Source organism: Hoplias malabaricus, chromosome 1 (assembly GCF_029633855.1).
Source record: "Hoplias malabaricus isolate fHopMal1 chromosome 1, fHopMal1.hap1, whole genome shotgun sequence".
In the NCBI taxonomy this organism is placed as follows: domain Eukaryota; kingdom Metazoa; phylum Chordata; class Actinopteri; order Characiformes; family Erythrinidae; genus Hoplias; species Hoplias malabaricus.
The window spans coordinates 61663255-61807433 of NC_089800.1; the positions used below are offsets into that span (position 1 = coordinate 61663255).

A 144179-nucleotide genomic window follows, 5' to 3' on the forward strand; every position below is an offset into this window, starting at 1 on the left:
TCAGGGAAAGCTCCCTCCTTCCAACGCATCTGGCCTTAAAAGGGAAGAGTACTGGGTTAGAAACAAGACTATATCAGAATAAATCTAGGGGAGTCAGAACATTTTTCCTCTTTGGTGAGGGTAAAAAGCCATTTGGAGAGGTGCATGAGATTAGTTTGTCAAGGAAGAGAAAATGCTTTTATTAAGCCTAGATAATCATTTTTTGTCTGCAATAAAATGAATAATTTTTCTTATGGAGAGGTTGGGGTCCTTGAAGATTCCTAAAGAAGATTTCAAAGATAATTCCAAATTAAATTTTAAAAAGTGCCTAAAATGTGTTATTTGTTTGATCATATTTTGACTACTAAAAATTCATTTCAATATCTTTAAAAATTCTGAAGGCTTTTCAGTAAAATTACTTCATAAAACTGCCTTTAGTTTATTCACTGCATCAAGATTCGAGTATGTAATTTCAGGCAGAAAATGGAAAAAAATACCTGGAGTGTTAAGAGGATAACCCTTTCCATCCTCTCTACCTCCGTGATCAAAACGTCATAAATTTTCACCACAATTTCAACTTCCCTGCCAGATATGATATATCAATGCTATTAATGGCCTTCGCCTATTCAGCCTTTATTCCCCACAACTTGGTTTGTATCATTTAGCGCTGCACTATATGGAGGACCAAACCTGCCAAATCTAAAAATGTACTAATTAATTACTCAATAAAATTTATTTCCTCCACAATTCATTTATTTATTAATTAATTTTTTGCATTCATTTATTTCCCAATTTATTTTTACCTTGCTCTTATATTTTTTATTGCTCTTATATGGTAATAAGGGGGCTGTCTAGCAATGATGTCACAGAGCCTGAACTTTCTTATTGGATGATCGATGTCCAATGCCGTAGATCGATTCTACATGTCTTGCTCCATCAGCCATCTTCTAAAGTATAGTAATGGCGACCTACAGGTCATTAAAAAATCCATCCAAATATTTTCCTCTACGGCTTTTCCTTTGACAATCTACAGACATCTAGACTTGCTTGGTTTAACATTCAGCCTAGCCAACCTTAGATTATAATTTAACTTCCCCAGCAACCGCCATGTGCAAGGCACAGTAGTCGTCAGGTTGTCATGTCGTCCATATAAGGCCTGATTGGGGGGAAAAGGCAGTGTCACTTTACGTTCACATGACACTGGCACATGCCAGTAGACAATACTGGTTAGGGCGAGTACAGTAACCCCCTTCTCACTCAAGCGAACCAATCAGAGTAGAGGAGGGCGGGACCAGTTTGTGAACAAAACGCTTCTCCAAATTCTATGTAAGCTTCAGAAAAATTCCGCCTGGACATTTTTTTAAGTCTAAAAAAGAGGATATGTCCAGGTAAAAGAGGACGTCTGGTCACCCTAATACTGGTAACTGTCTGGAAACCTATGTAAAAATGTTAAATAAACAGAATCATTATTTTAACTTGTTGAATGCCATACAGTTAAGCTTTGTCAATATTGTAATATTTTAGAAAATTGATGTAATGACTGAGACACGAACGACAGAAATGATTATGATAAACAGGGTTAATATGGAGACAGTGTCGTGTTGAAGGGAGGAGATTGTTATTTAAGTTTTTGAAGATGACTGGACTAAAACGACAGCTTTAAAACGAATGAACTCTGAATGAGAAACCGGAGGGTGGCAGAAGCGAACCGCTGTAAAAACACAGAAGAAGATTCGCGCTCTTTTCTGTCACCGCGGAGCGCGAGCAGCTCTCACCGGCTTCATCTAGTAAGTATTTCAATTTAACCTTATATTATTGGATACATAATTATTTTTGTAGTTAACATCGTTAACGTTATATACGTTATTCTGTCAATTGCTGTATGTTACGTACGTAATACTGAATCGTTTTTTCAAATGACACACTTTAGCTTAGCTAAGCTAGCTCCTTTTTTCCTTTGACATAGAAAACTTTTAAATGATATGACAATAGCTCTTACATGAGTATTTTAATTTTAGTAATTATGTCTTTCGAAGGCATATTTTACAAGACAATGTTAGCATTTTTGTGGGTCTTTACATCACATTGAACCGCTTCCCTCAGGATAAGGAATAAAATAAGAAATAAAACTGCCTAAACACAAGAAGACATAAAGTGTGGTCAGTGCTGGTTTTTCGTGTAATGTAATGTTTTAAATATAATTCCACTTAAAATAATTCTTTGTTAGGACGTAGCACTGATTTTGGGATGGTGACTAATGGGTTGAAGGAGGTTGTCTTGAAAAAGATAGAAGCCTATTTATTGAGAGAGAAAAAAAAGAAACAAAAGCGTGTGAAGTAGATTATTTTTTGAGCTGTGAAGTTAGTTAAAATTTTCAAAATTAACTATGAACATTAACTAATTCGTTTTCCTTATGTAAATATGTAAAGACGGACTGCAGCAAGAAAACTAGTGGGGCAGTGACAAATGCAGGTGGGCAGGGACAAATGCAGGTGGGCAGAGAGAAAAGCAGATAGGAGGTTAATTGATGAAATCTTTAGCATCAGTTGTAGCATAATCGTTTGTAAAATAGTTTGTACTAAAATCTGATAATCTTGCAACATTTGAAGTTTGCAGTTTACGGTTTTTCATTAAAGATTTTTAAAGAAAATATATTGAAGTGAACAGAACGTGTACATAATCTCTAGGTGTTTAATTATAGAGCTGGAATTCAACAAGGAGTACAACTGAGGTGACTACACTTGAGCGCTCTTTCACTACACTGCACATCCTGAAGATCCTTGTTGTCCAGGCTGCCAGAGACGAGGATACGGCTGATATTTCCATCATTGTTGAGGGCAGTGAGGTACTGACAAAATGTGACAACACAGCAGAAGCTTGCAAACTGTTGATGGAAAAGATGTATGCCATGAATCTGAGCCCAAGTGTCAAATGTGTATTTCCACACGTTTGAGGAAACTCAAACTGTTGTAAAGTACCCTTCTGCCATGTAGAACTATTCTCTATTTATTTATTTATTTATTTATTTATTAACTTTTCCAAACCTAGTGTTAAAATATTATTTTTTTTCATTTTAAGAGTTTTCTTATTTGGACTGATGGCCTTAGTGTAGTACATAAATGACATATATTTAAAGAAAAGTCTGAATGTAGAAGGTAGTTCTTAGGGTGTAAAACCAATTATGGAAAACAGCATTTGAATGTTAATTGGATTTAGGAAATCATGACACTGCCAATTTCAAATGCATTTTCTATGTATTGATTTTATGTACTGTTTGTACACATTGCAATTGCTGTATGTTTACATTGTTTCAAGGTTGTGTGAAAAGCAGTTACTGATCTCATTGCACTGAATGTATGTACACTGTCAGAGATTAAAGTCGTGTTCATTTCATACACCCTGTTTCACCTCCAGGACTTTTTTTGTTTTTATGTTTTTTGTTATATGACACATTTCTATAATGAGAAATTACAAACATGTATCTCTCTTTCTGGAGAAGAGAATGCAGTGTACCTTTTAAGGAACAAAACTGGACTTTTAAACACTGTTGTACTTGTACCTTTTATTTTCTGAGTGTAATTTGTTATTTAATAAAGCAGTAATTTCTCCATGAACCTGATTCTATCCTTTTCTGAGGTGTGGGTGTGTGTGTGTGGGCGGTTTGTATAGAAATAAAGTATTACAACCGGTAATGAGCCAGATCTGAGCAGAGTCTGGCACTTACGGCGTGCTTCTGGCTCAAACTCAGTCGTGGTCCGGTTATCGCGATTTAATTCTGGCTTGCCGGACTAGGGCCGAGTCATTTGAGCCGTGCCTCAGCCACAACACTCGCCCAGAACTATCGACCCGCGCTACGGCCATACAGCACGGCCGGGACAACGTGGGCCGATTCAGTTTTGCTAGCTGGGAATAAACAAGCACTATTGTCTAGTTTCTAATAATCAGAGACAATTCATTTAGATTTATAGGGTTTTATTTCATTTTGCATTTTCATTTTCTCTGGGTCCTTTTGTGCTCGGTCCTTAGAGCCTCTGGAGATGATTCATTAAAGCATTTAAACATCACTTTGTCCCTTTGTTCATGCCTCTCTTTAGACTAAGTTGGTCTGCTAGCTCTGACAGGCTTCATGAATGGCCAGAAATGTAACGGAGTTTCTTCTGTGGAAAGATTTTACAGAATACTTGTCAGTGCAGATCAGTAAATGTAATGCTGTGAGAAGAGGAAAATGAGAAGAGGGAAGTCTCAACTCACCTGAATCCAAATCTTGCTTGCTTATGGCAGGTTGTTTGCTTTTAAGATCCTCCACTGTTGCTGTTTAGCAGGTTGAAGGCCCCCAACACGTGAGGAAGCTCCTTGGAGAACAGGTCTGAAGGAAAGATTGCTTCTGTCAGTACGCTTAACACTTCACACATGATGAGCAGCACAAGACAATGTTATTGGGCATTGTGTGAGAAATGTTTACTATTCTTATCACAAAATTAATTTTTATTTGTGTTTCATTCCTCTTATAACTCTAGCCTGAATAATCTCCTAAAACACAACCATCCTCTGTTAGCATCTTACATTTGTCTTTCTGCTTAGTGCAAATGTAGTGTGTTTGGTCAAGCTGTTTAAAAATTGTACCACTCCTCAACCTGGAGGATTTCTACAGGTTAAATGGCTGCCTGAATACCACATCAAGGAAGAGGTGGCTTTCAGACAGGCAGAAGAGTCACTTGTCTGCTTGTCCTGCCTTCACTTACTGCCTCCTTCGCCAAGTATCTACAGCCTTTCTTTTGGTTGCAGGCTTCACCTGGCCTCCCTCAGGCTTCCTCTGCCTAGCATGGCCCGTATATTTGGGTATCTTGCTCCCTATCATTGTTTGAAAAACATTGAACATTGAGATCAACATTCTTTCAGCATTAATCTTCATTAAAGTCATGAATATACAATTTTGCCATGATTAATCCTGGAACTTACCTGGTGCCTCGTAAGCCAAACGGTGTCGACTCATCTCGGCAGCAGCAGGGAAAGGAACATGCCTGAGGGCAGAGGGCTCTGCCAGAAACCTCGAGTCCAGGTTCTCCTTCTGAGATGAACACAAATGAAGTACAGTGAGTCTCTATCCTTAGCTGGTCACTTAAATTTGTCTTTGATCATAAGCACACTTGTCATTATAAAAGCTGTTTAACAGAGTGTCTGAGGTGTCTCACCTTCCTGACATTCTGGCAGATGCACTCCAGCTCAGGCAGCAGGAATTTAGCATGGCACTCTGCAGCCTTGCACACCAATGCCATCCCTGTTAGTTTTTTAATCCTGTTTCAAAAGCCAGACATTAAAATTGATTAACAAGGCTAGAAATCGATGTACGTATTACTGTATCACTTCAATGCACACTTCCTTCTATCTGCTTCAATTGGCTCGTAAATACCTTTGCACGTCCTGCTTTCTGATGAACTCAGTCACAGTCCTCTTCTGAGCATCAAAGCCTGTCCATCTGGGAATCTTGCTCCCTATATTCACAAAATATTTCTTTTAATGTTTAAAGCATCAAAAGCCTTGTCAGATATACATTACATTTAAGATTAGCTCTAAGTGGTTTACTGGATTGCTGTGGTGTTCACCAAGTTCTCTAAAACTATTGCAGTACCGAAGTGGCCTGGTTCCGTGTGGGTTTACTCACCTAGCTGGGTCAGCTGGAACTGCCTTGGTGGTGTGTGCAGCTCACGCAGTTCAGCATCAGGTGATGGTGTGATGCTGTATGGAGTTGCACTACACTCTTCAGGTGTGGACACATCCTCAATTGAGTCCCATTCACTCGAAGACCCAAAGACTGCGCAGGGAAAGCCGCTTCCTTGCTCGGTTGGTCTTTCCACTGCTTTCTCATGGCGGGTCAAGGACCTGACATTCTCGCGCAGGTGGTCCTGCAGCTCAGTGGAAATGTACCCCTGCAGAGCCGCATCCACATTGCAGATGGAGAAGTTCTCTGGGTCGAACCTTGGGGATGGCTTCTCCAGATCAACATTCACATGTTTGGTTTTAAACATGCACCGACTGCTCACGCTTTTTCGTGGTGCTTCCAGTGGTGGAGAAGGCACCAAATAGGGTCTCTGCTGAAGGGGGCTCAAGGTACTCATCTGAACCCTCTCATTTGCCCTGCTCAGAAGCCTCCTGCTGGACTCCACATCCAAGGCTATCCTGATGGAGTTCTGAATCCTTCTGTGGATGACCTCTCGAATCTCCAGATCCACCTGCTTCTTTTGCCACAATTGTGTGAGGTAGTACCTATTAGAGCCTACATCCTGAAAATGAGAAAGACAGAACATTGACCTTACCTGTCCTACTAAACACAACGATCCACACAGGCTTTTTTATTCTTAGATACAAACCAGGATGATATAGGGATTTAATAATCAGTTCTTGGTGTAGCTTTTTAATCACTCTTAATTATTTTAGGAGACATTTTAAACCATATCACCCACATTTGGCACAGCCCTGTATTCCTTAGATCTAATCAGAGTCTGAGCATGCTTTAGTCATAAGATTAATGCATTTAAGGATGTTGAGCTATAACTTATAAATCTAAAAGGAATAGTATAAATCTGGAGTTTCAGCACAATCAGGCTTTTGCTGCAATATTAATGACAAGCATTGCAAATATATGTAAGAGATAATCTTTTTATTTTGAAAAAATAAATAAATAAATAAAATTTAATAAATTAATTGAAAGTTAAGGCAATGGCAAGTCATTTAAAAAATGTAAAATCTATTCCATTTTGTTAATTATCAAATAAAAAAAAGTTTAAAAATACCATATGATTTACAGGTGACTTCCTGCTGTTCTCTGTTGTAGAAAGTTTTGACATTTCTCCAGTGAGTTATTGTGTTGTGTCTTCAGAAAGATGGTCGCTCCAGAATATCAGCACAATATAAGAAGAAAGTACCGTGTGACAGGCCTTTATGTACACGCAGGCACTGGGCGAATCCTCATTATGACATCACCACACTAGGCGTGGCTAGTTGTCATAACTTCGACCAGAATCTTTCGAAACATAACAGAAACTCCCAGATGAAATGTTAAAGAACTTTCATTTGGTCAAACTGGGCTAACAGTTGTGAAAATAATAACAAAAGCTTCTTTCAGTCTTTTGACTTTTGCTTTCTTTTTTTTTCTTTTACACAGATTTCTTTGTATTTGAACTCTTTTTTCATTCATGTTTCTTTTTCCCCCTTTATGCAACTATTTTTCTTTGTGCTTCATTTTTTATTGTTTTTTTTTTTATAGTCTGTGCATGCTCTTGAATACTTTACCCCTCATGCACAAACCTAATCACTTTATTACTACTACCACTCATCAATGCATTTACCTCTAAGCGTTTGCTATCATACAAACATGCTAAAACCCTTAGCACCTGATTGTCTCCATGTATACCTCCCCTGCGACAAACTAACTTTACAAGCTGATAGAATATGCTTCAGCGTGCCAAGCCCTGTTCATAATCTACATCTAGGGTCTCCACCTACCCGCTGTTCAAGATTTTGTGGAGTTGGAAGGACATCATAAATTGTTCTACGTAAAAACTTAATACGACTTGCCTCCATCGCCCACCATCCCTGTCAAGTTATCTTCCACTTCTCTAGATTCTCCCAGTGAAGCCACTGGCCTTGTTTTACTTTACTAAATGCGTTCCATGAATCACCTGACCCAAGGCATGGTCTTTGACATTGCACTTGGCCAATCACATCCCTTAGCTCTAATGAGCTCCTGGCTACCTGCACTGCCACTCGTGGGTTCCACTTCCTTCCTGCTTTTGTTATTGGTGCTGCTGATGTAACCACTGCAACCCTTCGATCTTGACAAAATCATCTCGCGACTCACATTTGCATATTTAAATTCTTCAACTAAACTTGAGTGGTAGCTTGAGTTAGGGGTGTGCGATATGATGATGCAAGATCGTGAACGATAAGAACTTGTCCATGATACACCATCACAGGAAGATTGTTGGATCGTGCTCATGCACCACATACAGTCCGCTGCAGTTTTTATTAGTTGTTTACAAACTGTGTACATATTGCACATCAGTCAAATGGGCAGACTCTCGAGACAGAGATAATGTAAGTCACTACTCTAAAATGTAGGACTACTGAATTAAAACCAAAAGAATTTGTTATTCCATACATGAGACCTCTTCCTCGCAAAAACACAAACAAAACAAAGAAAAAAAAAAAGCTGTGGCGCCATGAAGCCTGAAGAGCCCACAAGCACACACAAACGATACCAGTGCTTACGTAGGTTGTCCCCTTCAAAACAAGACAGAATTTGAGTCAATCCACTTGTTAGTTTGTGTAAAGGTGACTTGCAAAAAGAAAGAAAATAAAAATCAGTCCAAAATAAAATACAACAAATAATAAAAAAGAATTCTTAAATATGTTCCCCGCGGATCTCTGTTATAACCGTGTAGCTTGGGCTCTCAGCTTTAACGACACATCCATCAAGTCTGTAAACCAATCAGGGACGATGCTCAACCAAGGAAGCATGGAAGCAACCAAACTTCCTAACGTACGCGCACAGCGAGAGACCACACAGACAGTATAAACAACAATCAAAACAATAAATAAGTTTTCAAAGCTTAGATTCCTTTCATTGCCTGTCCTTTCCCTACAGAGACCATTTAAACACAGGAGTGGGGTGAGGGAAGCAGCCTCACTCTAGAGCTAATCAGGGAAAGCTCCCTCCTTCCAACGCATCTGGCCTTAAAAGGGAAGAGTACTGGGTTAGAAACAAGAACTATATCAGAATAAATCTAGGGGAGTCAGAACATTTTTCCTCTTTGGTGAGGGTAAAAAGCCATTTGGAGAGGTGCATGAGATTAGTTTGTCAAGGAAGAGAAAATGCTTTTATTAAGCCTAGATAATCATTTTTTGTCTGCAATAAAATGAATAATTTTTCTTATGGAGAGGTTGGGGTATTTGAAGATTCCTAAAGAAGATTTCAAAGATAATTCCAAATTAAATTTTAAAAAGTGCCTAAAATGTGTTATTTGTTTGATCATATTTTGACTACTAAAAGTTCATTTCAATATCTTTAAAAATTCTGAAGGCTTTTCAGTAAAATTACTTCATAAAACTGCCTTTAGTTTATTCACTGCATCAAGATTCGAGTATGTAATTTCAGGCAGAAAATGGAAAAAATACCTGGAGTGTTAAGAGGATAACCCTTTCCATCCTCTCTACCTCCGTGATCAAAACGTCATAAATTTTCACCACAATTTCAACTTCCCTGGCAGATATGATATATCAATGCTATTAATGGCCTTCGCCTATTCAGCCTTTATTCCCCACAACTTGGTTTGTATCATTTAGCGCTGCACTATATGGAGGACCAAACCTGCCAAATCTAAAAATGTACTAATTAATTACTCAATAAAAGTTATTTCCTCCACAATTTATTTATTTATTAATTAATTTTTTGCATTAATTAATTTCCCAATTTATTTTTTCCTTGCTCTTATATTTTTTATTGCTCTTATATGGTAATAAGGGGGCTGTCTAGCAATGATGTCACAGAGCCTGAACTTTCTTATTGGATGATCGATGTCCAATGCCGTAGATCGATTCTACATGTCTTGCTCCATCAGTCATTTTCTAAAGTATAGTAATGGCGACCTACAGGTCATTAAAAAATCCATCCAAAAATTTTCCTCTACAGCTTTTCCTTTGACAATCTACAGACATCTAGACTTGCTTGGTTTAACATTCAGCCTAGCCAACCTTAGATTATAATTTAACTTCCCCAGCAACCGCCGTGTGCAAGGCACAGTAGTCGTCAGGTTGTCATGTCGTCCATATAAGGCCTGATTGGAGGGAAAAGGCAGTGTCACTTTACGTTCACATGACACTGGCACATGCCAGTAGACAATACTGGTTAGGGTGAGTACAGTAACCCCCTTCTCACTCAAGCGAACCAATCAGAGTAGAGGAGGGCGGGACCAGTTTGTGAACAAAACGCTTCTCCAAATTCTATGTAAGCTTCAGAAAAATTCCGCCTGGACATTTTTTTAAGTCTAAAAAAAGAGGACATGTCCAGGTAAAAGAGGACGTCTGGTCACCCTAATACTGGTAACTGTCTGGAAACCTATGTAAAAATGTTAAATAAACAGAATCATTATTTTAACTTGTTGAATGCCATACAGTTAAGTTTTGTCAATATTGTAATATTTTAGAAAATTGATGTAATGACTGAGACACGAATGACAGAAATGATTATGATAAACAGGGTTAATATGGAGACAGTGTCGTGTTGAAGGGAGGAGATTGTTATTTAAGTTTTTGAAGATGACTGGACTAAAAAGACAGCTTTAAAACGAATGAACTCTGAATGAGAAACCGGAGGGTGGCAGAAGCGAACCGCTGTAAAAACACAGAAGAAGATTCGCGCTCTTTTCTGTCACCGCGGAGCGCGAGCAGCTCTCACCGGCTTCATCTAGTAAGTATTTCAATGTAACCTTATATTATTGGATACATAATTATTTTTGTAGTTAACATCGTTAACGTTATATACGTTATTCTGTCAATTGCTGTATGTTACGTACGTAATACTGAATCGTTTTTTCAAATGACACACTTTAGCTTAGCTAAGCTAGCTCCTTTTTTCCTTTGACATAGAAAACTTTTAAATGATATGACAATAGCTCTTACATGAGTATTTTAATTTTAGTAATTATGTCTTTCGAAGGCATATATTACAAGACAATGTTAGCATTTTTGTGGGTCTTTACATCACATTGAACCGCTTCCCTCAGGATAAGGAATAAAATAAGAAATAAAACTGCCTAAACACAAGAAGACATAAAGTGTGGTCAGTGCTGGTTTTTCGTGTAATGTAATGTTTTAAATGTAATTCCACTTAAAATAATTCTTTGTTAGGACGTAGCACTGATTTTGGGATGGTGACTAATGGGTTGAAGGAGGTTGTCTTGAAAAAGATAGAAGCCTATTTATTGAGAGAGAAAAAAAAGAAACAAAAGCGTGTGAAGTAGATTATTTTTGGAGCTGTGAAGTTAGTTAAAATTTTCAAAATTAACTATGAACATTAACTAATTCGTTTTCCTTATGTAAATATGTAAAGACGGACTGCAGCAAGAAAACTAGTGGGGCAGTGACAAATGCAGGTGGGCAGGGACAAATGCAGGTGGGCAGAGAAAAAAGCAGATAGGAGGTTAATTGATGAAATCTTTAGCATCAGTTGTAGCATAATCGTTTGTAAAATAGTTTGTACTAAAATCTGATAATCTTGCAACATTTGAAGTTTGCAGTTTACGGTTTTTCATTAAAGATTTTTAAAGAAAATATATTGAAGTGAACAGAACGTGTACATAATCTCTAGGTGTTTAATTATAGAGCTGGAATTCAACAAGGAGTACAACTGAGGTGACTACACTTGAGCGCTCTTTCACTACACTGCACATCCTGAAGATCCTTGTTGTCCAGGCTGCCAGAGGCGAGGATACGGCTGATATTTCCATCATTGTTGAGGGCAGTGAGGTACTGACAAAATGTGACAACACAGCAGAAGCTTGCAAACTGTTGATGGAAAAGATGTATGCCATGAATCTGAGCCCAAGTGTCAAATGTGTATTTCCACACGTTTGAGGAAACTCAAACTGTTGTAAAGTACCCTTCTGCCATGTAGAACTATTCTCTATTTATTTATTTATTTATTTATTAACTTTTCCAAACCTAGTGTTAAAATATTATTTTTTTTTTATTTTAAGAGTTTTCTTATTTGGACTGATGGCCTTAGTGTAGTACATAAATGACACATATTTAAAGAAAAGTCTGAATGTAGAAGGTAGTTCTTAGGGTGTAAAACCAATTATGGAAAACAGCATTTGAATGTTAATTGGATTTAGGAAATCATGACACTGCCAATTTCAAATGCATTTTCTATGTATTGATTTTATGTACTGTTTGTACACATTGCAATTGCTGTATGTTTACATTGTTTCAAGGTTGTGTGAAAAGCAGTTATTGATCTCATTGCACTGAATGTATGTACACTGTCAGAGATTAAAGTCGTGTTCATTTCATACACCCTGTTTCACCTCCAGGACTTTTTTTGTTTTTATGTTTTTTGTTATATGTTATACACATTTCTATAATGAGAAATTACAAACATGTATCTCTCTTTCTGGAGAAGAGAATGCAGTGTACCTTTTAAGGAACAAAACTGGACTTTTAAACACTGTTGTACTTGTACCTTTTATTTTCTGAGTGTAATTTGTTATTTAATAAAGCAGTAATTTCTCCATGAACCTGATTCTATCCTTTTCTGAGGTGTGTGGGTGTGTGTGTGTGTGGGCGGTTTGTATAGAAATAAAGTATTACAACCGGTAATGAGCCAGATCTGAGCAGAGTCTGGCACTTACGGCGTGCTTCTGGCTCAAACTCAGTCGTGGTCCGGTTATCGCGATTTAATTCTGGCTTGCCGGACTAGGGCCGAGTCATTTGAGCTGCGCCTCAGCCAAAACACTCGCCCAGAACTATTGACCCGCGCTACGGCCATACAGCACGGCCGGGACAACGTGGGCCGATTCAGTTTTGCTAGCTGGGAATAAACAAGCACTATTGTCTAGTTTCTAATAATCAGAGACAATTCATTTAGATTTATAGGGTTTTATTTCATTTTGCATTTTTACATTTTCTCTGGGTGCTTTTGTGCTCGGTCCTTGGAGCCTCTGGAGATGATTCATTAAAGCATTTAAACATCACTTTGTCCCTTTGTTCATGCCTCTCTTTAGACTAAGTTGGTCTGCTAGCTCTGACAGGCTTTATGAGTGGCCAGAAATGTAACGGAGTTTCTTCTGTGGAAAGATTTTACAGAATACTTGTCAGTGCAGATCAGTAAATGTAATGCTGTGAGAAGAGGAAAATGAGAAGAGGGAAGTCTCAACTCACCTGAATCCAAATCTTGCTTGCTTATGGCAGGTTGTTTGCTTTTAAGATCCTCCACTGTTGCTGTTTAGCAGGTTGAAGGCCCCCAACACGTGAGGAAGCTCCTTGGCGAACAGGTCTGAAGGAAAGATTGCTTCTGTCAGTACGCTTAACACTTCACACATGATGAGCAGCACAAGACAATGTTATTGGGCATTGTGTGAGAAATGTTTACTATTCTTATCACAAAATTAATTTTTATTTGTGTTTCATTCCTCTTATAACTCTAGCCTGAATAATCTCCTAAAACACAACCATCCTCTGTTAGCATCTTACATTTGTCTTTCTGCTTAGTGCAAATGTAGTGTGTTTGGTCCAGCTGTTTAAAAATTGTACCACTCCTCAACCTGGAGGATTTCTACAGGTTAAATGGCTGCCTGAATACCACATCAAGGAAGAGGTGGCTTTCAGACAGGCAGAGGAGTCACTTGTCTGCTTGTCCTGCCTTCACTTACTGCCTCCTTCGCCAAGTCTCTACAGCCTTTCTTTTGGTTGCTGGCTTCACCTGGCCTCCCTCAGGCTTCCTCTGCCTAGCATGGCCCGTATATTTGGGTATCTTGCTCCCTATCATTGTTTGAAAAACATTGAACATTGAGATCAACATTCTTTCAGCATTAATCTTCATTAAAGTCATGAATATACAATTTTGCCATGATTAATACTGGAACTTACCTGGTGCCTCGTAAGCCAAACGGTGTCGACTCATCTCGGCAGCAGCAGGGAAAGGAACATGCCTGAGGGCAGAGGGCTCTGCCAGAAACCTCGAGTCCAGGTTCTCCTTCTGAGATGAACACAAATGAAGTACAGTGAGTCTCTATCCTTAGCTGGTCACTTAAATATGCCTTAGATCATAAGCACACTTGTCATTATAAAAGCTGTTTAACAGAGTGTCTGAGGTGTCTCACCTTCCTGACATTCTGGCAGATGCACTCCAGCTCAGGCAGCAGGAATTTAGCATGGCGCTCTGCAGCCTTGCACACCAATGCCATCCCTGTTAGTTTTTTAATCCTGTTTCAAAAGCCAGACATTAAAATTGATTAACAAGGCTAGAAATCGATGTACGTATTACTGTATCACTTCAATGCACACTTCCTTCTATCTGCTTCAATTGGCTCGGAAATACCTTTGCACGTCCTGCTTTCTGATGAACTCAGTCACAGTCCTCTTCTGAGCATCAAAGCCTGTCCATCTGGGAATCTTGCTCCCTATATTCACAAAATATTTCTTTTAATGTTTAAAGCATCAAAAGCCTTGTCAGATATACATTACATTTAAGATTAGCTCTAAGTGGTTTACTGGATTGCTGTGGTGTTCACCAAGTTCTCTAAAACATTTGCAGTACCGAAGTGGCCTGGTTCCATGTAGGTTTACTCACCTAGCTGGGTCAGCTGGAACTGCCTTGGTGATGTGAGCAGCTCACGCAGTTCAGCATCAGGTGATGGTGTGATGCTGTATGGAGGTGCACTACACTCTTCAGGTGTGGACACATCCTCAATCGAGTCCCATTCACTCGAAGACCCAAAGACTGCGCAGGGAAAGCCGCTTCCTTGCTCGGTTGGTCTTTCCACTGCTTTCTCATGGCGGGTCAAAGACCTGACATTCTCGCGCAGGTGGTCCTGCAGCTCAGTGGAAAGGTACCCCTGCAGAGCCGCATCCACATTGCAGATGGAGAAGTTCTCTGGGTCGAACCTTGTGGATGGCTTCTCCAGATCAACATTCACATGTTTGGTTTTAAACATGCACCGACTGCTTACGCTTTTTCGTGGTGCTTCCAATGGTGGAGAAGGCACCAAATAGGGTCTCTGCTGAAGGGGGCTCAAGGTACTCATCTGAACCCTCTCATTTGCCCTGCTCAGAAGCCTCCTGCTGGACTCCACGTCCAAGGCTACCCTGATGGAGTTCTGAATCCTTCTGTGGATGACCTCTCGAATCTCCAGATCCACCTGCTTCTTTTGCCACAATTGTGTGAGGTAGTACCTATTAGAGCCTACATCCTGAAAATGAGAAAGACAGAACATTGACCTTACCTGTCCTACTAAACACAACAATCCACACAGGCTTTTTTATTCTTAGATACAAACCAGGATGATATAGGGATTTAATAATCAGTTCTTGGTGTAGCTTTTTAATCACTCTTAATTATTTTAGGAGACATTTTAAACCATATCACCCACATTTGGCACAGCCCTGTATTCCTTAGATCTAATCAGAGTCTGAGCATGCTGTAGTCATAAGATTAATGCATTTAAGGATGTTGAGCTATAACTTATAAATCTGAAAGGAATAGTATAAATCTGGAGTTTCAGCACATTGGGCGTTTGCTGCAATATTAATGTCAAGCATTGCAAATATATGTATGAGAATCTTTTTTATTTTGAAAAGATAAATAAAATTTAAACATTTAAAAAATGTAAAATCTATTCCATTTTGTTAATTATCAAATAAAAAAAAGTTTAAAAATACCATATGATTTACAGGTGACTTCCTGCTGTTCTCTGTTGTAGAAAGTTTTGACATTTCTCCAGTGAGTTATTGTGTTGTGTCTTCAGAAAGATGGTTGCTCCAGAATATCAGCACAATATAAGAAGAAAGTACCGTGTGACAGGCCTTTATGTACACGCAGGCACTGGGCGAATCCTCATTATGACATCACCACACTAGGCGTGGCTAGTTGTCATAACTTCGACCAGAATCTTTCGAAACATAACAGAAACTCCCAGATGAAATGTTAAAGAACTTTCATTTGGTCAAACTGGGCTAACAGTTGTGAAAATAATAACAAAAGCTTCTTTCAGTCTTTTGATTTTTGCTTTCTTTTTTTTTTCTCTTACACAGATTTCTTTGTATTTGAACTCTTTTTTCATTCATGTTTCTTTTTCCCCCTTTATGCAACTATTTTTCTTTGTGCTTCATTCTTCATTGTTATTTTTTTTATAGTCTGTGCATGCTCTTGAATACTTTACCCCTCATGCACAAACCTAATCACTTTATTACTACTACCACTCGTCAATGCATTTACCTCTAAGCGTTTGCTATCATACAAACATGCTAAAACCCTTAGCACCTGATTGTCTCCATGTATACCTCCCCTGCGACAAACTAACTTTACAAGCTGATAGAATATGCTTCAGCGTGCCAAGCCCTGTTCATAATCTACATCTAGGGTCTCCACCTACCCGCTGTTCAAGATTTTGTGGAGTTGGAAGGACATCATAAATTGTTCTAAGTAAAAACTTAATACGACTTGCCTCCATCGCCCACCATTCCTGTCAAGTTATCTTCCGCTTCTCTAGATTCTCCCAGTGAAGCCACTGGCCTTGTTTTACTTTACTAAATGCGTTCCATGAATCACCTGACCCAAGGCATGGTCTTTGACATTGCACTTGGCCAATCACATCCCTTAGCTCTAATGAGCTCCTGGCTACCTGCACTGCCACTCGTGGGTTCCACTTCCTTCCTGCTTTTGTTATTGGTGCTGCTGATGTAACCACTGCAACCCTTCGATCTTGACAAAATCATCTCGCGACTCACATTTGCATATTTAAATTCTTCAACTAAACTTGAGTGGTAGCTTGAGTTAGGGGTGTGCGATATGATGATGCAAGATCGTGAACGATAAGAACTTGTCCATGATACACCATCACAGGAAGATTGTTGGATCGTGCTCATGCACCACATACAGTCCGCTGCAGTTTTTATTAGTTGTTTACAAACTGTGTACATATTGCACATCAGTCAAATGGGCAGACTCTCGAGACAGAGATAATGTAAGTCACTACTCTAAAATGTAGGACTACTGAATTTAAACCAAAAGAATTTGTTATTCCATACATGAGACCTCTTCCTCGCAAAAACACAAACAAAACAAAGAAAAAAAAAAACTGTGGCGGCATGAAACCTGAAGAGCCCACAAGCACACACAAACGATACCAGTGCTTACGTAGGTTGTCCCCTTCAAAACAAGACAGAATTTGAGTCAATCCACTTGTTAGTTTGTGTAAAGGTGACTTGCAAAAAGAAAGAAAATAAAAAACAGTCCAAAATATAATACAAAAAAAAAAAGTTTAAATATGTTCCCCACGGATCTCTGCTATAACTGTGTAGCTTGGGCTCTCAGCTTTAACGACACATCCATCAAGTCTGTAAACCAATCAGGGGCGATGCTCAACCAAGGAAGCATGGAAGCAACCAATGCTATTAATGGCCTTCGCCTATTCAGCCTTTATTCCCCACAACTTGGTTAGTTTCATTTAGCGCTGCACTATATGGAGGAACAAACCTGCCAAATCTAAAAATGTACTAATTAATTACTCAATAAAAGTTATTTCCTCCACAATTCATTTATTTATTAATTAAGTTTTTGCATTCTTTTTTTCCCAATTTATTTTTTCCTTGCTCTTATATTTTTTATTGCTCTTATATGGTAATAAGGGGGCTGTCTAGCAATGATGTCACAGAGCCTGAACTTTCTTATTGGCTGATCAATGTCCAATGCCGTAGATTGATTCTACATGTCTTGCTACATCAGCCATTTTCTGCAGTATAGTAATGGCGACCTACAGGTCATTAAAAAATCCATCCAAAAATTTTCGTCTACAGCTTTTCCTTTGACAATCTACAGACATCTAGACTTGCTTGGTTTAACTTTCAGCCTAGCCAACCTTAGATTATAATTTATAGTTTATAGTTTTTTACACCGAAGTTGGAAATGTGTAAGAAAATCATACAGCCAAGTTTAATGTTTACAGTACAACACTGTCTTGATGGACATGATGATGATGATGATGATGATGATAATAATAATAAACATTAAAGTAAAAAATTTTCTTAATTTGTCATGTACATACGAATATTTGTAATAATTGTATATCGAGTATTCCTTGTTCAGTTCCGACATTAGTTTTCTGAAAATCTTTTTCCATGTCCAAACAAAACCTGTTACTCTTACAGAAGTATCTCTGAATGAATTGATATCTAATCAAATCTAATTTAATCGAAATTGGATCAAAATGGGACATTTTGAATCAGAATAGAATAATTCAGGAAAACAGTGGTGATGCCTGGCTCTATCACCAACATGTTTAACTGTCCTATATAAATGTGAAATGGGATAAAAATGGGATACATTCTGGCACTTACTGGTAAGCAAACAAATGTGCATACAAGTATAAAAATGGACAAGAGTGAAATCTGGAACAGGCCACATTTCTCCTCATTTAGCAGTCAAATAGTATATGCTAAGTGGTGGTCCTGGCCAATGGAAAACATGGCAAAACTGGGCAGAAAGTATGTAGAGTAACAGATGTACTACTTTCTGTAACTGTAGATCTATAAAGTGAAAATCTATAGCCAGTGATGCAGAGAGAACTGACAGTGAGTGTGAAAAAAGGAGGTGGTCATTATATGGCTGATCAGTATATATAAAGAGCATGCCTTGTTACAATGTTCCACTAGGGGAGGCTGTTGAGAAGAAACCAGAAATCCCTCTGAAATTAAATTTTTATTCATTATATGAATTATGAACAATACTGTAAGTTTTTTGTTCCCACAGACCAGTCATGTTGTAACAGCAATGAAGTGACATAACCATTTATTATGTTTGAGCAAGAATGGTTTAAACTCAGAAGGGATGTAATTTAAAATGTTAGGGTAAGAACATGACAGGCCTGATTAGATAAGAGGAAAAATAAATGTTTAATTCATAGCATAATTCATAATCCATATAATCCATGCATGATGATAACAGTTCAAAGCCAATTCTGCTGTCTTCTCAGCTAGACAGGCCATTCTTGTTCTCACAAAAACAAAGGAATGCAGCCATTTATTTTGTTTGATGAAAAATGTTTTAAAGAGGATAATCTGTAAGGTATGTGCTGAATGTTTGAAATTCAACACTAAGAGTCTGTGTCTGCCAGCTGGATTTGGTACACCCCTAAAACATGTCTTGGGTGGGGAATTAAATTGCATGATATTGTAAATACACCAAGTTTTCTGTTACCTCATTGTTTATACAGATCTTGCACGTTGTCTATGGGAATGTCTGGAGCAGAGTGTTGATTATTTGCATAGTCTCAGCTAAAGTGGCATAAAGAAACACATGATGCCCAAGTAAAATATGAACTCTGTATCAACGTTAGGACGTTCATGCGAAAAGAAAACACTAGAATGCCCAGCTATTATAAAGACAGGACTCCAGCAGAATTGTGAAGGATTTGCAGGAAATAATGCTGAGCATTTAATGTGATCGGGGAAATGTGTTACCCCACTCCTTAAAAACACTGGGAGTGTGTGTCGATGGATTTTTTTTTTTTATGGGTGCGGTGATGAAACACAGGAAAGCAACAGGGAGTGGATACACTTTTCAGCTTTTGGCTGGAGCTGAGTAGCTGTTATTTTTTCCAGCATAGCAGATATGGACACAGAGAGCCACTATGCAGGACCAAACTTGACCATAAAGCCTCCAATGACTATGGTGAGTGGTTTTCAGAGTTCATGTTGTTTTTGGTTGCCATGTATTTTAAATCATACTGAATTCTGAATTATTTGAAAACCACTGGCTGCTATGTGATCATCCATCATTCCTTATGTCTTTGTGCCTCAGGTCTGCTGGAGAGCAGGCCCACATGCTCGGGCTCGGAGCAGTTCCTGGACTGCGTGAGAGATGGTAGTGGTAAAACTGGACATGTGAAGAATGGGAAAGCTCAGCTGTCAGATCTGAGAGCCTGCCCCCATACTCACTCACATGCTGAGATCTATAAGCGAGGGAATAGTGGTTAAATATAGCTTAGAGGAGCAGCACAGCCTTCTAGTTCTCACTGTGAGAGAACAATCACAGTGTGGGCGACCCAAGTGCTCAGAGGACTCCTAGCAAGTCTGCCTCTTTTATTAAGCTGAAGAACCTCCATTGTTGGAACAGAGTAATAGGTTTTCTCCAAGGACACACTTGTGCATTTTGTCCATTCTCGGCAGTTAGTGTGACTCCCTCTGGCTCTTGCTCTCTTCACAGTCTGTCTCTCAGGCATAGATAAGAGCTCTCTGCTACCCTCCCAGCTGCTGCTTCTTTGCTGAGCTCATGGCCTGAAAGGGCAGAGAGAGAGAAAGAGACAGAGAGAGAGAGAGCAACAGAGAGTGAATGCGTTTAGACACCTGCTTCTCTGTGTAACATTGCACTACCTTGGCGACTTCTCTTAATGCACTGAAGAGTGTGGTGAGGAACCACTGTGCATCGTTTTTTTTTTTTTTGATGATGCTAGTCCTTCTGGTGGAATGCTAATGAAAAATTACAAGAAACCTGTATAGCAAGGACATTTCTTCTGTCATAATTCTAATTCCAGAAGACTCTGGGACCACTGTGGGTAAGTGTGTCACATCATTATACTTATTAATTGAAACATGCCCTCTGATAGGAAGCATAATGTTAGCTTTTATATTGTCTTAGCATTTCATGTTGTTTATTTGTACTCTATCAAAAAGTTTTACATAACTTTCAATGGGAGTTTTAGAGATTAATGTTGTGTAATGCTGTCATCTCACAAAATCCTGACAATTTAAGTAAAAGTGAATTGCGGTACTGTCACCATCTGAAAATCAAAATATGTTTTTTTGGTTTTTTTTTTTGAATAGAGCAGGTATCCTTTATATTGTTTAAAATGTCATAATGAATGAACAAGTAGAAATTTTCCAGAATGAATAAAATCCAGTTACATTAACACACATTAAGAAATTTCCATTACCCCAATATGAGGTTAACTTGGGAACGAAAGGAAATCTGCCAGTTTGATTTTGTATCCACTTTTCGACAACTTGGATTTCTACATTACCACTCACTGAACAAAGAGCTGAAATAGTTGACTAGTGAGATCATTACTAGGTTTGACTGGTGAGTATGACAAAATGAGAGATAGCATTCAGAAATTCTCAACAGCTTTTTTGTCCCACTGAGAATACAATACACTCATGAATGTATGAACTGGACCTTGGAGGGTCCAGTTTCGCTATTGTGTCGATATTTGAATCTTTACAAAACCCAGCCCAAAGAGTCTGTTGTATGAATAGAGGCATGTTACTGATAATTCTCTCCCACTGTTGAGGATTAAATTACTTAAAGCCCGGTCATTTGCCCTTGCTTTTAGTGCTTACATCAGTTGCTGTATCCCTCCCTCACTGTCTTTACTATCTAGAGGCTTGACTGTAAAACTGTTAGACTTTTGACACTGTATCCAGGGTAAGAGGGGGAGTAGAAGGGCATGGGGGTGGGGTCTCTGGGAAGTAGGGCTTCAGCAGCAGGGCTGATACACAAGTTCCAGGGTGGTGCCAGACATCGTACAATACCATCTTACCCAGCAACATTTGTCATTGACACATATGGTTCATACTTACAGTTTCATCTGAACTGCTGATATACTATTTTTCAAAAGACAGTGCTAATATACTTACTTTCAAAAGATAGTTTATAAAAAGCAATATAAATATAGCAAAAAAAAAAAATTTCCAACACAAGCTTGCATATAATCTCACCTGTTTTCATGCACGTGACTTAAAAAGGTTGCATTGTCTTTTAAATAGACATGCCTAAATATTACATTTTAGCATGTAAGTCACAGGAAAACACTCTTCCCCGAAGCTGACAGATAGCAGGAATTTAGCAATAATTCTTTTCTGGTGTATCACCCCAATTAATCAGTGAGTTACTGCAAATTTTTCTGGCACTTCCAGGTGACCTTTGTTTCTCACTGCCTGACACAAAACAGCAGACCTTACCTTTCTGCCAAGAAAATGACACAAGGGAAGGTGTTATAAGGTCTGATAACCCCCTAAAGGGGATACTGAGACACTGGCAATTTGTCTATTTTTCTGTCTCTTCCTGTTTTCTTGTACCATATGGAGTCTGGACTGTTGGATTTTGGTCAGGTTTGACACTATTTGAATGGGTTTTATTTATTGCTTAATGAAAGACTTTTGAAAAGAAAGCTGAGTTAGTTTAATGATAATAGTTTTAAAGTTTTTTACTGACTGTTTTCAGTGTTCTCCCTGTGTCCGTGTGAGTTTCCTCCGGGTGCTCCGTTTTCCTCCCACGATCCAAAAACACGTTAGTAGGTGGATTGGCTCCTCAAAAAGTGTCCGTAGGTGTGAGTGTTTTAGTAAATGTGTGTGTACTAGCTCCTGCTCCAGGGTGTATTCCTGCCTTGCGCCCAATTATTCCAGGTAGGCTCCGGACCCACCGCAACCCTAAACTGGATAAGCGGTTACAGATACCATTTACTATTGGTAAATTTACCATTTTCAACTTTTAACAACAAAGGAAAAGAAAAAAGTATCATAATAAATTTAAAGAGAATAAGCAGACAGTCCAGACAGAGAGAATCATCAGCTGTATGAGATGAGTTAGGGAATATCTTGCTTAAACAGACATGTACATGAATTTATAATTTATTAAATTATTTTATTACAGGACAATGAAGTAAAAACCTTTCAACACACGCTATCCCATTGTTCATCAATAAAAGCACATTTCAAAATCTTTTTTTTTTGCCACACATTAGTTAGCAGGTTTAAGGAGGAGTTATGACTATCTAACAAAGTACTGTAAATCAAAGAAATATTCCCCTTCAGTGATATGGAGTTTAACAAAATCTCCTCCAAACTAGTCAACCCCAGACACAATTGGCCTGATATTTCCTAAGATGATATTAAGTATTTGTATGTGTTTATAGAAATCCTGTTTTGGAATTTCAAATTCAGATCTCAAATCTGAGAAAGATTTAACCAAACTGTCCTTGAAGAGTTTCTGAATGTTATGGATACCATGTTCTTTCCACAAGAACAGGGACTTGTCTATTGAAGGTCGCAGGTCTGGATTAGATAGAGAAGCTAAGATATATATTTTAGCAGAGCAACAAAATTTAAGTTCACAACATTTTACATCTTGCCAAGCCCAGAGTATGTTATATATCACATAGGTTTATGGTACTGAATGTAGTACTTTAATATTTTTTTAATAAATGGGAGCAAACTCAAAGGGATAGGGGAGCTAAGTTCCTTTTCGATATTTGACCATCAAGCAGTTTTTTGATTTTGTACTCATTTGTTCAAACCCTAAGTTATTAGTTTAAAATGGGTATACACTAGTTGCACAGTGTAGCTGAAGATCAGCCTAACATGATCTATTTAATTTTATTTGGTGTTGAACACTGGTTTATTGTACATCACTCTCCATCACTTATGTACACACATTCTTTAGAGATACTGTAACAAGCATTGTCGGGCAAATAGAAACCAGATATGGGGATGACTGTAATTCATGAAAGGGGATTTCCACCACCTTTTCAATACTTTGTATAATTAAAAGTAAACAAAGTCATGCAGCATGGTATGATATCCATCCATCCATCCATTATCTGTAACCGCTTATCCAATTTAGGGTCGCGGGGGGTCCAGAGCCTACCTGGAATCATCGGGCGCAAGGCGGGAATACACCCTGGAGGGGACGCCAGTCCTTCACAGGGCAACACAGACACACACACATTCACTCACACACTCACACCTACGTACACTTTCAAGTCGCCAATCCACCTGCAACGTGTGTTTTTGGACTGTGGGAGGAAACTGGAGCACCCGGAGGAAACCCACGCGGACACGGGGAGAACACACCAACTCCTCACAGATGGTATGATATGCAATGCTTAATTCTAGAGAAACATGCAAAGTCAGAATTGCAAGCTTCTAAAGTTCTAATGTCTTAAAAACTTTAATTGTTTTTTGCATTGTTTTACAGAACAGTTTTAAGAGAAGTTTTTGGCATAAAATCAATTTTTTTAATTAATTTATGGCAGAGAGGTACACAGTCTTACATTGCCAGACTTTGTAGGGAGAAACTGGTACCTTTTGCAACTTAATATGGTCAATAATCACCTACTAGTGCAGGAAAAGAAAATTGACTGGCATGCAAAAGGACCAATCACACGTCTGCTATTTGGCATGATGTGTAGAAGGAGGCAGATAGCCAGTCAGAATGCAGCTGGCAGAATCCTTACAGTAAGGCCAACTTAGCCCACTGAAAGTATCAAATTCTTCGTCAAATAGTGGCCAAAGCATCTGTGGCTCAGACTGGTACATGCTCCACATGCTAAAGCTAAAAACGTAACAACCAAGATTAATATTTTATCATATCAACATTACATGCAAAAATCAAACCCTGGTTCTAGTCATCTATTTTATGAAGAGATGTTTACCCAAATACCATTTCACATCAAACAACTTTTAATTACGTTGTTTGCAAATCTGATATGAACTGAATTCTGCAGAAAATTTCAAAGATCTGTGAATTTTCCTTTTCAGTTCATACAATTTTGCAAAATTGTTTCATAGCACCAAAGAAAGTTCACATATCACCAAGATCAGATTGCATTTTTTTATATCATGGATATGCATTTTTGCTGCTGGTGCCCTGGCAGGTTACTGAAACTCTGGAAGACATTCAAAAGGACATGTCTGGAGATTGCTAACTGTTCACTTCACTTTGGCCTGGTGTCACTTGCAGTTGCTATTAATATTACAGTGTGAACTTGACTTCTTTTTTGAACTTCACCCACTCCAAACATCCTTTTAAAGCACCATGTGATGATGTCACGTAACCAGAGTAGCTTAAATGGTTTGGTTTAGGCTTACCAGTGACATACCCTACTCTGCTTTCTCAGGAGTTCAAGGAAGTTGGGTTGCAATGCAGTGCAGAAATCTGGCAGAGTGTCAGTGAATATCAATTTAATATTTGGCTCTCACCATTAGGTAATGTTTTTGCAAATTATATTAGAATGTAGTTGATTGAATAGTATGTCAACACATAGGTCACAGAATAGATGTTTAATAAAGATGCAAGCTAACATGTTCCTCTTGGCTTTGGCATGTCATTATGTACAAATGATGTCAAAGGATTCTGACACTTTTAAATGGGCATGACTGGATTCTTATGTTTGCAGACATTCTCATTTGTCATAGGTTACTGGTGCAATATCTCACAGACTTGAGCAAGAAACAGTGTCCAAGAGGGAAACTGTTGTATTTTTCTGCCTCCCTGCCTAAATGAGAGAGCTATATTTATGAGCCTGGAGGAGGATACTACAGGTTGAAACACGGTATGAAAACTGTCATACTGTCTTGGGTGAGTATGTCAGCGTAAGAGTTATAGACATCTGATATAAATAGAAGCAGGTTGTTATATACAGTAATTTTAGCTGTACATTCTCCACACATTTATTGGCAAAATCTTAAATTTAAGGACTATATTTAAAAAGTTCTGCAGAAGAAAAATAGAAAGTCACAAAAATGACACAGCATTGAACAAATGGTGTTTTTTGGACAAAGTGTACAAATTTTTACTTCCTATGATCAAATACTCAGATGCTGAGGTCTGGGTTTTTTATTTTATCAGTTTTTGTGGGATGATAAGCAGCTATTTTTTGATGTTTGATTTTTGATTTATGATCTATCGCAGTCTTTTTTCTCAGCACAGGTTTGCCTGATACACTTCTTTTCAGGCCCACTGCATAGAGTTGTCTTCTCAAGTGTCTATATATCAACAGTTGCCCCCCTCAAGTACTGAAGTTTAGCCCTCCTTAATAAATATCACCATTGCAATTTGGCAGAACTATGTTATTGCCAATTCTCCCAGGACTTATTTAAACATGTTGAGGTCACCATGTGACAAGTCCACTGAAATCTTTCATTTCTTTAGTGGCAGCATGGGAATGTGCTGGACAGCTGCTGGCACCAGCCGGGGTCTTTTTAGTTATCTTCAAGAGCTGAATGCACATGCCAAATTAACTACAGCATTGCCAGCTGCAAGCTCAGAAACCCCCCGAAGAGCATAAACACCATCTGTAACACTGCTCTTCTAAAGATCAATATTGCTTTAAAACTATGTTTCAATATTTAAAAAGTGACAAAAGCATGGTCTGAAATTAATACTAACAGTTGATGTTGTTATCCTTTTTACACTGGGGTGCATTTTTCATACATTAAAACATTATGTGGACTATACAACAAATGTGTATATCTTTTGTGTACATCTTTTACTTTGCAGAGGGAAGACCTAAGTAAAGCAAGCTGTCATTGGTTTATGGGCTCATCTAAAGCCAGTAATCATGTAGGCTGTAAAAACATGTTCCTGTAAAAACATTCTGCATGTAAGGAGCCATCACAACAACCAAGACACACCTTTTAACAGTTACTCTAGATTACTCTACTGTCAAATATATTATAAATACTCTTAGGAATAGTATTGGACCCTTTGGATAAGTATGTTTACATGCTGCTCTGTGATATAGTGATACCTCTCCTTCAGCAATGTGTAAACGTGCAGGGAATGAACTATAAATATCTAACAACTGGAGACTATATGGAGCCATGTATGACTTAGCCTTAATTTTAGATCTTAAAATTTTTAATATCTGAGCCAAAACCAAAGGCAAAGTCATTCCTTCTTAACACATATTGAGGGAGGATTGAAACAGAGGTGTATGGTGCCTGTGTCCTTCTAAAACCCAGAGTCATCTTTATTTCACTGATATTCAGAAAGACATTGTTGTCTTCCTGCAACAGCATATGATATCCCAAAAGTTTAAATTAGTTCAGAATATGAATAAATCCTAGAACATTTATGATTGTTTTTTAATCCACAGTTATATTCTTAAATTAATCAGCATAACACTGTTATATAATGTTTTTAATGATTATATTCATGCTGTGCCTGACAACCTGCATATTACTGCAGTGACTTGACAGATATTCTTGTTGTTCTTGTCATTGACTGTTAAATGATTCATTATAAATGAATATAATTTTATTTTTATGTTGTTAGTTACAGAATTTAAAATGTAATTGAAAGCCCAGGAAGGTCTTTTTAAAATTCTATTTTACAGTACAGATGTCTTAGGTGTTCAAGATTTGTAAAAGATTTGAAAAGTTATTTTTATCATCCCAGCTTAAAAATTATACTTTTCGAACCACATCATATTATAACCAGTACAGAGTTGTGTATGTTCATTGTCCTTCTAATATATTGCATAAAACAATACAATGAACCAATATATATGGCAGTGAACTTTAAAAAAAACATTGCATGTTCGCTGGTTTGCATTACAAATAGTATCAGTGTAGTGTCTCAGTGTCATTAAATAATTTGATCATTTTTATTTTTTTTATATGCAGATGCATTTTCAACTCAAATGGCCATTTTCATTCAGGTTTTAGTTATTAGGTATGTGGTGTAATATGTTAGTGGTGCAGCAACCTATTCAGAATAACAAACTTCTCTGTACACTTCAATTGCAAATAAACATTTGTTTGCCATTGTAGTGGTAGAAACCCCATTAGATCTTTCGTAACATGTTAAAGATACATAATAAGGATGTAATAAAATTAAGAAATACAGTGTCTGGTTTTCTTGAAACCAGAGTCTAGTAATTTTGAAACAAGTCAGCTGCACACAAATCCATTTTCTCGACAGGAAACTCGAGATGATGGATTGCATCTCTCCTATTTTCTGCTATAGTTTAGCTCAGGGTTGATGCATTCAGACTGTGTGAATGAACGCTGCAAGAGAGAGAGAGAGAGAGAGAGAAAAAAATAAATAAATAAAAGTGTCACAGTATCAGACCATGAGAAATTGGGCCTCTACAGTGACGGTCAAGAGAAGTAGATCTCCACCAGAGCATTTCGGCGCCCTTAAACATAGGCTTGCTTGTCCACTCGTTGTCTTAACCTTGGTGGTTGGTTCAGATATTTAATACACCCTCTTTGTATAAACACTAGTGGTATTTTCAGCCTTGTCTGGCCAGTTTCCTCTGGACAATAGACAGAAACAGATACCTCAGTGTACAAATTAGAGTGACAGAAGAAAATTACAACAGCATTCCAGCAGACTACTATGGGTTACTTAGCACCTCCTCTGAAGTGATATTTTTATGTGCATGGCTTATTGGACTGTCTGCCTTTGGTAACCAGAGCTCTATGAAGTGAGAGATGTTTGATCCTTGGAACAGGGAGTAAGTACACTTGTGTTTTTTGTGAGTTTGTGTCAGATATTTGTGGTGGATGTACCAGCTTGTTGCTGTTGTTTTTAAAATTGAGACTGCCCAGTCCAAGTTAAGTATGAGCTATAGATGCCAGGCTGCTTCACATAACAAATCGTAAAATTAGAGGTGCCAATTAGGGTTGTTGTTTGGAGTTCTGCCATTGTGGGTCCGCATTTGTTTTCCTAGCCTTAAAATGCATGCTGCTTTAAAGAACTTTCAGTAAATTAGATGTACAATTTTTAAAGTTTATAGAACCTCCACAGGATGTTTTATACCACTTAACCTTTATTACTAGAGCAAAATGCTGAATGTAATTACATCCAAGGTAAGAATCATTTAAGACTTTGAGGGCTCAGATTCAGCATCTACAGCAAGAGACATTTTTGAACCTTCACAACACAGTTAACATCCACAACAAGAGCCAATTAAGAATGGCACATAAAGCTTTTGCAGTTGGGGCAGTACACATACAATAGAAATCAATATAATGCATTTTTTCTCAGTGTACTTCTGGTATGAAGGCATCATAAAGCATTAGAGTAGTGGTTTATATTTCTTAATCTCATAAATCATAACTCTGATTAATAAGTTAATTTTGTCAGTCTCGCTTGGCCATATAAATATTGTTTTTGTTTATATGTAGATGCTCATAAACTTTATTAGAATGCAGTATGTTCCAAACATTCAAAATGGGAGGGAATTCCACATCCACTTAAATAGTTGTAATGTTACAGAATAGGAGTAATGTTACAGAACAGCATTATGTCTTATAAGTCCAATACCTTCATGGAGAGCAAGCTAATATATTTAGGTATAGGTTCTCCCAAAAAACATGGTCCTCATTTGTTAAGCGAGTAATGACCAATGGGTGGGGGGCAAGAGGGCACAGTGGCACTTACTATCCACAAAGCATGAGCTATCATGGGCATCTCTTCTAGCACTTCAAAGAGCTGTAACTTGTCACTTTCAGCAGCCTTCACTTAAATGGCCTTCATTCCTTCCAGGCAACACCTGGAACATTTTTCTTAAAGATTAGAGAAGATGGATTAAATGCCATTCAAGTTCTCTTTTATCAGCACATTCAAAGAAAGAGCAAGAGATAAATGTTTGTTCCTTAGATATGTGTTTAATCTCCTAGGGCTATAGCTGAAGCGTGTGTTTTGTTACCTGTCTGCCAGTGGTCTGGGTTTTTTTTTTTCTTCTTCTTCTTCTTTCTTCCCACACTTTTAACAGTTCATTTAGAAAAACCTAGTTTCACTTAGTGCTACTGATGGGTTGGGTAGCTCAATGTATGCCAGAGCTGGCCACAGTTCCTCTCTCAGCCTCTTGCTAAGAATGATACTGTTCTCTGAATAAAGAGAGTGACCCACTTCCAGCTGACACACTCTGTAAACCTCTGAAAACAACATGGAAGTGATTTGTTTGATATGTCTGTATTAGTAAGCTCAGAAAGGAGGTGACTCAGGGGTGACAGGACTCATGACTTCAGAACCTATTTTACTCTAAGATACATTTGAAGTGAATTAGTCAATAGCATGATGCAATTACTTAGTATTTTGTAAAAGACACTCTTTCTGCGTCAAATTACTTTATTGGTTTAATCCATCAAAAGTGCAGAGAGACTTGTAACCAAAGACGTTCTGAGATTTGAAAGCCCAAAGGAGACCAACATTAAAGCCTTGCTAGAAAAGGACTATGACTCAGAGGTGTTTTGTTAAAGGAAATTTCAGGATAATAGAATTTCGTCCCTCTTATATTTACTGTAAATTGATGGAATAAATGGCACAGGCCATATGCTGCCCCGACTCCACCTACTTGCATTGTATGAGGAGTATATGAGGTGTCATGGAACTGTCTTCTAACTCACTCACTCACTCACTACTAAATCCTTAATTCAGTCACTCCCTCCCTTCATCGCCTAAAACACAGAAGGGGTGCAATTCAGTGCTTTTTAACAATTATACTGCCCTTGTTGTGTTTTTATCAATTGTGGACCATTTCTTCATTTTATGATCTAATGAGCCATAAGCCTTTTGTGACCTGGACAAAATAAAACATTTATTTCTCAATTGTAGAGGGAGTATGAGGTCCAAAAGCAATGGCGTGGACAGTCCAGCCAATGGGGTCCTGGTTGTTCCTCATGCAATACACGAGATTAGTGAAGAAGAGGGGAGTGAGGAGAAACTGCTGACTTCTGAGAAGAATATTAAAACCAAAGTCCAGCAGAAGAATGATGAAGAGAAGCTTCAGTCTGAAACTGATGATAACTCCACAAAGAAAGATGACAAAAGTCTAGGCCTGAAGGATCCATCCAAGGATGACCTTTTGAATCTGTTGGGAATCATGGAAGGAGAGATTCAGGTAAGTCTACGTTAAATAGCAATGGAAATCCATCCTTTACAAATTAACTCAGTTTCATTTTATGGTTATGGTTCTATCAATAATTTTTTTTGAATATGTGATAAATATAAACCGTATGTTTGTATATGTTGACATGTGGCAGAAATTCATGTCTCACTTTATGCATGAATTCGTAGTGGAGTCAGAATTCACCTCCTGTCTTTTCCTAGTTCTCAGAACACTGAGATTTATTAATTCAAGCCCACATTAAGACATCCTACATGACATTATTGTGTTAAGAGGAGTTCTGGACATGAATTTACCACACACAATGTAAATAAGTAAATAATGTCCAGTGTGTTGTGTAGTGCTTGCCTTATAGGTCCTAAATGACAGTAAAGAAGTAACATTAATTCGGAACAGAAAAGCATACAGATTTTTGACTACATTTGGAAGCACCCCCCCACACACTATTATTTTAAGTAAAATAAAAATAATGTGTTAAATATACATAACACATGGTAAGACTGATCATTTATTTGGTCTGAAATATTGGATCTTATGAAGACTGATAAGCTGAAATGTAAAAGTTTCATGTTGATTCTAATGGTCCACATTTTCATGTTCTTGACAACTGATTTGCTGGCATGGTCCCCTCATATCACATTCAAGGCTCCCTATAGAAGGATTTATGGTGTGTTTAGGATAGATAGAGTACAATTAGCCTACAAAGCATGGATCGTCTCTCCGTTTCTCCTTCTCTGGGTCAGTCAGGATCCAGGCTGAGTCAGTGTTTGGCTCTGTGGCAGCTTGCTTACCCTCAGGTCCTGACAGAGAGCCATTAACACCTCATCACACTATAGCTTCCCTGTGGAACTAAGCTTTATTATGCTACACAGGGAATGGGAACAGAGTGTGAACACAGCAAGTCAAGCCATGCAAGTCACTACTCAGACATGAACATGTAAAGCAGAGTAAAACAGGGACTGATGACAGTGGGCTGATGACAGTGGGCTGGAGCATACTTTACTGGTATGCTCATTCTGACAGCTATTGCTCATACTTTATTCAATAATTGAGCAAGGGTGCTGTAGGAAATATATTAAGATTTATAATAGTGTTTATTAATATAAAATTTAATATAGCATTTATGATGCTACATGGCACCTAAATAAGCTTTCAGTAAATAAATAATCATAACCAAATATACAATTTAGTAATGACATATTCTAACACCAGGAACATCTATTTTGATGTGATTTTACTTCAGAAATTATGACAACTGACAGTCTAAGTTGTCATGAAAATCTTGTCTAGGTGATGTGAAGCAGTACGATGGCTGTCACCAATTGAAAAACACTAGGATTATTACATATATCCCATTGCTTCTTTTAACAAGATATTTTACTGAACAAGATATTTTTTAGCTCCATCTAGTGTCATTTCATACATATATTTTTTTCTACATTTCGGTGAAGGATGCTGTATTAAAAGTTATCATATTTGGCTTATTTACAAATGTGTGTTTATGTCATAAAAATAAACATAACATGAGGTGTTTGTGAATTTAGCTGATTAGCTGGATCAGGTGTGCTAAAGCAGGAATTCACTAAAGTGTGCACGGTAGAGTTTGTGTAATACAACAGCTGGCCTAAAAACACTAAGGTAAGCAGAAAGCAGCACGATTCTCATGATTCTTGCTCATTCCTCAGGCTCGAGAGGATGTAATATGCCTGCTGAAATCTGCACTTGGTCGCCCAGAGGTGCTGGAATCTCGTTATGGTTCAGCAGGGCCCACCAGACCCCTTCAGGCCCTTCAAAGAGATGGCCTTCTCATTAACAACCATACACACCATGACAACGTGTATGAAAAACCGATGGCAGAGGTAAAAGTGGGGGTTTACTGGGCGTTCTTGAGTTTTACATAGTCCATGAATCAAATGTTTGGAATCACTTGTCTTCATAATAATAATTGCCAATTTATTTAAGCCACAAGCTAATATTTATGCCCCAAGCACTTAAAAGCTTGAGATGAATGTACTTTTCCTCTCTGGTCTCACTGAACAAAGATGAAGTAAAGATGAAGTGATAATTATAATTTTATTTTCTATTGTGAGTCTATTATGTATGCAGCCTAAGCATTATTATACTGAGTACATTATTTGTTCCAGTCTGATGAATGTATTGTTTGATACCTTCTGCTTATTGATTGAGAGGTTTGTATTGAATGATGCAACATGGCTTATTGTTTCACTCTTATTTATTGTTTTAATGTTTGCTTTATTATTGTTTGTAAGCCATAAATACATACATTATTCTGATGTCAATTATTCCACTCATTCTTATCCTCATATGTTGAAGGCTGGTGTTCTTTGTGTCACTTAGTTAGACAGACTTCAGGATAAACACAGGGAGACGTACCGTCGTATGCTGGAGCAACTGCTGTTGGCTGAGAAATGCCATCGACGCACTGTTCATGAGCTGGACACAGAGAAACGCAAACACATAGACTACATGAACAAGAGCGATGACTTTACAAACCTTCTGGAACAGGAAAGAGAAAGGTAAGTGCACTCAGCTAGGGCTGGAAACTTTGAGCCATGTGACTTTGGGCTACATGTAATACCAAGTATTGCAGTGAAAGAGTCAGAGAAATTGTACTGTGTCACTCAAAGTATATTTCACTGTTTAATTTCCCAATGCTTAATCTTCTGTTTATTCAATTATTTATTTTAATCAAATTTCTTATGCAATAAGTCCAAGCTTGCAGGGTGAAGGCTGGCAAATGCTTCTTTGGAGTCTCATGAAACCAGGCATGGCATGTTATTTTCAATCTGCCGCTAACAAAGCATCTTTGTGTGTGATGTCTTACACTGAGGTCCTGTGTATTTGGACTAACACAGTTGAATACGACAATGAAGAGTAATTTACTGAAGAATGCACCTTAGTACATGAAGCCATCTTATGGCACCAAATCCAGTGGTCAAAGGCGTTTGGGCCATTGCCATGGACACACTGAATACCAAGAGGCCAGCAAAGTGTGGAGTCAAGGGTGAACAGTGTGTGTTGCATGCAAGAAGCAGGGTAGAGAGTGTACTTCAAAGCAGTTCAGAAGGTCAAACAGAGGCCCTGTCAGGCTCTGTGTGATCACACAGAAGTCATGAAACCAGCGTATAAGTGCTGACGGTAATCAAATGAATAGTCAACTTAAAAGCCAAAGCACTGGCCTTGGCTGGCCCTATTAATTTCACCACAGAACAATCAATTATATATTCATGGCAGAAAACGTCACACACATATAGTATGATAAAGGTGAAAGTGAATATTGGCGCTTCCACATATACCACTAATACATATTCAGCAATTGTAAATTCTTCCATTTTCTGGTTAGCCCCATTTATTTGCCCATGTTTCCATTGGCCATGTCCTATTGAATTTATATCCAGTGCAGCCTTAATGTTAAATATTTCTGGACCCAGGAAGATTTAACTAGTTGACATATACTGTGAGACAAGGGGTAATTTGGAGGAACCTCTACTCTATTAGTCAGCATCAAACAGAGTCAGAACCCCAGCTTTGTCCCACAAGCCATAAAACAGCAAAGACCTTCAAACAGCTTAAGTGTCTGTGCCTCTTCTGACTTTGAACTTTTCTTGAAAAGTTGTAGAAGGCACACTCTTTATTGTGTGAATTGTGTCCTCTAAAATGAGGGAGTACCATTCAATATATAGGGATGAGTACCTAGTTTTTCAGTTTTTCACACAAATGTTCCAACATCTAGTCTAAAGCCTTTCCAGAAGATTCTGGGCTCTTGCTGCAGAAAATCTGCAATTAGTAATTAAATGAAACAGAAATAAATACACTGCACTGATATTATGGGTTTAATGTTGTTAACAATGTCTGATAACCCCTTGAATCTCCTCTTAAACTTCACCACAACTGCATTTACTGAATAAACCAGTTCTTTATGTAAGTGTATAGAATTCACATTTGAGAAGTGTGACCTTTGAAAGTAGATGGGGACAGCATTTTCAGGCATCATGTTAGCCCACTGTGCCAGGTGATAGATAGCCCGTGCCCTCACTGAACCATGATTATGAATCTACTCCAGATACTTTTCAGTTTAGTTCCTGCACCCTTCAACAGGCACATGTAGTATCACACAAACATGCATATGCAAACACACACACACACACACACATACACATAATGTCTATGTCAGTCAGCATGTGGGGATGGAAAATATTTCTTCATCTCCTACATTCACACCTGCTTTTCATGCCACGTGAGAGCAATAGAGGTGATGAAGAGAGACCTGAAATTTCCCTGAATGGTGTATAAAAGACAGCCTATATCCTGTTTCTTTATAATCCTATATGCTAATCACCCATGAATTACCCAAAAAACACTGGTTTCTGGTCTAAGCAAGAAGTAAAAATGATTTAAAATTCATTAGCTTTCTAAAACATAAATTCTCTTAAAACTTTCCTTGTTATAATACATATGTAAAATGTATAGGTCAGTATTAATAAAGCTGTATGATAATAAATAAATAAAGCTTTTATGACAAATAAAAATCTATGAACTTTTTTCAGACATCGTCACATTCCACTTTGCCACTTTCCAATGTGAAATGGACTAAAACAGCGTTCATGTCATCTGATCAAGCATCTTTAAAAAATCTTAAGTTGGCTTATGTCAGTTGTCATTTAAGGCTTATGTAGGTATTATGATAGGTGGCTTACAGTAGTTACCATATTTTATAGACATCATTTGTTAGTAATTGGAGATGTAAATAATTACTACATTAAAATAAAAATAAGTTGTGTTATTTTCACTGAGACATGTCATCCCTATATATAGCCAGTCTGACCTCATAGGATTTTTATTCATCTTTATATGTAGAGTTGCTATATGAGTAGTAAGTCACTATGTATCGTAATAACAGTACATGAGCTCTCAGATCACAGTGCCATTCATAGTAACCAGTGTTGTCCAGGAGGGTGAGCAGGAAAGGGGGCCATGGGATGATACACATTACACTGACCCGCTTCAGTCTGAATAGAGTTCACACTACATGCTATTAACTAACGCAGCAGTTTTCAGCAATGACATGAAGTGTTTAAAAAAAATTATCCACCAGTAATAAGTAGCAAATAGTCAGGCATATATAACTGGGACCAGAAACCATTAAATGGGAATGAAAAACCTAATGTCCCACCCCATCAACGTTCAATGCAGAGCTTCACAAATCTGTGCCATATATGGGCAGCATGACATCATCAGCCAGTCTGGACTGGGAGAGCTTTGCACAAATTTCACCTATCATTGTCGTGATAGCATGCATGGAATGTGATGGGCAGTTCCCCACAGAGTAATAAGCCTGGCCAACAGCTGCAAACCTAGATGTATGACAGTTTAAAAAAATAAGAAGCATGGGTGCTCCATGGGGACATCAGTACTATAGGGTAAGTTTTTTTTTTCTACAGTTGCCTAGTATCAGAGATTTTTTCTTTGCACTGTACTTTATTTATTTATTTATTTATACATATTTGTAAACTTTTATGTAAAATAGAAACTGCAAATAAGAGATCTTGTGTAAGATAACCCTATGCCAATTTAGAAGAGTCTTATGGAAAGACAGTATGAGAAGCAGAGAATGTGGGACACAGCCAGGGTGCTTAGTTAAACATTCACTTGCATTTTGGATTTTTGGTCACGGTTCCTGCTGCAAGGGTGGAAGCAGTGGAAGTGCTTTTGTTTAGCAAAGCTGCCTATTTTGTGCTCATGGGGGTCTCCAGCTCATTCAAGTGTGAGAAGCATGTTAAGAAACACTTAAGAATTCATTAAAGGGCCCATATACTTTTTTTTTCTTTGTCTCTTTTTCTGTTTAGCACCAGTGTTATGGTTTATGTGGGGTTATCTACCAGTGTCTTACTTCATTTTTACATGACCATTTTCCAACCTTTCTTTATTGCTAAGAATTAATTTGGCTGTTTTTATTGTTGTAAATTAAAACCAATATATGCAAATGATCTCTGTTCTGGTCAATTGCTGTGTATTTAGTGTCATTCAAAAAGCAGTCATTTTTCTGTGACTGAGTGCAACATGTTGGATACATGAATTCTTTTTTCCTCTTGACATCACTCTATATATTGACTTTATGGACTGAGAAATAAATGGAAATTAAATGAAAATCCTTCTTTTATTAATGATATATATATAGAATCACCAGTGCCAGAACAATCTCTGGTCAGGAATAGATAGTTGTATGGGTAGAATTAAACAAATATTTAACAATGATTTGCACAGATTGGATGTACTGCCAACTGTGTGCTATTTGTAGACCATGCATTGACTTGTTAAATTACTAAATATTTGACTTGTTCTACTTCATCAGATTAAAGCTCTTGCTGAAGCAAGAAAAAGCATACCAGGTACGAAAAGAAAAGGAACACTCTAGACGACTGCAGAAGGTTCGTGGAGAGTTGATCAAGTTGAAGTCTTTTGCTCTAATGCTGGTCGATGAACAGCAACTCCACCTGAAGCAGATTGACCAACAGAGACAAGAGATAAAAGATCTTCTCCAAAAAATCCAAGAGAAAGAGACGAAACTAAGTGAAGTTGAGTCCAAAGCTAAGGAAGATGGCCAAAAGCTCCTGAACCTTGAGGTTGAGCTAGAGGTAAGGACGTCCAAGTTTGCACGGCAGCATGACGAGATGACTGCTAAATTAGCCAATCATGAAACTCTGCATCGGCAGCTCTGCCAGAAACAGGCAACTTTGTCCCAGAAAATTGAGGAGCTGGAGGAGACGAATGCTATTCTGCAGAAATCAGCAACAGAGCTACAGGAGCTTCGGGACAAAATTAGTAATGGAGAATGTGGCAACTCGAACTTGATGGCAGAGCTGGAGAACTTACGTAAGAGAGTTTTGGAGATGGAGGGCAAGGATGAAGAGATAACCAAAGCTGAGACTCTGTGCTGTGAGCTGAGGAAGAAAATCCAGACAGAGGAGAGTCACAACAAGGAAATTAAGTTGGAGGTAGAAAAGCTACAAAATAAGATGACAGAGCTAGAGAAGCTGGAAGCTGACTTCAGTATGGGTAGGACTGAATGTGCACAGCTGCAGAACGCTCTGGAGAAAGAAAAAGCCCTGACAAAGGAACTGGAAGAGGAGCTAGTGACAGTTAAAATTCGTATGAAAGAGCTAGAAACATCTGAGTTGAAACTGGAGAAGGTAGAGTTGGTTCTAAAAGAAGAGTTGATGAAGCTCAAGTCAGTCACTATAATAATGGTTAATGAGCGCAAGAACATGGCAGAGAGAATACGGTCAGAAGAAAAGAAGAGAGAAGATCTAAACAAACTCTTTAAGGCAGAGCAAGAGAAGGTTATGGAGGTCACTGAGAGGCTGATAGAGGAGAGTAAAAGAACCCTAAAACTGAAATCTGAGATGGAGGCAAAAATATCCTCCTTGGTCAAAGAGAATGATGAGCTGAAGGTCAGGCTTACAAGTGAAGAAGACAAGTGTAAAGATTTGAGTTCCAAGGTTTGTAGGATGAAACACATTAATGATGAGGTTAAGGAAGGAGAAAAGGACATTAGAAACAAGACATTAAATAAAGGAGTGTTTAGCATTTCTGATTTGAGTAGAAAAGATGAAAATAAGGTGATAGAACTAACCTTGGAGATTGAACGGTTGAGAAATCGGCTCAAACAGCTTGAGGTTGTTGAGGGAGATCTTATTAAGACAGAAGATGAGTATGATATGTTGGAGAAGAGGTTTAAGAGTGAACAGGAAAAAGCAAATTCCCTTTCACAGCAGGTAGAGGAAATGAGAACCCAGATTGCATTGAACAAGGTATTAGAGAGAGGAGAGGCAGTTATTCAAGAGACTGAGCTTCGGCGGAGGTGCAAGTTAGAAGAGGACAAAAACAAAGACCTCCAGGCAGATGTTCAAGCTCTAAAGGAAAAAATCCATGAGCTCATGAACAAAGAGGACCAGCTTTCACAGCTTCAGGTGGATTACTCTGTCCTACAGCAGAGATTTCTTGAAGAGGAGGAAAAGAAGAAGAGCATGAGCAGTGAGGTTCTCAATCTTTCCAAAGAACTTGAGATCACTAAACGCTATAGTAGAGCCCTAAGGCCGAGCAACAATGGAAGGAGGATGATGGATATTCAAATGACATCCACGGGAGTGCAGACTGATGCGGCTGAAAATGAAACGTGTGAGGATGAAGACACACCTGCTTTGTTCATCAAGAAGTCTGTCCAAGAAGAAAACCACATTATGAGCAGCCTTCGACAGAGAAGCCTTAAGAAGCCTGCTGAAAGACCAGCAGTCCGCGATCTCTACTCTACAACATCTAGTGACCTTACTCTAAAGAAATCCTGGATTCCATGGATGAGGAAAAAAGAGAGTCATGCCCAGAGTGCTCCAGAGAAGTCTGCACATATAAATGGAGAAACGGCACATTCTGAGATAAAAATGACCCAAAAGCAAGGTCAGCCATTACACATTCGGGTGACTCCTGACCATCAGAATAGCAAGACAACTCTACAGATTAGCAGCTCTCCCACAGAGAACATCTTCAGCAGTGCCATAGTCACACCCTCGCAGGGTGTTCAAAAGCCTCGGATAACAATCATTCCTTCTACGGCTGTTTCGCCAAATGAGAGAGCAAGAGAGCCAAGATTTCCAGAGAGAGCTAAATCTCCACTGACCATCACAACCATCTCAAGAGCCAAGTCTCCAGAATGCATGAAAATCCCCTTACTTGACAGGGCTACATCACCAACATCCCTCATATCAGAGAGCACCTCCACATCATCAGATATATCCAGCTCCCCAGAACCTCAGGAACTAATCACAGGCAGGGCTGTGTTTAAAGTGACTCCAGAGAAAAGAATGGTGCCCACACCCATTAAAAAGTGCAGTACAAATGCAAATATCATTACCACGGATGACAATAAGATTCAAATTCACTTAGGTTCACAGTTCAGAAAGCCCTCCGAAAACAATAGCTCTGTGGTCATGGTTAGACCTGTGGCAACTGAGAGCAAGGAACTTTCTATAGGCACTGTGCTACGCTCACCACGCCATGGCACCATCAGTAAAACAACAGGAAACAAAGTAACAAGCAGCCTCACTATCACTCAGGTCACCACAGCACCAGCCCGACCAACACTTTCTGTGGTAAGTACAGTCAAGTACATTAAATGTTTGCCAGAAGGACATTAACAATACTATAGCAGATAAATGGGCTTTCAGTCTTGCCTTCAGGTTCATTTCATTCAATTTTTTTGGTTACTTAAGGTGTTTTAAAGCATTTGAAGCCTATGTGATATTAGAACCCCTGAGAACAAGACTTTGTTCATTTAAGTCCATCAGTATGTATATCATCAATACAGACAATTAAGGCAGTTTCACTGACAGTCTATGCAACCATGTTTCACTTATAAAGTAACATGTTTGCATCATGAGTGGTTCCTTTTGTTATTTCTTCACACTTCCCTCATGTCATAATTCTGGAAATGTTGACACTTTGTCTCTGTATCTCTAAGACTTTGGCCCAACACTGAAGGTTTATTTTGTGCAAACTTGGCCTTTTTGGTGTTGGTGCTAAGAGCTCTTTTAAAGTTTAGAGTTTTAGAACTATACCTGCAAGCCCAGAATGTTCAGTTTGTTTTAATGATGTAAATCCTGCAGAGCGTTCTTAATCTGAATAGGAGTTATACAATTCTGTACTCTGATGAATTTGTTCAGATGTTTTTTTTTATGTTATGCTATACCTGCACTTATACTAATATACTACTTATCACTTTGCACTCTATTTACAAAGGACAGTCAATATTTTAGATCTTTTATTTGATTTCTTTTGTGTGGTGCATTTTTCAGTAATTAAGGAACAACTGAGTAACTAATTGTCCAATAACAAATGATACATTGATATGCAAATGAACGCTTTCTATATACAGTATATAAAAAATGTGATTACATTCTTGCTCTTTAAATATTGCAACATTCAGTCAAACCTACTTTCTGCACATTAAACTTGTTGTTATGGCTTCATTTGGAATCCAGCTCAATACAGTACAAAGCCAAAATCCAACAATAATAAAAAAATATATATTCAAGCCTTATTTCTAAAGCACATTTCAAGGACCACAGAAGCCTGCCCAACATAATAATAATAATAAAAAAAAACGATAAAAGGAACTGAGATATAGATAAAAAGGTAACAATTTAAATTACAGCTGGCTAATTACTGGTTAAATGCAGAGAAAGTACCTGTTATATAAACCGTAAGATACAATTAGTACTAAGTAAAGGGTATGATACTAGAAATATGTGGTATTTACTGGTAATATTTTACAAATAAGACATGCTGTAAGTACCTATTAAGTAAGGTGTAAGATAAGAAGTACTGAGTAAGAAAAGGGTATAATACTAGAAATATGTGGTTATTACTGGGTATCTTACAAATACTTTACAAATTCACGCAACTATGTTCCGAATCTGTTTATACTTCTCAGCATAATTATAGATTACAAAACTGAATTAAAAGTATGACCTTTTATGCAAATGACTATTACTGTCATTTTTTATAAATAAGGAATGCAGCTTCTCTTTTGATTTGACGGTGTTTCTGAATGTAATTATAGATTGTTTAAAATTATTTACAGTGCACATGCAGAGAAGGACATGGTCGGCTTTGTACTCATTTGGTTCAGGACATGTCATTTACTACAATAATCATCATCACATACTTCAGAGATATTTTACACTACATATTCTACATTGCCTATATGTACTAAGGCATTATATGTACACAGCTGACTAATGATGAAATGGGTGTTACTATTCTGCTGTTCTTCCTTATTTGTAAAATGTTTGTAAGATACTCAGTAATAACCACATATTTCCAGCATCATACCCTTTACATAGTCAGTACTTATTTTATCTTACAGCTTACTTAACAGTTACTTACTCTGTACTTACCCAGTAATTAGCTGGCTGTAATTTAAAGTGTTATCAAAAAAAAAAAAAAAAAGAACAACAAACTGCTGGTTATAAGATAAAACAAAAAGGTTTCTACTGTGCAATCACTTATGGATTGAGGTTTGATATCACAATCATGACACGAAATATCATCACCACATCACCATGTAACCAGCTGTACCTTGAAATGTAGTTCTGCCTTTTGAATTTAAACAAAGCTATGTTTTTTCAGCCATCTTTGTGTAACATGTGAAAAAGTTATATATTTTTATCAAAATAGCTTTTTGTACTACTGTTCTGTCAAAGTATTACTTCACTTTGAATTACAATCTATCTTGTAATTAGGTGTATTCTCTAAAAGTGTGGTCCTGCATGCACATTTATGCAAAACCTTTCTCTTGTTTTTATGTTCTCTGTCTACAGCAGCCAGTAATGGATCCCCAATCACCTCGATCTGGGCTCACTCGCATTCCTATGACTCGGGGCATGAAAACTGGAAAGGCTGTACTTGGGGCATTGGGTATCACCACCACAGTGAAGATGGAATCAAAAACAGAGGGCCAGGCTATGAGGATTGAGGTGAAGAAATCATCTGCTGGCAGTGCCACCCTTCAGTCTGGTGGAAAAGGTTGAAAGAGCTTATGAAGGCAGAGTTCAAATATTAAAAGTTAGGGTTTGCAGAGTCTGAGCCAAAAAGATTAAAATATCCCCTTGGGCAGAAGTCTTTCTCTCACTTTGGATGGCTGAAGGAAATTAAATGCACCATTCTGTTCTCAAAATCAAAACAGAACATTTATTTATCATGGATGAATGGACAGCATATACAACTGTAAATAATTACAATTATTTTGTTATAAGTGTTTCCATTTTTTTAACAACTTATTAATCATATTATAGAAAAGGACAGGAGTTTAACTGCTGTCACTATTACCAGTAACAAGCCACTTGACTTTCCTCTAGAAATACTCAGTCTGTAATAGAGGTAAACCTGTAGACTTCATGTGTAGTAAGTCATTTTTAGATATTCTCTGGAAAAGCATCAGAGAAAGTGAATCAGAGGTGGCAGTTTTGCTTGCAGTGTCAATACTATCAATCATTTATAAGAATTATAGCACCACACAGTGAGCTTCATACATTCAGTGTTGTATTGGTGCTGGTTAATGTTATGTTGTATTGGTGCTGGTTAATATTATTTCTGAGGCCAAGCTTCTTAATGTGTAACAAATATTGTTACTATTGTTTATAAGAAAAAAGATTGTTTATAATGAAATAAAATGTTTTAAGTATTTCATCAATATGTTTATTTGTTCATTCAAATGTTTACTGATATGCTTCATGCATTTAAATATCTCCAAATATCACATTATATCCAGATATACAGGTGCATCTCAATAAATTAGAATATCATCAAAAAGTTAATTTAAACTTTTATTTATAACAATGCCTGTATAGCCAGACCATACATTTGGAGGGCTGAACATGCATTGCTTCCTCCAAACTCATACTTGGATATTACCAACTATTTTGTGTAGGTAGTGTGATTACTTGCCAAAAGTTGTGAGCAGGATTTGGATTAGGACATATATTTTACTGTTTTAATGAAACGACCCAACGATTGGCAGAGTAAACCAGAAAATATTCCAGATTTATATGGGATCATTTCGTATATTAGCCCTTTACCACCCTTTTGAAGCATTTAAAATCTCTTAATAGTTCCAGTACAGCTACTGTTTACTGCCAAAATGGCGACGGCAACAAAATTCTCGTCCGTGATACGTCACCTGTCAATGTCTTGCGCGTGTCCGCCCAAGTACTCCGTCACTTCCTTGTTTACTCTCGTGTCAGTCTCAGCCCGGTGGAGATAAAGTTAGCTTAATGAGCTTTGTTCGTATTACAGAAATCTAAAACTAACGGAACTGCGCAGATAAACATCAGAGTGTCTGAGCGGCTTCTTTCCGCTCTCTGTCGTTATCTGCCCGTTATCTGAGCTGAGCTCCGGAGAGCGGCCATGATGTCGTCGAGCTACAGCGCCAAGGAGGAGGACGGGCCGCACTCCGGGTCCGCCACCTCCGGAGCCGCCGCCGCGGGGAAGAGCAAGAAACCAGACAACACCGCTTTCAAACAGCAGCGCTTGCCCGCTTGGCAGCCCATCCTCACCGCCGGCACCGTGCTGCCTGCCTTCTTCATCATTGGCCTCATATTCATCCCCATAGGCATCGGCCTCTTCGTCACCTCCAACAACATCAAAGAGTTCGAAGTAAGATACTATTTATGAAACGGACTCATTTATTAGCAAAACTTGTTTATATAATTCAAAATTAATTTTGAATTAAAAACAAATATTTCAGTTGAAGTTAAATATACCCTGAATTTCACGGATAACGTTTGTGCAGTTTTATGTACAAAAACGATTAAAAATGATAATTTCTCACTCCAGTCATATACTGAACAAAAACTATACATCAAATCAAGTCATATCGAATCATATTTATTTATAAAGCGCCTTTTACAACTAACGTTGTCACAAATCAGCTTCACATAGTTAGTGTCAGAACAGAACATTTAAATCAAAGTCCAATGCGAACAAGCCAAAGGCGACAGCTGGTCAGGTTTGGTTTAGGCCACAGGAGAATCCAGCAAACAATCTTCCATCAGTTGTCCACCATATTCACAGTTAGTTTGGTTAAGTGCAGTAGAAAAGTAGATGTGAATATTTTCAATAATGTAGTGACAGATCTGACTGGGAAACCAGAAGGAACACAGACATACACACAACGTTATTGTTTTTGCTCCCATTTTTCATGAGCTGACCTAAAAGATCTAAGAATTTTACTGTGTACACAACAGGCCTTCTCTCAAATATTGTTCATAAATTTGTCTAAATCTGTGTTAGTGAGCACTTCTTCTTTGCCGAGATTATCCATCCACCTCACAAGTGTGGCTTATCAAGATGCAGAGTGGTCAGAAAACCAGTCAATATCTGGAGTGACCACCATTTGCCTCACGCAGTTCATAGAGTTCCCATCTCCTTCGCATAGAGTTGATCTGGTTGTTGATTGTCTGTGGAATTTTGGTCCACTTCTCTGCAATGTCTGTGCGAAGTTGCTTGTTATTGTCAGTAACTGGAACATGTTGTCATATACACTGATCCAGAGCATCCCAAACATGCTCAATGAGTGACAGGTCTGGTGAGTACGCTGACCATGCAAGAACTGGGATGTTTTCAGCTTCCAGGAATTGTGCACAGATCCTTGCAACATGGGTCCGGGCATTATCATGCTGCGGTTTCACATGGTCTGCGGTTGTGAGGACGGTTAGATGTACTGCCAAATTCTGTAAAACGCTTTTTGAGATGGCTTATGGTAGAGAAATGAACATTCAATTCAGGGGCAACAGCTCTGGTGGATCCTGTAGTCCGCATGCCAATTGCACACTCCCTCAAAACTTTAAACATCTGTGGGATTGTACTGTGTGATAAAACTGCAGATTTTAGAGTGGCCAGCCTAAGGCGCACGTATGCAATAATCATGCCGTCTAATCAGCATCTTGATATCCACACCTGTGAGGTGGATGGATTATCTCGGCAAAGGTGAAGTGCTCACTATCTAACACAGATTTAGACCAATTTGTGCACAATATTTGAGAGGCCTTTTGTGTACATAGGAAAAGTCTTTGAGGTCAGCTCATGAAAAATAAAAGTGTTGCGTTTATATTTTTGTTCATTATAGATGTATAACTACACCTTCACCCTCATTCAGTAAACACTGATCTAAAAAAAAGTAATATAATAAATAATAAACAAGAAAATTGTACATTGCAATTGTCACTCTGACCAGGATGATGCACTTAGAGAATATGAAATAATTACCGTTATCTAGTTCCTTTCAATTAATCAGACTGCCATTGTTAATATGATTTTATGATGTATGAAAATAATCTCTTTGTATCTGATTAAAATGAATAAAGTCCAGTCTGTAACAGTCCTCATAATTTTCACATGAATTGGCAGAAATAAATTCTATGGGCTGAATAGAAGTTTATATGTAAATGTGTTAGATTTTGTAACATAATACAAATAATTAATCAGAAATTGGCCTGTTTTTGCAAATTTCCATATGAATGCAAACACTACATTTTAGAATTTAACAAAGTGAATTTTTTTTTTTTAGTAACTCTAGGCACTTCTGGTATAGAGGATAACAAGACTGACAACCAAACCATTGTTTGCCTTCTTGCCCAGTACAAATAACATCATGTCATCTCGTTATAATTTTACCTCTGTTTTGTTGTAGATTGATTACACTGCTCTTGATAGTAGCAGCCCATGCTACAAATGCTTATCGCCCTTCAGCTCGACCAATTCCTGCAGTTGCTCTGTGCCTTTCTCCCTTGAACACCCATTTGAGGTACTGTGGAAGCATTTTGCAGTCATGGAAGTGATAATTAAATTGACAGCCAAGCAGTTTATTTATGGCTGGGTGTATTTAGTCACTATTCCATTCCTCTTAATCAATAAATACAGCCATTAAAGCCTTGGCCTTAGCTTTCATTTATTTATCAATTGCATTTAAAGGAATGCTATGTGATAACTGGCTTTTTTGTCTCCTGGGCTCTTGTTGCTGAGTGTTATTCATGTTTACAGTCTTTAAATCAAGTGTATGAAGTGATTTTAGTGTAAACAGAATTTGAAATTTGCTATCTCTCTCTCACACACACACACACACACACACATTCACACAAACACCTGAGTTGAGGGAAATTCTATTGCAAAGTGTATTCTAATGTTTTAAAGAAGTAACCCCATAGAGCAGTAAGAGAGGGGCTATAATTCCTATTACAGATTGGAGGAGCATCACAATCATTTTAAAGCTGCCATTGTAAGGTACTAATATTACAAAGTGTTCCATTTAAGTTACTGGAACTCATCACCCTCAGGTTTCGAAGTTTAACCTATGAACCTTATTTGCATGAACATATCGGATTAAACTAGATCCATCAGTAGAGATGGATTGTTGTAGAGATGGGGACCAGAACATTTTGGCAGGCCTGAGCACTGTGAGTTGTATGTTTATTTATCATATGCTCTTTTGTCCTAGGGGAATGTTTTTATGTACTATGGCCTGTCTAACTTCTATCAGAACCACAGACGTTATGTCAAGTCAAGGGATGACAGTCAGTTGAATGGAGATAAAAGCTCTTTGACTGTGAGTAGATGCATTTGTTGTGTTTTACTATGCAACTAATATCCACATACTGAATTTGTATGCATTTATATATATATATTTCTGTTTGTTTTTGAACTGGAACAGAATCCTAGCAAAGAATGTGAGCCATACCGCATGAGTGACAAGAAGGCTATAGCACCATGTGGCGCTATTGCCAACAGTCTCTTTAATGGTAATATAAAAAAAACCACCTTGATATATAGATATATATTTGCAACACTGTATCCTACTATTGAAAATCTAAGATTGTTTCTAAGATCTTATAACACCTGCTGCATTTTCAGACACTTTGGAACTGTACTACATTTACCCGAATGGTACCAGAACTCTTATTCCCCTTGTGAAGAAGGGAATTGCTTGGTGGACTGACAAGCATGTCAAGTTCAGGAATCCTGCAGGAAGTGACAACCTCACAGCGGTATTCAAAGGTATTCTGAACAGCCTTCAAATATATATATATATATATATATATATATATATTGATGGTTCCTGCATGGATTCTGAATCTGAAAATGGAATTGGGACATTGTGAGGTCCCACTGCACGGAAACACTCACATTTCTTAGCCTTTTTAACCAAATTAAACTAAATGGCTAATGAAATGCAATTAGTTGAGGTTTGTATTTATTTTTTATTATTAATCACAGTTGTCTATGAATGAATGTCTATTTATGAGATAGATTAAAACTTTTTTTTTATATATATTTGAAAGCCTTTTTTTTCTTCAAATTTCTGATGAGTTAGAGGATGGAACATGTCTTTTCAGATAATTCTAAACCTATCAACTGGCACAAGCCTGTCTATGAGCTAGATCCCACTGATCCTGACAACAATGGTTTCATCAATGAGGACTTCATTGTGTGGATGAGGACAGCTGCACTGCCCACCTTCAGAAAACTGTACCGAATCATCCAGAAGAACAAGGACAGTCTGACTCCAACACTGCCCCGTGGGAACTATACTCTTGAAATTGCTTACAGTATCCTTCCAGACAATGCTACAACCATGGAAACTGTATTTAGGTGTTAAGGGAATATGCTGCACATTAGTTAATGTTTATGATGTTATATTTATATAAAGGACTACTTCAGATGGTCATTTACACTTTACAAATATTATTATTATTTGGTAAATCAATAAATGCTAAATTAAGTCCTGTATATGTGGTTCATCGGATAGTAAAGAAATAAAAGACTAATCTAGATTTATAAATAGTACAATCTGTAAAGTATAAAAAAAAACAATATAATAACATGGAAAATGTAACAGTATTGGTCCTTAATCATATAAATCCAGACTATCCAGTTCAGAGCTTTGATGGACGCAAACGCATGATCCTCAGCACAATCTCTTGGATGGGTGGGAAGAACCCATTCCTGGGCATTGCCTACATCACAGTGGGTTCTGTCTGCTTTTTCCTGGGTGTAGTCCTACTGGTAATACACCACAAATATGGTAACCGCAGCAACAATGCTGACATCCCCAACTAGAGCCTCAAGACTGCTGCTGTTTCTGTGTTGGACCTGCTTACTTGCATCACATGCTAGATGATCCTGTGCTCATAGACCATAGTGCTAAAGGAAAATATTTCTATTTTATGTATAAGCACTGGTATTTAAGTGACTGAATTGTTGATTAAGTATTATTGTTCTGCTCTAAGGCTGTATTGCAGAACTGTGAAGCTCCTCTTTAATATTCTCTTCAGATTTTTATTGAAATAATATATATTGATGGAACGTTTAGAAGTGCAGAAGGAGCTTTGAATTCCGCAATTCTGCAAATTGGTGCTGAGACATTTGAAGTTAAGGGTTTTATCATTTAGTCATAATGGATTCGTGACACTGTGTTCAAGGGATATGAATGTCATTTCATCTTTTTATTTACAAAAATGTGTATTCTGAACCTGTTGATGTGTTTCCAGTTCATTTTGCTGGCTGTAATTATACTGAGGAATTTGAGAGGGTGTTGCAGAAAATATTCACCTATCCGCAGCAGTGTGCATGTAAATTGTTTAAACAAAAGCTTTTGTACATCAAATCAATATACCTTTGAGATTACTGCATTATGCTTACAATTTGTGGATCTGTGGGTGGAATCCATTTGAAATGCCAACTTGGGAATGAAGAATGTTTATGAACACAATGAGCTGCTTGGTTATGCATGTAGAATATCTCTTACTTAAAGAAATGCAGTGATTCTTAAACCTGTCCCTGTCCTGTCCTTGACCAAAGGTATGCCATTGTCACATCAGTTTATAAACTATTTAACAGTGTTAGCATTCATGGCTGTATGTTTGGCTTTTGCTAGCTTTACTGGCATTGTAATTGTCTGATGGAGAAGTGCTTGCATGGACATGTTATTAGGCTTTGTGTTCCTTGGAAGTTCACTTCTTTAAAGTCTTTAGGTGTGCTCTAGTAGCATTTGAATGTTGGAAACTATCACTTTTACAAATAATTATCCATTTTCCGAGCTATTATTATACAATTCTAGTTATTTACAAATCTATTAAATTATTTGGAAGATATGTGTTTATTTCAGCTTTTATTTTGCTTGTCTTCTACAGGCAAATCTGTGCTTCCATTTACAAAATTCCACTCAATGCATTATGGAGGCATTGTCACTTAGTTATTTTTCTCTGTTCAAGTGAGAATAGACACATGATGAATTTTATTTTTCAACCTAAGGGCAGTGTCTGAAAAATATTCAAGCATCATGCAGTATTCTAAAAATTTGGCAGTTCACATAAAACATATGTTGTGCAAAGTTTTGTGCACAGGTTCAATTAATGCAGTCAAATGGTCCTACATTCCTGGAGTGACCCATGTTAATGCACTGGACCAAAGTAATTATATTTAACTATATATATAATGTTTTTTTTCTGTCTAGTGTAAGGGCTAAGCATGTGTATACATATTTCTTTTGTTGCAGTTATTTCTCACATGCTACTGTGATCTCTAGGCCCCAAAACATGGCCTGGCTTGCATAAGGCCTTAGCATACTTCTTGCGGAGTTCAATTTCAGAGAAAATGAACAACTGCACATGTCAAGCAGAAGCTCCGCTTGCTGGGTTGTGTGGTAGCTGGACAAACTCCATGGACGAATGCAACATATGACAATACCTGTGAATGTCCAACAGGCAAAACAAAATGGAAGAAAATGTGCAAGGTTTAAACTCACAAAAGTGCTTTCAGCTTCAAACAACACTTGCTAACGTGTCCGCAAGAAATATGCTGAGGCTTGTAGGTAACAGTTGTAGATATTTTGTGATTTTGTAGGCTTTTCTGGGAAATGCCACCTAAAACTGTATATCACTGTCCTTTTTCCTCTGTATACATACTCTTAAAATAAAGCAACCAGGGCTTAAGTTTTTGCTTCCATCTCCCATAAATAAAACCAGCCTCGGTCAAAGTCGCAAATATATGTTGAATTTATCCAAATGTCTGACTTGTGCAACATTCATTCATTCATTCATTATCATGGTCGGTTTTATTTAAATTGTCACATCCAGTTTAAATGAATCAGGTGCACAAATATGGCATAATTTAATGTGGACCGGGTAAATGCAAACAAGAATTTGGAAAATAACTACTTAAATGGTAAGGACTCCATTAAGGTTAGTAAATAAAGAAAGTCCAAAATAGGCCTTGTCAACTTTTTTTTTTTTTTTTTTTTTACTTTTTGTTCCCCCGTAATGGGTGCAGCAGTTAAGTGCTGGTGCCTTCAGTATTTAAGGTGTGAAAGAAAAATCAAACAAAAAGCAATGAAAAGGAATAAGAGCTGCTACCCACTGATATTAGTAGAGTGCTGTAATAGTGTATTACACGAGCCCCATGAGCCAAAATCACAAATCTTACCCATAAAAAAATAAATAAACCCCCCTAGGCTAAACTAATAAGTATACATATCAAATGGCCTCAATAAAAGTCACAAGTTATATGTTGAATTATTCCAAATAACTGACCTGAGCAACATACATTCATTCATTGTCTGCAACCACCCATCGAGTTCAGGGTTGCAGTGGGCCCGGAGCCCACCCGGAATAATCGGGTGCAAGGTGAGAACACACCCCAAGGGGTGCCAGTCTTTCACAGGGTGACACACACTTTTGAGTCGCCAGTCCACCTTCCAACGTGTATTTTTAGACCATTTGAGGAAAGCCACGTAGACATGGAGAGAACACATCAAACTCCTCATTGACAGTCACCCAGAGTGGGACTTGGACACACTACCTGCTGCACCACTGTGCCACCTCCTAAGTAACATAACTTAATTATTAAATTAGTAAAAAAACATATGGCATAGATGTTATATAAAGTCGCCTTTCAAACGATTTTGCATTATTTTTGTCATTCAGTATTGAGCATACAATACGTAACACCAATATATATATATATAATTTTTATTTTTATTTTTTTTTTTTAACTGGTCCCAGGAATTGAACTGGCGACCCTCTGCCATCAAACGTGCTTACACTCAAGTAAAAAAAATAATAAAAGCCACACACTCTCTCTATCTCAAGGCCATGGCTGCCCTCAAAAGCTCCTGAGAAAGAGTATTGGTAAGTAAAACCACTTCTGCCTGTGCTCGTCTTTATGGGCACTTAATTCAGACTACAAAACACAAGTGTGGATTTTGGAAGTCTTTTTCTTGACCTGTGATGGATGTGTTAGTAACAATCCCGCTGATCGCCTGTAGGTGGAGACACCTGCACAAGCACAGAAACAGCGGAAGTGCTCTCCGCCGGATTAAGAATTCGAGGAAGTTATTCTGAAGTGTCCTTGTGCTGCTGCTGTGTGACTCTGTTTGAGCTCTTCATCATGTTCAGACACATCGCGGTGAGTGCTGTATATTTTTTTCTCAGTATGTAATGTATTAAGTGTGTCAGTTTGGTTATATCTACACTTTGTTTCAGTGCTAAGGCAAAACCAGCGCGACCTCCACTGCTCAACCTCAGCTAACGGCTAAAGCTATTAGTGCTAACTCAAACATTCAGATAGGTTTTCTTGGATTATAACTACAAACTCTTTTTTTAAACGTGCTGCACTATATATTTATGCTAAAGCGTGACAAACTTCCACGTGAACTATGGCTTTTTTTCTTCTTAACTTGCTTGCCTTGGTACTTTCACTTCCAGGCAGGCTGTCTGCTGACTTTGAAAAGGTAATAGCTTTGGAAAACGATTCAGTAAGACGTTTATTTCTCACTAAGGAGTGCCCGTGACACATCATTGTATCCCTATGTCTCATTACTAATGTGTGAACGTCAACTATTGTATGTACTGTTTAGTTTTAATACATCGATACTCTTACTACAATACCCACCATGCAACGCGAGAATACGTCACACTGTTGGTCGATCTTAAATGTCTCCGTGCTCCCTATGTGCGCTATGCAGAGAAAAGCGTTATAAAGCACGGTTTCATTAATCGCACTGACAGATTGCTCTCAGAGTAATGTAGATTAAATCTTCCTAAAACACTTTTAGATTGCTTTTGTAATGTTTAGCTGTAGAGTTATAAAAGTGAGTATGGGTTCAGTTGGTCCAAGTTTTTCCAAGCTCTCGACGCCTTGAAAATGTACATTTCGAAACGGGTGTTAGGGCTGACAGAGTGAATTGGAATATGACCTTAGTCTATTTTTTATGATCTTAATATAAGTCTATTTCTGTTCACACTTTATTTAACCAACTCATTGTTTTACCTATGTCCCAGCCCACTCTGCTTACCAGCAGCCACAACATTTGTTAGCATATATAATTGAACATTTAACCATTAAGATTGCTGTGGCCATTTATGATCTGATCAACGACCAACTACCCTTTAACAGCTAAGGTTATTAATTGGGCCCAGCACATTTCCTGCATCTGTACTCAAAACACCAACTACATTGCTTGCTCTTCACGGGATTCATCAGGTGGGCACACAATCTCATCTGTATTTAGGTAAATTAAACCCATGACCCCTCTGGAAGACTCAGCAGTCAGGTCTGGTATTCTATATCACTAGATCAACCCCCATCCAAGCTAGTTTTAAAGCTCTATCATACTCATACAGTACCAGTCAAAAGTTTGCACACATCTTCTTATTAGTCATTGGTGCAATAGGGCACAACCCAAGTTATGGTCTCAAACACATTAAGAAGGTGAGCATTTCAACAAATTAATTCTTGACAAGGCCACAGCTGTTCACTGGAAACCATTCCAGGTGACAACCTCATGAAGCTGATAGTGAGAACACCAAAAGTGTGCAAAGCCGTCATGAAAGCAAAAGGAAGCTGCTTTGAAGAATCTAAAGTATATTTGTTAACTAAATAATTGCATGTGTGTTCCTTTAAATTTTCAGTATTTATTTACAATGTAGAAAATAATAAAAAAGTAAAACTGTTGAATGAGATTTTTTGTAAAATTTTGACCGAGTGTACATTCACAATATTTGGAAAATGGACCAAAACAAAGGACTAGCCCCTTCAGCTACTTCAGATCACTCCTTCACATCTACCGTAGCTACATGCATCCTCAGATAGAACTGTTAACTCAATAAAATAAACTCTTTACTTTCTAGATACTTGTATCATATAAGGGATATTATTCAATGCATTGTAATGCCTTAAATTTCATAAATAAACAGACTGGATAATCAGTTTCCTGGTATTAACCCTATATAGCAGTTGATTCGAATATATCTAACCTGTTATCTCCCCTTGTGATTATCAGGCTGTGAGGCAGGTGTGCAGTCGAACCTTCTCCAGCAGTGTTCACAGGCAGGTTGAAAACAAAGTCCCAGCCAAGCAGAAGTTGTTTCAGGTAAGCGAAGTGACTGTGATTACTCATCCTTTAATATTGCACTTAATCAATATACTAGATGCTCATTGATTCATTGCAGTGGTGCGCCTAGAGAGGAACATATGACCATTTCTTTATTAGTGTATTATTATCATGTATGATGCCTCAGTTAGCCAAGGCGTGATCTATAATTGGGGAGCCTAGTTAGACTTCTTAGACATGCATTATATGATTTACCATATTTGAGAGTGCCACAGAGAATAAATAGGTGGTAAATAAAAAATATGTATTAAATTATAGGAAACTATTATAAAATATTCTGGTTCTGAAATATGTTTTCAGTGTAGAATTATTACATATGGTCTCGTGTTTTTATTACAAACTGTTATTAAAGTTGATGTATCGGGGAAAAAAGAATATCCTTGCTTTTATGATATGTAGTTTTTTTAATGGAGCATAATATACATTAACCAACCATATTAGTTATATTTTACATATCTCAGTCTTAAATGTCCAGTAACAAATCAACCTGTTCTAAGATATAAGGTCAAAAAGAACTATGCAGATGTCCCAAGTTGACCTCATTTCATGTTTTGTATTTGAAATTGCTCTTTGAAAGAGTGCATAATAATCTACCTTATGAAGAACAATGTCTTAACAGGCTTTTAATAGAGATGTATAATGTGGGCCTCTAGATGATAAATGTTATAGTTAAAGTTCAGGTTCCACTTTGTTTCCAGTGCCTTTTAATGATTTGTTTTTTGTGTGTGTTTTTCCTTTTTTATAGGAACTCAGATAAGTAAATAGTGCTGGAATTTGCTTGTAGGGGTTTCACTTGTAGAGTGGGCTGAATTTACTAATTTTGCATGTGTTGTGGTTCTCAAAAAGCAAAACAAATAATTTATTCAGCCAGAAGCTTCACTCACTGGCCTATAACTACAGTAAAATGTTGTGCTGACACATGCTGCTTCTTTAGCTAATTTGTGTATTTGCTTTGCGGTAGCAAAAGGAATCATTATAAATGAATTAAAATCAGTAAGTAACAGGGCTCAGTGAATCAGAAGTTGTGATTGTGGAATCTCTGTCAACAGTAGAAAACATTGATTGCAAAATTAAAAACCCCAGGCATGCTGTCTTAAGCATTTTGTGAGAAAAGCGTCTGGATATAAGATAAAGATCCATGCCGTGTTTTTTTATTTATTTATTTATTTTTTTGGTACTATTTCTGGCAAGTAATATGGAATCACCCACTTGGTTTTTCACCCAAATTTTTGACTTCATAACAAATAAACAAATCACAGACATATAAAGCAAAGCAATTTTGTTCATTATCTGTGTATTTATTATTTTTATATTTCTGTAACTTGTTACATTAGATTTTAGCAAGTATTGTATGTATGTTTGTATGGTTACATAATTTTGATGTGGAAGTATCACAAATCAATATTTGTGTGATACTTCCACAAGTATCACACAAGGGGGCAGTGTTTGGCGGGGGGGGGGAGACACACCCCTGTGAACATACAATAAATGCTCTTTGGTTTTCCAGGAGGACAATGGTATTCCTGTTCACTTGAAAGGAGGTGCCAAAGATGCTCTGTTGTACCGGGCAACAATGGCCCTTACAGTCTTTGGTGAGTTGTAGAATATCGTTTAATGTTGTATGTAGTCTATAATAGTTTGTGTTCAGTTCATCATGAAAGGAGATGGTCATCATAAATAAAATGTAGCATTAAATAGATATTGGATTCTCAAAGTCCCCATTAATTCGATTCCATATTACATTTTGATTCAGGGTGCTATATTGCAATTATCTCTGTATTTGTATTTAATCTGCTTGTGCTGAACTAGTAATGTTTTCAAAAGAGTCAATATTAAGTGATAAATGTACATAGTAAGTTTTCATATTGCTTCTCTTTATTTTAAATAATATTATTGTAATTATTTCTCGCTTTACAGGAAGTGGATTCGTTCTATACAAGTTGTTTGAAGCAGCGATGCCCAAGAAGAAGGAATAAAGATGCCCTATTTTTGCATATATCAAGCAGCCCTTATCCAGTTGTGAAGATTTGTCTTTTTTGAGTACATGGGATCAATATTTATTGATTGTTCTGTGGATAAATCATATGTAATAAAATGTCCACTTTACCTGTATTGCGTGGGATGTTTAATTTTTATTGTTATTATTATTATTAGTGTTATGGCTTAGGATGGATGACCTGCACTTTGACCTTTTTATTTTGTGTGTGACCTGCTGTTGGGGCTGTACAGGTGCTGATCATAAAATTAGAATATCATGAAAAAGTTGATTTACTTCAGTAATTCCATTCAAAAAGTGAAACTTCTATATTATACTCATTCATCACACACAGACTGATATATTTCAAGTGTTTATTTCTTTTAATTTGATGGTAATAACTGACAACTAATAAAAACCCCAAATTCAGAATCTCAGAAAATTAGAATATTGTGAAAAGGTTCAGTATTGAAGACACCTGGTGCCACACTCTAATCAGCGAATTAACTCAGAACACTTGCAAAGGCCTTTAAATGGTCTCTCAGTCTAGTTCTGTAGGCTACACAATCATGGAGAAGACTGCTGACTTCACAGTTGTCCAAAATATGACCATTGACACCTTACACAAGCAGGGCAAGAAACAAAAGGTCATTGCTAAAAGGCTGGCTGTTCACAGAGCTCTGTGTCCGAGCACATTAATAGAGACGCAAAGGGAAGAAAAAGATGTGGTAGAAAAAAGTGTGGTGATAACATCACCCTGGAGAGGATTGTGAAACAAAACCCATTGAAATATGTGGGGGAGATTCACAAAGACTGGACTGCAGCTGGAGTCAGTGCTTCAAGAACCACCAACACACAGACGTATGTAAGAGATGGGTTTCAGCTGTCGCATTCCTTGTGTCAGGTTACTCTTGAACAAGAGACAGCGTCAGAAGTGTCTTGCCTGGGCTAAGGACAAAAAGGACTGGGCGTCTGCTGATAGGTCCAAAGTTATGTTCTCTGATGAAAGTATATTTTTCATTTCCTTTGGAAATCAAGGTCCCAGGTCTGGAGGAGGAGAGGAGAGGAACAGAATCCACTTTGCTTGAGGTCCAGTGTAAAGTTTCTACAGTCAGTGATGGTTTGGGGTGCCATGTCATCTGCTGGTGTCCAAGGTCATCACAGCTGTCTACCAGGAAGTTTTAGAGCACTCCATGCTTCCTGCTGCTGACCAACTTTATGGAGACATGGATTTCATTTTCCAACAAGACTTGCACCTGCACACTGTGCCAAAGCTACCAGTATCTGGTTTTAATTGGCCAGCAAACTCCCCTGACCTTAACCCCATAGAAAGTCAATGGGTTATTGTGAAGAGGAAGATGCAATACACCAGACCCAACAATGCAGAAGAGCTGAAGGCCACTATCAGAGCAACTATCAGGGCTCTCATATAACACCTGAGCAGTGCCACAGACTGATCGACTCCACACCGCATTGCTGCAGTAATTCAGGCAAAAGGAGCCCCAACTAAGTATTGAGTGCTGTACATGTTCATACTTTTCAGTTGGCCAGCGTTTCTAAAAATCCTTTTTTTGATCTTAATATTCTAAAAAAAAATATTATTTTGGTCTTAAGTAATATTCAAATACTGAATTTGGGCTTTTCATTAGTTGTCAGTTATAATCATCAAATTAAAAGAAATAAACACTTGAGATATATCAGTCTCTGTGTAATTAATGAGTATAATATTAATTTTTCACTTTTTGAATGAAATTACTGAAATAAATCAACTTTTTCATGATATTTTAATTTTATGACCAGCACCTGTATATTAAATCACCTCTAACGGCCATTTTATTTGAAAGAAGGTTTGTGCACGTATACAATATGACCGTTAGGGGGCCTCAGTTGACTGCGAATGTAATTAATAATTTGCAAAGTTGCCGTATCGGCACCGTATTTGACACTTAATTTAGACTAAACCCGCTTCCATGTAGGCACATAAAACCTTGAGGATTTTCTATGGGTCTCCGGTAAAAAAGTATGTGGGGAACAGCCCCCTATTAAGTGGTAAGTTATGCTCAGATACCTCCCCCTTTCCTAAGAGATTTTCCCTTAAAGTCATGGGCAGCGGAGGCGCTTTCACTCCGAATCTCCGCCTGCTCTGAGAGGAGCTCCTCATGTTCACTTCTCTCCACCGCTCACCTACAGGTTAGGACCAGCTCTCTTCCTTTTGGTTTACGTTTTGTTTTTGGATCTCACTGTTAAATATTTTTGAAAGGCATTCCTCAAGAATAAATAAACATAAAAATATTTATGTTTATAACAAAATTTTGATCGTTTAAAATAAATGGTACAAATATGCCGACTTGTCTGCAATTCGGTTCAGTTTGGGTTTATTTTTTTATTTTAAGGGGGGAATTCAAGTGTAAACTTTAATGTATGTATCTGAAGATGAATTTAAATACAGCTCGAAGATTCCTTATGTTATTACCAATCATAATGTCAGGTAAAATGATGTATCGTTGTGTATAAGGGATTTATTTATTAATAAAATTCCTTGCTCCTGAAATTTAGGAATTGTGTTCTGAACATATTTTAAATGGTTGAATGTTCTGTTAATTCCTACTGCCCCACTAGGAGGCACTCTAGTACCTTTATACAAGAGAAGGCTGTGAGTTAGTAAAGCTGTTTCATTCATAAAAGTCATAAGGGTTAATAAGGCTTCATTTATTGAAGTATGTTTGTAACATTCTTATTTCCCAGGATCTAGATTGTGTAGCCTTTAAGAAAAAAAAGCTGTAAAAAATATCAAATATACCTCAATTTCATACCAACACTATTTTTTTTTATTTATTTGTTTTAACATTTGCAAACAAAGATTAAAAACCATGATTTCATGAATTAGGCACTGCAGTGCTGACACTATATATTTATTTATTTATTTTTAAATCACACATTTTCATCTACCCAGATCTTTAAACCTCAAAGTAATATAGTATTTTATTATTTAGTCTTTAAAATCATGCTCTTACCAAAGGACCCTAACTGGTATAGTGTGGTGTATTCTACATGGAAGACAATGACAATGCCCTTCATATATCTTTGCTTGTACACAAATTCTCACAGATTATAATTTTGTTATCAGATTTGTGGGTATAATATGAGCCTCCTTAAGAGCTGTCCTAATATATTTTATCACATTTCTGAGTTTAATAAGGGTGCTTCTTTTGTAGATTAATTCATGTGCTGCTGACTTTGGGTGTGAAAATGAAGATGAGGCTATTAGTGGCCGGTATGGCCGTCCTCACCCTTTTACTGAACACAGTAAAGGCTCAAGGTATGACCACCACAGCATCTCTCTCACTTTATCTGTACGTTATTCTTGTCTTTCTTTCTCGCTCTGCCTTTTAATTGCCTTTGAAGAAAATGTTGTTTTATTCTCATTTGTTTTTTCTCTAAAAGAAAAAATGACTTGATTTCAAGTGTAGTAGTTTAACTTTCATTAAACTCAGATCTTTATAAACCCCAAAGACATGTGGGGGCACAGTTATGTAACCAGCTGTGTAAAGCTTTCCTTTTTTTATTCCTCCCTATTTTTGTATTTGTTCCATACTGTTGAAATTTAAAAAGAAGAAAAAAAGTGATAAAGAATTTGTTTGTAAATGAGCAATGGCATAAATTAGATGAATAAAATAAGATTTTCAAGACTGGATAATGGAATTTATTTAATTTTTTTTAGAGCAGGTCACCAGTGATTTCAAATAAAAATGCTTCAGCATTGAGGCAATTTTGTTTTACTGGTAATTGTCTCCTCTTACAAGTCAGTTCTTGTTTAATGAGTTAGTGGAACAATCTGGGCTGGCTGCCACTGGCTGCCCAAAAGGACCTTTCACTAAAGACTGGTAAGGTTGAAAACTAATGCTCAACATAAATCCCTTTTTTTGTGTAACCTACTACTTAGGCTTACCATATAAGTGTAATTATTTTATTTTAAGAATAAAGTCTCATGTAAATCTGATTGCCATTTTTGTTAGAGTTAGTTTCATGTTTAATTAATATTTGTTTGTTTTTAGTTTGTTTGTTTGGTTAGTATTGGGGCACTGTTAAAAAATGAAGAACAGATATTTCATAACATTCTCCTTGACAAATCTAAACTAATACTTCCATGTGAATATACATTCACTTTTAGCAACAACTGTTCTAGTAAAAAAACAAATGACTCTCCTCCACCATATGACAGTGAGATGTTTTATCTAAAGATGAATGGGCAATTTAGGTTACCACATAGCAGCATTTAAGAGTAATGACAACTGTTTGAGTAGAAAATTATATGATGGAAAAAAATGTAAAATGGAGTTTGATTCATATCAAACGTCTGGATGGAAACCTTTTTTTTTTTTTTTTTTTTTTTTTTGGTGGGTATCCAATGTCTTCTCCCATGTATCTTTGCAAACAGAATGGAAAGATGTAATGGGAGAGGACTAAATTAGTCTTCAGACAGCACCAAGACAAAGAGCCTTTTAGGTTTCATTGCAGCCATTTTCAAATATGCTGAGTTGCAGGCCTTTTGGAAAGTTAATGTGCGGTAATGTTTAATGTCAGCACATGTCATGGAGTTACTTTGGCATCTGCTTGGCTGCTCCGGGAGCCTTTAGCCTCTTTTAGGAGCCGCCTGGCAACGATGCAAGCCAGAAAGAATGCCTGGCAGGGTGGAGACAAGTTATTGACACTGGCCAGACTCTCCCAGAAGAATGGAAGAGGTGTGCTCCTCATGGGATGTGCCTTGTCCTAACTACTCACCTCGTAGATCCCTCATCTGGATTCACCACTGTACTGTCATCAGTTAAAATTGGGCTAACAAGTCCCTTTATCCCAAAATCATTTGTTTCTTCAATAGCCATATTAGTTAAGTAGCCCTTAAACTTTTTGAAAGACGGCGTTTCTGTGCCATGACCCCCTCAATCAAGAATACTGAGCTTGATTTCTGAGTGAGTGAAGACTCATGTTTTGGAGATGGGGCCTGTTTGGACACGAAGGGAATCTGCTCAGGCCTCTTGAGGTTGATGCACCAGGTTGGTGAGCCACTTTTCAAGCCTCCATGATCCCAAGCTTGTTTTTAAGGTCGTGTTTTTTTCGTCACCTTCCTGTGCACTTGATGTTCTGTGAATTGTGGCTTTCCACACCATGTATTTTAAAATGATATTCTGAGATTTTACCAACTGCACAACTTTCAGTGACCTGCATGCTCCTGTCCTGTTACCCTACCCCATCCCTCTACATCCTTTTGCATGGAGCCTAGAGTATCACCTATATGGTCAAGTACTGTATACCTGTTACGTAATGTGATGCGTGGGATTGTTGATACATACTTACATGCAATAGAACCAGACAGTGAGTGTGTTATTTTAAATAAAAGCATAGGTGTGTTTTGGGTGCAGGTACCAACTGCAGGTGAGTAATTATGCTGCTGGTGATAGCACGCAACCTGATATGGTCTATTGCTATTATACAACAGTTTTACACAAGAGATTTGGAAAGAAATAAGTAACACATTTTGGCAGTTTAAAGTATAGTAAAGTTACCACTACATAGTTACTGCTATATTTAAACTTTATCTTATTTATTTATTTATTACTTCATTTAACATAATGTGCTATTCTCACATAAAAACAACAACATATTAATACTAATTTCTTTTTCTATATAATCAGCTGGTTTTCAGAAATAATTAATAACTGTTGTATAATTATATATATATATATATACACACAAGTGTGTGTGTGTGTGTATGTTTAAAAATAATATTACAAATTCTATCAAATATTAACCCTTGCAACTTCACCTTTAGCATTATATCATACCTTTTTTCTCCATCTTGCCTTCACTGACCTCGGATGCGATTCTGTTAAAACATATATTTGTATTTGCATGTCCATCTTCCATTCAGATGTCACCATGAATGTTAGACCTCAATTATACATCTGGTAGAACACTTTCCATTTGAAAGTGCTAGTCTGGACTGCATGCACTGCTACTCTGTGGAAGAATATCATTGTGAAATACATAATGGTCTCTGTATGTGTTGGTCCCTCATGTACATGGAAACGTTTGTCCAATTTATGAAGTTGTTCCTCAGCAACTTTTTTTCATGTACATATGCATGATGCTGTGGGATCCAGTCGTGGAAACAATATTTTTCAATTCACTTACTGTGGTTGGTCAGTTGTTGCTCATATTTTAATTTATTTATTTTCTGTTATGTTGTGCACTCTTCTTTATATTCATGTGTGCACTCACATGTTGTCTTGTCACTTCGCACTATGTTCTGTGTAACTGAAAAGAATGTACACATATGTCTCCCATGACAAATTGTGTATTCTTTTTATGAGGTTTGCAATGGATGGATTGTTAAACTGTATGAAAAAATTATTTTGAGATATGTCAATATATACAAATACTGTATATATGACATATGATTTTGATTCCTGATAGGGCCACCTTGATGTGATTAGGCATGATAATTTGTATTCCATTGTATAATCAGTACCTTGTGAATGAAAATTGTCTTGAATTTATGATTAATTAAGTAATTTGATTGGAATTTATCGGTGGATGAATGGGCATGCCTTGGACTGATTGCATAGAGCATGTATTGGATGGTCCACTCAATGTCTGCACTTGGGTTTTGTGGATGACACTTCACAGTGGTTCTGAATGAAGTATTTTCAGTCTTATGCTTGAGCTGCTGGCCGAGGATCTCTGGGTTGGGCAACTCAAGCAAAGGCCATTTTGCCCAAAAATGGCTTCCCGCACCTTTTCTTCTGTTGTCATGTTGTTGTTATACACACTGCTGTCTCAGTTTACTCGTCCTGCCCAACAATGAACGATACAGCTTCAGCCTTGAAGTGTTTGCTGTTGGGATTGTTCTACTTGTTTTTTTTTTACTCAAAATATACATATATTTAATTTCTTACAGTGTTGGTTGTCTTCAATACTAACATATGGCTGTTCTGTTTGCAGTGGAACCTCCTTCAGATTTGAAATTTAACATCCTAAATGAACACACAGTGCAAATGTCATGGAAGAGGCCACTATCTGTGATACAAGGATACAGAATACAAGTAGTATCGGATACAGGTAAATACATAACTTCTTCTTCCAGTAGGAGACTGTGGCTTATGAGACACTGAGATGTCATTTGCAAATGACTTATCAAATGACACAGTCTTGTATTGGATTTCTCTTCCAGATGATTCAAAAGATATTACTCTTCCTGCCTCGGCCACAAGCACAGACATTACAAACCTCACTCCAGACATAGATTACAGTGTGTCTATAAGCTCCTTTTATGATGCAGATGAAAGCATTCCCATATTTGGTCAAATTACAAGTAAGTATAAGACCCTGAAATTTTCTGACATCATGATGTTGCTTGAAGTATTGAAGACAAACAGTTGCAACAAACATCGTATACACTGTGAAATTAACAGCTATTATTTATTGGAAATATGATTCCATGTTTTTAAATACTTGTAAATACCCTTTCCCCATACTATGTATTTACTTGCTTTTAAAATGGCACTGTGTACTGCTAGGAGACTTTGACTGAGAGTTTAGTGTAAAGTAACACGTCACTGTGGTTTCTGTCCTCAAATGTTTTTATTATTATTATTTTTTTTACATTTCAGTTCAGTCCAGTAATACAAGTGGAGTAAGGCCACCACAGGTTACAGATGCTGTCAGTAAGTATGCTCAGACCCTTAATCATAAACAACTCCTCAAACATTTTCCTATCCCACTGAAAGGGTTCTTGTGGAGTTTTTCCCTACTGGAAAAAGTATAATTTTCTGTATCACATATTTCCTTTGGAACTTCTGCCTCAGTTGTCATTAGTTGCATATAGTTGTTATTGTCTGACAAGGAATTTAGTCTCGTGTGGTTGGAAATGTACATATTGAATTTTTAGAATCAGAATACAACCACAGCTTGCTGTTTCCAACAAAGGCCTTGTTGTTTTTCATTCTTTATACTCAAGCGTAACTTAGCACAGCTGTAGTATTGAGAAATTTCCACCTCCTTTGCAGCTCCCTCTAGACTCCATTGGGGCTACTGTTTAAGACTTGAAAAACTCTGATATGCCTCCATTTTGTAAACAGGGAACTCACAATTTTATCTCACAACTTTGTGTAATCTTTGTTAATTCAAAACAACAATACTGTTTTGATTAGCAATATCATGTTAGATTTTTGGAAGAAGGAGCATAGAAGTATAGTTTCCAACTGCTAGTTTGGATGTAGCCAGGAGATTTCTACTAGCTTTAGGACTCTTCCACAACGCCTTGTTCTACTTAAACTGTTGCCACCCATTAGACTGTGTTTAAGTATTTAAGCTTTTCACAAATCTACTTTTAGGCTTTCCAACTAGAAATTGGGACATGTGAATTCTTGTCTTCAAAATTGAAATATCTTCAGTGACATTTCTCATTGCCATGGACAGCTGTGGATTGTGGGTTGAAGAAATCCCAAAGGACTGACCTCAGTATATTTAATAATGACTCATGCCATTTACCTCAATAGAGCCATTCATAAAGAGCAAAGGATGCTTAGATACATATCCATTCTTTTTTGAACGTGCAACGTTTTTGTCCCTGGGGGGATGAATTGTTGCCAAAGCAACAGGTTCATTATGAGAAACAGGGATTTCCAGCTTTTGTTGCCTTTTTAGGAAGACTGCAATGTACACATATTTGTTTGTCTAACTGAAACCTAACTCCACCAGAAACCTCTTATTCACAGTTTTGTCAGGTTGATTCTCTTGTTGACTAGGGTTTTGGATGAAGCTAGCCTGAGATGTTTTTTATTATTATTAAGTGGTGTACAATCACTCTCTGCTTTTCTCTTCTTGCTGCCCCCTCCTGTGTGCAGAGTGCTCAGTGAGTACTGTTGCAGATCTGGTTTTCTTGGTGGATGGCTCCTGGAGTGTGGGAAGGGAAAATTTCAAATTCATCCGGAGTTTCATTGGGGCCATGGCAGGAGCATTTGACATTGGAGAGGACAAGACGAGGGTGGCTGTTGTGCAGTACAGCACAGATACAAGGACAGAGTTTGACCTCAACCAGCATTTCAGACGAGCAAATCTCCTACGGGCCATCAAAAACCTACCCTATAAAGGGGGCAACACCATGACAGGTGTGGGGCTGTGTACATCTTTATGACTCACATTTTAGAATGTGAAGTAGTTCAGATTACTGACCCCATCAGGATCCAGCATGAAATGTAATATATTGTCACTGTCCAAATATATGATGTAGAGCTGTGTCTATTTCTTTAGGTTTAAAATTTTCTGCATAGTTTGTACGCATTAGATGCTTTTCACATTCTGTGAACATTTCACAATAGGTGATGATATAAATATAAATATTTTGATTTATGACACTGTCTTTTGTTCTACTGATACCTTCCTTATACTTAGATCCAAGGAAAAATAGCTTAAATCCCTCACCATTTATTTTCACTTTAATTTTCATACCAGGTGAAGCCATAGACTATCTAGTGAAAAACACTTTCACAGAAGAAGCAGGAGCCAGGAAAAGTTTCCCCAAAGTGGCCATGATCATCACAGATGGAAAATCTCAGGATCCTGTGGCTGAATATGCCAGAAGACTGAGGAACATAGGAGCTGAAATTTTTGTCCTGGGTATGTCTCAGTCTGTTTTATTTTATTTATCTATTGCTTTATTTCTTTATTTATTAATGAAAGACCTCAATACAAACCACTGCTAGGACACTGTTAATTGCATTATACTTAATGCAGCTCTTTTCTCACTTCTCAGGTATCAAAGGTGCTGATGAGGATGAGCTAAGGGAAATAGCCTCAACTCCTCACAGCAAGCATGTATACACTGTGATGGATTTTGATTTAATTCAGGAGGTGCAGAAGAAGCTCATTACTGAGGTGTGCTCTGGTGTTGAGGAGCAGCTCAGCTCCCTCACGAGTGGAGAAGAAGGTATGATCTAAGACATATAACAAAACATCTCAATGTTTATTCTTTTCTTGACACTCTTTTATTAATCACCAGTCAGGTAGTGATAAGATCTTAAAGATGTTAATGATATTCAATTTAACAAAATGCTGTGCAAATATGGCAAAAGAATTATGGTAATTTACTCAGGATTCTTTCTTACTGTCATATAATTTTGTAGTTGTTGAGCCTGCCTCAAACCTCCAAGTGACTGAGATCTCCTCCAAATCCATGAGAGTGACCTGGGATGCATCTCCAGGTGATATCACGGGGTACAAGCTGCAGCTTATGCCCATGCTTGCTGGCAGCAAAAGACAGGAACTGTACACAGGGCCCACTCACACATCTGTAAATGTCAGAGACTTGTCCCCTGAGACAGAATACGAGATCAGTTTGTTTGCCCTTAAAGGGCTTATCCCGAGTGAGCCAGTCATGGCCATGGAGAAGACCCAGCCTATTAAAGTGTCAACAGGTAAAGATATAAGACAAATACTAACCCTTTAAAATAATTAAAAAATGTTAAAAATGCTTTTTTAATATTTGTTTTTTTACATTATAATTGCTACATTAATTACTACGTACAACTGTAATAAAAAAAACTCATAAGTCATAAGGATGAGGAATTAAATCTAAAGCAGCCCACACTTCCCACACAATTATTACTGCTGTAATAATATTTTATCTACAAGAAAATAATGATTATATTCTAAAATGTATTCTCCTACCACAGAGTGTTCTTTGGGAGTGGATGTTCAAGCTGATGTTGTGCTACTGGTTGATGGTTCATACAGCATAGGGCTGGCCAATTTTGCCAAAGTGAGGTCTTTCCTAGAAGTACTGGTTAATTCCTTTGACATTGCACCAAACAAGATTCAGATCAGCTTGGTGCAGTACAGCAGGGACCCACACACTGAGTTTTCCCTCAGCAAGCACCATGACAGTGCTGCAGTGGTGAAGGCCGTTCGCACATTCCCTTATCGAGGAGGCTCCACCAACACTGGCAAGGCCATGACCTATGTGAGGGAGAAGATCTTTGTGGCCAGAGGTGGTGCCCGTGAAAATGTGCCTCGAGTCATGGTACTCATTACGGATGGAAAGTCCTCTGACTCTTTCAAAGACCCTGCGACCAAACTGAGGAATGCAGATGTGGAGATCTTTGCTGTGGGGGTTAAAGATGCTGTGCGATCTGAGCTGGAGGCTATTGCCAACCCCCCAGCTGAGAATCATGTGTTTGAGGTGGAAGACTTTGATGCTTTCGAAAGGATCTCAAAGGAGCTAACCCAGTCCATCTGTCTGAGGATCGAGCAGGAGCTCCTCAACATCAAGAAGAGAAGTATGATACCTCTCAATTGTACAATACAATATTGTTTTTGAATCTGAGTGCTTAAGTGGGAATATTCAGCATATTATTGTCATCATAAAACTTTCAAAACATTAGCTTTTTAGGAGAAAAATTAAACTTTAATAATAATTAAACTTGGGGTATTCTGTCAGTTATTACAAAATATTTTAATCCCAATTACTTGCATAGCATTCACAATGGAATATTTATGACAAGGTTTAATCTGTAAATAAAGTGTGTTCATTGTGATACATTATGAGGCATTACGAAAGAAAAAAAAACAGTTCCAACAACCCAACAGTTCCAAATTGGTGCTATGACACCTTTAGAGGGAAGTAGTGAACAATGTCTGTTTATTTAAGCTCATGCTGTGTTTCCAGCATTTCTGGAGTAAAAAAAATGTATCAACATCTATGAAATCAATTGGTAGTCAGCTAGTGTTGCCACTTTAAGTTTGTATATTTATAGCTGCATGCAATGAAAACAGAAGAAAGCAATTAGGTTTTTATTCACAATTGTTTGTATAACTATTAATCACAGACTAAAAAATTATGATTTTGACAGGCCTAGTATTGTGAAATCTAGAGATTTCATGATGTTCACATATGAAAATCAAGATTAGCAGTTCACTGTGTTGATGGTGCTCTTTTTGAAATATGTGGAATTTATGATGGGAGTTTCATTGTAGACCGTTTCAAGGTTTGGAAATTTTTCATTTTGTCCAGCTGGTCATTTGTCCAGCCTACACTAGTGGGGCTTTGATTGTTTTAAGTCTCCTACCAGAGCATGCCTCTGAAAACCAGAAAGACATGTGTCTGGACTTCAAGGAGCCTGTTTCAGCATATGTTATCACTCACAGTATTTCAACACTATGGCAACAGCAGGAACTCTGTTTTTATTGCCGTTTTTTTTTTTTTTTTAAATTGTACGACCACTTAGTTTCTAGCTTGTCACCAATTTGCACCCCAGTAGCTTTGTGGGGTTTTTTTTGCTACTGTCATTCTTTATATACCCGCTAGTTTCTAACTTTGAGAAAAGACCAGTGTGATATTAAAATTTGCTTTGAGTGACATACATAAGTATTTTTTTTTTAACATCCTGCAGATACATATGACTGATTATGGTATAACTTTCCTAACAGGTTTGCTTCCACCAAAGTCCTTATCATTCTCTGAGGTGACATCCAGGAGCTTCCGGGCTACATGGATCTCTGATGCAACAGATGTCCTGTCTTTCCTGGTCCGTTTCCGTCAAGCTGCTGATGTTAATGGAGACTACATCTCTATGGCTGTACCTGCTGATACCACCTCTGCAGTCTTGCCTCATCTAACCCCACTTACCACCTACGAGGTTAACGTCTTTGCGCAGTATGAGAAAGGAGATAGCTTTCCCTTAACAGGAGAAGAGACTACTTTGGAAGGTATTGATTCTTAAGTTTTTTCACTCCTGTCTGTCAGACTTGCCAAGTTTGCCTTCAGAATTAAACCTGAGGATTTGTTGTACTGACAGTATATTGTATAATTTGTCAAAGTGTTTTATGATCAAGCCTGGAGTTTTGGAAGGTTGTTGACAGCATATTTGGGTTGTTGATGTGCCAACACTGCAAAAAAAATAATAGAGATTTACAAATATTTTTTAGAGTAAATTTTTATAAAACACATTAAAGTTTCACAGTGGTTATAGTTACACATTGGTTTTCAGCCTTTCAATCAATTTATCTTGTCAGAGTGGATTGTTATGGACAAAACTGATTAAATTATGGCACTTCATAATCATCAAATGCTTAAAATTCATTTTTAAAGAGCTCAAACCACTTTTCAGACTGCATTACTTTCACTAATTTTGTTGACAGTGATATGGTGATATAATGCATCAATGCATATTTCTGTTCCTTTCATGTTAGCTCTAGATGTCTCTGAATTGGAAAAATTAAGAGCAATACAGCTGTTTAAAGCATTATCAGGGATTCCTATCTAGTCCATATAAAGTGTGATTTTATTATAAATGCAATAGGGCATAACTGAAAGGAAGTGAATGGTTTAAATGAAAGATTTTGCATTGCATGTATGATTCTGACCTAGTCTTTTTTCTACTTTTTTCCAAATTAGAAACAGGAAGTGTCCGAAATCTCAGGGTGACGGAGGAGACAACAGACAGTTTCAGAGTTACATGGCAGCCGGCTCCAGGGTCTGTTCTGCGCTATAGGTTGTTTTACGAGCCTGAGAGTGGTGGAGACAAACTGGAGGCAGAGACTGAGGGCAGCCAGACAACCACTGTTTTGCACGAGCTGTTTCCCATCACCACCTACCGTGTGACTGTTTATCCTGAGTATGCTTCTGGCTTGGGGCCCCAAATGGAAACACTTGGCACCACCAAAGAAGGTCAGCACATACAATGTTTATGTTTACAGTGATGCAGATTTCTGAGTTCCTCTAAATTCCCAGCTGTGTTTCCCATTCAGTGTTTGACAGTATACTGAAAATTTTATATTAAAGCCTAATTAACCCCTTAAACTGTAATGACGGAAAAAAACTCTGGGTTTAAGGGTTTCATTAATGTATCAGGAGGTAAAATATTATAAGACAAAAAATAATATCCAAGTAATATAACATATCCTGTTATTTCGTCTTCTAAGTGATTGTTGGCCCATAATAGCTACTGAGTTATTAAACACAGTTACTGAAGTTTTAGGAGTAATAGCTGAATAATAATAATACTTAGTGAGTTGGCTAGGTTGATGTGAATGGAAAGCTCTAGTAATATTTGACTGTACTAAAGCACTTGGGGCAAGGGTCTGATTTGTTTATCTACCACAAGCATGATCACATTGTAGGTCTGTTTGCAAAAGATAATGTGCCAAATTCCATAAATGTAAATATTTTAGCTACCCGGATATCAGCTCACATTAACAATCTTCTTTTAGCTAAGGGCTCACCACGCAACCTGAGAGTGCATGATGAGACTGAGTACACCATGAAGCTTACATGGCAAGCTGCTCCTGGGAATGTGCTTCAGTATCGCATATCCTACAAACCTGAGGATGGAGAGAGGAGAGAGGTTGTCACTAAAGGAGATACCACTGATGTAATGCTCAAAAACCTGTTGCCAGACACGGAATATGAGCTGTTCGTTAGTGCCCGCTACGCTTCTGGTCTTGGAGATCCACTCCTGGGAAAAGGCACTACATTAGAAGGTAAGAAATGACTTGCTGTCTGTTTTGGGAGACCATGAGCAATGTTTGTGGTTTACACTGGTCATTGTCTGTCTGGATATTTGCATCTAATCAAGTACTGGATGAAGGTACTATCCCTTTCTTACATGAGTTTACTTTTAGCTGTTGTGTGCAAAAGCCCTATAAACATTAAAAATGTAACACATTTTGTGCCATCCATATATAACAAGTGCTCCGTCTTGAACACAAACTGTTAAAGCAAACAGTAGTGGAGGCAACAGAAGCCTCATAAAATCCAGGAAGAACAAACATGCTTTTATCCTTCTCTTGCTTTTGTTCCCTCACATATGTATTGCACTCTAGCCTATACAAGTGCTGAGCCGATTAGTTATTGTCTATGTTGCTTTAAAATACTTCCAGCTTATTTGTGTTTGAGAATCACAAATGGGAAGTCTCTAGACTGGAATAATAAACAGTGCACGCTGCGGACATCTGTTTCTGCCGTAAGGCAAGCCTTTGGTGGCATAAGGTTATGGACAGGGTTAAACGAGGTCTGTTCCTGGTCAACATGTAACAACAGCTCCTCTGTCTTAGCCCATGGTGGAGTGTCAGTTCCCTTGATTTGTCATGCTACAGTCAGCCCTAGCTGATGAGGGCTTAATCATTCTGGCTGACCAAGGACTTCCCCGGGGTGCCTTGTGGGATTCCCCCTACTGGGACTTTGATTGTTTTACAGCACACCATCAATGCAGTGTAAGGGCAGGAAAAGAGTGGGCTCTGCTGGTGTTGAGTTACACACTCATGTTCACACATGCCATTAGTTGGCCTGCTGGTAGCTGGAAAGTAGATGGCCAAAAGGTAATAAGAGAGTGTTAGGGGAGTTGACTACACAGACATATAGCTCTCTCGTGACAGAGCTGGCATTACGTTACATACTGATATGAACCTGCACAGTCTGAGGTAGTTTGCCTACCGATAACTGGGAAAATGATTAATGACAGGAAGTATTGTGCTGTTACGCTGACATCTGTTCAAGTATGCTTAATACCTTGGTGACAGCTTGAAGAGATAGGACTTGGAGACTGTGTAGACTCTGGTACTATGGTATTATATGCTGTACCCTGTGCTCGTTTTATTGTTTCTTAAGTCATATATTTATGCCTTCAGTGACAAGTAGTTATAAAAAAAACAACAGATCAAGACTCATATGTGATACTCATATGTGTCAGGACTATGGTTTTAGATCCAGGATTGAAAGTGAAAATTACATACACGCTATTTATTGTATTGTTGTTCATAAAAGCCCAACTTTTATCATGATCACCCTTTGAAAATCATAAAAATGTGTGAAGATAATCCCCTTTATTGTACATGTGGTGTTTTCCACAGCCCTCAGAACTGTTGCTTCACAATGTGCACTGCCTAGTTCAATTTAAAGAGACGGGCTCGAATGCAGATCTCTTTTGCCAAAAACATCCCCTTTTCTATTCAAAGCTAAATGTACTCAGGATCATATAAAGTAATGCCTTTATGCTGCTGTAGAAGGTCTGGAGTGTTTGTTTTGGTGCCTGTGTTTTGGATGAAAGACCAGTGGTTACAACTGACCTTAACCAGTGGGTTTATGTGACGCAAGCCCCAGAAGTATGTCCAAGAACTCGAACATCAGCCGTTTTCTCCCACATTGTGGAAAATGAGAATGTTCTGGTAAAGGGGGACACTATGAGTTGTGCACTTTTTCAACCTCAAAGGAGCCTCTTCAGTCTTGGTATAGATCATGGAATTTTGTTGGGACACTTCTTCTTTCCTTTGCTTTGGTTAGGACGAGGCTTATTTCAGCTGTAGGTAGTCTGATGCCAGAGCCACTGTTTATGCTGACTAAGACTCGGATGCCTCCCACGCAGACAGGGTCAAAAGCCTCATTTCTCTCAGATGACATGCTGGTTTAAATCCAAGGCCCATTTAGCTCCACGTCATAGTGACAAACACAGCTCTCTTTGTTAGACAGCGTCATTTGCCTTGAATCTTTGTTGGGAGACAAGGCTCAGTCAGCACAGTTCAGAAGAGGCAGGAGAGGGGGGCTGATCTTAACAGGTCAAAGGTGGGTGTGGAGAATCTCCCTCATCTCAAACCCCCTGTGGGAACACTCATAATTAGCCCATTTTATTACCAAGTACTTACGACGGCTTTTCAAAATGAACACTGTTACAAGCTGGCAGCAGCTAAAAAACAAAGAAGGAATGGAAAAGCCAAACCTAAACGCCTCTGGGCATATTCAGATGGTTGATGTATTAAAATGTGAAGGAAAGCCAAGGCATTTGGAAGTAGTTATTCAATAGAACAAAGATGAATGCTGCCTGCTTTACCTCATGGTAATAGATAGTGTGTAGACTTCCATTACTATAGTAGCTTCACAGCTTCCACTGCAATATGTCTTGGCTTTTTAACAATGGTAAAATTTTGATCTGGAGTAGGATAAAGCTGTAAATTCAATTTTTTAATGTACCACCATAAGATTTGTTAGCAGGATGTATTCTACAGTATAGCCTGTTTCCAGCATGTACCATTCCCAACTGGACAGAAATGAGTTGAAATCAAGGCATGTGTTTGTGGCTGAACACCAGGAACATTTGGTTGAGGCTGGACTCTGTTTTGTCTCCTAACGTTCCTGTTGTGTGGAAACTGGGCTAGGGTTGTGTGGACTGTCCCTTGGCCAGGGTGTGTACCTGCAAGTCAGAGCGGTCTGTCTGAATTTCTTCTATAGACAGAGAATGTGAGCCAGGAAAAGGTTTTACCTCTCACTCACCTCACAAACACAGGAGTTCTTCTTCAGACACTTCTGCCTGCACTACAAATTAAAGTTCCAACCTCCTCAGTAACTGAAACAGAACTTGACAAATATATTTAGAATTTGGCATATATGACATTGAATTTTGGATTTCTGTCTTTGGTTAACTACTGAATGATTTTTTTTTTTTTACCCAACTTCTTGATATCCTGTGATACTTTTGTGAAAGTCTGGGCGTCCTCCATGCTCAGATTGAATGGAAGTTTATGGATTGGAACAGCAGAAACTTCCATAAAATCCAGAACTATTGGCAGTATTAGCAGGCTCATATGCACTTCCGTACCTTTGAGGATTATGCCGTGTAATAGGAGGGACTTACTGGCACAGAATGCCATGACATATGCTATTGGTTCTCATAAATCAGGGTGAACAGGAGTTTTTTTTTTAATGATCCTGTGGTGGGTTACATTTGCTGGGTTGTGGGGGTAGGATGCACTGAGCCAGATGAGGAAACAAATGCTCCATGCTGCTTTCCACTGGTCATTTTAAGTTTTCCAAAAGGAATCACCTCATTCCTGATCAGTGCCAACCCTGTTTCTTTACTCAGCTGACGCCCATTTGAGTTTGGCAAGCAAAGAACATTTGTTAGCTTGAAAATGTCTGCTCTGCAGAGTTGATTGATTGGATTTTGCAGAATAAATGTGTGCTGCATGAGCTGGGATTAAGACCTTCATTGTGTCTCAAGCCTCCTTTTTGAATGCTCCACTACAATGAAGATAACCTGCTGAAAGGAACTCAGAAAACAGAGTGATTCCTGTTTGAGTAACTTGAGCAGTCATGTACTTTAGTTCTTTCTGGATATTAATGATGAAAAGAGGAGCATATTCTGCAGGAATCATTAGCATGTGGTCTGGTCCCTGCAGTGCTCTGTTAAAGTCTAGTGGGGAGTCCTGAGTTAGGATGTGGAGGCCTACCTTGGATCAGTGCAGCTTGGCAGCTGCAGTTGCCATGCTACATTAATTTGAAAAGCCTGAAATTCCCCATCAGTTCCTTGTAGAATTCATTACTTCTCATGCCTGGATTATCTCTCATAGTAATGTGAACCACCCAGTGAGCACAATAACCTCAAGCTAAACAGTAAACTCAGAGACTGCCAGTGCTCACCAAAAAACTGATGAAAGCAGTAACCAAACTAGCTTCACAATTTTAAACAATTGCATTTATTTTGTATACATACTATTAATTTATCCTTCTACCTATATAGACAGAGACACATACTGAGTCTATAAACTCAACTTGTGAGTGTAACTCCCTGTGTGAACAATGTGGAGTTCAGTGGGTAGTTGCAAGGGGCTGTGGGATTCAGGTAGCCACCATGTGGTCAGTTAGACACACAGGGTGCAGAGCCAGAGGCCTTCACAGTGAGGGCGCTGCTCACTGCCAAATATTCACTGGCAACTTGTCAACACTGCCACAAATCACTCCCCCGTCATTTCTCTTTCCTTTCTTCCCCTCCTGTTCTGGCTCCTCAATGTACACTCCAGCAAGAAAAAAAAGAGAAAGAGTGGGGAGAGAGAGTTGAGTTAGGATGTGAGGTTGAAAAAAAAAAAAAGCAGCATCTGCAGTTTTTGTGAGCAGAATTTAATGGATTGTGTTTCACGTTCGATGGAAAATAAGAAGTGGTGACAGGCTCAGATCCATGCAACAAGTGAATGGTTTTACAGACTTTTTCTGGGGTGACGCGTTAGTAAATGACCATATAACTTGATCGAAAGCACCTGAAGGATAAAGCTAAAAGTGCCTAAAGACTGGTTTAGATTTAGTAAATGGCTTAGATTTAGTGATCTGTTTGTGGAACAACTGATTTTTATTTTGTCTGTACAACAACACAGATTGTTTCATAGTGAACTTGTATTTCTGCCACACTACCCCGACTTACACACAGATGGTGACAGTCTAATCAAACTCTGCTTGATTTGAAAAGTTCAAGGCTTGTATTTTAATTTTGTCAGACCATTATCACTGAAGTCATTTGAACATATAAAAACAAAAATTTTTGTTTAAATGGTCATGTATTAAAAGAAGGTCAGTGACACTGTGTTGTGTTTGCTTACGGCAATGTGAAGTAAAATTTGAATTAAAAAACAAATCTAACTGGGTGACCATCAGTATACTTGGGAAAGTCACCCGTATTTGGAAAAGCCCACAATCATTGGAATATGAATTAAAATTTGATGGTTATTGAAAACTGTATAATAAGGATCTTTGAAGGAAAAGCCTTGTTTCATGCAGTTCCATGACAATCTGATCTTCTGATATTTTTTTTAACATTTCCATCTCCTCAGTACTTGGCTCTCCTAAAGATTTGGTCACTGACGATGTCACTGAAACCAGCTTTTCTGCTTCCTGGACTGAGGCGCCTGGCAATGTGCGTGGTTACCGGGTCACCTGGAAATCCCTATTCACCGAAGAGGCTGGGGAGAAGACAGTCCCGGGTGATGTCACCACCACTGTGCTGGATGGACTGACCCCAGAGACACGCTACAAGGTCTCGGTGTACGCAGCCTACGGACGAGGAGAAGGGGAGCCCCTGGAGGGAGAGGAGACCACAGATGGTAAGTCCATCTTCACTCATGTAATGTATCCACCAGAGCAGTGGACTCTCCTTACCTTTCTCTCCCGTCTGAGAGTGCCCAATATCCTGGGCTTACCTCAGTAGGGAAAAAAGACAATGATATATACTTTTGAAAATATTCCATGACCTCCCTAGAGAATATGCAATTATCTTTTATTGGAAATTTCATTTTCCAAAAGATTACTGTAAGTGTGTCACATTAGGTGTATATTAGAAAAATAACTGACTTGTACATAGCAGCTGTGATGTGTCCAATTCACTTATACCAGCACAACATGCACTAACACACCACCACCACATCAGAGTCACTGACACTCTGAGAATTGTTTCATCACCCAAAAATAACTGCAAATTGTGGTCCTGTTGGGGTAAATGTGGCCCTAATGTTAGAGAGGTGGGCTTGGGACTAGATGGTCGCCTGTTTGATCCCCAGAATGGGCAGGAAAAATGTATCCATATCCTAAATCCCAACAGCTCCCCCGGGTGGTATGGCTGGCTGTCCACTTCTCTAATTGTTTGTGTGTGTGTTTGTGTGTGAATGTTTGCTGCTCCTAATGGGTGTAGTGTTAAAAAAAATCAACAAAAAACAAACAAACAAACAAAATCATATTTTTTTCTTATTCTAAATAAAAGCTACTAAGGTTACCATCTTAGATATAAATTTTTGTTAATGACCTAATGCTTAGTGGTATGCTGGAAACAAGAAACTTAAGATAGAATCGTTTGTCTTTTTCTCCTGTCTGACCTGGAAAAATTGAGAAAAGTATTTACAACTTCCTTCACAAGTTCAACAACTGCGTCATTGTTGCTGGCAGGCTTGCTCCTACTGAAACGCCACTAACATGAAACGTCTGGGAATTATTTGTGATTGCATGTTGGTAAATGAAAGTATGAATCATTGATATGATATGTAACTCTGGCTCTGTGTTAAAAGTATGATGTAGAGCTTTAAAAAATCATCAGCGATGGACATGGCCTCACTGACCTGCCTCAATGATCAGTGCAATGTGAAAAAAGCACGTGGAAGGAAATTTACCATGATTTCTTGAGATTTTAACTTGTAGTTAAAACAACCAAATGTCTAAGAGGAAAAACTTGCTTTTCTCATTTGTGTTGATTTTGGTGACTTCACCAGGTGCCATTGGAATCAATAACAAGCCATCACTGGGGGTCTATGTGTTTTATGTCTGTGGTCATTCCATTCCCAACACCACCTTTCATAAACCAGTGCTTTCCCAGTAACATATTCTGTCCATTTCGGTCAGGCCACATTTTCAGAAACTTGGACAGGGTGTTTTTCCAGTCATAAAACCCCCACTTTGAAAATGTCTTCTGCGTCTGAAAGTGTTCCGTGGATCATTTAAAGTGCTGACGATTCATTCGACTGCATCAAAAACACCCTGGAGTCACGGTATGGAAAGAGAACATTGTGGGCAGACTCTGTGTTTGGCTTCAGGCGCAGGCTGTTCTCACTAGGCCTGGATAAGGTCTTTTCAGCTGCAGGGAGAGTGCTTTGGCAGATGTGTTTTCACCAGCAAAATTGTTAGCTGTTCCAATGGGTGATTTCCATTAGCCAGGTGTGGCTGGTCAATACAGGGCACTAGGGCCACACTCCCTGGTGGATAGAACTTTTTATAATTCCTTATTTAATTAGACAGTAACTAATTATTTGAGAGACAAATATTTCCCATATGTAAAACAATTTGTAATATATCAAATATATTAATAAATTGGAGCTTTTGTTTATGTTGCTACTGGCCAATGATTCTGTTGGCTGCTCTGTGGCACTGTGTGAAATTTCAGGCTCCTGTCTGGCCCGGGTGAATGAAATGAGCACAGCCAATTTAGCCAAACAGCATCCGCTAAACCGATGCCTCTGGGGCACTTTGTCTCTTGCCCCAATCAGAGTCAGTTTGTGGTGGAGTAAAGACGTGATGGTTATTGGTGATTTATCAGGGCACAACATTCAAGCAGTCTCCAATTATATTAGGATCTCAAAAAGCTCTGTCCAGACACACTCACAAACACACACACACACACAAAAACCCCACTGAGTCTCCTTTGTTCATGGAAAATTGTAATAATGTTTCTGCTAAATGTGGCGCGGTGGCGCAGCAGGTAGTGTCGCAGTCACACAGCTCCAGGGGCCTGGAGGTTGTGGGTTCGATTCCTGCTCCGGGTGACTGTCTGTGAAGAGTTGGTGTGTTCTCCCCATGTTTGCGTGGGTTTCCTCCGGGTTCCTCCGGTTTCCTCCCACAGTCCAAAAACACACGTTGGTAGGTGGATTGGTGACTCAAAAAGTGTCCGTAGGTGTGTGTGTGTTGCCCTGTGAAGGACTGGTGCCCCCTCCAGGGTGTATTCCCGCCTTGCGCCCAATGATTCCAGGTAGGCTCTGGACCCACCGCGACCCTGAATTGGATAAGCGGTTACAGATAATGAATGAATGAATGAATTTCTGCTAAGTCTGCATGGTGGCACAGCAGGTAGTGTCGCAGTCACACAACTCCAGGAACCTGGAGATTGTGGGTTCAAGTCCTGCTCCGGGTGCTCTGGTTTCCTCCCACGGTCCAAAAACACCAATGTTGGTAGGTAGACTGACGACTCAAAAGGGTCCATAGGTGTGAGTGTGAAAGTGAATATGTCACCCTGTGAAGGATTAGCGTCCCCTCCAGTGTGTGATCCCGCCTTGCGCCAAGTGATTCAGGATAGGCTCCGGACCTACTGCGACCCTGAACTCTATAAGCGGTTACAGATAATGAATCAATGAAGTGTTTCTGCTAATATACACTTCTTTCTGACCTGGTCTCTAATGTATGACTCCTATAATATTATGTGCCTTATATCTGAGCAGATTAGAGATGCAGTTTATGATCCTTTTCATAACTGTTCTGCTGATAGTTTTTATTTATTTATTTATTTTTATTTTCATTTAGCTTTGTAGAAACTGTTGAAACTGCCAATGTTATACTCGCAGCCCCACCTACTATATTATATATATATATATATAGTAGGCTTTTATGCACTGCACTGACTATTTGTGGAATCATGGAATTCATTTGATGAAGGTCACCACAGCATTTAATGCTCATTCATTCTCTTGGTCATTTCTCTCCACAGTCTCAGCTGCAGCCAGAGCCATCACTGTAACTGAGGAGACAGAGCGGAGTATGCGGGCCACATGGAAACCAGCGCCCGGCAACGTCGCTAATTACAGAGTGACATACAAACTTCTTGATGGCACCCGACAGATAGTCATGAAAAGACCGGCCAGCACCAATACCATTGTCTTGCAAAAGTTACAGCCTATTACCACTTATGATATTGTAGTTATTCCTGTCTACAAACATGGAGATGGAAAAGCAAGACAAGGAGTTGGAACCACATGTATGTTTGTTCACACATACAATTTATTTTGTTGCATGTGAAACATATGTTCAAAGAGATTAAAATTTGTTTTTAATTTGTTAATGATTGGTGTATGAGATTTGGTCACTCTTATTCAGATCTTGAAAATAAGGAGTTTTTCAGTACTGACCAGCACTAATTGGTGTAAATAATTTAATTTAACAGTGTTATGTTGTCTATTTCTGTTTGTTCTGTTGCTTAAATATTTAAAATCTTTTGGCTCCTTTAGACATGTTTCTATTTAGTTTTTATATCAATTTTGGCTTTATTTATTTTGTATAGTTGTCACTAATATATGGTTTCTCAAATTGTTTTTCAGTGTCACCATTTAAATCTCCAAGAAACTTAAAAACATCTGAGCCCACTAAGACAAGTTTCAGGGTGACATGGGACCATGCACCTGGAGATGTAAAAGGCTATAAAGTGACATTCCATCCTACCGGGGAAGATTTAGACTTAGGAGATTTAGGGCAATTGGTTGTTGGTCCTTTTGACAACACAGTTGTTCTGGAGGAACTCAGGCAGGTTTTCCTCTTCTGTTTACCTGGATTTTATACCCCATAAATGAATTGCTATTTATGCATAACATGTATAGATGCTAAGAACCTTTTTTCTTTCACCACAGAGCTGGCACCAAATACTCTGTGAGTGTGTTTGGAATGTTCGAAGGTGGAGAGAGTATGCCCTTGGCTGGAGAGGAGAAGACCACTCTGATAGATGAACTTGCACCCCCCACTGTTGATACTCCAGGTACTGTGACTTTCCAACTCACTAAAATTCTATAGGTGAGCTGTAGTTAATATATAATAATATAGTCCTGGAGCACTATGATATGGGCCATAACAGTTATAAATATAAATCCGTATTTGATAAATATGTAGCAATATGTCTGGCAATTTAAATCCAGTTTCCAATAAATGGAAACAAACTGTATAAATAGCCAATTTTAGAGTGATACACAGTGATATTGTCTATTTCTATATCAACTGACAATGGCACAGTGGTGCAACTGGTAGTAATGCTGTTACACAGCTGCAGGGTCCTGGGGTTGTACGTTCGAGTCCCACCTCGAGTGACTATCTGTGAGCAGTTTGATGTGTTCACGTCGTGTCCGTATGGGTTTTTTGTGGGTGTTTCCACACAGCCCCCTCCCCAACACCCATCCCCCCCAACAGTGAAAAAATCACTGTAGGCATGCTGGCTGTTCAGAAGTGTCCATAAGTGTGAATATGTGAGTGTGTGATGCTCTCTGATTCACTGGCACCCTATACAGGGTGTGTTCCCACTTTGCGCCCGGTGATTCCAGGTGTTCTCCAGGAATGAGGGGCTGACTCATATTGAGTTTTGCAGTTACACAGTAATGTTATGTTGAGCCCATCATAAGGTGATTGTGAATTTGAATCCCACAGCAACCAAAATCCCAAAAACGTTTGATACGTTATCTGTGGTATTTTTATCGTGTAGATTAAGCCATGGTTTAGTCATATCTGCCACTTAGTATACTTAGCTAAGTGAGGTTCAAATAACAAGGTACGAATCTTCTCTAAATAATGTGTTACAACCTGCATAGACTAAATAAAATATAAATTATAATCACAGTTAGCAGTCAGACAGTTCTGTAACTGCACATGCCTTTTCTCTTGGCTAATTTAGTTGCAAAAGTAGAGAAGCAATGACTATTCCATGCAGTTACTTCATCTCAGACTCTTTTTTTGGATTTAGGAGCAAACGTGACACAAACCTTATCTGTTCAGAATTATAAATGTTTTACAACCTGGTGAGGGACGTGTATGTGAGTGTGTGCGAGCGTCAATGTGTGAAATACAGAGTAAGAGAGAGGAGGGGAAAATTTGACTTTTGCAGTGAAGGTTTTGAGCACAGATTGCTGACCTTGGTCTGGAATGCAGCTTAATTGGGAGCAGATCCAGTGAACTGGGGTTCGCTGGCCAGCATGAGCCGGGGAGGAAGACAAGATGGACTGAGGCAAATCCTGCTGTCTCTCACTTTGGCAGATATTTCTCACAGTGTGTAGCTTATTGTGGCCTCCTTGCTGAACCAAAAGTGCAATCAGATGTTTGGTGTTTTTAAACATTAATTGCACATGCTGTATACTGAAATATTTAAACCCTTGTAAAATCTATAGACCCCTTCTTATGAAAATTAACTTTTTATCCTTGTTAATGTGGAAATAACATTTTAATATGTATTTTTGATCAACAGAGACAAGTTTTACACTCCTACTAATAAAACATCCACAGCTTTTTTGATTATTCAATAGCACATAATAACCAGCATTATATACAACAAGAAGACACTTTTAGGACTGATAGCCTCTACAGGTTCTCACTTGCACTTAACTTCACATTATGTGGCATTAAAATAATGTGCTGTCAGAAAGAGATTAATGCAGCCCATGTGTCGGCACATTCAGAAATGATCTGGAAGTCGTCAAAGAAACGTACCTGTATTGCATAAATGCCAACATCTTCTCATTTATCAGTTCCATTAGAGATAAGCTCTCATCGATCAGAGATAATGATCCTAAAATATAGAGTGTTGACAGCTATGTAATTGTTCACATGCATTAGTGATAAAAAAAAATCAGGAATTCATTGTGTGATTTTTTTTTTATGCATCAGTAAAATGAGGTGATCTCTAGAGTGTCATGTATTTTTGAGAGCTGTGTATTATTCAGGGTAAAACATCTGTTTATAGCTGGTACATGCTCTGTAGTTTCTGATAGGCTTGGAAAATTATCTTTATTCACAGCAGAAATGCTCAACCACAGCCGTGTCAAGAGAGCATTTTGACATGTGTACACCATCTCAGTGAAACTTTGATCTTGAAATTTTTGTAAGACTTTTGCATACTAGCTATTTCTCCCCATCCAACCGCTATGGCTGTCTATAAATAATGTCTTTTAAAAAAGTCGCCGTCTGTTTTTGAGCCTTCTCTCTGAGCAGGGGCAGATGGAGCATCTCAGTGCAGATAGAGAAGAGGTGCAGATTGAGAAATGAACAGAGGAGAGCTCGCTTGGTTCTCACAATGAAGACTCTGCATTGATGTCCATGTATAGTCTTATGATTGGTCATTAATATTTGTCATTTATAAATGTAAATATGAAATGTGATGTACTTAAAATCTGCTGATTTTTCTTTTGTAAATAAACACAAATTTTGTGCTGGCCTGTTCTCATTCTTTCTAAAAAAAAAAAAAATTTCTGTCTGTGTGATTCTTGTTGTTTTCTAAACTTGACCACAATTCATTCCTCAAATGTCTTTCAACCTTTGACACTTCATCTCTTTCAGCTTACATAACCACAGTAACTGTAGCGTGGTTTATTTTCAGTCTAACTTTGCTAACTTCTGTTTGCTTAGATGTAATGTGCAAGACCACTGCACAGGCTGATATCATCCTGCTAGTAGATGGCTCCTGGAGTATTGGACGTCTCAACTTCAAGACCATAAGAGCCTTCATTGCTCGCATGGTGGGCGTGTTTGACATTGGCCCGGATCGTGTTCAGATTGGTAAGGGACATGTTTAGCTTGGTTTAGATTAATTGAGCTACATGTTCTAACTGTGCCCAGAGGGGCATGCTTGAGATAATGTTTTGTTTCTGTGCACAGGTTTGGCTCAATATAGTGGAGACCCAAAGACTGAATGGCATCTAAATGCACACAGAACTAGAGAATCTCTGCTGGAGGCTGTAGCCAATCTACCTTACAAAGGAGGAAATACACTGACAGGTATTAAAATTACTTTCTGTCCAAACTTTTTTCTTACACCACTACAAAATGATTTTCATCACTTAAATGTGTCTGTCACAGGTTTTCAATTATACACTTCTAGTTTGTAATCTCGATAGAAAAACATGAAAAGAATAAGATGCTCTTGAGCTGCACGTAAGACACATGCCAATAGTAGGCTAAAGGTGTATAAAGCTCTGTGAGTTGGGCTGTGGAGTAGTCTAGCTGCAATTTCCAGAGAGATGATCTACATTTAATACAACTGGGTTGAGCAGTTGTGGCATTTGTGACATAGAATTAAACTTTATTTATTTAGGAATTTTAGCAGGTCCTTACAGCACCATTCTTATATCTGGTGTAAAGTGTTCCCAGTGAGACGAGGCTGTTACTGCAGCAAAGCTCCCTAATGATAAAAATGAGTTCTGAAGGATATCTGGGCATGTGTATGTCTACAAACCCTTGGACATATAGTATATCACTGATGTCCTAATAGGTTTGTCCTAAATAATGTTTCATGAATCATAATCTCAAAAACATGAAATATATATATAAACCTAAATATATTAAAGTATATTTAATAGTGGTATATTGTAACATTCCTAACTCTAGATTAGCTTTGACTAACAGACTGGATCAGGCAATCTGCTATATTCATGTTTTAACACATTTAATTGTTTTGTTCTTTTCTCGCAGGACTTGCTTTGAACTATATCCTACAAAACAATTTCAAAGCTAACGTGGGCATGCGTCCAAACTCCCGTAAAATTGGAGTCCTTGTCACTGATGGAAAATCACAAGATGACATTATTGCCAGCTCTCAGAATCTGCGTGACCAGGGCATTGAGCTCTATGCTATTGGTGAGAATTTTTTCTTTTCTCTAAAGCAAACTCAGTGTTTTGGAAATAATGACTTGGACAAAGCTAAATTCAAATAGATATAATTTATAGAGCAACCCTTAATTTACATAACTGTGCAAGTTATGTCAGTCCAAAGTTAAACACCTGTAAATTGTATATTTTAATGTTTTATTTAAAAAGTTACTGTTCAAATAAGACCCTTTCTTGTAATAATGCATTTATATAAAAACAATCACTTATTTTCTCAAAATAATGACTTACCGTCTGAGATAAATGATTTCCATCCTGGACCAACATTATTGGTTTCCAGATTCAAAATTATGATAATTTATTTTGTAAATCATTTATTTTGTAGGTATAATATCTTTCTTGATTTATTTATTCATAATAACCTTATCTTAAGTAGTTATTTTTTCAAGGTACTCTGTTTGTATGTTGCTTGAAACAGGAGGGGGAAATTTTCTTTTTTCCTTTTTCATGCATTTGCCTTGAATGGTCTTTTATAGACTTTAAACTTTTCACTGGTGGTCTATCTGAACATCCTGGTTTTTGGCTATTAATTAGCTATTTGCTGAGAATGTGTCTGGACATTGTTAGTAATGTTTACATGTTTACTCTTTGCTGTACTATCCAGGTGTGAAGAACGCTGATGAGAATGAGTTGCGCTCCATTGCCTCTGATCCAGATGAAATCCACATGTACAATGTTGCAGACTTCTCTTTCCTGCTGGACATTGTTGACGAGCTGACAGATAATCTCTGTAAGAGCGTCAAAGGTGAAGGTAAGTCCAAGGGTACGCTCTAATTGCAAGCATAATCAAATGACCAGGATATAATAATCCAGGTTTTGGCAAAATCATGAGCAATCTCTGGGAGTGCAAGGTACATATTCATGTATTTAGAAGGGCTGATGAAAGAATTGCTGATGGCTTGGTCTGATATTCAGCAAGAGATGTCCTGATAGTTTTTAATAGTTGTTGAGTGCTGAGTAAATCTGTCTACCTCACTGAAGGAGGAAATCTGAGACACAGTTCTAGAGCCAAGCTTCTATCTCATAATGGTGCTTCATAATTTTCTGTGTCATGATCAAATACCTTTGTATTAAGAAATTTTTTTTTCCATTAATGAAGCAGGGATTCCTGCTCTGTGAAAGTCTCTTGAGTAATGGAACTGGGATTCTTTAGGAACTGCAGCGTGCTTTCTTTTAGTGGGAGTCTGACTGAAGCAATAATTGAAAGGTCATGGCACTAAGTGGAGGAAAATTCTGCACCAGTTGTGTTAAAAAAACGGAAAGCACTATTTGCAAAGGTGTCCCTGTCTATGCAGCTTGGACTATTAAAAAGGTCAAATGTTAAGCTGTCACAATTATCCACTTTAGGAGGAGGAGTGGAACCACCCACTGACCTGGTGACCTCTGAAGTAACCCACTACTCCTTCCGTGCCACCTGGACTGTACCTGAGGACCCTGTAGAAAAGTATCGTGTGGAGTATGTGCCTGTAGCTGGAGGTGAAACTCAGGAGGTAATGTAATCATCTCCACACACGAAGAAGTACAATTTGTAGTAAAATGAATTACAGTTTGTTCACATTTTAAATTTTTGCACCCTACTGCCATTTTGATGGCATAGTCCTTCCAAAGTTATAGAGCTTGAATTATAGCTTTGTCCTCAAAGGAAAAAGGGCAGAGTGCTAGATTAGATGTGATAATCCAATTTAGTAAATAAATTACTAAAAACAAATTAATACCAAAGACACCTTAGCATTTAAGGATTCCTAACCAAAACAGTCACCGGATAGACCATCATCAGATAAACAGTATTTAATCATTTTATCTTTACGAGATAAGGGAAAGTCATGCTCTGCTCTTACTTTAAGTCTGAAAGCCCTCACAAGTGTTTCTGTCCATCCTCCCACTGTGAGAAAACAACTGTGGGTCTAAAAGTATGTGTAGCTGTCAAAGAGCCATTACTTTAAAAAGGAAAGAGACAATCAGTGAAGATATAATTCACTAGAACACTGAAACAGGCATCTGATAAAAAGTAAGGGATTACAGAGTAATCTGTAACTAGGATTGCGAGGAATATTTTTATTATATTTATTATGTTAAGTGTACATGATAAGTGTATATAAATATGTTTAGTTGTTAAGACTTCTGTGTAGTTCTATGTTAAATTTGCTTTAGAATTTGAATAAATAAATAGTGGACTTAGAATAGTCCTCCCATCAAAAATATCAAGCCGACAGTGTACTGTGGGCAGTGGCCTGTGTCCACTGATGAAGGTCTAGAGGACGACCAACACAAACTGTGCAGCAACAGATGAGCTACTATCTCTGAACCCTGCATTATGTGAGTGTCACTGCAGAACACCAACTCAAGCACTACAAATATAAGCTCTGTGATGGTCCTATGTTAACTTTTATTGGAGACCTCACACCAGCAAGCATTTTCTTTGCTTGGTAATAAGAAGTGTTGTATTTGCAAATTAAATTGACATCTAGATATGGCTCTATTCAACCACACAATATTTTCATGTGTGTTTAGGTCTAATTTTAAAATCTAAAAAAATACATTTTGATATCCAAGTTTATTTGGTCTGAAGTATATGCATGTACAGTAATTGAATTTGACCACATAATTTTACTATATTTCGGGTCAAATGTTCATATTACAAAGAATATAAATATTGTCAAATCTACTCAGTTTTCATTGGAATGTATTGATGGTGTGTTTGATCTCCTTCAAGAGTGGCCAAAAACACAAGAGATAAAATCAAAAGATTTTCCACTTCTCCACATCAATGCTAGCTGAGGGAATTTTCTCTCTTGTGACAGCCCTTAAATGAGCAGAGGTTTGACAGCAGACTCTGAAGAGCTGCAGAAGTTTTAGGCCAAGTTTCAGTTTAAGATGATTTAGTTAATCTTGCCTTTGTGGTATGCTCAGCAATGTGTATGATTTTGAAGCTTCCCTGAATATTTTCACATGCATGACTACTCAGCCTGAGTAACCGTAGATGTTTCTCAGTGCTGTTCAGTGGAAAGATTAAAAACACTTGCTTTGTGGCTTCTCGAGATGCTGCTCTCCAATATACTGCAATTTCAGTACATAATAAGCAATAATAAATAAATCATGAATAATATTCACCTTTTTTTGTCCACTTTTGTAGTTGTTTGTGGACGGGACAAAGAATTCAGCAGTGTTGGAGAGTCTGGAGCCATTGACTGAGTATGCTGTGAATGTTTACTCTGTGGTTGGAGCGGAAAGCAGTGAGCCACTGAGAGGCACAGAGACCACATGTAAGAGCCAATTGCAACTGTACCAAAAGTGTCTTTTAATAAAAACTGAGCCAAAGCCTCATAACGTTTCCCATTAAATTAAGCTTTCATTTAATGGGAATGGGCTTAGTATTTCTATAAATTTACAGCAGATTACAAAGTGTTTATTCTTGTTCTTAAAAGTAAATATATATAAAGAATAATTTTTTAAGGGGAATTAAGTTCATTCTTTGTATACAGATGTCTGTATTCTTCTGATTAGCATTTACTCTTTGCCTTACTGCCTTATACTTTAAAATGCATTATTGTGACTTTGACTCAGTTTCTCCTTTTTTTTAACTTAAAAATATGATCCATTGTTTGTTGATGTAGCAAATCCTTTTTTTAGGAATGTTGCCTCAACCACAAAACCATTTATTTAGCCCTGGCCCAATGTTCCCTACATCTTTTCCAATGTACAGTAGCTGAAATTCAAAACAGAATTTGTTTAGCTATTTTGGAAACAATTTTTTTTACTATAAACATAGGACTCATTTACAGTAAAATATATTCCTGTTTAGAGCCTGAGCATGACTAAATATCCAAGGGCAGAAGTAAGCTCAAAAACATTTAATCCAATTAGGATTTGGATAAAGAATGTCTTTTAAATATTTAGAAGTATCTTGTGTAGTAGGCAAGGGTGCATTGTAGCTATGGCTGCACGGATACAGGAATCGTTTTGTGACTGATGTTAATTGATGCAGTAGATGTCGATACATTAATACCTGAGACATTTCTAAAATGTCGTAGACAGTTATGAAATATTTGGGTATCAGAATACAAAAAGGCAACATCTATATGAATTAATAAATTGAAAGATTTTGCATGTATGTTTCTACACTAGAACTTTTAGCACAGTAGCCCAGCATGTTCTAGAATTTCAGAGGACAGTAAATACATCAAATACAATCTTAAAATATGTGTACTGCTTATTATTATGCTAAGTATATGCTAATATTGATAGGATTCCCATATTACTCATTACTCTCATATTACCCATATAATTCATTCCTTACTGTGGTCTTAGGACAAATACTTTTCAGAAGTTACCTGATGCATTATTTCTGTGTCAATGGACAATAACTGAAAATACTAAGAAATATATGCTTTGAATAGTAATCATTTAGTACCAGCTGTAAATGAGTCATTGCTGATCTGTAAAAAATAAACAAATAAATAAATTTAAAAAACAACAATAATCTGTAAATATAACCTAAACAATTTGAGCTCACACAAGGATTTGCTACAGCAGTGTTATTTTGTTTAGTTTAGTGACTATTTTTAGACAGCTGTGCTGTGGAATGTGTGCATTGCTGTTGCTGGGTGTGTGATGTTATGTTTGACATCCATAAGCCTAAATATGACCATCATCATTCCCTTTACAGATCCATGAAAGCTGTGATTGCATGATGTTGCATGGCATAGCAGAGTGTTTTTGATTTATTCATGCCTTCAGTGTTTAAATCAGTGCTTTTTTTTCATGCTCAGATGTGCAGTTCATGCAGTTTTATCTGCATTTCTGTAGTTTGTCTGTCTTCATTCATTCTCCATCACTGGCTGTGTGAAATTCATTGCCATCCATCCACCATCTTCTATGCCTCCATCTTGTTCTTGTTCCCATTATGCCACGCCAGTATGCATAAATTCCTCCATCCGTGTGTCTGCAAGGCTGAAGGTATATGCAGATAGACAGGATAAAACAGATAAAGAAAGAGAGAAAAGTCATGTATCCTCTCTGTAGTGCCTCTAAAATCTGCAAGGACTGTCACCATCTACAAAGAGCGCTCCTCCTCCATGAGGGTGAAATGGGAGCCTGCTGAGGGAGCCACAGGCTACATGCTGCGTTACAATGCTAAAAATGCCACTCAGCCCACCACCAAGCAAGAGGTATGATCAGTGTTTTAGCACCCAGCTGCTGCATCTGTTGCCAAGCTTCAGACATTTTAACAAAAACTTCCCTTAGTTCTAGTCAGAACAAATAGTTTTCTGCAACCAGTTTATCAAGTCTTTTCTGCAACTCAAAAACTTTTGAGTTGGTCTCATACCAGTGGCAAATATTCCCAGAATCCATGCTTGAAATAAGCAATATTATATGCCGATATTTTAAAAATGAAAAAAGAAAAAAAAACACGGTTGTAGTACAAAAGAACAAAAAGGTCTTAAAACATTAAAAGCTTTTTTTCTAATCTTTGTGTTTAATCTGTCCAAGTGAAAACATCTGTAAGGCTAGTACAATAAAGACCTTTGACAGTGACATTGAAAGTGACATTGTCAGTGACACTGAATACAACTGCAAGTAGTGTCTAGAGAATGAAATATTACAAGTCCTTCAAAGTATTTTATGGCAAAAATAATCACACTACTGATATTACATAAGCCAATAAGTTAAGTTAGGTGACTTTAAGTTACCTAACATTAAGAAGTTAATCTGTATATGATACAAAATAAAAACCATCCAGTTTTCCCATCTGTATATTAGGTGTTTAGACTCTGTTCAGTCATTTCAATGTCTTATTCTATTAAGCATGCATATTTTTCCATCATACTGTATGTACATTTATACAGTATATTGCACTACTTTGAAGTAGGCAGGCTCCTTAGTGATGCACTGTGCCAAGCGTAGACCCTACCATCAGAAGATAGCAAGTTTTATCCCTGGTGATGCTTCAGTCATCCAGGCCAGCAGCCTTAGATACTAAAACTGGCCTGTGATGTAACAGATTTGAGCAGTTACTGCATTATTGGCAGATTGAAAATAGATGGTGGTGTGGCATCACTTTTCAGATGTAGCACATGCTTACTCCCACCCATCCAAGGCTGGTGGCACTGTGTGAGATTGGAGAAGACTCACTGACAGGTGTAATTACAGAGGACTTGTACATGGCAAGAAGATTAGTAAAAAGAAAAATTAAAAATAAAAGCGTCAGAGACCATTTTTTCTCCTTTACCTTCCTGTCAATATTTAAGTACAAACTATCCATTTTTAAAGAGAAAATATAGGCTAATCCCCTTGCACAGAAGGGAAGATTCCCTAGACTTCTAACTTATAAATAATATGGACGTTTACTGTTTTGATTGAAAATTAAGTTAATGGAAATTGGTCTCTGATTTATGAACAATATTCTGTATATGTACATATGTAGGCAAATACAAAAGTATACAATATTTTCTCTATGACCTTTAGAAAATATTTTATCCAAGACAACATCTTGTAAAATTGTAGTTGTCTAGACATATGTCAAACTGTTTTGTTGGATGGCCACAGTAGGCAGGTTTAGACCCAAAATCCTTGAGTAAAACCAGGAATTTATTACTGATCATACGTTGAAACAAAATCGAACTAGTGGAAAAACTAAAGCCTATAGAGCTGGGACCCACCAGGAATGCAGTTTGACGCCTGGAGAGAACCCCCAAGTGTGGTAGTAACCATCAGGCTTTGACTGTTGATATGGTTAACTTTCACAGATGCGTGTGAAAGCCAAGATCACAGATGTCCAGCTGAAGAACCTCCTTCCCAACACAGCGTATGTCGTCACCGTCTTCGCCCTGCACGGCCAGTCGACCAGAGACCCTCTCACTGCTCAGGGGGTGACCCGTAGGTTGTGCTAGAGCATGCTACCCCAAGCAGGGACGCTTGCCCTGGACTTGTGATTCTCACTGCTGGTTTTGTGTTTGTGTTTATTTCCCAATGCTCTGTAGTGCCACTGCCTCCAGTCGGTGAGCTGAGGATATCAGATGTGACACATAGCTCCATGCTGCTGGACTGGGATGCTGCACCTGGCTCAGTGCGCAAATACATGATTACTTACAAGCCTGAGGATGGAGAGCTGAAAGAGGTATGCTTAACAGTAGACACTTTCTCAGAATTAACATACAGTTTAAACGTTTGACTTAGACATGAATTCATACAGTGTAAACCGGATATGTGTACATGTGACCTACCTTAGTTGAGTATGTATGTGTAAACATTTAGAATTTAATATAAATCGATATATGCATTGCACCATTTTCAACTTTGATTCCAAATTTTAGAATGTTGTTTAAAAATGTCACTTGGACAGAGGTTCTCAACAAATGCAATCACACAAAACTTGTGCTCACTTGTACTCAACTGTTGTCTGTATCTACTCTTTCACTCCAAAGTCATGAAGTATCATTTTTGCACACACACACACTCACAGAGTGTGCTTTGTTGGGTCAAGACTCTATCATTGCCTGGTCTGAAAAAGATCCTTTTCTGTTTGAGCAATGTACCAGACCTATGACCAAAGAACACTTATTGATGGATACAAACTCCTTAACTTATCACCGTGGCAACCTTATTACACAATCCAACAGAAGCAGCAGCTGCAGATGGGTGGTGCAGTCTATCTCCAGGGCCTTCGTTTTTGAGTGAAAGTCAGGGAGAAAAAGGGGACCATGTTACCAGCAGAAAATGGAAAAAGCATATGCCAATGCATAAGGATAGATGCTAATGAATTTTTGAATGGCATGCAGCAACCATGAAAACCTCAGGACACCACTGCTTTTGAATGTGTGTTTTATTGCTGGATCTTTGTTTTATTTTATTTTTATTTATTTATTTATTTTTTTGGTGAGGTTGGAAGGTTCAGTCCTGGCCAGCAAAGCTCTACATCCTGAGGCATAAATCTGAGCAACGTGCTGCTCATAACTCTCAGTGCTAGGATGAGAAAACTAAGTAAACACCACCATCCCCGCCCCCACTCCCACACACTAAATGAGATTGAGGGCCAGGTTGATGGGGCCTGAGAAAGCACCATCAGCTTCAAACAGTACCAGCTCCTGTTACCTGATATATAATACATATAATATATAATGCAAGTGATTAAGGCTGCAGCTTTGATTCATTTGATGCAGCTTCAGATTTAATTTTAAGACTAATATATGTTAAAAAGCATTATTTGTTTGCCTCTTCTGTATATCGTCACTGTCCAAAGAAGAACATGTATTTCCAAAATAGTAACTTTACAAGAGAAGGAAAAAAGACTTCTTGGATGTTGGGCTAAAAAGATTTTATTCCAATAATTTTTAAGCATTTCTATTTGTCCATTCATCATGAAATATTCACACAATTTGTAGGACAGCCACTGTGTTCAAATTATATATTAAACAAAAAATCAGAAAAAAAAAGATATGTTTACTTTGGAAAGTGACAATATATTTTGTAAAAAATAAAATGATTACAATTCTTTAAAGCATTATATTGCTTTCATAATTTACATTAGCTTCCGGTGAATGGCGATAGGACAACAACAATCCTGGATAACCTGAAATCCCAGACTGAATATGATGTGGCTGTCACTCCAATCTATGACTCTGGAACTGGCAGCCCAATGCTGAACCAGGCTACCACAGGTAAAATTCACTTAACACAAGATATTAGAAGTTACAATGATTATTTTAATTCAAAGGAATAAATCATTATTTCCCTATATTTTAGTCCTAGTTTTTAATAATTATAATACTCTACTACATTCATTCATCTTTAAACAGTTGTCAAGATATTATACATTTTGTCAAATTTATAGATGTTGTCCCAGCTCCAAAGAACCTAAGGTTTTCCGAGGTGACCCAGACAAGCTTCAGAGCGCACTGGGAGCATGGTGCCCCTGATGTGGCTCTCTATCGCATTGGCTGGACAAAGTCTGGAGAGAACGCTTATGCATATGTATGGCTCTTAAATTATCAAAAACTCAAGGACCATTCTCTGTGAACGTTATGCGATATCTCACATTTTTCATTTTGTATCCCTAAGGAAATCCTGACCAGTGACGATACCACACATCTATTGGAGAACCTGGATCCAGACACTCAATATGATGTTTCTGTCACTGCTATTTACCCAGATGAGTCAGAGAGCGAGGACCTTATTGGAAAGCAGCGCACATGTAAGGAACATCCACTTAAACATTTGTGCATGAATATATCCCATGATGTTATGAGTATATTTTCAGATCATGTAGAAAATTTAAATATGCAAATATTTAAACAAGTAATATTTATTATGCTACAGGTATTAGTGTTGGTAAGTCTTTCTTCTAGCTGTGAAATGTGGTATCCTCGTTAATGGTAAAAACTGTCAACTTTTGGGGCAAAGCCAAGTTCAAGCGTTCTCTTTCTCTTTTTTCTCTGCTTCCTGTAGTATCAAAGATCATAATTACACCTCGTAAGTATTTTGATATCATGCACTAAGCATAATGCAAAAAGCTGTGGTTATCATATGTTATGCAGAAACAAACATGTCTCATTTCCTTCACAGCTCCCAGTGGTCCCCCTCAGAACTTGCAGGTGTACAACGCCACCACCACCTCCCTCACAGTGAAGTGGGATCATGCCCCAGGCAGAGTTCTCAATTACAAGATCACATATGTGCCTGTAGCAGGAGGCAGGACCCAAACGGTAAATTACATGATTATTCACTATTTATATGTGCTTGCATTAAGGTTTGCTTCAAGGTTTTTAAATCCAGTATAAAAATATTTTTGCTGTTACAAAACCTTGTAGGTCTAAAGTACTTCTCAGGAGAAAAGTGAAAAAAACATCTTTTTAAATTCTAATGCCAGTTAATACAGGTAATTTCTTTGTAATTTAGAACTTTCCTAAAACGTCATTAATATTCATTTGTAACACCAAGATAGGAAGTGCGACAGTGACCTCGTTTTTGTCAAATACTGAAAGTGTCAGTGAACTTACAGAAAATGTCAAGATAAAGAATGAGCTCGGACCTGAGAATGTGAATGTCGTCACATGTAGGGTTAATGTCGACTGATAGAGAAAACAAAGTATCTGGCAAGATCTGAGGTTTAACAGTGTAGATGGATGTGGGTTCACTATTTGGCAAACCTCAGGTAACTTGCACTTTACATCTCTGTATTATAACTGATAATTAATGGCAATTTATTTATATCCATCCATCCATCCATTATCTGTAACCGCTTATCCAATTTAGGGTCGCGGGGGGTCCAGAGCCTACCTGGAATCATCGGGCGCAAGGCGTGAATACACCCTGGAGGGGGCGCCAGTCCTTCACAGGGCAACACAGACACACACACACATTCACTCACACCTACGGACACTTTTGAGTCGCCAATCCACCTGCAACGTGTGTTTTTGGACTGTGGGAGGAAACCGGAGCACCCGGAGGAAACCCACGCGGACACGGGGAGAACACACCAACTCCTCACAGACAGTCACCCGGAGCGGGAATCGAACCCACAACCTCCAGGCCCCTGGAGCTGTGTGACTGCGAACTCCTTTAATACAATATATAAACCTTTATAAGTGTCGTATTATTCTAAAGTGGTACACTTGTCAGAGAATTTTACTCAGGTGAGGCCTTATTGCTTTAAACACATGATGTGTTCTTCTTTGTAATTCCCTATTTATTGGCTGTGAACCTTCATTATATCAGATTTTTTAAGGGATGAAAGATTTTTAAGAGATTATATATATTTTCTTGAAATAGAAGTCAGTCAGTTGTAACAATGTAATCAAAAAACAGCTAAATATAGTGACTTTGCTGGAAAGCTGTAAGGAAAGTATCCGAAGGGAACAAAGGTGTGTTGTCAGTGTTTCACTAAATATGAAAGGAAAACACACACTTTGTGATGAAAATCGATTGAGCCCGACCTAGAAAGACTGGCATGTGTATGTTTGCCAACTTAACTGAAAATACAAAGTTCACTTGTTTTGTAAAAATTGATCAGTCTTCAAACACTCAAGCTGTTTTAGCTACACTGACACTGGCAAAAAATAGCACAAAAATGACATACAATGGGTTTAAAATTATTGGGCTGATTCTGGCTGGTCTTAGACTACATTGCATTTCAAATAGTGCCTATTAGGTCTAGGCTTAGGGAAAGCCAGAAAAACTGATCCAATAATTCAGTGAATTTTGCCAAAGAACAGTTAAATATAGTCTTAAGGATTTAAAGAATAATAGTTGATTGTAAATATTAATAGAACTTTAACTTTTCTTTTCAAAGGTTTATCAAGAGCTTTTCCCTTGGCTCACAGCTAACCTCATGCCTTAATAGGAGGTGTTCTGAATTTCGACTGAAATATTGTGAAAATAAAATTAATTCCCATTCATTCCTTTTCAGTGTTTCATCAGGGTTTAATGGCAAGTTCTAATTATCTAATCAACAGTGGATAATTAAACAGTAGGCTGACCTCAGTAGAGGATTTGAGGAGTGAAGGGTCAGAAAATGGAAAATTTCATGACATAGAATCAACTTTTTGAGCATGTTAGGGTGTATGTGATGGTCAGCTATTAGAATGTAGAGGCATAATTGCTGGCGTTTGACCACAGCTGATGAGAGAACCTTTTCCCCTACAGACTCAGATTGGTGGGAAGAAAAACACAGTTACTCTGCAGAAGCTGACTCCTGACACTCCCTACTATATCACTGTGGCTGCAATTTATGCAAGTGGAGATGCCAAGGACATATCTGGTCAAGGAAAAACATGTACATAATCATTTGTCTACTCATCATTCCTCATAATAGCATATTCTTTTACCGTACATGTTCTGCTAATTAATGCTAAGTAAAAAATAAGTTTTTGGAAATATTAACACGGGCAATAACATACACCCTCTGAGTTTTATTTATTTATTAGATAATGGGTCAAATGTAACTATAAAAGTTGTATTTATTGTAACTAAATTAGAGATGACTTTTCTTTGAAATTTTGTTTTCCTAGTGCCTCTTGGAGGTGTGCGAAACCTTAGAGTAACTGACCCTACCACCAGCACGCTGAACGTACACTGGGAGCCAGCTGAGGGCACTGTGCGCCAGTACCGGATTTACTACCAAGCTGCATCCGGAGGCCCAGAAGATATGGTATAAGTTTCCTATTAACTCAGCATCACTTGAAAAGTCTGATCAATTGTGTTAGTTTAATGGCAAGAGAACTTATCTAAACCACCTTTTTACTACCACAAATAACTTTCAGCACCTTGAAAAGATTAGCAAATGCATATGCAAACATGACCATGAACCCTTCATACTTCTTTATTCTTCAGGTTCAAGTCTCTGGAAACACGTTTAACACTGTACTGAAGAATCTTCAGTCAGATACAGTGTATGCAGTTACTGTGGTGCCAGTGTATGTGGCAGGGGAAGGCAAACGCTTAACAGAGAATGGAAAAACCTGTGAGTCTAAATAGCTTTCCTTGCATACCCTCTCTTATAGGAAAACAATTGACACTGCCAGCAAGGCTAGAGAAGGAAACAGTGATTTTGTTAAAGGTTCAAAACCACATTATATACTAAGTAACTAATTAACTAATTAACCAACTAACTAAATAAATAATCCCAGACATGCAACATTTAGAAATGCCAGCTGGACATTTTCTCATCCCAAAACAAGGGCATATCCAAATGTATAATATTTTTTAATAATTTATTTTATGGTTGTGAAGATCAGCTGTTAGTTGAGGTTTTAAATAAAGACCCTCAGCCTTTACTCAACAGTCAATCAGCTCTTTACTGATTGGATCAGTAGTGGAGGAATGCTGATTTGTTGGCAACTTCACAAACAAGTCTACAGCCTGAGCTTCATAAGTCCTGGTTTATTGGCTGTAATGAGTAGTAGTGACTGTGCATGAGTAATCTATTTCCCTAAATGGAAAACCCAGAGAGATGCCAAGACATAATTTTTTTCCACTGACCTTCCAAACACTGCCCCACTTTTAACCATGAGGATTTAATATTTGTCGTATTTTTCCTACCTTGTTTTTGTGTTTCCCAGCATGTGTTATATTATGCATATGTGCATATGTTTGTCTTTGACACCAGTAGCTGAGAGTATGTTTTGCGAAAGATTACATAAAATCTTTAACAACATCAATATTACACAATACATAAATTGCAATTCACTGAAATTAATTTATATTTATTAATTTATAATGCTTTAGAGATTATTGCTTCCAGTACATTATGCTGTTCTGGGTCCTTGTTTCTTATTCATACTAATACTTTGTGTTTCTAAAAGCTCTGTTCAGCACTCATAATATAATAAACCTGCTAAATGTTACAGAGACTTTAGACAAAATAGCTTGATTCCCACTGGAAATGTCTTCTATTTGTTCTTTAAAAAACATTTTCCTGCCTGGATTAAATTTATCTTTTTTGTAAGGTGCAGCGAATCATTTTTGTTTCCAAGCTATGAATGCTGAATGTTCGCTCTAAAGACATAAGTTTTTATTATTCTAATTCAGTGAAACTGCTTATGTCAGACTAAATGATGAAAAAAGTTTTATTCTTTTTTAGAATAACTCTCCAACATAATTTTGTTTTATGAAACCTGCTCATTTGTATCTTCCACATAGTGACACGCTCTCCACCCAGGAACATCAGAGTATTCAATCCCACCACAAATACTCTAAATGTGCGCTGGGAGCCTGCATCGGGTGACGTACAACAGTACAGAGTCGTCTATGCCCCACTTTCTGCAGTCCGTCCATCTGAATCTGTGAGTTGCCATTTAACTTACCTATGACATATTGATGGCACATTTAGAAACTTCATTGATGTCTCTTTTAGCTCATTACTCAAAACACATGGAACTTAGGAGCATTAAGTATAAAGTATCAGTATGTGGAATTGGAGTTTCTTTGTGCTACAGAGCTTTTTAACGCTGTTTAAAAAAGACTGGACATTCTGTGATGTTTCTGAACAATACTGTGATGGTTCCTGAACAAGGACATAGGGCTACAGCTCATTTCTAACAGAAGCAGCTAAGTAGAGCATTAAATTATGCTACTACACTCCAAACTGCAGACTAGTGCCCTGGCTTGTGCAGGAACACTGCACAATATATCAGTAAGAATTCTTGGGTAAGACTCTTAACAAAGCTTTCACCCATGTCTATAAGGATGATTAAAAAATCTCTCTGGATAAGAGTCTTTGCCAAATGCCTTAAATGTAAATTTACATTTACAGCATTTAGCAGATGCTCTTACCCAGAGCGACCCACAAAAGTGCTTAGTGTTCAGACAGAATGTGTATCCTAACTAGTACAATATGTTTGAGATCTGAACTTGCACGGCATTTGCATGGAATTACTTGGAGATGTCATCACACGTTTTCCAGTTCTTCTAGCTTATAATGACACAAATCAAAAGCCAGATTATACACTTCAGTGAGAAGGCTGTATTCACATAAACTTTCCTATATGGTAATCCCACTCAGGACAACCTGAGTCTCTTTGCCTGAAGTATAGGGCATACACCTTCAGAACAGAATTCAGATCATTCTGCTGTTTATTGTTTATTTGTTTCATTAGTGTAATAAAATATAACTGAAAAGTTATGTTCTGTTCTTATGTTATATGCTAAATATAGCTCTTTTGACTCAAATTGAAAAGAAGAAACATCTACACAACTCTATGATTTTTTAAATTCTTATACTTTTCATATCAAGATATTTGTAGTTGTTAGAATAAGAAAAGTAGACTAGAAACTGAAATATTTTTTCTCTTTTGGATTAAAAGGGCAATTTATGTATATGGACTACAATTTAAGGTTGGAACAGCCTAAGTTCCCTTTTGCAGATTACAGGCCTTTAGATCATTGTTCTTCGTATTTCAGAGAGGGCCAGACATGCACACAATTTATTTCACAGCTACTAAACCTGCTAGAATGGTTGTTTTTTTGCTGAGAAAGTCACCAAAATGTGCTGGAACAAAACTTGACACTCCTACCTTACAATGTCTGGCCATGATTTATTCAGAGACATACACGTGTGATTGGAAATGTTTTTCTTTTTAATTATGGCATGTAATCATATTTCAATATTTCAATTTCCACTAGGGATGAAAAAGAAGCTGAAAGCCTTATTAAACCATTTCACTCACCTTACACATGAACACAAACATCAACATCTGTGTGAAATACTAAGCGCAATAGTGTTTTATTTGTGAGATTCTGCACAAAAAGTTTTGAACAGTGAACACTGAACAGTTGTTCCACTTTTATTAGCACTAGTACTCTCTTATCCAAAGCCATGGCATTTTTATTCTACTCCTCTGAGAGAAAGACTGTTATTTATGTTTGACTTGTTTTTTCCAGTGTTTTAGCCAGTTCCAGTTCAACTGAATATGGAAACTGTTATATGCTGACAAATATATTCTCTGCACGTTGTCATTCCTGAAACAATTCTTTCATAAAAGAAATTTTAAGGACAGAAAATTGTGGGGAGGGAAAAATATAAATTCAGAAATAATGAGCTGAACTTAAAGATATTTTTTTTTATATAAAGTTGATGAGTTAGTTCAACTGACTCTTGGCCTTCAGGACTCGTATTTAATATGTGATGTTAGAACCCCACAGGAAAGAAGGAGAGAATGAGAGAAATTCATTAGTCAGAGAGTCTCTCTCTGAGTTGCTTGGCTGAGAGTTGGGACTGATGTAAACAACAGCTCTCATATTAGGGTACCACCTACATTACCTAACTGTTCTTGCCACGCGCTATATATAATGCACGCTTTAAAATATACAACAAAGTATTTATTTAGTGTAATCACATATAAGAACCACTTTTAAAAAAATGATATAGTTTTTTCCTAATAGTTTTTCTATTAGATAGTAATAAGGGTTATTGTCATTATTCAGAATTAGTTTGTGAGTCTAAAATGTTATCATCCTACAGGTCCTTGTTCCAGGGAACACTCATACTGCTCTGTTGGAGAGGCTGGTGCCAGACACTGAGTATTCAGTTGGGGTGGTAGCACTCTATGCTGACGGAGAGGGGGCAGCAGTGAATGATAATGGAAAAACATGTAAGATAAAGGAAAAACACCTAATCGTTGTTTGTACAGTGATCCTAACAACTTGTAATGAACTGACTGTTTATTTAATACTGACTTTTTTCTTTGGCTGCGGATCATAGTGCCCCGTGGGGGACCCAGGAACATGCGTGTGTATGACCCCACTACAAACACCTTGTCTGTTACCTGGGAGCATGCAACAGGACCTGTGCTGCAATACCGTATCGGCTATGCACCAATGGTTGGAGACCCCATCGAGGAATATGTAAGTGGCCTTTATAATGATTGAATTTAGCAATTTTAATGTGCACCTTTTGCAAATATAGACATTTAAATATGCAAACACACCTTATATAACCTTCATAGGACAGCATAAAAAAATTAACACCATTGCACAGTAGAACTGCATTCTCAGGAGTATTGGCGCACTAATATATTCCCATGGGAAAACATGGTATTTGTGTTCCAGAAATAACAAGAGTAACAGAACTCACTAATGCTCTACTGGCTCAATGCAATCAAATCTAAAGCCTTTTTATGAGAGTAAAACTGCTGCTGTAGCAAAGTCTGTATAGTATATTTTCCTGCTTTATTATGTAAAAATGTTTTAATGTCCTGTACCAGGAGCAAAAGGGTCTATTTCCTGCTAATTCTAAGACACCATTTTTCTGTATATGCTGAGTTTAACCAGTTGGGAAAATTCATTCATTCATTATCTGTAACACTTATCCAGTTCAGTGTTGCGGTGGGTCTGGAGCCTACCCTGAATTATTGGGCGCAAGGCAGGAACACACCCTGGAGGGGGCGCCAGTCCTTCACAGGGCAACACACACTCTCACACACACATCTATGGACATTTATGAGCCAATTCACCTACCAATGTGTTTTTTGGACTGTGGGAGGAAACCGGAGCACCCGGAGGAAACCCACCCGAACACAGGGAGAACACACCACACTCCTCACACACAGTCACCTGGAGCAGGACTTGAACCCACAGCCTCCAGGTCCCTGTGTGCAGAAGCTTATAAGTAAAGGTTAACTTATTTTCAGATACAAAATCTACTGTGACAAAATGCTGTGAGCTGAGTCATACAAACCTTTGCACTCAACTGTAAACAGCTCATAATCATCAATAGGTTGAGATGTAATTTATCATCTCATTAAGCTCTATGTACATGCAACATAGAGAGGGATTTTAGTATATCTTTGATAATTTACTTGTATCTGATTTTTATTTCCAACAGACAACTGTTCCTGGCCACAGCAACAATGTAATTTTGCCGAATCTTCAGCCAGACACACCTTACAGCATCACAGTGACAGCCGTGTACCAAGATGGTCCTGGAGAAATGCTTTCTGGGGATGGACACACATGTAATCACAGCTAATTTACACATAATCTAAAAGCTTCAAGTTCACAGCTAGAGAGATAGATGCAGTAAATACTGAATATCAAACCTATAAAAAAAATAAAAGACGGCATCTTTGAGGAAGACCACTGTCTGCAAGACAGTCAAAAATGGCTCTTCCCTTATGTCTCCATCCATGACTTCTGTACTGAGGGAAAAGAGCCTAAACGCAAATCTAGTAATTACACTCCACCCAAAAACAAATATTCCTCAGACTTTGCACTCCCATGACTTTTCCCAGACATTTCTTTGCAGTTGTTTGGCTTGGCCTTTTTCAATAATAAGCAATAAGCTACTAAAAAAAGTCATGGAAACCTTTTTGTAAAACAACAGCAAAAAAAAAAGAAAAAATCCAACAATGTTCAATAAATAATTTCAAGTGCTGTTAATAATAGCATTACTTCTTCATCTAATCTATATAGTTTGTCAAAAGTATGCTATTGATGACTAGCAACATACTGTTCAAAATTCATTCAATTTTCAATAATTTGATGCCTTATTACAGCGATCACTATATGATGTATATATATGAGGTACATGATGACCTAATGAAACAAAAAATTATTTGGACATTTTGCCATTTGAAATGAAAAGTTTACTGTAGTAGTAATATAAAATTTTAGTGTTTTTTTTTTTTATTTCCAAACAGATTTATTCAAGACAGTATTATATAGTTAAAGTATGGTTATTTCAGGAAATGTTCATGATCTTGTCTTTGTACACATTATTATTGAACATAACAAGCTCAGTACTACCCTGTAGGGGCAAAAAGATTTTGGTGTTTCAACTTCTGTGCTTTACAATGGCCTTAGATCTGTCTGGTTAAACATTTTCTCCAGGCTTTCTCCACACAGAGTACTAATGATATGTCTGATGCTGTGCTAAAGGATTTCCTTTGCAGTAAATAACATTTTGTTATATGTTCATTTAAGTAACCTGAAGAACTTCAGTTACAGCTTAAAAATTATTCAAATGTTTCAAGTGTTTATTTTATGTTATGCCACAGTATGCATGTTTTAAATATTTGGCACCTTTTAGAAAAAAATTTAAGTACTTGACACTTTATGGATATTTTTAAACTGGTAAATTGGTAATTTGGTTCTTTTTTGTCTCCTCCTTAGTGGGACTAACGGGTCCACGTAACCTACGTGTGTCAGATGAGTGGTACACTCGTTTCCGTGTGTCCTGGGACCCTGCACCTGCAAGGGTCAATGGCTACAAGATAGCCTACGCATTGGAGGGTGAGATAAATCTCTCAGTGACTTTTATTTTTGCCCAGTTCATTCTGAGTAAAAACTACAGAAGCATGTGTATAATTGTGTTTTGCAGGTACCAATCAGTTTGCTGAGGTCTTTGTTGGAGATGTGACTACTCATATGCTGCACAATCTTCAGCCAGGCACCACATACGATCTAAAGGTCTTCGCCCAGTATGATGCTGGTCCAAGCGGACCTCTTGTTGGTCAAGGATCTACATGTATGTGCACTTTATAGCCTTGTAATTTTGTTTGTATGTTGCTGAATTCGGGGAACTTCAGGAGCACATTTATACTAAAGAGTATAAAAACTTAATGCTGACTCTCAAAATATGTTCCTTCCATTTAGTGTACTTGAATGTTACTGACCTCAATACATACAATGTTGGCTATGACTCATTCTGCCTGAAGTGGACTCCACATCGAGCTGCTACCTCATACAGGCTTAAAGTCAACCCTTTTGACCGTAAGTTAAATAAATTTGACAAAAAATCTGTCAAAACCTCACATGCCTACAACAATTGGAGATGTACTATTAGAGGCACTGAATTTGAAATAAAATTGGAGCTTGATACATTTCAGTGTTTTTTTTTCACATTCTTTCTGTCTTTTGCTATTTATCCATTGCCAGCCTCTAATAGAGGAGCCCAAGAGGTCACCATCACCGCAGCAGAGAATCAATACTGTTTCGATGGACTGAGCCCGGATGCACTGTACAATGCCACAGTGTTCACTCAGACACCCAACATGGAAGGACCTGGAGTGAGCACCAAAGAGCGCACATGTAAGTGAACTTCAATAAACGTTTAGCCAAAATAACTTTATATCTCTTCTATTGACGGCTTCATTTTCTTTCAGTGGTGAAGCCCACAGTTGCCCCCACAGAACCTCCTACGCCTCCTCCTCCTCCTACCATCCCTGGTGCCCTTGAGGGTAAATGAGAATTATAATCTGTTTTCTAAATGAGCTTATGACATAAGTTTCTTTTTGATTCCTCACCTGTGCTGTGATGGTTGTACTTATTCAACACAGTAAGCAAAGGTGATTGTTCTAACTAAATGTTCTTATTCAACAAAGTGTGCAAAGGTGCTAAAGCTGACCTCGTGTTCCTCATTGATGGCTCTTGGAGTATCGGAGATGAGAGCTTCAGTAAAGTGCTCCAGTTTGTGTTCAGCATGATTGGAGCTTTTGATGTCATCAGTCATGAGGGCATGCAGGTAACCAAGCTGTCAGCAACTTCTTAATTAACAAATTGTACTAGAAGAACCCCTTTCAGGCTCACAAAATATTGTCCAAGAACTGTGTGGAAAACCTCTGAATTTTTTCTTTTTGGAAACAGGTGTCCTTTGTGCAGTACAGCGATGATGCCAAGACAGAGTTCAAATTGAACACATACCATGACAAAGGAATGGCTTTGTCTGCTGTACGGATGGTCAATTACAGAGGAGGAAACACAAAAACAGGTTATTGTCTGTGCTAATCATTCATCTTAGAGTAAAAATGTTTCATTTTACCATTTTTTAAAATCAGTTTATATTAATTTGAATGTGGAGATTGTTCCGAATGATTCAGACGTGAAAGTTCAAAGGCTATTAGGAATAAGCCATAGCAATACTCTTTCTTTGAAATTCCTTTAAATGAGATGTCATACAACTATTCCATTGTGACAGCTATGTTAGTAATCACTTTCAATGTTGTTGACCATGACATAGTTCTTGGCTTAATTATTATGTTGCTTTAAAAAAACAAAATGCCTTCATATTGTTTGTAAAGAACTGTTCTTTGGGGCTTCAACATTTCAGGAGCAGCTCTAAAACATGTAGGAGATAAAGTCTTCACCTCAGACAGTGGCATGAGGAGGAATGTTCCAAAGGTTCTGGTCGTTGTCACTGATGGTCGTTCTCAGGATGACGTAAAGAAAAGTGCCTCCAAACTGCAGCATTCAGGTGACTGCAAAGACATGCCTACAAAACATTCCTTCGGCTGTAGGAATGTGCTTTGAAGATGTTCAAAGGCATATTCAATGTGCACATTTAAAGATATGGCTAGTCTATTTACATACTGTATATTTTACCCAGGCTACAGCGTGTTCGTTGTGGGTGTTGCTGATGTGGACATGACGGAACTGAGAAACATTGGCAGCAAGCCCAGCGAGAGACATGTGTTTGTCGTAGATGACTATGACGCTTTTGCCAAGATACAAGACAACCTCATTACATTCATCTGTGAAACAGCAACATCAAGTATGATGATTGTCTTGCATGTTTTCTTTCTTATTATGCTAATTCTCTCAGTGAAAGTTAATGGAAGCTCACAGTGGTATTTGATGTGCTCTTTCATTACAGCATGTCCTCTGATTTACTTGGATGGATTCACTTCACCAGGTCAGTGTTGGTCAAGGTCTAGGCGTACTTAGAATTCATGGCTGGTAAATAACTATAAAAAGTGTGGGTGTTTGTGAATATTATCAGTGTTGCAACTGAACCACAACCATGTGATCAACACAGATGAAGAATTTTTGAGTGTTGTGTTGCATTCATACACGTACTGTAAAATATAGTAAGTAGGGTTCTGTTAAAGACGGTAAATTTAGTCCTGCTGTATAACATTATCAAATTATATCATGTTATTATTAAATTGCTTTTTTGAAGTTTATAAAATTTTAATTTACAGGGATAGTGCACGTTAATCAATGTGCCAGTTTGGCTCTTTTTCATCTGTATTTTTGGGCAGTTGACAAAAAACAAAGAACAAAGACATAAATACATAAAAAGTTAATGATACAAGAATACAAGACAACATAGCTAAAATCTATTGTCTTAATTTTCTATTTTTGTATGTGCTGAATCTGATACATTTATTGTCATAAAATGTGCTGTTATCTTAAAAAAAAAACAGTTTCAACCAGATTAAACCAGATTTCAACCAGATTTAAAGAGTTTGTATACTTTCTTTTATAACCTAATTTTATATAGGCTTTAGGATGCTTGAGGCTTTCAACATCACTGACCGGACCTTTGCTGGTATGAATGGAGTGTCAATGGAAGCCGGCTCTTTCAACAGTTTTATCACCTACCGACTTCATAAGGATGCTTTCATCTCTCAGCCAACAAAGTAGGTTGAACTGACTATCTCTCTCTACCCCTACCTCTACCTCTCTACCTCTACCCCTTGCTATCTCTCTCTAGTTCCCCTGCACAATGTAATGGTTATCAAGTGATCACAATTATTTTTAATGATGTTTGAAGCTTTTGCCTGTTTGTGGCCTCATTGGTACACTTACATAGAATACAAACTTGTGGAAATGAGGCTCCAGGTGGTGAAAGTGATTGTTGCTGTATATGAAAAAAAGTTCAAGATTAGCAGTACCACATATATCCAAGCGGGAACACACGAGGTCCTGAATTGTAGTTTATCAATGCTGTTAAAATGTCTTCAGGCAGTTGCAAAGCTGTTCCAGAAATACATCTAAAGGTCTCTGGCCAAAGCATGAACTGTTAATTTGTCCATAATGATTGGTATTTCTGCGCAGACAGATGCCTGTGCAAATGGAAACATTTCTAGAGAGGATAAAGGGAAAATTCTTTCAATATGTTGCAATTTCTTAAGGCTCAACATTTTTTCCCCTCTCTCTTAGTAGAACGAGTCTTTTTTTTTTTTCTTTTTCTTGGTCTGGTTCACTACCACAAGAGATTAGATATCATCCATTCCCCTCCTCTCACTTAAACTTCAGGAGACTGGAACATTTCCTAGCACTTTGCACTGTGTATTTCTGTTTATAATACTGCTGGGTTAATGCAACTAAGTGCAGCTGATATAGGTTTTTATGTTTTAAGTCCACCATATATGGGGAAAATGTAACAGTAAAACAAATGTTAACAACAATGAAAACATACAGTTTAATGTAAAATAAAAGCTTGGCGTAGAAATAGTAAAATTGGTAAAATATGCAAGTACAGCTTGTCCATTCAATACACACTGTTCATACAAACAAATAAGTTGCAAGCACAATCTTTTTATTTTTTTTTAAAGCAACATTTCTGTAAATGTTTGAAATTTTGGGTAAAAATGTTGAGCCCTGTCTCTTCAAAATAATTTATAAGTTGTGTTTTTAAAATCCTATCAAGGGGTGTTATCTATTAGGCAGCAAGCAAGAATCAGTTGAAGTTGATGTGTTGAAAGCAGGAAAAACTGGCAAGCATATCACACTGACTGAAAGATCCCAAATTGGGATGGCTTGAAAACACCAGGTCTTGTGGGATATTCACACAATGCTTTGGTTAGTAGCTACCAAAATGTATCAAATGAAGGACAATTGGTGAACTGGTGAAAGTGTTAGAAGACTTTGATGTATGACAGGCTGTAGTGTTTTGTCTTTTTTGGGCCTTTTACACAGGAGCTATGTTTATGATTTTTCTTTCAAGGGAAATTCATCCAGATGGACTACCTCCATCCTACACCCTTATCCTTCTCTTCCGGCTCCTCCCTGACACCACCAAGGATACATTCGATCTGTGGCAGATTGCAGATAAGAATGACAACCCTGAAGTTGGGCTCACACTTAATCGTAAATGCCATTTTCATTTTCACTTTTCATCCTTATTTGCTACATGTTTGGAACTGATTTTTCATGCCTACCAGCTGCATTTGCTTAAGTCTGTATATTTCCAGTGCAGTGCATTTTTGTAAATCACAGCATGTATGAACTCCAACCGTGCTACAGGATTAGAGCATATTGCAATTGATGTCGCAGAGACATTGCATGGAAATGGATTTTCAGCTTGCACATTAATATGTGGAATTGGTAGGGTTGTAAAATTATGTTGTCATTATATCTTGTACACTTCTTGTATTTTATCTCTTTTTTAAGCTTCCAGCAAAAGCATTGCATTCTACAACAAGGACACTAGAGGTGAACTTCAGAAGGTCACCTTTGATAATGATCAAGTCAAGAAGATTTTCCACGGAAGCTTTCACAAGGTAAGAACTATTATAATGCACTCAGTATATGGAAAGATTTTTAGTCACCTGCTCATCCTATATTACATTCTGGGAAGACTTTACACTAGATGTTGAAACATTTAGAATATTTGTAAGGCCCTGTGCTCATGTTGGATATTCTGGATCACAAATGCCACTCCAATTAATCTCAGATAAGCTGGATAGAGCTCCATTACTCTAGTAATTTGACTGCTACTGATAACTACTAGTAATTTTGAGTCATGATGCATACCACAGAATTTATTGGGAATCAAATCTAGGCTGTTTCTTTACACATGATGTGGCTCCTTGGAGTGGTGTCCATGACTATAAATAGATTTCAGGTTACTTTTGCATTGTGTTTAAGCAGAGAGCAATATATCAGACTGTAATTGGTGTTGATTTATTTAGTAAAACTTTAAACAATATGCACTGAAAATATATTTAAATTATTTTCAATATTTGAACTTTTAGTATTAATGTATTAAATGATAAATATCTTAAATTAAATAATGATATCTAAAACCAAGATATTTGTCCTGAGATTTGATCTCCTTTTTATTAGCAGTTCTGGATGTTAATTTTATTTAACATTATTCACAATGCTACATAATATCCTACAGACATCTTCATTACTTTCCACAAATAGAATCTCATATTGTAAAATGGTTCACATGTACCAACATGAAATAGTAATGTTAATTGGCTCATAATACTGCAATCCTTCATAATGGAATCTATCATTTCTCTTATTTGGACTAGTGCTGAAGCAGCTTTTTGATTTTTTTTAATGTGTGTGTAGTGGTAAACAAAATATTTGGTCCCTGAAATTATTTATTTGGTACTGTACGTTTTTAGCTTGTGGTTGATGATCTCATTCTGAATAGATATTTAGCTCCAGGAAATCAGGCTATGATCCAGTTGTGAAACTGACAGTACTTGGAATCACAGACTTTTGGTTTGCTGGTGTGGTCTACTGTGTATTCAGTGACTTCCTCTGTTCTCACCACAGATTTTGCAGGGAACTATAGCACTGAGAAACCTTCTTAATTCAAGTCTGTATTTAGTTGACCAATATGGTCAAAAGATTATATATTGGTTAAACAGCAGTTAAAACTCCTGGTTGTGGATGAACCATAATACATGTGTAAATCTTAAGAAAAGTGATCTTTTTTTCAATTCTATGGTTACACAGTCAGTAACATGCAGTCCCAGGTACCATAATATACTGTAAAATATCATGTGGGGTCTTGTTTCTGTACTGTTACAGCTCTGTACGCTATGGTTTTTTTTTAACATGTCTCTGCCAAGGCTAGTGACCTATATTAGGTTGCACACTATAAATTACATAAAGAGTCCAGACTCATTTACTTTGAGTTTCTTCTTGGAGAACTATCGTCGGATTCTAGAAAATGAGTAAAGCCCTTGAAAATAATACTAGACTACTCTCACTCTGAGGGGATTCCTCCAGGGAAATCTACAGGGAGGTTTTTAGGGTTCCTCTTGTAGTTGAGCCAAGAGGCTTTCCTGCTGTACTGTAGATGTTGGCTGAGGTTTTGCTTACACCACTAATGCTGGGTTGACATTTTCCATGGGATCAGTACAATTCTGAGCTCAGACATTATTCCCATTACCAGACAGCTGACCTGGACTCCTGGTTTTGTTTCTCACTTGAATTGTGGACTTTCAGTAGTTAGCTGCATTGTTAAGTATGTTTCCACAGACCAAAGCCATCCATTTGCTGCATTATTATCCTGCAGTGAGGTTCAAAGCCATCAGTTTTTCCGTTCATAGATATGATTTACAAACCCGACCAGTATTCACATCCTTTTCAATGCTGTTTTTAAAGGCCCTCTTTGATGGCCTTGCCTTATACTTCATTCTTTAGATTGTATGCCATTCAGTGCCTTTTTATGAAACTGCCCTTTTTATGTGAGATTTGGAATGGACAGGATGACTCATGAAACTGCTTAAACAAAGAAAGGAAATACTTGTGAATAAAATGCTTTTCTGACAACATGTAAAGGCCATTCACATTTGAAACCAAGAGGATGACATTTCCTCTTATGACACTACAAAACATGAATGCAAAGATGGATTATCAGCAGAGGGTGGGTACTTTGCGACCTTGAAACCTTTTGGCTGTGAATGCTTTTCCTTGTTTAACTCTGAGGGAAGTTGACATGATGACTGGTTATAAGGACAGGGTATTTCTAATCAGTTGTTATAAATACTCAAGCAGAAGATGGAGTTGATCATGCACAGTTTTGCCAGGAAGCATGAAATGGAGGAAAAATGACATTATGAAACTCTGATAAGATTCAAGGAGAAGAAATACATCTCAAATGAAACCACATGTTAATTGCAAGCAGATACCTAGAGTAGCCAAAATAGAGCATTCAAAAATGTGTTACAGCATACAATAAAGCATTGCTTCACAAAGATTTTTCATAACAGAAAATAAAGTATATGAGACAATGTTGTGTCTTTTGCTTCTGAAAAAGTTGGTGTGTAAGATCATCTGTTACACACACAAGGAAATCAAATTAAAGAAATATTTATTTTATATGAATATTAGAATAAGAATATTTGAATATAAGAATATATGTGACATGATAACTGTCTTATTATCAGCTCTCAGCATGTCATTAAACTGGCTGTTTTCAAAGGCCACTAAGTGCATCAAGATGTCTGTGCCAAACCAGAACCTCAGACCCTTCCCTCGGTGGGCAGTTAAATAAGTGGGTTTGCTCTCCAACAGTGTTGACCGTAATGTAGCGTGTGTTTGCCAAGACTTATGACCCAGTATGTGGGTTGATGATGTTTGGTGCAAAGTCAGAATTTCAGTTTGGTAACTGCTCTCCAGGCTTGTTAACTGAGAAATGCAACTGTGCAAAAAAAGTTGGGAAACAAGGCTACCTTTGATGGCCAGTCACAGAATGACAAATTGAGATAGTTCTAACATGGTCCTGCTGCTCTAGACAGTAATGTCTTACGAAAAACTAACTAGGCTTTAGGAACAGTATGAAAAGGGCATCTGGAAGTCTGGGCCACACATGGAGTCTCATGTATAGTACATGTAACTGTTAAAATAACAGCTGTTTAAGATTTTAGAGTATAATTAATGGTGCTGAAAAAAGTTCCCATACATTTTCTTCTCCTAGTGCAGTGTTACATGTAACAACAATAATGTGTAATTATCATAATTGCAAGGAGGAAATGCTATTTCTGGTAGTATATCTTGGTTTAAAATGTTTCAAAATAGAAATGACTGGTGATGTATGTTCATTAAGGTTTTAATATATAGTTTGTGGCCAGTGTATCTTCAAACATGCTACTGACATGTGGTCACTAAATGGCTGCATCATTTTCTATGGAAAATGGGTTCCAGATACACAAGGAAAATATCTAGTTGTTTCATTCCATTTCAAGGATGAGACATTTAACTGTGTGACATGAAGAACAGCAGTTTTGATGGATTGGTTAAATAACATTCTGTTTATGATATCACATATTGATTCAGCATCTGCACAGATTTATTTGTAATGGCAGCCTTATAATACATGGAGTGTATTTACTAATACTTTCCTACTTTGTAGCTTCACATCTCCATTTCACCGAAAAACGTCAAACTGAACATTGACTGCCAAGAAGTAGCAGAGAAAGAGTTCAAAGAGGCCAACAACATAACCACAGATGGCTATGAAGTCCTTGGGAAAATAGCAAGGTCTGGTGCTGGAAGGAGGCAGTCAACTACAGTAAGTTTGGGTTACACATTACGTTATAATTTTAAAAACCAAGGTGCCACTAAGGGGCTTTTGGAGCAGAGCTGTAATACTTTCTGTTCCCCAAAAGAACCTTTCAGTCAATGTGATTTTACTAAACTGTTTTTGTAAATCAAATGTGTGAGCAAAGACTTTGTTAGTAAGTGCCTCTACATAATGTAAAGGTTCTATACTGAGGAAATGAGACAAGTGTACATGTTTTAGTTTTCTTTTGCTTTTATTTCACATATTTCATTTGTGGAAATACTGGATGATTTAAGTGAGCATATGATGACAGTGTTGGCTGAATTATATTAATTCTTTAGATACTTGTAATTGCAGTGACTGAGCACACATACCAGAGCTGTGAATATGTCTTGGTTCTAGGCCTTACTCCTGCATTTGGCATCTGACTTTGGAGTGGGCATGCATAAACAAGACGTGGAGACATGCTGAACATCTCTGAAAGAATGATACACAGTTTAGATGTTGCTGTCCCAGTACATTGGTCTGTCGGGAATATAAGCCCATTAATCTGCCATTTTATACAATTTGAGGTAGACAGTGGCTTACGAATGGGGCTGTTCATGGTGATGGTTGAGCTGCACTGTGCTCGTTTATGTTCTTTTCCAGATTGCTGTAGGTGCTGTGCATGTGGGCATGTTTTATTTTTTTGTTCCTAAATCCTGGGGCTCAATGGAAGCCATCTGTAACATCCGTTTCTGTTCCCCCTTTTTTCTCTCTTGTAGTTCCAGCTCCAGATGTTTGATATTGTCTGCAGCTTGGGCTGGATGAGTCGAGACAAATGCTGTGACCTGCCAGCAACGGTAAGAGGATATTCAGTATTGGTTGACTATAAGGGGTTCTGATATCAGTATACTTTTGTTTTGTTGGCAAATGGCTAAATGTTATTATATTTCCTAATAGCTCTTGAACTATAGGCTCAAAACTCAATAGCAATCAATTTTTTGAAATGTAAAGCTTTTATTGGATATTGTGCAAACTCTCAAAACCACTGCAGATGTGCAGATTCAATTTGTCAGTAAAGTTACTTGTTAAAGAGCCAGTTTAATGAGGCATAGCGACTTAAAGGAAATGCTTCTGTACTGTTGCCACTGATGTTGCATCAACTGCTGCAGAACTGCCACGGGCCATGGGACATTATTGCTAAGCTCCATTTCACTATTTTCTGTTATTTTTATATTTTTCAAATTTGCTCTGTGAAAATACTATATTTCCAGGTATAGGAATATATATATATATATTGCCAGGGAGGAATTATCAAGAAATTCTTTTAGGGAGCCATAGTATCTCTTAAAAAGAGGCATCAAAACACCACTCCACATGAGACAAACACAGTGGTTTCTGGTAAATATGTCAGTATCTGTTGTCTGAAGAGTTTGGAAACTCTTTATACACCAGATGATTTAACATATTACAAGACAGTTTGGTGACTGAATGTGACACTGATTTGCAGTTATTTACATTTAAACCTAAAAGAAAAATATTTTAATTTTACTTAAGCACAAGTACTGAGATTTAATTTCGTGCTTTGTATGATCAGTTGTATTTTTCCTCTGCCTTGACCCATAGGACTCATGATACTGAATAATACATTAGGGAACTGCCTGTAAGGCTTTAGTCTATCCAGTCATCATAGCTACTACTTTGATACACTTCCCCTCCTTTGCTCTTTCAACAATGCTTAAAGTACAAATGTAAACAATGTCTTTTCTTTCCTTTGCAGAGAGATGAAGCCAAATGTCCTGCACTTCCCCACTCCTGCACATGTGCTCAGGATAGCATAGGCCCCCCAGGGCCCTCTGGGCCTCAGGTAAACCCATTAGATTCTCATCGCCTACCCTCTGTCTCTGAAGTCATTATGCTAGCACTGCAAATCTCTCCTCTGATGACGAAGACAGAGAGGTGTAATGTTTCAGGGATGGAGAGGCTTTTCCCTTGCCTGTAGTGTAATTGCTGATCTGTTCTTTGCATTAAGTCTAAGGCTATGAAACTTGGGACACTTCTTTATTATTATGCTTGGAAATAACTCAATGTGTTGATGATGTTCTTATGCATGCAATGTAGAGTGGGATAGTGACTAGCAGCTTTTATTTGTATTAGGAGGTGCTCAAGAACCAAAGAAAAGAGCTCTGTGAATATGTGAACTGAGCTGAATTCTAATCCCCAAAAGAGGCCTCTTGACAGCATGGTTTATTGCTGGAATCCTCTGCTGTTTGAGCCTTTGAGCCTGACTATGCTGTGTTTTTCAGGGTAACCCTGGTACGAAAGGCCCCCGTGGTGATAGAGGAGATTCAGGCTCCCCGGTAAGCTCAGCCACTGCTGTTTTGTCTCAGTGCCTGTGTGATCTTTTTGCTGATCCTGAACCAAATAAGCAATCAAAATCCACTTCCTTAATTTCTTTACCAGCTCCAGCATTTTGATTCCTTCAGGTCGTTTAAACATTGCTTTATGCACTCAATCTTATCATGCCATGTGTGTGCCCTCAAAGAAATGATTAATACTGTGAGTGTATGCTCTCTGACTACATCTCTTTTTCTCAATCCAGGGTCCAATGGGCCCACGTGGAGAACAAGGACCACCAGGCCAAATGGGACCACCTGGTCCACAAGGCCCCAATGGCCTCTCTCTTCCTGGAGAACCTGTGAGTTAAGCATACACTATTCTACTCTCTGCCATTTCACACTGTGCCAGTCCTCCATTATGAACTTTTCCATTTCACCCTTATTGTCTATATTAACATGGTCATTTTTTTCTCAGGAGGAGTGATCATTCTGTGAACTAGATGAAAATACAAGCCTTAATGCACTATAATGACTGGGGCAGATTTATAGACAAAATGGCAAAAATACAGACTCATTTGTTTAGCTAAGGCATCTCTCAATTACTCCTTCTCTTTGTCTTCTTAGTAATGAGAATGTTTCAATTTACCAAGCAGATTTATGGCTTTAGTGTAAAATTCTTCACTCATTCCTGCCATTTCTCAGGGACGCCCTGGACCAAAGGGAGATCCTGGTGACCCAGGACTGCCTGGAATGAGAGTAAGTACTTCTTTTTCTTCTGTGTATTTTGACTGTGGTTCTTGTATAAAAAAATCAAATGAACCACATGGGATTCTGGAGATATTCCAAGTGGCATACGTTTCACAGCAAAAATCCCACAGGCAATGTTATTATTTAATACTTTCAAGAAAAATTGTTGCGGCATAACTGGTCATGAATTTTGATTTATTAGTACAACACTGCTTTGTAAACACTTGAAAGTGTATGGTTATTACAGTTGTGATACCATAGATACACTAGATGATATAAAATTTATTGCACACATTGTAGTTCTGAAGTCTGGAAGTGAAAAGGTTTAGACATGCTTTAAAGAGCTTTGAGTGGCATATAAAAGTAGTGGAAGACTTCCACTCCACATTTAATTTTTTTTAGACATCCAAAAGAAATAAGCATTATTTGTTGCCATGTATGCAAAAATGGTTCTTTAAAAATATTAATAAAGTAAAAGCACTTATTTTCTTCTGAGTCTCTAAATAAAAGAGTATTTTATTAGATACAATGCTGTTGTATCTCATGCAGAATGAGGCCTTGCATTGTGCCCTTGGCCTTTACTAATTGAATGTAAACAGTGAAATACCTAAATTCTTTAAATGTTAAATGTTGTCTTTCCTTTATATATTTCCAGGGCCCTGTTGGCGCTTCTGGGCCTCCTGGTCCTGTTGGAATAGCTGGAGCAAGGGTAAGATAGACTTTTAGCTGAACTGCCTATTTTATTCAACACACACAAGAAGTATATTTAAGCATTCCCACTGACTAGATGTTAGAATTGTTACCATGTGTATATTGCACAGTTTGCATTGGTATTTGTTATCCTTACAGGGACCACCAGGACCTGAAGGCCCATCTGGGCCTAGAGGCCCACCAGGACAAATGGTGTGTAACTGGATTTTTATTTTTTTTTAGTCCAGTTTTTATTCAGAGAGTTTTCATTTTTTTATACATCTGATGCACCATGTTTTATCAAAATAAAATAGAGCATGCATCTTTTTTCTATTCTGTGGTTTCTCTATTGGCTCCAGTTAATGGCGCCACAGCACAATTGGGCAAAATGCCTGAACTTCGTTCCCATACATTTTCATGTATATTCTTTAGTCATTGTCTAGGGTCCTCCTTGCTCATATGTTTATGCTTTACCAGATCTTGGCTTGAATTAGAGATTTCTACATTACATTTTACATAACTCCCCCCCACCCACCCCGTTCTCAGTAAATCACCTTCACATGTACTAGGTGATTAACTGTATATGGAAGTATTGATATGGCAAAATTATGGTTTCATCCTTTTTAGGGAACCCCAGGAGCTCCTGGAATGCCAGGAATTACTGGAAAACCAGGAAAACCTGGAGAGCAAGGTCTCCCGGTATGAATATATCCTATTTAACTTAATTTTTAAGTTTATTTAACTTAATTTTTCATTTATTTCTAAATACATTTGGTCTGTCATATAATGCAGAGAGTTAAACATATCATTTATATTGTCAATTACAGGGACCTTCTGGCATCAAAGGTGAAAAGGGTGAAAGGGTATGTTTTACTATCATTTACAACTGTACAAAGCAAGCAAATAGTTATTAGACATTTGATTTAGCAGAGAGTAAATACTTGAGATGCCTTTTTATTTTCTTTGGCTCTGTTCTCTAGGGAGACACTTCCTCTCAAAATATGATGAGAACCATTGCAAGACAAGTCTGCGAACAAATAGTTAATAGTGAGTTTCCTTAAAGTTGTCTCTAAAAACTTTTATTTTGAAAATTTCATAAAGAGACTAGTTATGAAATACATTTGTAGGACATTTTTAGGTGCCTTCCTCATATATGGAATATTTTCTTTGCCTCAGGACAAATGAGCAGAATTGACATGATGCTAAACCAGATCCCCAGTGAATACCGCAACAATAATCCTGGTCCTGCTGGGCCTCCAGGACCCCCTGGAACCCAGGGACCTCGTGGAGAACCTGGACAGTCGGGACGCAGTGGATTTCCAGGAAATCCTGGTTTACCTGGGTCTCCAGGAGAAAGAGGTAACAGATCCCTAAGTCCTGTGGAAATGTGGGATGTATTAACATTGCCTAATATGAATTCTATGGAGCATGTTGATTGATGGCTGTGTCTTCTGCGAAGACAGTCTCTATGGTCCAGATTCTTTAAATATGCAGTCAGTACATTGCAGAGAAGAGAGTGGTTTATGATAAGAACTATTGCTGTCCAATTTTGTACAAATAACTACAATTTTAGTTGTATAATGTAATGTAATGTATAATCTGTGGAAATTGAGTATTGATTGATTTATAGGTCTATGCATTACACAATGTTCATGTAGTTTAAATGGAAAGGAAAAGGCATTGTACAAAGTAAATTCAATATAAAATCATATCATCACTCTCCAATGAAAACTTAAATCTCCCAAATAGAAAATTACAGGAGAAGGAACAAACCTACCAAACTTTCTGTGGAAGTCAATGAATAAATATTTTATTCCAGGTAATTTTGGAGCATCTCAATTGGTCTATTCATTTTAAAACTTTCCCAAAAATGTGAAGTACAGCTGCTCTATTCAAATGATGTGGTACACTAAAAATGGACAAAAATGGAGAAATGTTTTTCATATTTTTGATATCTTGTTTCTTTAAAATATTTGCTGTAATCTGTGTTATACCTAATTGTTTTTGTCTGGGTAATAATCGTGCTAGGATTGTGACACACATACATGTTCTATAGAGAAAATTCTTCTGTGCAGCTATTCACAGTACAATCCATAAAGGTGGGATTGCATTCAATTTGCCTTAACAGCATCCACATGTTCTTCTCTTGGAAGATTTCTAGTAGGTGATTTTCAGGTGTCATGATTTGCAGAGGTCGAGGTGCTTTTCCTAATTGCTAATCATGTGCATCTGTATTTCTTTGTAGTAAAGGACTGTTATGTCTGAAACCTTGACATGAATCAGAGTGTGAAGTTGTTTATGCTTGGGGATGCAGCTCATTTCAGATTGATTGAAGTGTCTCTCTAACCTCCAGGTTTGCCAGGAGAGAAGGGTGAGAGAGGAAGTCCAGGCATTGGCACTCGGGGACAGAGAGGATTACCCGGACCACCTGGTGGGTATTTGGTAACATCTCAGGTCACCCGAGCCAGTCTTGCAGCTGGATAGTTGGACAGTTGTTTCACATCATATTCATTGCTTTTTTTATACAAAAAAAAAAAAGGCTTGACCGAAAATCCCATTTCATTAAATGGAAATAATTTTCTGGGCTTCATTGGAATGAAGAAATGTCATTATGTGGACAATGTGAAAATATTTTAAAACATACTGGTTAGTTTGCAGTACAAATGCACAACCAACCTGTCAATATGTAACATTTTTAATTGTGTGTGCTTGTGCTTATACACAGCTCTTTGAAAGATATATGTCATGGATTACTTTTTCAATTCGGCACAATACAGGGCAGCTTTTTGAACCAGTGTCATTTCTACATATCATCATTGATTTAAAATCACGAAATCCTGTTTAATTTTAAAGAGAGAGAGATTGGAAATTAGCCATGTAAGCTTTAAATCAATTCAAATAGAACAAATATTTTTAAGAGTACAAGACAGGAGATATCCTGGAAGGGAAGTTCTGTTGTCTTCTTTAATTCATTGTATGGCCTGGACTTATTACAGGTCCAAACTTCTATCAAAATGTCCTGCAGATTTTTTAGCCAGTTTGTAATGTAGGTCTTTGTAGTTATAGAATGATTAACCTTAGGCTGTTGTGGTTTTAAGACGTTAAGTCCTTTAATTTTGCTGCTAGAGTCTGAATAATAATGTGTAATTATCTGAAGAAAATTGCTTGACTGATATGTTTGATATGTTTAGAGTAGGCCATGAAAGAACACTGTACTAAGACTCGTTGCTTTGATCAGTTGAATCAGTCAGTCATGAAGAATTACAGTGCAAGTGCATTTCTGGAGCAAAAAATGTTATTGAAACCCAGGGCAAGCCCACATTTGTGTTTGGGTTTCTGCACGTAAAGCAATTCTCTAGTTGCCTATTGACTTCTATTAGAAACATTCCTTAACTTCAGTAACCATCGTTGTACATGTTGACCTTGTTGTGACCCCACTCTAGAGAGCTTAGTGTGTCCTCTTATTACAACAAAGACCAAGTCAGGGGGGGATGAGCTCATAGGACTGGGGCTTACCTACATGCATCTTATGAACCTCAACTCAGGCAGCTGTGCTTAATAAATTCTATTTATGTGTGTAGTCAGGTTATTCCCAGTAAAACACTTTCTTTCTGAAATTTATGTCGGTTCTGCCTGTGAGTGGTCCACACAGATGTTTTCACATATCTCTGGAATCACCTCTATTATTAATCAGTGGTCTGGGCTCTGGGCACACATGATGATTTTGAAATAAATCCATAACAGAAGGTGTTTCTATTATTACAGAATGGTGGTTTCCATGTTTATCATGAGCTAAAATCTGTACAAATGTATTATACTTTCAAACAGTACATTGTAGAACAGCAATCAGTAAAGGAAACACAGCTAAGAATTCAGATCCAAAGAACATTTTGGCTCTGAGGCAGCTTAGCCTACATAGTCACTAAACTTTATTACTATTCAATGTGCTACACTGAAAACCCCTTGGCCCAGAGGTTGCCTATCAGTGAAAGTTGAGAAGAACTGCAAATGTCTGGCAATCCACTAAAGCCACTCTCACTCGCACGAACCCAGCCAAGACCTCACCGTGAATGAAGTGAGACAAAGACTGTATAAGTACAGTAAGAGGAAAGCTCAGATGACTCACCTTTTGTAGTGGTGGGGGAGTCAGACAGTTGCAGAGAGTTTTCTCTCCAGGGGCCTCATTGACAACACATGTGCTGACTGCAGAGTGCGAGACTGAGACCAAGGGGGTGAAATCATTCCCAACTTGGTTTATACTGTCTAGACAGAAAGGGGCAGGGGGGAGTTCCACAGTTTTTTTTCCCCCTACTCCCTTTTAATTGAGCAGTCAAAATATTTAAATTACAGTGCTCCAAACCAGTCTCCCGTTCCACTTCCAGCTGAGATTTAAGAGTGATGTCAGAGGATCGCTGATGGTTTTGCACACTCTCCCCTCTCTTTCTTTTAGGGCCACAAGGCCAGTCCCAGACTGGCCCCCCTGGACCTACAGGCCCAGCTGGACCCCGTGGCCCACCAGGACGTTCAGGATCTCATGGAATTAGGGGACCACCCGGGCCTCCTGGTTACTGTGATTCCTCTCAGTGTGTAGGAATTCCTTACAATGGACAAGTATATGGAGGTAAGAGTATCAGAGAGAGTGAGGTTAGCTGAATGCTTTGTTTAAAGGATTCTTGCTGTCATATCAAAACCTTGTGACCACATTTCCCCTGTTGGTGTAATCCTTATGAAAACACTAGCTGACTTTCACATTGTGTGAATGTTTCATGATGAATAGAAACTGTTGAAACTACAGTTTCAGAATTTTGGCCAAATTTGAGTACTCCTAGCCAAATTGTTGATTTTCTAATTTAAAATGAACACATCCTGTGCATGGAATAAACACTGGTATGGCATTGTCTGCTAGGCTTAGTACACAATTGAGATTAATATAATGTGGAAAAATAAATCATAAAATAGAATGTGCTATTACCTTCCTCAAGCAACACTGTCTTTTTCAATACACTTAAAATTCTGCTATTGAAAGTGTCCTTTGTAGAAAATATTCACAAAATCAACAAAACCTGTTATTAGACCAAAGTTGCCAAAAGTTTTGCATACTACTGCAGTTTTGAGATGACAGCTGGTATGTAATATTTTGTTTGCTATTTCAAAATCACATGTTCCAGTACACTGACTAGGCACTAGGTTTGCATGTATATTTTTCAGAAAGACAATAATGTGCTAACCCTATATTTAACCTGTTTCAGGTTCTGCATAGTACACTTTCTAAGCTGCCTGCCGCCGTTAAACATTGAAATTCAGAAACAAAACAAATCCTGTGCCTGAGAGATCTGCACATTTGCTAATAAGCTTTTAAGGGTAACCATCATGGATTTGATTAATGAACACTTTGCTGACCGACTCTAAAACCAAATCAAACCAAAGAAAGGACTGGACTGCCACTAACACCAGCTCACCACCGCTGCTCTATCAGGCAGGTGACAGTGATGGCCAGTGGCCTTCAGTGCAACTTGAGCTCCAAAGCAATCAAACCAACAGCAAGACTGAGCTTCCGTTTTGCTGAAGAAGCATGTAAACTACTAACCATGAAGATTTCATAACTAAGAGTTCAACAGTGGATGAGGGTGAGGTGTTTGTAAATAAACTAATTGTGCCTTGTAAATGAGTTTCAGTTACACAATCAGCTAAAATGCTAAAATGGGTTAACATCTGTCATCAAGCTTATGCCTCATAACTTGCTTCTTGCTGACTGCCAAAATAACCTTTTATACCTTTTATTTTATAATTATTTTTTATTTTTATTTTTTCTTTTGCTTTAACTGATGATTATAGCCTATGCTCAGGTCCAAACATAGCATGTGCAGTTTGTACATGTAACCACATTTTCCTTCATTGTGTTTTATTTTCCATTTTTGTGTTTGAAATAAGTTCCTGCTTCTATTTGTATTGTAACTTATATTCTAATACCTCGGTGTGATATAAGGAAGAGCACTGTTGGTTCTGTCAGAACCAGTGGTAGTCTGCTGGACATAACCACTTGGATTTCTGGATTCTATTTTTTGGTGATATGTTTAGATTCATGAACTAGAACCATCAATGATTGTAGCAAATTAAGTATTAAAACCCCACACTGTATATGTTCAATTGGCAAAATAATATTCCCAACCAGGCCACTACCCACCTGAGCCTGAAACCTTCGTAGTGCCAATTCCTGAGGAAGAATCAGAAGATACTGTGACAGAGATACAGTCTCCAGGTTTACGAACCCAGCGTGGAAAGAGATCGCTATCGGCCCAGGTACCTGAGAGGATAGAAACATAAACCAAGAAGGAAGTATCTTTGAGTTTTATTCGCATGAAGGACAACATCCCACCCAGCTTCATGCATATGCAAACCTTAAGGAAGGTCAAGTGGAAATAAGGCTGATATTCAACCCTCATTTCCTGTCTGGAAACCTGTTGTGCTCTCTCACCGTCCCCAGATATTTTTGGCTTTTTTTGGCTTGTAACATAACTGCCTTTTTATGTTTATATGAGATTCCTGTGCAGTGCACTAAACCTAAGATCAGTATTCATGCGTGAAGAGTAAGATATACAGACTGACTCAGCAGAATCCTCACAGATCAATGTATGATTGTTTAGAATAGAATAATTTTTTGCAATGCAGTTTTTGTTGTGCCTTCCTCTTTATCAAGGAAGGCTTACTGGTAGTAATTCCATCCTCATTTCTTGTTAGACCTGGCTTTTGTTTCATTATACTAAATATCTAACTGTTGTATACCAACTCACAGCTCATTTTTACCAAAGATGGAATTGCATGACTGTGTTGTATATTTAGTAAGTACATTTTTAAATCAGAATATAATTTTTCCTTTTTCTTTTGTTTTTAATTAAATCAATCTCAAATGCAGTTGGAAATTGTTGCAAGACTATGGTCATAGAATTGCACCTTTAAGTTTTAGCTGCACATTGTGAATTCCATAGCCTTATTTTCCTATTTATTTCTGAATCAGAAGAGGCATTTTTCAATAAAACTACTGAAAATGTTTAAGCTGTGTCAGTCATCACTTCTGACCATTGTACTGATAAACAATATGTTGAATTACTTAAAGAATAAAAAGAACATATTTTGGAAATTATGTTTTTTAAAGAAACTTAAAATTTATGGTAGAACCAGGGTCTACAACACAAATATTGCTTTTTTATTATCTGAAACGTCCAGAATGTATGTACTAAGTTTTTATATATGTGTTATATTGAAAATGGTAAATGTGGGGAAAGTCTTCTTTGGGACACTCTCTTTTTAGAGGGCCATTAATTTACCAAAGCATCCCAAGAATGTGTGTGTGTGTGTATTACGTAGAGGTACATTGAGGACATTCTAAAGAAAGATAGTCCCTAAATAAGGCTTTCTCCATATTTACCACTCTTTACATAAATTTCAGTTATATAAACATATATAACCTTGATATATACATTCTGGTTGTTTTAGATCAATCAAAACATGCATTAGTTAAAAACTCTTTTGCAGAATATAGGGTGTCTGTTATCAAGCAATGTATTTGTAAATCTCTCATGTAATATATTACATATTACAACTTTATATTATAACTTTGAAGCAGGTTCACTGAGAACTATTGGGAATTTTTAGACTTAATATATCTTTTCATCTAAACATTGTAGTACAGAATTTTATTTTAAAAGATGTATGAAAGTCAAATAGATCTCACACAATGAGCTAACTCATATCCTGGGACATTTGTCTCATCAATTTCCTTACATTTGGCATGTTCTGAAAACATGGAGTCTTTAAAATTATTCAAAGTAGTATTATGACAGATTACTTTCAGTAAGTATCAAATCTTCCTTCAAAAGACACACTAATGTATCATGAACAGCATCATCAATGAAATTGAAATGGCAGCAGCACATTAAAAATAAAGCAGTTGTCAGTTTGTATTTCAGTTCAAAAGGCCTAAACACCTCTTTTTTTAATAGATTTGTGTAGTGATAGTTCTAACAAGGGCATATTCTACTGCTGTGCAACAGCTACCAATAGCAATGATTGTTTGTTAGATCAAAGACATAATTGGCCATTAATTGGCCATTATCTGATATCTGATTATGTTAGCACATAAGGCTTACATTGCTTTTTCTCATGGAATTCCAATGTTTTGATCAAAGAAACTTCAGATAGAATTCACAGAGTCTTTCTTTTGAAAGATATGAATAATTACAGTTGCGTGGCACACATTAGCAACGGAACACCCTGGCAAGTATTTCAGATTGGAAAATTGTAAGAAAGTTGCATAACTTATGTAAAAAAACTGTTTATAAAATAAAATAGCCTCGGTGGACCAGTGTACCAGCTTGTTTTTCAGTGTGCATTACTGCTCTCCAACTATTCAACTTTATAGTCCATGTTTCTTAGGGCCTATTAGAATAATTTTTATATTTGGCCTGCAGGGTATCAATAGAATTTCGTGACAACATTTTACTTTCCCTTTATTTTATATATACTTTATTTGACCATTGGTAAAACAACCTACGAAGGCTTATAACGACTTTGGTGAACCATGAAACTAAATGACATTTACTTTCTTTCAGAATTTTATGGCTGCATGCTGAATTTGGTGGGACAATTATTATTAACAATATGCCCTAAGGAGGGGATCTGTGTTTATAGTTTTAGTTTAAGTTCCCCCACCATACATGTGCTCTCAAATATTGATGACATTTTCATGAAAGCTATTTTCCAAGTTTCAAAAATATATTATGTTTAAGCTTAAAATTAAAAAAAAGCTTAATCTCAAACTGTCACTTTTGATTGATGCACTTCTCCTTGACAAGTGTATGCTAATTCATCCAAAGTGATCTGGAAATTTGAAAGTATATTAAGGAGGCATGTCCTCTTTGTAAAGAAAGTTATGGTAAAAATGCTGTGAAACATATATGTAGTGTTGTCTAGACCCTGATTCAGAGTCTGTAACAATTTTATGTAGTTAAACAGATTCAATTACAAGGTGCTATTAGCCATGTTAACATGTTACCATTGCAACGGCATCTGTGAATATTCACAGCATGTGAGAAATTTTGTGAAATATTTATTATCAATATATTCCCCAAATGTATTGCACCACCCAAGTGCATTCTGTATTCATGGCTGTAATGCCTTTGAGCAAGGCACATAATCCATAACTATTCTGGGCTGAGTTGGCTGCTTCCCGGTCTGTATATATTTGCTCAATACCCTGTGTGTGTGTGTGTGTGTGTGTGTGTGTGTGTGTGTGTGTGTGTGTGTGTGTGTGTGTGTGTGTGTGGGTATGGGTGTGTGTGTGTGTTCACTACAACCGATATGTTAACTACAAAACTGATGTTTCTTTGTACTGTGTAATGACAATAAACATATTTCACGTTTACAGTTTAGCAATTGATACTGGCACTTCAATTTATGTTGAATATTCATATATTCCATATTATGGGTATTAAAAAACTTGCAAACGTATGAAAATAATTGTGTTTCCTTTTTTGAAACTGTCTTTCATTCTTACATTTAACCTTGCCAATGTCATAAGTAACAAGGTTTGTGTACATTTCCCATAAAGCTGAATTTTTTATAATTGGTAGTTGATGGAAATAATGTTGGCATTTCATTTGTAGGTTGTTTGTATAAGAGATTCTAGCTGAAATATGTTTAAAATAATTTGGCAAATCCCTTCTGTTGCTCCTGACTTCCACTTCCTATGTTTCAAATTCAGCTTCAGGAACAGAAATGCTAATAAGAGAGTAGTGGAGTTTGTAACATTGCTTTGTAACTGACTTAAGGTTGCAATTAAGAGCATAACTCTGTGAGAGGCACTTAGTTTGTGGCATTCAGAATAATCACATTCAGATAATTACTGAGACACATTTGACTTACGATGAAGCCTGAAAGTTGCTCAAGCAATAGTGATTATGTTTATACATTTTTCATGGACACAGTAAATCATAAATCTATGAGTGCTGCTTCTATGTGGCATCAGGGGGCAGTAAAAATATGACTGAAGTGCAAACCACAGGAACCACAAGGAACATGTGAGCTGCACGTGCTACAGATGCAGAGGTGAGCACAAATCTGCCATTTTCTAACAAAAAAATTCACAAATATGGAACTAGACACGTTAGGAAAGTATGAAGATCTAAATTGCCTGTGGAACAGATTAAACACATGGAGAGAAAAGAAATAGCAGGATCACACTGAGGACATGCAGACAGCACACCACATTACTGAAAACCCAGAAACCATAAATATGAAATATATATTACGCACAATTTCAATCACACAAACATTTCTTAGGTGCCGCTTTGTAGTTGAGAGGGTTAGGTACAGATGTGTATTTTCCAGTGAACACAGTGAAGGGATTAAAGAGCAGCTGGCTGTACAGTGGGGTGTCCTAAACCAGACTGACATTGCTGAAATAAACTGCAGGGGCTGTGAGTCTGTGTTCTATGTGGAGCTAGCTGCTGTACTGAAGCATACCAACAAAAACCTACAAACCAAAAGTGCAACTCCTAATTTTATTTCAAAGAGAAGCCTTTAAAAGCTTTTCAGTGTAAACAAAACCTACAGTTAAAGACAGTTACACTATGCTTTTTTTACTACAAGATTAGACTACTCTGATGTGTCACAGGCTGGTCTCTCTAAACAGGTTTCAATGAATCAAACATTACTTCAGTTTTAGTTAACGTTGGCTTCTTGTTACATTTGAATTGTCATCAATGCTCTGTTCTTGACATTTGAAATTCTTATTGGAAAGTCCATGCCATACTTTACTGACCTTCTAAAGTGCTACATGTAATGCTAAACATACAGAAGATTTTGAAGACTTTTAAAACACAAAAGTAAAGAGTTACAAACTCTTACATCTAAAGATAATGTCATAAAGTTTTTAGTCACAAACTATGGTTTTTAGACTGAAAAACTGACTCTCTCACTCTATACATACATATATATATATATATATATATATATATATATATATATATAAAACCCGTATCATTTATTTATTTGTTCATTTATTCAGTATGTACTTGTAGTCCTTTTTGGCTGCAGTCAATGAGAAATGTCATTTTTGTTGTTGGACATTTATTTAGCCATGCAAATGCCATCAGAATTTACCTAATTCATATTCCATAAAAAAAAAAAAAAAAGGAAAAATCAGTAACCTTTCGGAACAGCATCAAAGCAGAATCTGTCCATGTATTTGGCAAATATTGTATTACCAGTTTAAAAAACTGCTGTACTATTTTAAACTGTTCTTTGATTAAAATGAGATGTGAAGTTTTCTTATCGGTCATCCCCATTACATTGCCATATTTAACTTATATTTCCAGTAAAATGTCATATTATCTATGTTAAAACAGATTTGCTGCCATTGTTTTACTCTTATGTCCTATGTTTTATATACACACTAGTCTGCTTATTTAGGACTCCTATATTTGCCTTACACTCTAAGAATTGTGTTAATGTGAAATAATCTAATGTGAAATTTTTATGTGTAAAGAATTACTTTTATTCTTAAAGTCTTTATTGTCAACACAGTTCTGAAGCAGAAATCAAACGTAGTTTCTACATTAGTTCTCCCAGTGTTTCAGCACAGACCTAGGGCAATACAACCCCTGTAGGAGGGGCTGTGACTCCAATGGCTACAGCACTGAATGATGAAAAGTTAACTCTCACTGGTGATTGGTTTAATAAAATTTAAAACCAATGAGAAGTTATGTCAAGTACCGTATGGAACAACAACAAAAAAAAAACTAGTGTGCGGGGTTGTACCACAACCAACTGTTATCATTAGTTAAAAAAATATCATGTTTCTATTGCTCTGAACCTCGGAGCCGGACTTAAACTCACCACACAGCTGTGACCAGTGGCTCTGTTTATACTTCAATTCAGTATAAACTTATAAATTGTTAGGCATCCTTATTCTTCCTGTGATATAAACATAACAAGTGATGTTTTCACACACGTCTGAGAATTGTTTTTTACTGCTATTTCTGTTAACACAGTCCGATGTACTATGTAGAATTTGAGCAATCATCTGTATATATTCTCATGCATATCTTACCAACCTACAGCTATGTTTATTATGTAACCATAACTGAACATTATTTTTTAATCAATATCAACTCTAATTTGGGCATAATGTAATTTATCAAAAATATAGCTCTACTTAAACATTCAAAATAAATATTACTTACACTTTCAGTCATAATAAACAACAGAACATAATGTATACTTGAACTTTAAACAAGTCCATACGCAGTAAGCGATGTTTTGACAAAGGAACAAATCTTCAATATGAACCAAAATAAGTGAATTGGTAGTCGCCGCCGCATGTCACTGCTCATTTGCATAAAATTGAGCGGAGCTGAACTTCATCAAATCAAATCAAATCAAATTTATTTGTATAGCTCCTTTTACAACTGACATTGTCACAAAGCAGCTTCACAGTTTCAAAACAGAACATTTAAATCAAAGCCCAATGCAAGCAAGCCGAAGGCGACAGTGGCAAGGAAAAACTCCCTCGAGGCTGGAGGAAGAAACCTTGGGAGGAACCAAGACTCACAAAGGGGACCCATCCTCCTCTGAACAAACTATAGATTGAATTTTAAATGATCACCAATGAAGTGTCATTATCCTACATAATAATAATAATAATAAGGTGAGCAGCTGGTCTCGTCTGGTCTGCAGGAGAATCCAGCAAACAATCTTCCATCAGTGGGCCAACATTCTCTCAGAAAACAGTAAAACAGTAAAGGGAAGCCGTTAGTTTAGTTGAGTGCAGCAGAGAATAAGAGCATGTTAATATTTTCTTTAGTGTAGTGACGGATCTGACTGTAACAGACTGGGAGTAGGGAAACCAGAAGGAGCTCAGGCAAAGACATCCTTTCGCTCCAAGCAAGAGAAATTGTGAGCACATCATCCAGGTTTACCCTGATTCTCCATGTCCATGGGTTCCTTAAATGACAACCTTAAACTAGACAGAGGTTAGTTGCCAAAGGCTAAACTGAACAAGTGTGTTTTGAGCTTAGACTTAAACATAGTGACTGTGTCTGCGTCCCGACCACTAGCTGGAAGATTGTTCCAGAGCTGAGGGGATTTGTAGGAGAAGGCTTTCCCCCCCGCTGAAGTCTTATGAATTCTGGGTACTAGTAAGGGGCCGGCACCCTGAGATCTGAGTAATCTTGGTGGTTCATAGTGTGTGATGAGGTCTTGCAAGTATTCAGGGGCGAGACCATGTAAAGATTTATACGTGAGTAAAAGAATTTTGTAACCAATACGGAATTTAACTGGAAGCCAGTGAAGGGCCGATAAGACTGGGCTGATATGATCAAATTTTCTAGTTTTAGTGAGGACCCTGGCTGCAGCATTTTGAATTAACTGGAGTTTACTCAAGTTTCTGCTGGAGCAGAGCATCCTGATAAAAGTGCATTGCAATAATCTAATCTTGATGTAATAAAAGCGTGAACTAATTTTTCCGCATCTGGGAGGAATAAGGAATTTCTTAACTTAGCGAGGTTCCGAAGATGTAGGAAAGCTGTTTTTGTAATGTTACCTATATGCTGATCAAATGATAGATCTGAATCAATTATAACACCCAGATTTTTAGCTGATGAGCTAGGGAGAACAGGGAAGTCAAAAGTATGCATTAAGTCTGATACTTTATTTATAGCAGGTTTTGGACCTAGAAGGAGAACCTTGGTTTTGTTGCTGTTTAGCAGAAGGAAATTGTATGACATCCAATGCTTCACTTCTTTAACACAGTCCTCCATTTTCTTTAGTGTAGGTTTGTCATCTGGTTTGGCTGATATGTATAACTGTGTGTCATCTGCGTAACTGTGGAAGGTAATGCCATGCCTGCTAATAACTCTGCCCAGTGGCAGCATGTATAATATGAATAGTAAAGGTCCTAAAATGGAGCCTTGGGGAACTCCAAATCTCATTTTTGTATGAGTAGAAGAAACATTATTTACTTTTACAAACTGATAGCGATCTGTTAGGTAAGACTTAAACCATGATAGGGCCGTTCCTGTTATTCCAACCATTTTTATTAATCTTTCTAGCAGAATAGTATGATCAATTGTATCGAAAGCTGCACTGAGGTCTAGTAGAACTAGCATGGATACGCAGCCTCGATCAGAGGCGAGAAGAAGGTCGTTTGTTATCTTAACTAAAGCTGTTTCGGTGCTACGGTGTGGCCTAAAACCAGATTTTTCATATATGTTATTCTTATGCAAGTATGACCTAAGTTGTTGGGCCACAACTTTTTCTAAGATCTTAGAAATGAAGGGAAGGTTAGAGATGGGTCTGTAATTGAATAGTACACTAGGATCAAGATTCAACAGACAGTCACCCGGAGCGGGACTTGATTCCACAACCTCCAATTATTTGCCTTGACAAGAGAAATATTTATGAAATATAAATACATGTTCAAAGCAAAGAGAAAAGTTACTGGCAAGCTTCTGTATAATAAAGATACAAATATTTTTTCAAAAAGCTAGAAGAAAGAGGGCAGTTCCAAAATAAGTGAAAGATGCTCTCATGAATTAACTTACAAAACGAGAAGTTGACATCTATATATCATCTTTAAATCTAATACAAAATGGCAGAATCTCAAAATAGTGCACTATTTACTGAATTCACACACAGAGGCTGAATCTCATTGAAAATGTATGACTTCTGATTGGTTCAAGGTGCAAAACCTCTTTTAATGTCCAAAATACAGAACTTTCCTGCATTTTATGGAACGTTTGCCAACAATAGCCAAATCAGCAGCCACTAGCACTGGAGTTAGCAAACCTCGACCCGCAAAGCAGCGACAATTAGAACGCACTCCCTCGGTGGAAATCGGACACAGACAGCTGCCGAACTGTAGTTATGGAGACAGGCTTCCCTAGTCAGCAGCCCAGCCGTTAACATTGGCTATAGCAAACATATTCTTCAGGCAGTGTTGGAGAAAAAAGGCCTCCCAGGTCAGATCTCAAAGCAGACAGAGGAGGAAAACCTGCCATGCTAGGGGACACTCACAGATAGCCATAAATTAAACAAAACGACTGAACAAAACACAACACAAGTGGGACACAGGCAGGAGCAGGAGTCACTTGGCACTGATGTCAGACATATTTTAGTACAACGAGGAACCAAAATGTTTCTTAACCAGATCACTTAGTATAAGGGTGTCCAGTTTTGCTCATTCTCTGTTTAAACACACCTAATAAAATTCAAAATTAATTTGAAACACTTGGAACTATGGATGTTATGTACTTATTCCTTAGAGTCTGCAAAAGCTCTAAGAGCAAGCAGTTCCCAGGTTTTAAGCCCTTGTGTCTTTTAGGATTTGCAGATTTTACTAAGTCTCTGTAATGTTTATTCAATGTTCAGTTCAAAAGGACTGTTTAACATGCTGCCTGAGAAGATGTTTGAGAAAATTAGGAAAGTTCAGCAAGTGGTACTTCTCTAAATATAAATAATATATTTATATTATTTATATTTAGAGAATAAATATAATAAATATTATATTTGTTTATATGTTCAGAAGGTCTGCATCTTTTCAGGTGGAACGGTAAGTTTGAGGAGAAAAGCGATTGTGTGTATGGTTTGGAAGTGCGGTGTTGACTATAATAAAGACCACTGAACAAAAATAAGTCAAATGTATACGCTGAGAAAAAACATAGCTTCAGAGACCAAAGCACAATCACACACCAAATATATAAACAGTGCTCAGAAAACAAGAGAGGAACAAGCTCCCAGCAACATTAAAAAATATATCCCATATTTAATACTGGAGCATATTTACAGTACAAGCCTCGTCACTGAACTGTGAGGGTCAAAAATACAAAAACAATATAATCCTAATCATGATAAAATCATGATATTGATTTGTACTGATATCGCCCAGCACTACCAGCATATCTAACTGAGAAGTGCCACACTCGGACACTGTCTTGTGCTTTCCTGCTGTTTTTCTCCCGTTTCCTTGTTTGTCATGTGCTAGGAGCACACGGCTCTGCTATTGTTTTGAACCTGTTTCCTCCCTTGTCTCTGCCTTAGCCCCACTTTTGTCCTTAGCTCTGCCTTCTCATTAGTGTTTCCACCTGTGCCTCATATGTGGTCCTGCCCTCTTGCTTCCCTTCCCAGGTGTTCCTTTTCTGTGCAATAGTTTATATGCCCTGTCCTGCGTCTCAGTGTCTGTTGACCACTGTACAGTCTAAGGGTCTCGGTCTCTAGGTTTAGATTTAAGACTGAAGATGAAATGGGGCATATGAAATCAACCATTCTTAAATCTGCAATTAAAATAAGGTTCTCTAAATAAAATTATGAATATGTACCCTAGAGGGTACCACCACAGTGACAAATTTTTCTGACAGTGTAGGATCTGTTTGTAGTGTATTGACTAAGGTTTGTAAAATCTTTTGATGTTGTTAAACTTCCTGGAAATCCCACAATACTGCAAACACTGAGTCTTCAAATCACAGGATGAAATACTTAGGTTTAAGTTTAAGTAACAGTTTTTGAGTAAATGGGATGCTAAGCCACAAACTACAGCCCTTAACATACTGCAAAACATTGTCAAACAAAGTTTATGCTAATTCAGTGTAACAGAATTAAAGGCTTTTGTCAGGCTGTTGAATTAAAGTATGATGAAAGAGTTGTTATCCTCAGCATATAATGTTTTTCTGACTAGCTCCATGCATGCCACATTAGCATTAAGATAAAATGGGCTGCTTGTTTAGCTCAAATCTTCTCCTTATCCTGAAGATGGTCAGGCCATGTTAGAACAAGTGTGCTTTACGTAAGGCAGTGTTAGGAGTTATTTCTGGTGGCCTGTTCTGGACATTAAAATAACTGTAAATACTTGTGCAAAATGTGTGGAATTTTGGAAAGCTCTGGCTACTGACCTGCTTTAACACATGTTGAACCATAAAATGGCTTTATGCTGTGCCTATAGGACATGCTTATTGAAAAAGGGAAGAAACGGAAAGTTGAAATAGAATTGCATCTTAATAGTGGACTGCTTATTGTTCAGAGCATTATTTCTCTTAGAAGGGAAAAGTAGAACTTATTAAGAAGATCCACACTCATGGAAATATCTCCAGAGAAAACTGTTGTTTTCCTGCCTATATATCAATGGCTGTGACTGTGAGAAATGAATTGTTTAGGAGTGAAACAATTAAGTGGTCCCCTAAAAATTGGTCTTTTAAAAAGGCTTACAGTTCCCACACACATTGGTGGTAGGTGGATTGGCGACTCAAAACTTGTGTGTGTGTGTGTTGCCCTGTGAAGGACTGGCGCCCCCTCCAGGGTGTGTTCCTGCCTTGCACCCAGTGATTCCACGTGGGCTCTGGACCCATGCGATTCTGAACTGGATAAGCGGTTACAGACAATGAATGAATGAAGTGTCAGTGTATGACAGCAAGTCAGGATGAAACTAACTTTAATAAGAACCAGTGAGAAATATTGTGACTTAACAGCAACTGTGATTAATGACTGAAGACTGAAACGCTCCATGCAAGTTGCTAAACCTCTGACCTTTAGCTGAGGCAGTGATCTTGTCTTAACCCCATGTGTAAGTCTGGTAAAATGATTCATTTGCTCAAATGCTGTGTCTGGGACAGAAGTCAAAATGTTGTTCAAGACTCTGAAGGTTTTTTTTTAATGCATGCTCTTGTTGCTACTATAAACATTTGAAATATTCTGGATGGTTTTAGTGGCCTTTGCTTGTCTAAACAACTTATAGTTATCCATGGTGTTTTTCTCTACAAAAAGTAGAATGTGGCAAGAGACTCACAAATCACACCCCACAAATGAATTAATTAAACATAATTCATTAATTGAAGAAAATGAACAAACCGAGAATAAGCTCAAATCTTTTTTCAAAAGGGAGTGTCTAGCTTTAATATATCTAAGAAAAAAACAACAGAAAATTACTGGTACTGTGTTTTATTGTGATGCTGGGAAATAGCAGGGGATTCATGATGTAGACCCAGATTGATGCATAACACAACTTGGGCTAATCTTACATTCCATTTCTTTGCATGTCCTGGCATACAGCAACATCAGCAGAAACAGGAAAGGGTCTATGGTTCAGAATTTTGCCTTTTTCTGTAGACTGAATCTATTCTACTGATTCTACTGATATTCTACTGATTCTATTCTATCTACTATAGAAAAGGGCGTCATGGTGGTGCAGCAGGTAGTGTCGCAGTCACAAAACTGCAGGAACCTGGAGGTTGTGGTTTCAAGTCCTGCTCCGGGTGACTGTCTGTGAGGAGTTTGGTGTGTTCTGCCCATGTCCATGTGGGTTACCTCCCATGGTCTAAAAACACAGTAGGTGTGAGTGTGTGTCGCCCTTTGAAGGACTGGTGCCACCCCCAAGGCTGTGTTCCTGCCTTGCGCCCAGTAATTCCAGGTAGGCTCTGGACCCACCACAACCCTGAATTGGAAAAAGCGGTTACAGACAATGAATGAATGAATGAATTATTTTAGAAAAATATAGCTCCACTTATGGCAGGAACATAATGGATGTTGGAACAGCTTTCCATCATATGTTGTAATAGCACTTACATTTCTGATGGGTTCAGAAGATTTCAGTTGCACTTTGGCTTTGGCCAAAATGATACTGTGGAAAATTTTTCAGGCCTGGTTTGTGGCATCATGTGTGGACCATGGAAAAGACAGAGCTGAAGCATGGGGCAAAAATATCTCTCAGTAGTTTTGTTTTGTAATTATTAACATTTAAAGTAATTGTAATTACTTTTTTGTAATTAAAGTTTGTAATTATAGATACGCTATCCACCTCTTTGTTGATGATGTCCATTTTGACCATTCTTTTTTCACCCAATTTACATAGAGCTCACTTTCTACAGACAAATGCTAGATTCTGTGGTCTGATAAGTGTAGTCTCTATGAAACATTGGAGTCTCCCTGAGGAGTATTTTCTCAGTTCTTGCAACTCTTTTACTTGCAGTAGAATTTACAGTGTCCTACCTCTCCATCAGTCATCTGCAACATTCATTTGAGAAATGCATTGCTGACTGTTAGTTGGCTGTTATGGAATAGTGATTTAAATCAAAGTTCTGTTTAATTAGCAGACTGCACTTTAAATGTGGTCATTTTTTTCTCTGCCCTTCTTTCCTTCTCTCTGGTCTAGCTCACTTCCTGGGAAAAGCTTTGATTTCTGATATACAACAACACAGTCCATCTTTTAGCTATCACTGTCTTAGCTGTAAATTTGTTGAACTTTGTTCAAATAAATGTGAAGTGTAAAAGGCCTTATCAACTTTTTGGAAAAAAATAATGACGTTTGCACATTAGAATAAATGAATTAGAAACCGTGCTGCCAATATTTTCTCAATAATAAGAATTTTGTCTATTCATTTTTTTCATGGGTTGTTTTTCTGCTGTATTACCACAACACCCCTTGTATATCAATGAGAGCAACCTAAAAAAGATTTTCTCTTCCTGACTAGGGTCACTCATGCCTGTTTCTTGTTGAACTATTGGAACCATGATGTACATGTTAGGTAATTGAGAGTTTAATGAGAATATTTGCCATGGCAACTATTCAAGTAACTGTCATGAAATGCTTCATTTTGAGATTTACCTTGGTCTCCTGCTGGTGCTTTGTCTGTGGGAGTGTTGCTGAAAAGTAGTCTACCAGGACAAATCTCTTCCCCCAGCAGTTCCAACCACCTCAGCAATTTCTTACTGACATCATTTCTGGAGGACACTGAGTGAATTAGTCACAGAAAACGTGTTTTGTGAGGAAACTAGGAAAATGCGTAGTACCTTGTCCCAAAACACCCCTTTAATTTTTTACATTCCCAGTCAAAACATCATTTAGTTCTTTTTCAATATCAGATAAAAGTGGAACATGTATATCTGGCAGAAACTTGCACAGAAGCCTAAACTAAAATGTTATGAAATATTTAATTAATTAGAGTTTCCTCATTTTTGCCTTACAGCTCATTTAATAGGTCTTAATGTTCCCATTCAGTACACATTCAAGTCTGGTCTTTAAACAGCAGATCCTTTGTGTGATACACATGATTTTATGTTGTCAGCTGTATGTTTTTGATCACATATTTGCTGCACTTTGATTGATATTGTAGGCTTATAGTGGTCATTGTCGTTAATGTCTGATTACATTTCAGTTATCAGAGAAAAGCACTCCAAGAAGAGAATTTCCTACACTAACCATTACAACTGATTAACATTTGCATGTTGTATTTCATATACATTAATGTCATGGAATCACATATATGTGTCTTGTTTGATTTCACTATGGGACAGTGAGTTCACTAGTAATAAATTCAGTTCATCAATGAATACAATGACATGTATTGTGTTTAATTTAGGTCAAGGTAGTACAGACATGATGATGAAGTGCAGATGTTCCTCGCACACCCTCATCCAGTTTTGTGTCCATTCACACTCCTTAATGGTGGCATCTGAATTGTGTTAACTCTGAACAGAAGCATAAGGCCACAGCGGTGAGATGTTCTGTAAAAGCAGTCCAACCATAGAGGTGCTCTTTTTAATCCAGTTGTAGGGAATTAAAGTGCATCATAACGTCAGCGCGGTGTTGACTTTGGCTGTGGGTCTGTACACTGTTACCGCTCTGAGGCACCATCAAGAAAAAAGGAAATAGAAAAAATAGTATACATTAACCTTGTGACAGGGCAAACATTTCTGTAGGGTAGCAAGAAGAATCTGAGATATGTTATAGTTTTAGCACCTTATACACTGTTAATATGATGGTTCTACAAGGATTCTTTATTAAAACAAATGTTTGTATATAGAACCCTGAACACTTTTGCATGATTAAAGTGTTTTTTTACATCATGATAGGGTTCTTCAGTTTGATGGTTCTCTATAGAATCTTTTAGAGAAGGGGATCTATATGGCACCAAATATGGTTCTTCCATTGTTACGATGTCAAACTTCTTACAATAGAAGAACAATTTTTGGTTCTATACAGAATTCTTTTCTAAAAGGTGCTATATAGAACCATTTAAAGCACACTCTCCATTAATCTGAAGAACCCCTTTATGATGCAAAGAACCCTATAACACGCAAAAGGCTCTTCAAGTGTTCAGGGTTTTATATAGAACTTTTTCCTTTAATAAAGAGCCCTTGTAAAACTATCATTATTAAGTTTGCATACATTCAGCACGAAACTGTTACATTATCTTGTTTCCAGTGATCTAATTTTGTTGCATCTATCTTTTTCATCTTTAAGACAGGAAGCAGCTGTAAGTCTGTCTAGCAGCTCATGACCGCGGAAAGAGTTGCTGCAATTATTTCAAGGCAGACGTTTTGTTTGGATGTTATCAGTGTTAAACATTTCCCACTGCATGACTCATGCTGTTCATTCTCAAGATTTCATCCAGTGACTCAGCATCAGGGCTTCCATCTAAGGGCTATCCTGGCTTCTAGCCACTCTACTTGGACCATAAGGCTTACATAAGTTTACAGTTGGGCCAGCTCAGTGTGCATCTAAGAAATAGTGAAATGACTGTGCTGCCTCCCAGTGTTTCTTGATCAAAGAGTTCTGCATGAGTGTTCTGATCTGGCTGACCTTGAGGCAGCTTTCCCATTTTTGGTGATATGTCTCAGAACCTACAGAGCTTTCGGTAGAGCAACTATTTGGCAGCATAAATTTTATTTATTTATTTATATAGTTTAACTGCGTTTGTTAATTATGTATGATTTGGTAATTCAAATAATCATCAAATAATGATGGTTCTGGATATTTTTTCTATAGCAGTCTAGACAGCTCAATAGATCACTTTTTGGCTTGTGCTTTGTTCAAACATTGCTCTTGTTTAACATTATTGCTTAGGTAATGTTAGCAGGAAGTGGAGATGTGTGAGTCAATGTGCTGTTTTATTAGAATTTGATTTACACAGCTGCATGCCGGGCAGCAAGACAGTTTACAAGAATAAACACAGTATTACATTTTGTCATATAAGAAAGTTTGTTCCTTCCTGGATCTGGGCCTTTGTCATGTCAGAATTGCTTGTGTATATACTGACCTCCTCCAGGACCATGTCATCCCACAGTAAACAGGTCTGGAGTGAAGATCAGACATGTCACTAGAGATCTGGGAATGGGGCTAAGAAGAAAGGTAAAAATGATTACTGCGCTGAATGAAATTACTGTGCCTTCAGCTATCAGTTTGTCCTGATATATAAATGAGAGTAAGTATGGCTTGTTATCTAGTTAGCTTACATTTTTTTCTGTTTGAGCCACTTGATTTCTGTGTGAGGTCAGAATTTACCTTAGCCCCCCTGAAACAGGTCTAACTATCTCACTGGTGAAGATCCAGACAAACCCAAGCCAAGAAGCATGTTTATGAATATCATAAAAAGAACATTGTGAACCTTTTCCTGGAAAGGGTCAATGGGACCTGTCTTTAGAGCCAGGCATGGGTGTAGTGTCTGCCTAGTGGCCGGTCAGCCTACAACCAAGACGGGCTCAGCCCAAAAAGGCAACGTATAAGGATCATGTAGGCCATAGCCAATACACACACACACACACACACACACTGAGGTCAAAAATTTAAATATTTCACTCACTAGCTGTTATCATTAGCTGTTGATAGCTGTTAACTAGTGTTATCATCAGCTGTTGATAAGACACTTTTTTATATAATGCCTTACAACCATAGCAGGTCATAGCAAGACATGCTGACTACATAATGTCTATCCCCATCCCAATTCTTGCCCTAAGACCTTTCCTAAGCTTTCCTTAAGTGTGTACTTTAATGATGTCAAAGGGTGAGCAAAAGCAACAAAATCATTCACATATTCAAGGTTTTGGAGAGTTAAGGTAAGAAATGGGACACACTTTCAGAAAAGTTTATCTGCACAGCTTTTCATGTTTATCTTTAACATTACCCAGAAACTGGCAAACTCCCCAGAGATATTAAAGCCTAAAAACAAAAGAGTGAGTGGTGTGCTCAATATTTAAGGCTGTGACTGGGCTTAACTACATTAAATATCCTATGTAACAATAATACTTTATCAATCAATATTGAAATATATTTCTGCATAAAGGACTGTTCCCAGTGAAGCACTAATCCTTGATCATGTATATATTGGTTTGGGTTGATAAAATGTAAATCTTTTGTGCTTAGTAGTATTAAAATATTTCGGTTAATCTGTAATCTGCCTCCTAAAACTTTATAATAATAATAATAATAATAATAATAATAACAATAATAATTAATGTTCATCTTATGAATTAGTTAATTTGGTCCCCCACTGTTCTGTTAATTGCTAGAGGGGATTTGTACCTACCACCCACAAGATCTCCAGATTAAGTGTGTGGTGCAATCCCTATCAGGCAAAGGGTGGGGGCAAATGCGCCCTGGGTGAAATCGACCTTGGCTGTGAAAACTGGCTCTTGGCATGTGAAATTTAACCTAATGGGGGTGTGAAAATGTAACCTCATGCACAGTGTAGACTCTGAACCCAGATTTTTGGATAGGGTTTGTTTTTCACCTACTCCTTCAGGAGTTGTATAGGTTGAGAGGTGTCAGGCAGGTGTGGGGATACTCAGAAATCCCTGGTTAGTACAAGTATTGTTTGTACAAGTATTGAGTGTACTTGCTACCAGAGCATCCTGGGCCAAAGGTCTATGGTTGACATTGTGGTCATGTCTGCTGTTCTCAGGCTGTATGTTTTAGACACTTGAGTAAAAAGAGGTGATTAACTGTCAACTAATCACCATCTGCTGGTGAGTTGGATCAGATGGAAAGGGAAACTGCCAGACAGGGCTGGTAGACCCAACTGTACAGTGAGGTTTTGCTGGGAAAGGCTGGTGGAGAACTCTGTCAAGAATGATTTCAACTCCCACTTCCAAGAGAACTTTTGACATGTTCTGGAGGTTGTTGGTGCTTCTTACAATGGCAACCCAAGAACTTGGTGGTGGATGACACTTTTAAGGGAAACCATCAAGCGGAAGTAGGCGGCTTTATGAGCTTGGCAGGTTCACTTAACTCCTGATTAAATGGATGGGTCTCGATAGGCTACTCAAAAGATGGATTTGGCAGTTGCAGAAGCAAAATCCAGAATCTGGGAGGAGGTTGCAAAGGCCATGGAGAATGACTTCACGGAGGCTTAAAAGAGTTTCTGGAAAACACTCCCAACAGTTCAGGAGGGAAAGGGGGACACACTCTCAAAGCTGTGCTCAGGAAGTATGGTGAAAACATAAACTTCACTGAGGGTATTGCTGGGCGTGGGATGCTGCTATTAAGCCCAAGAAACTTGCCTCCTATGCATGAGACAGGACCACATGTGTCTTAGGTGCCTGTTTCCATTTCCTTAACTGAAGTCAATGAAGTTGTTTGAAAGTTCAGCATTGCTAAGGCACCAGGAGTGGATGAGATTCACCCAGAATTGCTGAAGACCCTTGAAACTGGCTTGACATCTTGGCTGACAAGCCTCTACACTATTGGAATAACTTCAGGAACACTCCCTTTGAATCTACAAACAATGGTGGTTATTCCCTTTGTTAAAAAAAAAGGGCACCAGAGAGTGGGTGCCAATTACTTTTGTGATATCACTTTTAGCAGCAACATATTTTTAGTCTACGCCAAGGTTCTGGAACAATAATACGAATTTGTCCTGGCTGTGGGGCAGTGGACCAACTATTCACCTTCTTCTAAATGAGAGGTTACAGGATTAATGAAGAAGGCATATGGCTGTATGGAGGACCAAAGTATTTGAGTCAAGATGTTGTACTCAGAGTTGAAGTTGTGTTTGAATTTTTGGCAGTAAGACAGGTTTGTTCAGTGTAAGCACTGGACTTCTATAAGTTTGGTATGCGGATGTGCACCTCCAAGTCTCAGGCCATGGTTATTGCCTGGAAACAGATGGCATGCCCCATACATGTAGTAGGTGAGAAACCCCATGAGAACAATCTCATGTGAAGGAGTTCACATATCTCAGGAGTTCGTTCACAAGTGATGAGGGATTGTGTGATTGATGGTAGTGAGGAATTGTTAGATTGTATTTTGGCTGCAGTAATACGGTCGCTGTACTGGAATCTGTGGTAAATTAGGAGCTTAAACAATCACCAAAACTCTCAATTGTTAAGACCTCAAAATGCCTAGGGGAAATACGGCTGTACATAAAGGAAAAAAAATAAAAATTATGAGGGTTAAAAAAAAATAATGCCAACGCCATCCCCACCACCAGACCCCTCCTTTCTGCTGTCATCTCACCCCCTTTTATAGTTGGAGCGCCACCTACTACAGCCAATCAGAAGACATCAGACTTGGCTCTGGAAAGATGACAAATGAGAGAAAACTTACAAGAGGGCAGAAAATATGAGGGTCGTAACTCAATTTACCAGTCAATTTAGGTCAAGTCAAAAGAAATGAAATGATGATTCTCCAGGACCAAGGTGCCACATAAAATAGCTCACGCAGAACTAAAGTGCACAAGTGCAAAACAAGGAACAACAATGCACGACAATAACAGTAAACGTTAAAGAGTCTAGAGAGTGCAGTTGAACAGGCACAGCTGATATTTGTGAGTGTATAAGTGAATGTGACCACTAAAATGCAAAGCCTGTGGCCTGAGTGGCCAAATATATATATATATATATATATATATATATATATATATATATATATAAATTAACAAATACATTTCCATACATTCACAAACATACACCATTTAAATGAAAAAAAATATATATTATTATTACAACTATAATGTTATCCAATTTATATTATTATTTTTCACTGTGATCCTGTAGGATAGAAATTGCCTGATATTGGACACAAAAATAATTACATCAAGTCAGATTTTTTCATCACTTCAGTTTGAGGTGTACAATGAATATTAATCAAGTCAGTCAGAATGGTTAAAGACCCACAGAAATATGGTAATTGTTGGCATAGTCACTACAATTCTTCAACACAAATAATACTATGGCTAGATACACAAAGAATAATTGTATTATGTCATGGTAAGACACTATGAATAGCAATGAAAAACAAAAGGAAACCTCACTATGGTTGCAGTCAAGAACAGGACCATGGGGTATGAAAGCAATGGAGGTCCAGGAAGTGCCTTGTCGATTCTTTAGTCAGTTTTTTTTACAAAATGCTCAGCAAAAAACCAATAGGCACTTGAATGAGACTGAAGATAGAAGTGGTGGAGACCAGATGTTCTTGAAAAAGCTAAAGCTCAGAGGAGATAAAGTGTGGGATACCAGAGAGATTGGAGCACCAGGTGTCGGAGGCACAAGAATGGTGGAAGCCAGAGGAGGTGGAGTCTTGCCGGATGGAGGAACTGGAGCAGTGCCAGCCTTAGGGGCTGTAGAAACCCTAAAAAGAACTGCAACAAATGGAGACAGAGAGAGAGAAAACAGCAGAAGACACTGCCAAACTTTCAAACACCAGGCATGGTTTAACAAGGATTGCTCAGTCTGGAAGCCAAATGATCTGGAGCAAGAACACAGTTAGGAACCGTAACTAAGTCTTGTGACGGGGGAACATTTATCAAAAAGCACTTGTGTTTAAGGCAGGATTTTAGAGCAAAATCCATGTCATACATAAAGTTACTGAACAGAACAGGGATGGGTACCACAGCTCCCTGAACAGAAAGAACAGGGGTGAATAATATTACCCACACCAGTCACAAATAATCTTACCTGAACTGGATAAACGGTTACAGACAATGAATGAATAATAAAAAAAATAATTAAAAAAATAAAACAATTTCCCCTCACCTCAAAGGGGCTTGCCTTATGAAAAGAGAAAAAAACAGGCACTCATATGGTGCTTTACCAGTGTATTGTACCTTCTCTACACTGCTCTACTAGCTTGGTTTTCCAAAATAAAGCTTCCCCCAACCCATTGGAATGTAGCTGGTGATGCTGCAAAACACCATCACTAACAGGAACCATGAGCTATGAAATGCACAACAACAGTGGCAGTAATGTTAAAAATCTTTTAATTGTCATGTATTTGCGTGTTGTTTCCTGGGACTGAACAGAGCCCCACACATCAGTCCAGACAGATAGCAGAGTTTTTTCATTCCTTGTTGCAACATTTGGCTCTCGATTGGAGTCTTTTGTGGGCCACAAATCCAGGCAAAGTTTTTACCATTTCAAAAGACCATAACAGAATTTTACAAGCTGTCACTGTAAGTTGGATAAATACAACCTGGAAACTTTTCAAACTTCTAGTTTGTGCTGGAGTATGGAGTCAAAAAAGGGTCAAAGTTTTTGAGTTTGTAAAAACAATACTCACAAATGTAACAGCCTTTGTAACTGAGTTTGAGCAACTACATACACGTAAAACTAAAATCCACAAATGTATTGGAATGCACAAATTTAAAACAACAACAACAACAATCATTTAAATTCACAAATTTGTTAAACAGATTGGCATTTGTAAATCAAATGTCGTAAATGTGTGAATCAGTACCTTCTCAAACGGCTTAAAATGTGCAAGAGCAGACCTTTTTAAGGTTCCAAATGTGATCATGGGAGTTTTTGAATGAGGTGGAAAAAATCCACACATTCGCCTTTGCTGCGTGTGCGAATCTCTTTTTGCAGTTGCGGATTTAAGACCCCAATAGATGGACAGATAGGAAAGCTTTAGCTGGACCAATCAGATCGCGAGGTTTGTTTAACCAATCAGAATCATTGATTTGTTGCTGTTGTCCATAGTGCTTTTCCACCAAATGAACTCCAGTTCTTAAACCGGTTCCGTTCCTGATTCTTGGAACCTTGGTTCTTTCCAGTGAACTGATTTACAAATGCAAATCTCTTTTACACATTTGTGAATTTAAATTATTATTGTTGTTGTTGTTTTAAATTTGTGCATTCCAATACATTTGTGGATTATAGTTTTACGTGTATGTAGTTGTTCAAAAGCAGTTACAGATTTCATTTTACGTGTATGTAGTTGCTCAAACGCAGTTACAAAGTCCGTTACATTTGTGAGTATTGTTATACAAACTCAAAATCTTTCTGACACTTTTTTGACTCCATACTGGAGGTCTGCATTTTGTCATGTAGACAAATCTCTCTGGCCAGTCAGCTCTCTGCAAGGTTTACAGGTCATGTTTAGTCCCTACTCAGCTAACTAAGAACCACGATTGAGCAGGGACTAAAAACGTACCTGTTCCTGTACCAAAAAAGCTGAGTACAGCTGAGTAAAGCACAGTAGGTACCATGCAGTGAAAAAGAGCCATTAGGGTGAAGACAGATACAAAATAGGAGAGAGAGTTCTGAGAGAGTCCATATAGAATATAGCAAAAAGAGTGTCCATATAGCTTATTGGTGGCCTTTGGTACTCCATGCATGTGAGTTGTGTTCTCCTTCCTTTTAATTTTTTTGTTGTCTTCTTTTTATTATACCTTTTCCTGTCAGTTCTTCATTGAGAGTCAAATTTTACTTATCTAAAACTAAGCCAATTTTTCAAATTAATTTGAAAAAATATAACAATAATATGATAACTAATTTATATTGTTAATTACATATTATCAGATCAGATAGTGTTTCCAAAACAATTTAATTTTCAATTTTTGTTATTTTCAGAAATAAAAAATAAAAAACTGTCATTGATTATTATCCCTCATATTATTGCAGCTGACACATGTACAAATGCTTTTGTCATCATGACTCTGGTAGAGTTCTTAAGAATGGTTCCTTTATCCTGGACTTGCTCAGTGGAGTAGCAGCACAGATTGTGCCCCCCTAGCAGGCAACACTTTCACATGGAAAATATGCACAAACATTAGCACACAGTTTCAGTAAGAATGAGTAATTTCAGGAAAGGCATGAATCACCTTCAAACCATTTTAAAATTTTAGAAATAAAATTGGTTACAAATGCAAACAGACAACTGGGTATTTTCAGTCTTCTGCTCTGAACTAATATATTGAGGCCATATTTACTTCTGAAGCATTCAATATTCATTCAGAAAAGGTATGATCTTTTCATATCCTGTTAAGGAATTGTCTATGAAGGGATTATTGGTTCTACCTGATGAAAAGACTGATATTTTAATGGTGTTCGTCAATAGATTTTCATTTCCAGTCACTTCAGAACATCTGCACCACCTGAAGGGCAGCATTTTCTCCAGCCAGAAATATTTGTGCAATATCCAGATGTCCAGAAGATCAGTTAAAATAGTGTCACTGGGGAAGGCTTGAAAAGCAGACTGTGGCTAAACTCCAGGGAAAACACCTGTATAGTAAGTCATTCATAAAAAAACCATTTTAAATATAGAAAAGAGAGGTCTTGGTATGGCCCTTATTGTGGAATCCTTAGAATTTTTAATGCAATCACTCAACAAACACTTCTATAAATTTAAATGACATTTTAATAGCTCTGAAGTGTTCTATAACTAGGCGGCACGGTGGCCGTGTGGTGTGTTCTCCCTGTGTCTGCGTGTGTTTCCTCTGGGCGACTGTCTGTGAGGAGTGTGGTGTGTTCTCCCCGTGTCTGCGTGGGTTTCCTCCGGGTGACTGTCTGTGAGGAGTGTGGTGTGTTCTCCCTGTGTCTGTGTGGCTTTCCTCC

General features: G+C 37.7%; 6 protein-coding genes across 11 annotated transcripts; 4 read left to right on the plus strand and 2 right to left on the minus strand.

The window, feature by feature from the left end:
* Positions 1 to 4047: 4047 nt before the first annotated feature.
* On the minus strand, positions 4048 to 6875 carry LOC136673844 (uncharacterized). Its single transcript, XM_066649629.1, has 8 exons — positions 6771 to 6875; positions 5642 to 6260; positions 5390 to 5471; positions 5172 to 5274; positions 4939 to 5047; positions 4722 to 4830; positions 4231 to 4345; positions 4048 to 4136 (listed from the first exon to the last, which is right to left on the minus strand). The coding sequence occupies exons 1-7, from the start codon at positions 6822 to 6824 to the stop codon at positions 4252 to 4254; spliced, it is 1170 nt and encodes a 389-aa protein (XP_066505726.1). The 5' UTR covers positions 6825 to 6875; the 3' UTR covers positions 4048 to 4136; positions 4231 to 4251.
* Positions 6876 to 12667: 5792 nt separating this feature from the next.
* On the minus strand, positions 12668 to 43174 carry LOC136695660 (uncharacterized). 3 transcript variants are annotated; one of them, XM_066669897.1, is made up of 8 exons: positions 43144 to 43174; positions 14327 to 14945; positions 14075 to 14156; positions 13857 to 13959; positions 13624 to 13732; positions 13407 to 13515; positions 12916 to 13030; positions 12668 to 12821 (listed from the first exon to the last, which is right to left on the minus strand). In XM_066669897.1, the coding sequence occupies exons 2-7, from the start codon at positions 14778 to 14780 to the stop codon at positions 12937 to 12939; spliced, it is 951 nt and encodes a 316-aa protein (XP_066525994.1). In that variant the 5' UTR covers positions 14781 to 14945; positions 43144 to 43174; the 3' UTR covers positions 12668 to 12821; positions 12916 to 12936. The 3 variants fall into 3 exon arrangements, with proteins under 3 accessions (XP_066525994.1, XP_066525981.1, XP_066525987.1); XM_066669884.1 differs by lacking the exon at positions 43144 to 43174 and adding an exon at positions 15415 to 15524; XM_066669890.1 differs by lacking the exons at positions 13407 to 13515; positions 43144 to 43174 and adding an exon at positions 15415 to 15524.
* LOC136695653 (filamin-A-interacting protein 1) lies at positions 20225 to 42554 on the plus strand. The gene is made up of 6 exons (XM_066669874.1): positions 20225 to 20306; positions 30098 to 30383; positions 32075 to 32248; positions 32748 to 32926; positions 36763 to 39556; positions 41786 to 42554. Exons 2-6 carry the CDS (start codon positions 30105 to 30107, stop codon positions 41993 to 41995), a joined length of 3636 nt encoding a protein of 1211 aa, XP_066525971.1. The 5' UTR covers positions 20225 to 20306; positions 30098 to 30104; the 3' UTR covers positions 41996 to 42554.
* tmem30aa (transmembrane protein 30Aa) lies at positions 43170 to 49693 on the plus strand. Its single transcript, XM_066669903.1, has 7 exons — positions 43170 to 43619; positions 45655 to 45768; positions 46459 to 46566; positions 46672 to 46759; positions 46872 to 47015; positions 47354 to 47566; positions 47884 to 49693. The coding sequence occupies exons 1-7, from the start codon at positions 43371 to 43373 to the stop codon at positions 48075 to 48077; spliced, it is 1110 nt and encodes a 369-aa protein (XP_066526000.1). The 5' UTR covers positions 43170 to 43370; the 3' UTR covers positions 48078 to 49693.
* A 1586-nt stretch (positions 49694 to 51279) lies between these two features.
* Positions 51280 to 55513, plus strand: cox7a2a (cytochrome c oxidase subunit 7A2a). Its single transcript, XM_066680791.1, has 4 exons — positions 51280 to 51422; positions 53299 to 53388; positions 54917 to 55001; positions 55327 to 55513. The coding sequence occupies exons 1-4, from the start codon at positions 51405 to 51407 to the stop codon at positions 55383 to 55385; spliced, it is 252 nt and encodes an 83-aa protein (XP_066536888.1). The 5' UTR covers positions 51280 to 51404; the 3' UTR covers positions 55386 to 55513.
* Positions 55514 to 57525: 2012 nt separating this feature from the next.
* col12a1a (collagen, type XII, alpha 1a) lies at positions 57526 to 121620 on the plus strand. 4 transcript variants are annotated; one of them, XM_066669942.1, is made up of 66 exons: positions 57526 to 57574; positions 58600 to 58703; positions 62387 to 62503; positions 62616 to 62756; positions 63055 to 63108; positions 64291 to 64554; positions 64898 to 65062; positions 65199 to 65372; positions 65569 to 65859; positions 66118 to 66720; positions 67871 to 68149; positions 68838 to 69110; positions 69653 to 69922; positions 75032 to 75301; positions 78439 to 78705; positions 79046 to 79247; positions 79352 to 79476; positions 82104 to 82253; positions 82353 to 82472; positions 83166 to 83330; positions 83965 to 84111; positions 84708 to 84850; positions 86494 to 86623; positions 88383 to 88528; positions 90107 to 90236; positions 90341 to 90477; positions 91888 to 92017; positions 92191 to 92330; positions 92418 to 92550; positions 92805 to 92828; positions 92922 to 93061; positions 95001 to 95130; positions 95366 to 95505; positions 95688 to 95817; positions 96996 to 97138; positions 99316 to 99445; positions 99556 to 99698; positions 100678 to 100807; positions 101964 to 102083; positions 102172 to 102318; positions 102447 to 102563; positions 102729 to 102881; positions 102956 to 103030; positions 103175 to 103314; positions 103437 to 103560; positions 103900 to 104043; positions 104176 to 104340; positions 104443 to 104481; positions 105073 to 105211; positions 106522 to 106664; positions 106968 to 107077; positions 110677 to 110835; positions 111591 to 111668; positions 112589 to 112675; positions 113115 to 113168; positions 113411 to 113506; positions 113850 to 113903; positions 114550 to 114603; positions 114744 to 114797; positions 115212 to 115283; positions 115412 to 115447; positions 115565 to 115631; positions 115761 to 115943; positions 116938 to 117015; positions 119035 to 119205; positions 120757 to 121620. In XM_066669942.1, exons 2-66 carry the CDS (start codon positions 58634 to 58636, stop codon positions 120906 to 120908), a joined length of 9357 nt encoding a protein of 3118 aa, XP_066526039.1. In that variant the 5' UTR covers positions 57526 to 57574; positions 58600 to 58633; the 3' UTR covers positions 120909 to 121620. The 4 variants fall into 4 exon arrangements, with proteins under 4 accessions (XP_066526039.1, XP_066526013.1, XP_066526022.1 ...); XM_066669916.1 differs by lacking the exons at positions 62387 to 62503; positions 62616 to 62756; positions 63055 to 63108; ... (10 more) ...; positions 79046 to 79247; positions 79352 to 79476; XM_066669925.1 differs by lacking the exons at positions 57526 to 57574; positions 58600 to 58703; positions 62387 to 62503; ... (11 more) ...; positions 78439 to 78705; positions 79046 to 79247 and having other exon boundaries at positions 79355 to 79476; positions 119834 to 120892.
* Positions 121621 to 144179: the final 22559 nt, after the last annotated feature.

Excerpts from the sequence above, each read along its gene's own strand:
- LOC136673844 (XM_066649629.1), bottom strand. The coding sequence starts at position 6,824 with ATGTCAAAACTTTCTACAACAGAGAACAGCAGGAAGTCACCTGTAAAT. Across the intron at positions 5,048-5,171 it reads TCTGCCAGAATGTCAGGAAG|AAGGAGAACCTGGACTCGAG; the intron begins GTGAGACACCTC and ends TGTTCATCTCAG. Across the intron at positions 4,831-4,938 it reads TTTGGCTTACGAGGCACCAG|GGAGCAAGATACCCAAATAT; the intron begins GTAAGTTCCAGG and ends AAACAATGATAG.
- LOC136695660 (XM_066669884.1), bottom strand. The coding sequence starts at position 15,468 with ATGTCAAAACTTTCTACAACAGAGAACAGCAGGAAGTCACCTGTAAAT. Across the intron at positions 14,946-15,414 it reads AGTCACCTGTAAATCATATG|GATGTAGGCTCTAATAGGTA; the intron begins GTATTTTTAAAC and ends TCTCATTTTCAG. Across the intron at positions 13,960-14,074 it reads AGAAAGCAGGACGTGCAAAG|GATTAAAAAACTAACAGGGA; the intron begins GTATTTCCGAGC and ends CTTTTGAAACAG.
- LOC136695653 (XM_066669874.1), top strand. The coding sequence starts at position 30,105 with ATGAGGTCCAAAAGCAATGGCGTGGACAGTCCAGCCAATGGGGTCCTG. Across the intron at positions 30,384-32,074 it reads TCATGGAAGGAGAGATTCAG|GCTCGAGAGGATGTAATATG; the intron begins GTAAGTCTACGT and ends CTCATTCCTCAG. Across the intron at positions 32,927-36,762 it reads CTGGAACAGGAAAGAGAAAG|ATTAAAGCTCTTGCTGAAGC; the intron begins GTAAGTGCACTC and ends CTACTTCATCAG.
- tmem30aa (XM_066669903.1), top strand. The coding sequence starts at position 43,371 with ATGATGTCGTCGAGCTACAGCGCCAAGGAGGAGGACGGGCCGCACTCC. Across the intron at positions 43,620-45,654 it reads ACAACATCAAAGAGTTCGAA|ATTGATTACACTGCTCTTGA; the intron begins GTAAGATACTAT and ends GTTTTGTTGTAG. Across the intron at positions 46,760-46,871 it reads TGCCAACAGTCTCTTTAATG|ACACTTTGGAACTGTACTAC; the intron begins GTAATATAAAAA and ends CTGCATTTTCAG.
- cox7a2a (XM_066680791.1), top strand. Across the intron at positions 53,389-54,916 it reads CCAAGCAGAAGTTGTTTCAG|GAGGACAATGGTATTCCTGT; the intron begins GTAAGCGAAGTG and ends TTGGTTTTCCAG. Across the intron at positions 55,002-55,326 it reads AATGGCCCTTACAGTCTTTG|GAAGTGGATTCGTTCTATAC; the intron begins GTGAGTTGTAGA and ends CTCGCTTTACAG.
- col12a1a (XM_066669942.1), top strand. The coding sequence starts at position 58,634 with ATGAAGATGAGGCTATTAGTGGCCGGTATGGCCGTCCTCACCCTTTTA. Across the intron at positions 90,237-90,340 it reads CACTGCTCAGGGGGTGACCC|TGCCACTGCCTCCAGTCGGT; the intron begins GTAGGTTGTGCT and ends AATGCTCTGTAG. Across the intron at positions 92,018-92,190 it reads GCTGAACCAGGCTACCACAG|ATGTTGTCCCAGCTCCAAAG; the intron begins GTAAAATTCACT and ends TCAAATTTATAG.